At 42.3% G+C, this 119,811-nt stretch overlaps 1 protein-coding gene across 5 annotated transcripts; it reads right to left on the minus strand.

Annotated features, from left to right (window-relative positions):
- Positions 1-4,059: 4,059 nt before the first annotated feature.
- Positions 4,060-106,043, minus strand: MTCL1 (microtubule crosslinking factor 1). Of its 5 annotated transcripts, none has more exons than XM_050971526.1 (16): positions 105,899-106,043; positions 94,352-94,576; positions 92,733-92,891; positions 51,827-51,886; positions 49,726-49,800; positions 44,638-45,963; positions 43,536-43,691; positions 35,978-36,070; positions 32,923-33,153; positions 31,135-31,323; positions 24,886-25,053; positions 21,684-21,932; positions 17,284-17,589; positions 15,003-15,034; positions 11,831-13,385; positions 4,060-5,309 (listed from the first exon to the last, which is right to left on the minus strand). In XM_050971526.1, the coding sequence occupies exons 2-16, from the start codon at positions 94,547-94,549 to the stop codon at positions 5,100-5,102; spliced, it is 5,007 nt and encodes a 1,668-aa protein (XP_050827483.1). In that variant the 5' UTR covers positions 94,550-94,576; positions 105,899-106,043; the 3' UTR covers positions 4,060-5,099. The 5 variants fall into 5 exon arrangements, with proteins under 5 accessions (XP_050827483.1, XP_050827482.1, XP_050827484.1 ...); XM_050971525.1 differs by having other exon boundaries at positions 49,726-49,803; XM_050971527.1 differs by lacking the exon at positions 49,726-49,800.
- Between the last annotated feature and the right edge of the window lie 13,768 nt (positions 106,044-119,811).

The raw sequence follows: 119,811 nt of genomic DNA on the forward strand, positions 1-119,811 counted from the left end.
CTAAGCACTTAACATTGCTATTCTTAATAGCTAAAATGTATGGACTACTCATCTCCTGTCTTAAAGGGGTAATTTTTTCGACCCCAGAATAATGCCCTATTCCATTATGTCAGGGCTTGATATTTTTGAGCCAGGTGGGTTCCAACCAGCTCAGTGAGAAAGCAGTAAAGCTGCTGAGCAAAACCTGTGGGATGAGCCTATCCATTTGCACTCAGCTCTCTCCTCTGCAGGCTAATCCAGATGGATCACAGTGGGAGGCAGGAGCAGGAGGAGGATTAGGAGAGTACCTGAGTCCATGACATTTTTGTCTCTAAACATATTCTATAGACTTACTGTAGAAATGATAGAATACAATTATAGTATATAAAAAAACCTCAAACCCCAAGCAAACAACCTAAGGATTTGAAAGGGGAAACCAAAATTTGCTATTTGCTATTGTTGAGGTTTAACAGGACTCACATTTCATAGCCTAACACTACTCTTCCCTTTTAGTGCTGTATCTGCTTACATTGCTCAGCCAGGCTTGTTGCCATCTAGAGAATCGTATAAAACTCAGTATCCAAACCACCTTCTTTCTTCTCCTCATTGAGATATCCATCTACTTGCAGCTGCCAAGTACACTGATTTTTCTTTTTCTATGACCTTCTCTCCTCAGATCTCAGTCTACCACCCTGGGCTCCCCTGCCCTGTCCCCAGAAAGAAAACATTCTGCCACCCACCTCTTCACCTCCTGCAGCTCTAACCTGTAAGTGATGCCTGTCAAATTGGGGACTTCTGAAGAGCTACTTGGGCCTGTGCAGCCCCAGCCCCAGCTTCACCTCCAAACTCTTGCTCAATATGGAGCATCACCTTTCTTCAGGCCAGCTTCAGGATGAGAGTCTGCACTGCCTTTGCTGAGCAGCCTCTTGATCCTTCCCTCAGTGGTGAAATCCTGCCCAAATCACCAAGTGCTTTCAGGATTTCAAATGTATTTTTTCAGAGGATGGCAACACTGGCCTCCAGAAAGTGTTGGTATGCCAAAAAAAGAAGATTCAATAATGAGAGAAGTATTAAATCTGCTCTGATAGGGAATAAAAAGTGGCTTTCTGTGACAGGTGCTAGACTTTTATTCTAGAGACTTCTATAGCAAGGCAGTAATCTGTCTCACCCAAACCTGAAGGCACAATATCTCATACTCCTGCATGATGGATAAGGGGATGATAACAGGGAAGGGAAGCAGATTTTGCTCAAAGCTATTAAGCCTCTCTGTGAAGCAGGCTGGGCTGTGTGGAGACTGAAGACATTAGCTGTCATTTTGTATGAAAATTATATACTCAGCAGCTTAATAATACTCCAGCAGGTTACAATGATTTACATATAACAAAGTGAAAACTGGGGAACAGGGAGTGAGCAAGAAGTGGGATACCTCCAAAGAGACAATGCAGGAGCTTGGTGGTTCAGATACTCAGGAAAAGAAGGGATCAGGGGAAAATACATACCTTGGGGTACTGTATGGTCATGGAATTCCCTCTGTGCAGAGGAGGATGTGAAGGGAAAAGGCTAATGGGGAAGGAAAGTCCAAGCCTGGTCATTTTCCAGGCACTGAGGCACCACACAGGTGTGGTGTTGCCAGGTTGTCCTGTTTTGGGTCGGTGAGTTGAGAGGCCATGCACCATTGCCACTGGTGTATATCCATGTGTCCCTGGTGTGCAAAGTGGAGCACAGCACAGGCAGGGGACTGTGAAGAGGCAGGAAGCAAAGTGCAGAAAGGGGGGATTTCTCCTACCCATGGTACCCCCATAGACACATCAGTGCTGTGACATGATACACCATCACCCTGGGGTGCCACAGCCACCCCTAAAGCTGTCTGGGCTGGGAGGGATGCCAGAGGTCACAGTCCTGCTCCTGATCCCCTCTGTATTGCAGGAGCAGGCGATATCCCAAGGCCATCATCTCTGGCACCACAAACCCCTGGGTGAAATCCAGCTATTTCAGCCTTACTAAACAAAGCTGGGACACATGTATTCACATCTCCTTACACTAACTTGTGTGCTAATCTGTGAGGCTTCTCCTGCCCTGATTATTCATGAGGCAATAATTCAGATACCTCATTGACACTGAGCTGCAGACTTTCTAAAAAGGCTTTCTATTTTCTCTCAGAAGATTGTAAAAGGACTTCAGATGGACTAGAGAATTGAAATTTGTTTTATAATTTATGTAGGTAATGATGGAGCATGATGGAATAATGTGAAGGTGGGTAGGGATGTCCCAAACCCACCAGCAGCTATATTGGAAGAGAAAAGCCCTGTTGTTTCCAGAGCCAGTAGAAACATGGGATATTTCTCCATGTCACTGTATTCACTAATTAGAGAGAAGATTATGTTTAATTAATGTCATTCTTTTAAGATTGCCCACAGAATCTCTGTTTGTGCTTAACCTTCTCTTCCTTGCTATTGCTTGCTCTCTCGCTTTTGTTTCAGTGATTCCTGCTGTTTCAGAAGCACTTTACCCATCAAGCCACAGGCAGCTGCTTATCCTCACAGATCTTCAGGATGGCCAGGAGCTATTTCTGCAAACTGGGGTATCCTTGACTTGAAAGGCAAATACAATCCTCTGGCATCAAAGTAACAGATTAGTGCCCTGAATTTTCTGGTACATCATTAAAAAAAAAAAAAAATTACAGCTGTCACAAGAAATGGAACATAATTTTGTTGACAACTTGCTGGTTGTCAACATTGCTCGTTCATTTGCAACTTCCAATTGCTTCATGAAGGAGAAATAGCTTTTGAGGAAGCAGCAACCTTCCCCTTATCCCTGCAAAGCTACTTTGAAAAGAAACAAGGATGTTTTCAGTTATGGTTTAGTCTTCTCCAATAATCATTGTGACTCTTGTGGTTCACCTTCAAAACACTTTTTGCACATACTCCTCCTTCCACTCCCAAACCAAAATTAGTGCAACAATTCAGCAAGGTGTTGCAGAAGGAGGATTTTCAGGAAACAGGGTGGCCACCACGGACAATTTTAGGCATTCAGACTTGGGGATTGTACTAAACTCATGAAAAAGCCTAGCAGTGAGGCTTTGAGACAGCTGGGAAGGCAGCTATCACTAAGATGTCTATTGCTGCTCTGCACTGTCCCTGGACACCCTTTGCTCTGGCTGTGGCACCAGGGAGCCATCACACAACAGTACTGCTCATTCACTACCCAGTTTTGTAATGATGACCCACAGGTGGACATTTTGACCCTGGGTCAATAGCCACAGCCCTACCTGATATGGAAGAAATCAGACCTAAATTTGCTGTGATTTGGGAGATAGGGAGTTTGTTCTTATCCAACAGCTGAATTAGACTTCCTAGAAAGCCGGCTGTGACACAGCAGGACAGGATGTGAAGGGCTTATTTCTTGATAGAGCTAACCAGGAAGGCTTCTAGGGAGCCCAGATGGTGCTCTTCAACAAATGAGCCTCAGAAAACCTCAGCTAAGGAAACAGAATGGGAACAAGCCAGTTCAGCAATGGGATAACTAGTCAGAGCAGTTCTGGGGCTCCAGAGAAAGCATGTGGCCAAACAGATGGTCTTAGGCAAAGTAGCTCGAGAGGTTTCCACCTCTCAGAAGTGTGAATTCTTGGCTGCATTTACTTCTCATTGTTAGCCTTCAGTTTTACAAAAGCCGTGTTTATTGGTCTCTGTACATAATGCAGATGGTACATAAGCTTAGATTAATACTGGACATGTCATATTTCTGGTGTTCCATTTAGCTGGCTGGTTTTCACTCCCATGAGTGAGAAAACAACAAGCTATAGGGCCACAGAGAAACTGAGAAGATGGGTCCTACAATCCATGTGCATAGATGTCTTGTGGAGTTCAGGGAGGGAATTTAGAAACCTTCCCATGGTCTGATCCAGTGCTCACAAGAGTCCGTAGAGCACAGCATAACACTTGGTTTTGCTGTGATTTATTTCATATAAGGAAGCTTTTTTCTTCCCTTATGAATAAAGGAGGAGCTCAGGGGCTTTTATGTCCCCAGTTAAATGAACCTGGGAAGTACCATCATAAAAAAAACATTATGAAGCACTCGAGCAGCTTGTAAATACTGAGGGTTTTATTTCCACTTCACATGGTCTCAAACAGACTCTTAAACAAGACCAGTTACAATTTAGTATGCCCAGAGATTTCCGTGGTTTTTCCAAAACAAAGGAAGTTCTCGGTAAACACTGTACATAGCCAGTTGAACTGCTAACAATAATTTAAAAACTCTTTTTTGTATAGTCAATGCAAGAATACCAACGATAAAAGTACAGTACAGGTAAATTCACAACAATATTACAGTGGAACAGATTGACTCACATTTATGTGATGGTACAGTAGCAGTATGTACATGCACTAAAGTGCGAGGACCCAGAGGCATGCAAGTCAAGTATTGTAGGTGTATTCTACAGCTAACTCTGTAAGACTTTCTGAGGCATTCTTTTCTTTGTTTTTCACACATTTACTTGTGTTTACCTGTATTCCCCTCCATCTCAAATAATTACAAGTCTAGTGAACGAGCTTAATGGCTTTCTTCACTACTTAAAAGGTATCGCTTCAGACAGTTGAAGCATCTTTAAGAACCTTACCTTTAAAAACTGATAACACTGACATTAAAATAGAATAAAATTAACTTAAGACCCTAGTTTTACATGAAATTAAAAAAAACCAACCCAAAATACCCAAAACCAAAACTGAAAACGTAACAGTGCAAATATAACCAAAAGGCAGTCAGTATTTGGAGAGAGCGCGAGCACGTATTCAAATTCCCTTAAAACTTAATTTACATTTTATTTTAAATCTTACTTTATATCATTTTAACCCTTTTTTTTTTGTTTGTTTTTGTTAATATACTGTATGTAGAAAAGATGGAGACAAAAATAGTTTTCTCAGCTATGAAAAAAATTAAGTTATTACAGGCACATTAACTGTTTCATTCTAGAAACACCTCTTGTTTCCCAGGTTGCACATTCAGCAGCTGTGTCTGAGAACATTCTTTGACCTCTCCAAGCGGGCCTCCCTCCTTCGTGGCAGAGACGGCTGGCGGGCGACCTGGCGGAGGCGAGCGGTGGCCCGCCCTGTTCCCGCGCGCAGTCAGGCCGGTTCGCCTCCCTGGCTGGGGGTCTCTGCCAGCAGCTCCTCGCTTCCACGCTCCTCTGAGGACGCCAGGTCTCCGGTGGACTGCGACTGTGAGGCAGTAGGGGAATGTGAGGCCCATCGTGACGGTGGGCGCCGCTTCGCTGGTCTCTCTGGCCGGGAGAAGCAGGGTTGGAGGGACGGGGCTAGTGCAGAACAAGGCAGTTCCTTGGCAGCCAAGAGAGCAAAACAGCGGTTAGTGACTCGCGTTAGAGACCGTCGGGATGCGCGAAGAATTGCGGAACAAAACCGCCAAACTAAAGCTAAGCGTGTGTTGTGGCGTGGGATAAAAGCAAGCAGCGAACACCCGGCTGCGTGAGGGCTCCAGGCATCTGCATGTGTGTCCGTGATTGATGGAACAGGTAAGGAGACCATGAAAGAAAGAGGGTGAGTTGGAATAGCTGAAACACTTTCAATTGCTCTTTGTCCCTGTGCTAGAAAGAGAAGAGCTGAAAAGTACATTTGCATAATGATTCAGGAAAATCCACTATTCAACACTTTAAGTGCTGACCTGGCATTAAAAGGCTAGGTTTGGCATTTGCAAGACAGGTGAAAAATCAACCACTGTCTCCTTTTTTTCGCCTTCAGAATTCAGACTTGACATGCAGGAGACTTCTTAGCACAGAATAACGACTACAGGGGTAGTTATGATCGCCAGCTGGGTTAAAGTTGAGGCTTAGCTACAGATTTCAAATTCTGGAACACCACTGCTAACTGCCAGCTGCTGAAGCCTGAATTACAGGATTCAGAGGTACTCTTTGTTAAAGGCAACAATTCACAGAAACGGAAGAAATTGGAAATTTTATTCCTTCACCAAGTTTCCACTGTTCTGGCTTGGTTAGCTTGCCTTTGCAATTAGAAACAATCTGCAGTTGTGATTTTTTTCACCTTGGCACTAAGTTGGTAATGCCTGTAATATTCATGGACTTTGTTCAAAGTACAGCTGCTCTTCCTGCCTTGCTCTGAACGCTTCCTACATCAAAATGAGTGACTGTGGAAGCAAGTCTATCTCATAGGGCCAAAGCCAAACTTCTGAATTTCACTGCATACTTTGAAACTTATAAAAGCAAATCAGAGCAATTTGCCAACATCTAGCAATGTGTACACCAAGCGGCAGTCACTGGAACACGTACAGGGGGAGTTCAATAAAAACCAAAGTCAGAGTGCAAACTGGTGATAAACAAAGAGAGAGACCATGATACAATGCAAAGGAAAAGCTGTGGCACAGTAAGACGCAGGGATACCAAGGCAGCAGGGAGGCCAGGATTCAGCACACTGTTTCTCATGGAGAAGGAGAATAGTGACTAAAGGTGGGGAAATTTGGAGTAGGTAACATGATGTGATTGACAGTGAACAAACAAGGTGATACAACATTGAACTTCTCAGCTGAGTGGAAGACCAAACATGAATGTCATAGGACAGAAAGACCAGTTTTGAAGACAGAGAGCTGAGATATGAGAAATGGAGCTGGTGACACCTGTTTTGGAGAGAGTGCATTGCTGGACTTGGGGAAGCCTCAGTGAAGGGTCAGCCCAGGTTTTTTGGGCAGCATGCAGCCAATGGGATGATCTATGCTTGAGAAAGAGCTACGGCACTCGCAGAGCACCTCAGCCTGCACCCCCTCCTCTCTGCATCCTCACTCCCCACCCCATTTCTGTGCCATTAACTTCAGAACCCTTGCTAAAACTGCAGTAAGGCTGAAATGGAAATTGGTGCTAACAAAAAGATTGACTGTGTGTCCTTACTTCACCTTATCCCATTGTGCCTGGGGCGGCATATGGTCTGTGAAAGCTGCCACTAGACTCAGATTTGTTAAGAGAAATCCATCTGTGCAGTAACAGTCATGGGCAGCACAACACAGTGAATTGAAGATATGAGATTTGTGGCTTTTGTCTTAGCCTCTTTCAAAGAGGAGGCTTAAAATGATATCTTTATAGTGCTGCTTGCTCCAGGCTGCTTTATCCTAGTTTTGGAGCAGTAAATCAGAGTTAGCACAGCGATAACAAAATCTATTTCCACTGCTGCCTCCCGGTTCAAAAGCCTCTCTCTAGCACGGCTGCAGATGTTGGTCAACTTTTACCAAACAGCAAGGTTAAGCTCATCTTATCTGTGATGTACACATGCCCAGCAGCACACAAGGCTGTGCTGGTGATGGATGTTGCTCCAGGGCCAAAAGTGACTGGCAGCATAATCTTATAAAGTGCTGGCTGCTGAGTCAGTCACCCCCACCTGCAGTGTGGAAATCCAACCATGACAAGGAAACTCTGCAGAATGATTTGTGAAAACCCCTCCTCCTTTCCTATATGTAGCTGTCATAGCTAGAAATGGTTTTAAAAAAAATAAATAACCTGTAGGTAATTTAGTTGGGTAGATGCTCAGGGGTGTGGGTGGATAGGCAGCATTTCTTAGCCTGAACACTGAAAATGGGAATGATGATTTCAGCTTCAGTTTCTAGCTATTTCCTAAAACAGGCTGTCAGCCATCATGGCTGTGTCTACATTAATAAATAAAAAAAATAGTTTTCTCCTTCTCTGGGGGAGAGTGGATGGTCACAGCTTATGTCTGCACAGTGTCTTCCCTCTACTGTGGCAACTGCAGCCACTGGACAGAACTGGGCCCAGAACTGCTTAATGAGCGAAGGTGACTTTAGCCTTTAGCCCCAGGCTGGTGCTGAAGCCCCTTCTCAGCCCTCTCCACCAGCTGCTGTAGCCAGAACTGGAGGGAAGGCATTCTGGGGCAGCCAGAAACCCTGCGCAGTGCTCTGCATGTCAAAAAAAAAAAAAAAAAAAAAAAAAAAAAGCTTATCACAAATCTGAATTCCTCCCCAGCATTTTTGCATACAAATTTTGACTTCAGTATGACATCTTCCCAGCCTGTGCTGCTGCAGGACAGGACACAGCAGATGAGCTCCTATCCTGATCTCTTCCTGGCTGTCCCATCAAAGACCCCACAGGGATGTCAGGTGTGTGCTGATACCTCTGGAGTTGTGGCCATTTATTTCCCTCTGTCAACCCCCGTGTTCAAGAGTGACCGCTTTCGGAAAGTTCTGGAAACAAGGTAGAAAGGACTTACAGCAGTGAGGCAGGCAGGGTTAGAGTCCCCAGGGGGTAGTTAATAAGACAGTTTGGTTCTGGACAGAACAGACAGAAAAGAAAAAGAAAGCAAGTAGGTTGGAAAGAACTGTTTTAATTGATTATTTTTTTAAAGTGAAGATTTCATGTCAGCAAGGAAGAAGTCTCCCGATGTTACTACTCATTCAGATCATGTTACCAGTGTTACCACAGGGAAACTAATAATCAAAAATAAAAGCCAAGCCACTAGAAGAAAAAGACTTAGAAAGAAAGGAAGCAAACAAACCAACCTTTTACAATCCTAGCACAGTTTCAGAAGTGGACATACCAATAAACAAACCAAACATTTCTACTCAGCAGAGAAAGATATCTGTTTTTCTTTGCCAACCTTGACTAGGGCTAGGGAAAAACCACATTACTATGAGAGGAATAAAGCTGTATTTTTTTTTTCCCTTAATGCAATCTCAAGAGAGAATTTTTGCTGAGGAAATCTTTAACAAGCAAGAAAATGGCTGCTATTGTTTGTTGCTTACACTTCTATTGCTCAGGTTTCTTGACGACTCTTTGCCTCACCTTTCTCCATTGTTTCTCTTCAGCAGTGATGCTGGATGGGAAACTCAAGCTTAACCAAAAGCCCTTTAATTCTGTCAACACCTCCCCTAATTTTCGACATTCCCCCTCCCATACTGAATGGTTCAGTGGCAAGCCTGTGGCAATTGCTTTGCCCTGGGGAGCAGAGGATACAGCACCTGCTCTCTCATCTGTGGGTCTCTGTGGATGCTCCTTTCACAGTGTTGTCTCCAGAAATGAGTCTGACTCCCAGTCCAGGACTGCTGTGTAACCTCCATGTTCTACACCCTTGCTAGTCATAAAAGCAAAAATGTTCCTAAAGCTCTTAAGCTGATAGTTAGGTAATGCTAATCTGCGTTTTTAATAGTAAAATGTATAAATCCTATGATACACATGTAAGATAGGGGTTTAGTTAATTAGCAGGATAAGACACTAGTAGGCCACACTATGTGGATTATAAATTTGCCTGTAAGCAGCTCTGGACAAGTCAGAAAACACAAAGTTATTGCTGCTCTATATGCATATACACTCACATGGACATGCACTTGTACATAAATAGATAAATATATGAACTAGATTTCATATTTGCAGCAGGATTATAGAATAAAATTTTGTAACTAAACAACTCAGAAGCTCAAATTGAGAAAAAGTCACCAACAGGTGCTGCATGCAAGTTTCAAAGTCATTAATATTCCATGGCTGCTGAACCCAGAAGGCGTTTGGTGGTAGAAAGGGCACTTGACTTGGCCAGAAACCAACAGGTCAGAGGGAAGCAGAGCAGGGATCTACTGGAGGGTGGAAGCATTGTGTCAGTGCAGCCCCAAGCACAAACCTGCTCCTTCAAGATCATAACTCCCTGAACAGCTGTGTCTGGCTTTGTACAAAATGTGCTAAGAGAATTTGTACAAAGCGTAATTTGTGTGGTCAGGGTAATCCACAAATAACCCAAGGCACCTGCGGAGTCTAAACTTATTTGTTTTTTTTCAGCAGCAAATCCACGCTTCCCTTGAGTACATCTTTCAGAGCACCACCTCAGCTAGGAAAAGCTAAGCTCATTGTGTGAATGCTTTTCAGTTTCACCAGTTTCCTTTTCAATCCACATTCCTGAGAAATGCTAGGACCAGCCAAAGAACAAAACCTGTGCATCTAGACTACAGCCATAATAGTCATGTAGGAGTTGCAAGGAAAAACAAGTCTTAGCTCTAGGGCTCATAACTCAAAAAATTAGGCAAAAGATACTGAGAATTCACAAAAAGGAGCGGTTTTCTGCTAGTTTGATGGTCAATGAGTTTTTGCTAAATAGCATTGACCCAAATCTCTCTGTGCATCAAACTCAGGTACTGTTGCTAGTTTGTGTTTTGCCAACAGCAATTTGTGATGATGTGGGATGACATCCAACTACCTATATTTGAAATCTACTGAGGCAGTTAAAAGATACAGGAGGAAATCAAGAGTTTCCCGGGTTACCTCGAAGGCAAAGCTGAATTGAACTTGTCAGAGTACACCACACTTCCTAATACAGACCAGTAGTGTATTCCCTGTATTTCCAGCTAAGGACAAAATACAGAGATAGCTGGAAAAAGTCAAATAAATGAGGCTGCTTCCCACCTTTATTCACTCTGCGGGTTGTGCACAAAGACCACTTTCACTCACTAGTATTTATAATGTGCATGTGGTTTCTTTTCTTTTCCTTTTTTAATTGAAAAACTTCCCAGCTTATATCTGTTAAAACTGCACATAGGGTAATAAATCCTTAAATTTGTGTTGTCTGTTGGGAAAAAACAATTACATCCTCTGAGCAAGACCTAAAAAAAGGAACTGACTGTACATTGAGAACCACTCACTAGGGCAAGGCAAACTGCAGACCAAAGGTTTCAACACTCAGGCTCTCGGAAATCCTTCACACCAAATGTTGAGTTAGAAAGTGGGGTTTGAACCTTTCCTTTTGAGGTATCTGAGGCAGGGGTAGTAGGAGTCTGCCTAGCAAAGGCAAGGTGCATATTTGGGGTGTGCAGGGGTGTATGGGGTGTGCAGGGGTCAAGGAGCTGCTTCCCTGGAGCCAGAGCTCTCCACAAGACTAGGATGCTAAAGGGGCTGCACAGGGCAGAGAGGATGAAGAGTGCTTGCCTCTGCCCTGGGGACTGTCACTAACCAGCAGTACACACCCCTTTTCATGGCTGTACCAGAAAGGCAACATATGCCTGCAAGAGCTGGGCATAATTCGGCTTTTCTTAAGAGTAAGACTCTCAAGTGCTCTCAAAGGTTCACCAGAAGCATGAGGTTTAAATACTGGTAACTGAAAGCTTTCATCCATCATTACACCTTCTTTTTTTGTTGATTGCTGTTGCACCTGAGGCTGACCCCCAACATCTGGGCACACTTGCTGAGACAGATGATGATGTGACAAAATATCAGCAAGGAGTTCTTAAACGCTAAATAGGTATATGTCTAGATTAGTTGATTATATGTCTATTTTTTGCTTTTTGTTATTTTTGTGAGGCAGCAGCAGTCAGTACCAAACATCACGCCATTCAATCACATTCACAGACCTGAGCCAAACCTAATCAGATACATTCAGAAAAGATATGCTGAAGGCCCTGAAGTTTTGCTCCAGGGTATTGTAGAGACTATTTTTCACACAAACTTGTTAAGGCCCATTCTTGTGTAGGAGAAAGAATCTATCTTTCCATCCAGCATAAAAAAATTTATTCAAACCTAGTGTTCCTAGAGCATCTGTAACATGTGGTGTATTTTGTGACAGAAAACCCTTATCCCAGCCATTCATGGAAGAACCATTTTTTATCCCATAAAGGATAAAACTCTTCTGATGCTTTCAAGCCAAATAAGCTGCCAGGATAGAAATTCAATTCTTTCATGCATTCTTCAGTGACTAATCCAAAGTTTCATGACTGGAAATTTCTGGTGGCGCCAGGACAAGACTAGGATATTCACTGTAAATACTCAGTAGGACTGCAAGAGATCTCATAATACATTTGCTCAAAGAAGAGTGCACTTAGCTATAGGAGGAAAAACAAGCAAATTCATTACCTCTATGGACCCTGGATCTACTTTGACAATTTCTCCTGTGCTGTTGTCATTGCTAAGATTTGGTGGGCTGTGTGAAGGTAGCCTTCTCTCTTCCTTTAAGGCATGCTCCAAAAGTTTCTTATTCAAGATCCTGGCAGCATTTTCTGCAAGTGTGTACCCTGGAGGAGCAGATAAGTCCTGCCTAATACTTGTCACCTCAGATCCTTCTTCCTTTTGTGTCTCTGTCCCCAGACGGAGAGGACTGGGTGACCTGCCACGGGCATTTGTACATGGCTCCTGCAACGTGCCCAGTTCTGGTCTGGGTTCTGCTGACCTGGACCGGCTGCCAGATCTGGGGCATTTTTGGAAGGTCTCATGAAAGATGGGGCTATGGTCAATGATGTTGAACAAACTGGACAGGCCATCATTGATAGTGGTGTGGACAGGACTCTCCCGTGTGGTGGTCGATCGAGCCCAAGCGGACTCACTGAATCCTTTCTGAGGCGTGCCGGGCAAAGTCCGGTTGTTTGGCTGGTCTGATTTGGGAAGGGCTTTCCTCTGCAGCTTTGGAGAGCCGTATTTGGGGGAGCAGCATGTGCGTTCAAACTTAGCCTGGACCTTTTCAATGACGGGGGTCACCTGCCTGCTCCTTAGGCTTCTGGATGGTGAGGAGACAGGCGTGGACCCCCCCTTTGGTGTCAGACACTTGTGTGGACTGCTGGTGATACTGCGCAGGGTCTCCGTCTGCAGGCCGACGCTGATGGTCTGGGTGGTCTGTGTCCCTGTCGTCCTCATGCCGTTGGTTTGGCACGCCGTGTCCTTGAACTGGGGCTCCGTGGAGTTGGAGCGTATCGCGTTCCGGACCGAGAAAGCGACCTCCTTCATGTCATCACTCATGTTCTTGGACATCTCCAAGCTGTGCAAGGGGGAGGCAAAGCCCACAGTAGTGCAAATAGGACGTTCAATGGGATGAAGACCGTTCTCCAGAAAATCTTTATGGTGTTTGGCCAGGTCACAAGGCCACCTTCCAAACATGTCCGAGGAAGCACCTTTTGTCTCAGTGACATTCCCCATAGCTTTGGTCACAGAAAAGAGGAAGTCTGGCTCAGCCTGGTTTTTCCCTTCACTGCCAGCTATCACTGAGTTATCGAACCTACGGACAACCGGCGGGCTGTGGAATACCCGCACTCCCATTTTGTCAGTAACACTGTGACTCCTCGCTGGCTGCTTCTGGCAGTGCTCTGGGCTGGTCATGGTGTTGGTGGTCATAGTGACACTGGTGGTGAGGTACCATGAGGATGCCTGGAATGGATCTGAAGCAGGATCCTTCCCGGCTTTTCCAATTTCTGTCCTTTCTGCCCAACCCTCTGCAGGCTTCTCAGTTGCCCCACCATGGCTCCTAGTGTCACTGTAATCCCAGTTTTTGTTGAACTCCTCAATGTATTTCAGATCATCAGGAGACAAGGGAGGCGTTATGTCATCTTTGCTGCCAGAGGAAGGCAAATTTTTTTCAGGTAGAAATGGAGAAATATCCATCAGGCGCTGAAATTCGGACATGGAAGAAACAGACATTGCCCTGGAGAGAGGAATACAAGAGAGTCACTCATGAGCCTGGAAATTGTTCCAGAGTAACTTATTTTCACCAGCAAACTCTGGAAACCCAACACTCACCATCTGCTTACATATAAAACCACTTTAATCATTGAATCATGGACTGTCCTGAGTTGGAAAAGACACACAAGGATCATCCAAGTCTAACTTTTGGTCCTGCACAGGATACCCCAAAAAACGACACCATGTGCCTGAGACAATTGTCCAAACACTTTTTGAACTCTGGCAGGCTTGATACCATGACCACTTCCCTGGGGAGCATGTTCCTGTGCCCAGGTACCCTCTGCATGAAAAACCTTTTCCTTGTCTTCTGTGCTTTAGTCCTTTCTTTCATTTAAGTCCCCTTTTATTATCTTTGAAATGGCTGTGAACACAAACATCTGTGATGTGCCATTAAAAGTACCAAATGGCTTAGTAGAGGTTCTTAATTTGCTGCTTTTTCATGGATTACTGCTAGGCAAAAATCTGTAATATGGAGCAGTAGGATGCATCTCAGAATTACACCGTTCACAGGAAATGAGTGTTTGTCACAATACGAGGCACATTTTTCAAAGCAAGTATAGAGTATTTCTGACTTTCTGGGAAATCATTAAGTCTGCTCTCACTCCTGAGACTCCCAGGCTGCACAGCTGGTGTGCAGTGATGTGGGACATCCAGCAGAAATGCTGCTACATTGAACTGGCTTGGTGAGTTGAGCTCCTGCTGAAATTTAACCAAGGGAATCTCTCTAAGTGATAATGCTGAATTCTTGGCTCTCCCACATTTTACTTATTTGTACAAATCACAGACATTCAGATGAGTTATCCTACTGCTTTATTTTAACAACAAAAAATTTTGAATGGGACTAAATAAAAATGCAAATGAGTGTAGTTATCAGAGTTGGTTCAATGAGGTAACACATTGAGAAGTCAGCAAGCAGTGGTTTTCATGGATCAGTGATCCGAAGGATACAGGCAAGTCACACTGTGAGTTTTTAATCAAGAGCTCCTGCTGCAGTTTGGGTGTGTCTCTGTTAGGGATTCGGGTGAGTATGGTTTCTAAATGGATCTCCTAGTCTGATGCTCTGGTTTGCACCAGGAGGGCAATCTCAGAGAGCACAGGCTTCATTCCTTTGGGATGAAAATGAGCTGGAAGATGCTCTCCATAAGCACAACTTATGCATTCGAGGGTTGGGTGGGTATTCAACCCATGGGATAAGACCAGAACCAATCCAAAGCAAAATATCCCTGACAAGCAACAGCATATCATGTCCTCAGCACCAAGGGTTTTCCTTTACCTATGGATGTCTGCAGTGTGTACTGCACTGCAGGCTAAGGCAGGTGTGGATTTCAGTGTAAGCTGCAGCTTCATTTGCTTTCATAGAGTTTGATCTTTGTGCATGACAGCTGAATGTGGCCCAAGTTAATCAGAGTAGAACTGAAGCATACTGAGACAAATTAATCCCTGGGTGAATCTATTAATCTGGCTTGCAGGCTGTTTAGGAGGTGGCATGGCTATGTCTTGGGCCTGTGGCTTGGGTGCAGAGAGTCATACCTCCAGCAACTGGGTATTTGCTGGGCTTTCCCCTGCAAGTTTTACTCACCTTTGAAGATTTCCTTTGTGTGTTTCTTCCTCCTGAATGAAAACAGAAACAAGCAGGATAAGTTATTTCTAAAGGTGTTGGTGGCATTAGCTTATGGGTATTTTGTCATTCATTTCCCATTTGTTGCACCAGGTATGTTTGTCTCTAAAAAGGGTCTGATTTTCTCTCTGATATAAATTCTTACAGTGCCAGTGGGAATACTCTTCACTTTGTACATAGGCAGGAGGGTGGTAATGCCATCAGGACAACACACTGCATAGGTAAAGCCTGTATGCCAAATCTACAACAGCTTTGAACTTTATATTCCCATGCTATCACAAATAGATGTAGACCAAAAAAGGTGCTTTTTCCACAATATATTGTTTCAGACTATAGATTTTTGAGTGACTTTTTTCTGTAGAGGCAATCTACTTTATGCTAGAGGCCTAGCTGTGCTGAAATAAAAGATCAACTGAGTTTCTTTGACATAATATTTCATTATACATTTTCTAGGAACCAACAAGTGGCACCAGTTGAAATTCCTTAAGCTTGATATATTAAATGTGTGGGAAGACTTGCTTGTTTCCTAGACGGAATACCTACAGCTCGCTAACAGCATTAAGATGTTTTTATGGCAGCTATTTCCCTGTGACAATTCCCATAATGAGTTGGGGCTTTAAACAGCTACTTCTGAAGCATTTGCTCTACAGTTATTCTAACTGTTTACTTATATTTCTAGTAAACTACAGGGAATGCAAAATAGGATCGGGGGGAAAAAAGAGCATTGGTATTGTACTTATTTTATTTGACCTCATGAAATCAAGAACATTACCAAAAGTCCATTTCAAATTAGGACTGTTTAAAAACAGCACTGCTTAACTCAGCAAATACCTTTCTGGTATTTATCCCGGGTCAGGGAAAAAAAATAGTAGTAAACTGATCCTCCTTGCATTCACTGTGGTATAATTCTGGAATAACGTCGGTAACTTCAGTGGAGTTACTGCAGAGTAAATCTGACCTAACTGAATGCTTCATCAGGGTGAAGGCTGGATTGACTTCTACTGCAGTCAGTACCAGAAAGAAAATAGAGTGAAAGGTAGAGTCAGCAAGCTGCAGTTGCCTCTGTGCATCCTCAGTTAAGCTACTCATTAAACTCCAATCAGTCTCGCTTCAGCAAACCCTCTGAGGGAAAATTACTTTGCCCAGGTTTCCCAAAACATGCTTTGAAGAAAAGAAGCTATGCAAATATCACCAAGGACAAATTTTGTTGCCCACCCTTTTGTTAATGGTGGTGATATCTGAAAAACAGAAAAGGGAAGAGAGGTTTTCTCTGAAAATCAGACTGAATTTGAAGGAATGGGAACAGCAATCAAAATTAAGCACAAAACTTAGTTCCCTGATAGTGTTACCAACATTCTTTGCTGAGTACTTGGACATGTAGGAAAAAAAGGCTAAGAAGTAATAAATATGGGATCCCACACTGCCAGCAATACACTCATGGCACCAAGGGAAGAAAATCTAACTGGAACACATAGCTATACCTACAGCTATGTAACAAGGACAATCACATTTCTTGCCTCTGTAAATCTTTTTTTCTCTTCTTCCTCTCAAAGAACTTGATTTCTCAATCCTTTAGTTTTATACCAGCATTTGGGGACAGGGATGCTTGGTTTCACTCAGAAACAATATAAACAAACTCTGAAGACCTGGAACTGATGAAAATAAGCCTGCCACAGTGGAGGACACAGACTTCATTCACCATTTCCTGGTGTCATCTTTTAGCACTGTGTTTTATATCTTTATAGCTTTAAGGTGTGACTTCGGGGTAGGTACTTTGCTGATAAATAACTTTATTTTTTTAACATCTCACTTACTCATGCTGATCTGCTCAGATGGCAGCTATGGCAGAACAATCAGAAGTGCCTCTCTACAGCACTTACTGCTTTACTAACAAAGTAAAGCCCATGTTTCTTCATAAATATGTATCTACTTATAATTGGAAAAGATTTAAGACCTTCTAAGCCAATATGTTGTGTCAAATATAGTTCTCATACATAACATAAATAGCCACAAGATGAATTAATCTTTGGGACCTTCAGGCTGGCTCCCAGTTGTCAGGTGACTGACACTGGTCTAATCAGCTTATAAGAAGGAATGAAAACTTGTCCATACCAAATTTACTACTGGGTAACTGTGAGCAGTGCCTGTGACACAATATCTCACTTTCTATAGCAGGGAAGCAGTACAGATTCTGTCAGAAGAGATAACATGCCGGCATGATAAAATGTAGAAGAGCTCATACTTCTGTTAGGCCAGTCAAGAATTTCTCCCTCTCCAGCTGCCGAGAGCGATGCTCATCAGGCTCCTCGGGGGAGTCGAGGGACAGTGATTCCAGGAAGAGGTTTTCCGTGCCACTGCACCGGTCGCTCTCCTTCAGCTTGGACAGAGCCCGCTCGTCGAACTGAATGGTGTCGGAGTCGGAGTAGGACCTGGAGCCCATGGAGCGGGGCGCGCGGAGGTTCCCCTGCGGCGCGAACGGCCGGCGGCTGCTCTCGCTCGGGTCACACATTAAACTGCCTCCTCTCCGCGGGCTCGCTTCCTTCTGGAGCTGGAGACAAGGCAGATCAAAAGGAGCAGCAATTACTTCTGCAGTGTGTGACGTTTGGCAGGATTCATCCTTCTCCAGGAGCAAGGCACCTGTGCCCTGGGGATAACAGCCCTGCCCCAGGGGGGCACCTCCAGGGGACACTGGCCTTGCTCTACTGGTCGTTCCACAAAGGGAGACTTCTCCAGAACTTTGATGTCATTACTCATGGGGTTTGGGGTGACTAAATGTGTATATGCAGAGTTTTGCTTATTTACATATGTATGTATACATATATACACACTGAGTATATGTGTATATACAAAATAATGCATCCGTCTGTAATCTGGTTTTTAAAGAAACAAATCAACACAGACTGTTATTTAAAAGCAACCTTGACAGCAGTACAAGTAGAAGCTGATGGAAGGGTGAGCGATTTGCCTTCTCATCAAAACAAAGACATTTTTCTTCTGGTCAGGAACACAAAGATTGGACTTTTATGTATATCACTTGTTCCAGAAGTGGAAAATTATGCTTAAAAAAAGCCAAAAGCTTTGTTTTATAAATGGCCTAGCCTGAATGCATGGCAGGAAAGTTGAGTATTTGTACAGAACAACATTGTCAAAGGGATGAATTAGGCATGCAGAACATGTTCAAGGAAAATGCGCATTTATAGAAGGGGCATCAAAGCCATTAACTCTACACTTTTCAAAAAAGTGAACCATTAGTGAAATTGCCAATATGAAAATTGGATTATGTGATCAAGTTATCTTTTAATTGTAAATACAACAGGATGGATGAAGCAAGTGATAATTTCAAACATGATAAATGACTGCAGGAATCTGATAAGAACTCTGATGTTTTGCTAGAGCAGCATGTTAAGGTTAGTGACAATAAATTGAAAATGCAAGTCATTCACTAGGGCCCTGGAAACTGAAAAATATATAAAACCTATAAAACATATTCATCTTGCTGCTTGTGTTTGGAAAAATAAACAGACATTAAATTGCTTAATTTAGACCACTTTAGGTCTCAAATTATTAAATTTACACTTGAGCTAAAAACAGTGAGATTTTTTTCTTGATTCAGGTCTACAAAAAGGGAAATGCATCTTTAGTGTTTTGCTCATGATATACAAAACCTGAAACAGTTTTATTAAAAGGAGGTGTCCTGTAAAGGCAGGGCCTGGAAGGTATATATCAAGAAATCCTGGAGGCCATTCCTGAGCATATGAGCAAGATTCAAAGGAAGGAGAAATGGTAATTACATGCTTTCTTTATAGCTAGCACCAATTACAAGCCCTTCAGAGTTTTAGGGATCCTATAAGGACAACGTTCTGGAAACCCCTATGAGAGAACAATACCGATACTGCCTTACTCTCTGAACCTCAGAGAGCTGACAGGAGAATTAAAGTGACAAATATTGTCCTAACCTTTTAATAACAGCTAATAATTTTGAGTCCCCATGTGTTTATACCTTTAAATATACAACTTTTCATACAGGTGATCTTGTTGGGTTGAAATATTTGTCAGTGTGCTCTGTGCACAATTACTTTTAGAAGTACAAAGGAAGGAGAGTCTCTAAGGGAAGTGACAGAGTACTTAAAAAGAAAAAACAACAACTGTGAGCTCTGAAGAAAGTAGGTCATCATGTTTTTTCTATGCCAGCAGTATTCCCACCACCATCCAGAGTAAAGAACTCTATATATTTTATACATTGGAGTGACTTCCCTCTTATCATACATGTATTATTCAGGAGCTGTGTGAAAGCAGACTGGCATAAAGCATTAGGATGAAATGTGGCACACAAGTTTCTGCTATCTCTTAGACTTTGTTTCAAACATACACAGTGGTGTAGTCCCCTCATCCTCTGTGTATTGCCATACATGGAATACACACACCAAAACCCTGGGGAGTAGGACTTCAGAGATATACTAATTGTTTCCATATAAAGCAGGGCATGGCTGCAATCTGAGAGGATATTCAACTAAAAGCTTGCAAATATTTGGAAGCTTCCTGTCACACAGGGAAATGTTTGGTTATAAGCAAAGATAGAGTTATGAAGTTTGTAGGCAGGTAGCCAAGACTTCAAATGCTATTTCTGGTCATTTAGTCCTCTGAAGTTAGCTCAATATAATATTTTTTATTTCCCCCATTCATTGCCAATTCTGGGTACAACTCTGTTGGCACAGTAAATATATAGTTAAAGCCCAGAGATTTCAGAAACAGAACAAAAGGAATCAGTTCCAGCATTAGCTAAGAGCTATTTTGTAGGATCTCCCAGGATGACACTGAGAGGTTCTGTCAGGTTTTAAGAGAATTAAAAGCTAGGTAACATTAACAGGGATTTTTCTGTGGCTTCCTTCAATGTGCCCCATTCCCAGGGCAAAAAGAAAAAGCAGTCTTTAACCAGGTTAAGTCCCTCAATCTATTGAGGATGTACCTAAACCCCCACAATTTATAAGGACAGGAAAAGAAACATCCAAAGAGATACCAGTGACTGTTCAAAGAAAAGTTTCTGTCTGTGTCCTTAGAATGTTGAAAAATCTTCTGCGGGTTATTTAATTCCCATTGTGCATGAAGAATCCTCAGGAGGTAGTTTGGCCACTACACCCCAACAGTTAGAAACCAGCCCAGTTCATGGAGAACTAACTAAGCACCTTCTGCCACTGAACCCTGCAAGCCAGCAACTTTGCATGATGAGCTTTGCTATAAGGCTCATGGGGCCTGATGATTTTAACTTAGGAGATTAACTCAGGTTTTAACTTAGCACTACTGTGTTGCATTATAAAGACTAGCTCCAAAAGCTGCATGAAATACACACAAATCCCCTCAGATATATAGGAGATTGAACAAATCAGATCATAGTTTGTTGATATTTTGAAATTTAGAAGCTCAAAAATCACCTTTCTTGGTCTATAAAATCTTCATGTTTAGCACTGCCCACCCAGGCCTACAATTTTAGCATTGATTTTAGAAATATCCACGTGAGCATGGGATTTTCCTTAGTGCCTCTCTGTGGGTTTAATAGCCACAGCTCAAAGCAAGGTTTAGTCTTGTTTCCATAATATTTTCAGCCTGGTGTCTTTTCTTTAACTTCTTGTTGCAGCCCTGACATGGGAACACGGGACACAGACAATTAATCCTTTTCAAAAATTGGTTATAAAATTACACTGGGCTTTCATTAATTTAAACCTGTGAGGCCACTCTGTGCTTTTCTCAAGTATAATGCTCTCTAAAGGGCATGCACAGATCTGATGTGGTTCCATTTCTGATGTCCTAAGGACAGAAAGCATTCAGTTAGTTGAGGACCCACAATTTCAGTTGTTTCCCTTGCTTTTCCTGGAATGCATGACTCAGAGCTGAACAATGTTCAGTCAAAAGCAGTGTTTTAACTCCCCCACATAAAACTTCATTTTTTGTGTGGCTTCCAGGCTGATAATAAATTCATCAGGTATTATTTGTCTCTAATATTAAGCAGATGAAAATACAGATAGGCATGAAAACAAAAGGGTAGGTATGCATTTCCCAGATTTGCAAGTGATAACAGAGGTTTGCACAAAATTAATGTGACCAATATTCTTGCGAATATTTAGTACTGTTAACTGTGTTTGTTATCAGTCAGGGCTCTTCATGTTAACCCCTGTGTTCTTTTGCCAGAGAAAAAGGATTTAGTTTAGACTGAATAGTTGCAGCAGCTGCATCTTTGGTGGCTAATCCATAGACAAGCAGCCTCTTTTGGCAAGAAGCTGTGCCCCAAACCCTGAGTAACTCTGTGGGTTGAGTGTTCTAGCACAGAGATGCACTAAAGCTTTCAAACAGAATGTGACCATGCTTGTCCAGGGTAACTGAAATGAGGAAATGGCCTCTAACCTAGAGCTGATTTCTCATAAGTGGTCTTTTATAGGATTATGAGCATTTTCCTTTTACTCCCTTGTGTATATAAATCGTTTCATAACATGGGAAACATTGATGTAGCCAAGGAAGAAAAATCATTCCTGTGCTGCTTCTTTATGCCATCCCTTGAGCTTGCCCTGAGCGCAGTAATGGTACAATGGCCTCATTCTTTCAGACAGGCACTGCTGACCCAAGATGACTCCTTACCTGAAGGCTCCTTACCTGCTCTATCCTCCTGAGCAGCTCCTTCTTTTGGCGGTCCCACTCTCGCCGGTCTCTATCGAGCCTGTCCAAGAGCTCCACCTTTTCCCGGTTCCAGTTCTTCTCACTGTGCTGGATTTGCCAGCGGAGGTCCATCACCACACTGTGACTGTCAGCCAGAAGCTTCTTGTGCTCCTCTCTTTCCCTTTTAAAAGCTCCCTTTGCATCTGAACCTGTTTCTCCGGAGGTGTTCTCACTCTTCCCTTCCAGCTGGCAATAAAGTCAAACATTAGTAGGATGTTAAACTTTCTGCAATAAAAAATTGTGCTTGACAATGGATTAGAGTTAAAGACCTAACTTTACAAGCATAATGTCAGAATAATAGCAATTATTACATCTTAGGACATCAATAAATGATCAAATATGTTCAGAGTGGAAAAAGTTTTAAAAATCAAGACAGTGAAAACTACAGGGGCTAACTTCTCAAGCTCTACCAGTTCATTCTCTTAAGGCACCAGTTATGATCTTTCTGATAGGAATACAGGTACCAGTAGTGAAAGAAACATGGAGATAAACTCCAACCTCATCATTATCTCTGAGACAACTTCCAGTACAACGTCCTCAGCTACTGCTCTGCTTTTGTGCTTTTGCTCAGGGCACCTGAAACCTAAGGAGAGTGAAGAGGCCTATCCCACAACAACCCTCAGCAGTGGTGCTCTTGTAGGACTCTCCTGCCTTCCAACAAGAGAAGGTGTTAGCAGCAGGAGCAGGTGCACCAGGATCACACCCCCCCATCCCCCCATCCCCAACTCTGAGGTTCTGGACCCTGAACTGATTGTAAGGACAATTATCTGATGCCACCTTTCCTCCCTTCTTCAATTTCATGATCAGGGATTAGCTTAAACAGATCAGAAGAGCTGGCCCAAGGTAATAGATTCATAGGAAAATATAAGCTTCATGGGGTGTCAGGAAGTCTCCAGTTGAACCCTCTCCTTCCAGCATGGTACACTCTGAGGTCAGAATGGGTTGTAGAGGACTTTGTTCAGATGGATCCTGAAAAACCTCCAAGTGTGGAGATTGTACAACCTCTCTGGTCAAGCTGGGCCAGTGCTGGACTGGTGTCAGAGGGAAAAAGTGCTCAGTTGTTTTGTGTAAGTTCAAGTGAGTGAAGAATTTATCCTTGGAATCTGACCTTCTGTTGACAGCTCAGTAGATGTGTGTGTGACTCAGAGTGGGATATATCTCCATCCCCTGGCTCTGCAGGTGAAATGGAGTGAAAAGCAGCAAAAACTCATTTCTGCCTCTGGAGTTAATGTTGTCCTCAAAAATGAGAGGCAGCAGGTCTGCTGGGAAGCATATTCCTCTAGCAAGAGAGAAGGACAACACCTTCACCTTGCACCACATGGAAAATAAGCCCAAACTTTCTGAGCAAAAAAAAAACCAGGAGCGACGCTTACTAGTTTCTGGAACAGCCTTCCCAAACAGTTGACTGAGAGATTATTGCTTGAGTTGCTTAAATTGTACTGAGCTGCAGGGAACATCCTGTTACACCCACTTGCAGTGACAGGGGAATCTTAAAAACACCGGCATCTTCTATCACTGATTTTCAGAGTCCAGTTGTTTCTTTCAAATGACCAAACAACCAAACAAAAAAAATCAATTTTGATAGAGCAGCATCCTACTTTAACAAAGTCAGCATGCCATCATCTTTCTCACACCTGTGTACCACATGATATGATATATGATATGATATATTATATTCCCCCCAGGCATCCTGAAGCTGGACCATTGGTCAGAGTCCTAGTGAGGGACTCCCATATCCTTAATGGGTCCATGTCCTCAGTGCAAATTCTCAAAGCATACACAGGGTTTGGCCCCTAACACTAACTCCCTAACAAGTAACACCCATTGCCCAGTAATTACCAAATGTTATATATTATTTCCAGTGTAGCAGGGGAGGTAGCAAAGAGCCTGGTAAAAGCCCCAGAAGGAAGGGTGTAAACCCTGAACAGGAGCGGCAGCCCCATCCTGGTGCCAAACATCAGCCAAAGTGGCAGCCTGGACGTTTATTGCCCATGCAAAGGCAAAGTAGGAAAGCTTGGCAGTTCTGTGGTCAGAATTTCTCCAGGTTTCATTCTTTGTTGCCATCTTGGGTTTAAGGTAAATCTGTCATCAAGATATTCTAGAAGGAGCCAAAACAGGAACTGATTTTGTTTCCTTTTTCAAGTGATACAGTGTTCAGAAATGCTGGTGCACTAAGAAGCAGTGAAACTAAGAATTTGAATCTTCTGGGAGAAGATTCTGCTAAAAATGAAAGCTGCCTCCTTCTTTCTGGGAAAGCAGCCTGCAGTACCTGGGCAGGAAAAGCAGCACTCCCATCTCAGCTCTGTGTGTCACAGTGAGCCTCTAAAATTTAGTAAATCCTTCTAAATGTACCACCCTTCCAACAGTGAATATTTTTATTATATTTTACTTCTGCAGAGAAGCTCTACCATTTTTCTCAAGATCCGAATGTACTAATTCTCCCACCCCTTCCCTCTTCAATGTGTAAAATAAGAGCTTTTATGTCATCAGCTTTGGAAATAAATTCTTGTGGGTTTTTTGCTGATTTGTTTTTATGCTGCTTCAGAAACAGTACATCTTCTGTGAACTGCCATACATGACACCGAAGCACCTGGAGCCAGGTTTTATACAAATACTTCTAACAGTATCCTGTGGCAGGTAGCGAGAGCTTTCTCTTCCATCACTAACCAGGAGCTTTGAATGGCTGGTTTAATATCAATATATTGATCTATCACTTCAGTGTTGTTGACTCACTCTTTTCTCTGCTATAAATCAAATACTGTGGTTGTTACACACCAAGGCACAGTGATGAACTAATTGTGAGCGTGCCAACCACAAGACATTTTTCTCTCCAATAAATACAGACACCCACATGTCTCATTACCACAGCTGATACATCGCCACCCAACTCTGCTGAGAAAATACAGCAAGAGGTTCAGTTCCTTTGTTCTCACCTATGCCACACAGTGCCCTTGTGCTGGGACAACTGGAAATCCAAGAGGCAACTCAAGCAGCAAAGCTTTGATCAGACTACAGGTGAGAGCTTTCAGACACCAGGATAAAATGCATGACTAAAGCCCCTTTCCAGTTTGTTGTAAATTTCCTGTTTCATTAAGCACCTCAGCTGTCCATTCCAGGTGTTGGACTTGGGGCACGTTACCTGTTGGAGGCGGCACTTGAGTTCAGTGGTTTCCACCTCCCAGGCTGCCTTGTGCAGGGCATACTGCTGCTGCAGGCCCTGGCGCTCCCGCTCCTCATCCCGCAGCTCCGAGCGGAAGTCATCCAGCAAACCCTTCAGAGCGTTCAGGAGCTTCCGGCTTTCACTCGCCTGACACAACAAAGCAGACAAAGTGCTGTCATTGGATGATGGCTTTAATCCCCAGTTTCACTTTTTTTAGCACGAAAAATGACTGTGTGTCCACTGTGTGGAAGAGAAAGGGCCTGGGCTAACTTTTGCATGAGAAAACTAAGAATAGCAATCTTCTCTGTCTAAAGGCTGCTCAGGAAGTGGTTGAGTCACCATCCCTGGAGGTATTTAAAAGATGTGTGGATGTGACATTTTGGGATGTGGTTTAGTGGTGGAATTGGCAGTGTTATGTTTACAGTTGGACTTGATGATCTTTTCCAACCTAAATGATTCTGTGATTTTCTTCTTGTTAGCCCTAGGGCTGATGCTTCCTGAAAGCCAAAGATACTTAAGTTACTCTGAAAAAGGCACTAAGCTCCTTTCTGGACTGAGGACATCATTAATAACTTTTTTTAAATACTGTAAACCAAAGCTAGAGTAGCATTCCTGAGGTTTGTTGGATGGTTATGTGTCTGTCTCACACATACAGTTGTTGCTCTGTATCAAATGCCAAATATTTGTAAACTACATAAAAAGAAAGGGGATAACTTTTCAATGCTTTGGTATTATCAGATAAAATTGGTTTGGGAAATACAGTGAGACTTTGAGCAGAGTATCTCTCCTGAGGTGCTTCAGTAGTCTGTACTTCATATTCCTGCTGCACACCAGGCAGTTGCACCCAGTTTAGCTTTGCAGCAGCATCTTCTGGGTACCAAAGGCTTGAAGGCCAGGGAGGTTACTTTCCCTCTTGCAGAAGGGATCAAAGAGCAAACCCCCATTCATGTCTTGTTGAGAGTGTCATGGCCATGCTGAAAATGTTGTCAGAGCTCTTGTGGTAGCCATAAACCAAGAGTGGAGGTAAGCTGAAAGCCTAGCCCAGAGCTGACATCACGTATTCTTACTCAAATCTTGTTTCTTTTTCCTTAGTTTTGGCATTTCCCTTCTGCACATTCTCTGGGCACTTGCAAAATCTGCCATTTTTAAGTTAAATATCAAAAACCATTTTCTAAATATTCATTCTGTATTAGTAAAATAAAAGGTTTCCCATGATTTTTTTTTACAGTCACTGAATCAGAAAACAAAAATATATTATTTATTTGACAAAAATTTAAATCAAATATTCCCAATGAGCCTCTTAAACACCAGGGAGTAGCCAGAGATTGTATCTGACAAGTTATCCTAACTAGAAAATACTTTAATGAAATTATACTTGACTAGCAGACACAGCAAGGGGCAGAAAAATGGGAAAGCTTACTCGAAAAATTCAGCATTTAATTACCTGGTTCTCAGGAATGTGTTAACTCTATTGGGAAGGCCTAACTCAAATTAGTTGTCTCCATCCTTGCATGATAGTCTAATCAATTTTTTTTTTTTTAAATTTGTTTTCAGAAGTGAAGGCTTCCTGCATTCCCTCTTATCTGGTATTTCATGAAGTAACTACATGGAGGCTTCTTTGAAGACAAGTCAGGTAAACAGAAGTATGCAAAAATGTAAATAATTGTCATGTGCTTTTTTCAATGGCAATACTTATAAAATTTTGTGCAGACAACTAAGCTGACTTCATTTGCTCATCAGATTTTTGGCATCACTGAACCCACCTCACCCATTTTTGTATTCACTAATTATACATGCCAAGCTGCCTTTTTTCATTAAAAAACAAACAAAAGTGGTCTACTTTTTCCAAGACATTTGATGCATCAGCAAAAATATACTAGATGTAGGGAAATGACTGCAGGTGCTCATTGACTGACCTGTCTGGTTGGGCTCATGAAAAGTGACGGTGTACAAGATGGGGTTTTGCAAGAAACATACCCACAGAAGCAGAATTAATTCCATTAACATTTAATGCCAATTAGCAGTTTCCTCCTATCCAGCAGCAGTCTCCATCATGCATATAAGATCACCTGCTATTCAATATGCAATGAGATTTTATGTTTCCACTATGCATTTTTATTCTACTACCTAATTAAGGCTAAATTCTCCAAACATTTCAAGCCCCTTGTGTAATACTCAGAATAAGAACTCCTTTGAAGTTTTGCCCTTAATGTCACAACAGGAGCTGCTGGGTATTGGAGGCATCAAAATCTGGTCTCATCCTCTTTGAAAACCCTGACTCCAAATGTCTGTGAAGTGCTTTCACTCGAGAGCCACATTCTCTGTTTTCTGGTGTGCTGTACAAACCTTTCTCTGGCAAAGCAGTCAAAAGGCTCCACAAGAGAAATGAGGCAGAAGAAAAGCAAAACCAAATGACACCAAAGCAAGTTACAACTCTCATACCTGTGTATACATTTGATAATTTTAAAGTCCTATAAAATTTGGTTTGCAAAGAATAAGATATGGACTAGTACATAGAGGACTCAAAAGAGCCTCATTGCAGGTTTGTAGCCTGTGTTGAGGGCATTTCTTATTTCTAGAGGCATTACATCAATGTCACTGTTATGAGACAAGTACCCCAGGTGCCCCCTGGCTTGCTGGGATTTTAATTACATTGCCAATATAAATCCAGTTTTGGTTACATGCTTTGTACTCCTGCAGAGGAGTCTCTTCTGCACGACTCTGTATTTACAGTCTGAAGCTGGAGAAGTCTGTGAAATTATTTTTTTCTCTTTTGCCAAACTGGAGTGGTTTTGGAGAACAGAGGAAGTACTTTTGAAAGAATGTGCTCTGAAATACATTTACATCTAGCCATGCTTTAGATTTTGTTGGCAAAACAGCTTATTCGTAAGACTAAGTCCTGTAAATACTCAACAAGTATTGTTATAGTCTTCCCCTTCCTTTCAGACCTGTTGCACAGCAGAAATTTGGCATGGCTGTGATTCCCTGGACAGCCTTCCATGCAAGGAGATGGCTCTTTAGCACCTGAGCTGTTTCTAAAATTTAAAGCTTGGAGGAATCTCACTGATTCACAACTGATCTAAGACAAGATAATTACAAAGGCTAAGACAAGATAATTAAAAAGGCTTTACAAAAGTTTAAAGACTTGTATCCATAGCTCTGGATTTATAGAAAAAACAGTTGACAACAAAACTTTTATACGCAAACTCCAGTTAAATTCCAGAACACTGGAGCATTTACTAAATTGAGTCAACCACAGAAACAGGAGCATCCAGCTCTAGAAAAGTTTTGGACAAGAGCAGTTTGGTTCTGGTTTCAATTACAATTCATTTTTCTCTGAGAAATTCCCTTGAGAATTTCACTGAAGACTTCAGCCACAGGCTGGTGTTACAAGCAGTTTAGTAGAGCAGTCAATTAAAAACACAAGGTCAGGAGCCTAAACAGCAAACCAGAACCGTGTATTTTTTCTGTCTAATCACAGAATTACAGATGTAGGCAAAAGATAAGCTGGATCCTGGTGCAACCCATTTCAGTATACTCAGGGCTTAATGACTATTCCTTTGGGCTTTTCTCTTAGCTAAGCTTTGAAAACAAATTTTGTATGAAAGAAAAGAGATTAATTGGGGATTTTCTTGACACCCCTCCCAGCAACAACACTACTGTATTGTTTTTAATGCTTTTTCCACTGGACCACAGATAAACTCTCTACTCCTTATTCCCTTATCTTACACCATCCAACAGGCATCTCACCCTTCATCCTCAACTGAAACAAAGCTCTTCCTTTACCCACAGGCTGTTCTCCTCTGCTGTGCCACCAGTCCAACTTGCTTGATTATCTCCCAAATACAAACAAACTTCCAGCCTGGCTCTTAACCTTGCCTGACACTTCCTGCTGTGTCCCCCAGCTACCAGCCAAGGGACAATGTCATGCAGACATCAAAAGATGAACTGACCCCTCTCAGATTTACTCTGCCTCTTATCAGCTTAACTTTTTTCTGCTCTGCCTTGCCTATATCCCCCCACACACTGTCCAAATAAAAATCCCAGACAAGCCAGACTGGGCTATTTTTCAGCTGGCTGAGTATCTCAAATCATAGGAATATAAAATTAAAAGTTGCATGTTGAAATTATGGCCTTTGGGTTTATAATACTTCTCAAAACTATTCCACTTTCCAGGCAGGGTAAGAAAGTCAGCAGCAAGAGTGCAGTCTGAAAACACAAGTCATTAAATATTAACATTAAATGTTAAAAATAAATATGGGTAACCTCGGGTTACCATAAGCTCCTTCTTTTTTCTGACCTAGTTATCTCAGCCACTCCTAGACAAACTAAAAGTTTCATTCCTGATGTGAAGTATGTGCTGATGCATTTCATCTTGGAGCTTGTCAGGCAGATCCAGCAGCTTTGGGTTCTTCTGGGCAGGTGCAAACCTTGGATACTTTCAGCTGCACCAATCATTCAAAATTCCCTGTATAAACAGTGTTTTTTCCAGTTGTTGGTCTTAAGGAACCTGCAGAAAACCCCTCAAAACTCAGTTTGTTTTTCAGCACAGCAGTTCTTGTGAGAAGATACCCTAGTGTGTGCAAGAAAAAGAAATAATAGTGCTTAAAATGAAAATATTTAGCAAACTTATTCATTCCTGCAGTGTTGAAATAACACTTTTTTTTTTTTTTTGGCTGGGGAGCAAGGAATCTGTTTTATCCTGACAAGTTCATTGGGATATCATGCACTATTTATCATCATGGGGAGTACCAAGATGTGGTCAGTTCCTATGGATCAATTCTTCAAGCAAGATTAGCTGGAACTGCTGTGATGTATATAAAAATTAATTGCAATCAATTTACTGCCCATTTCTGCCACCTTTACAGAGATTAATGTCTAAGCAATGATTATTTCAAAGAGTACATAATTCATTTGAATGTTCTTGGTTATTTTAAGAGCTCTATATGGAAAGTTAGTACATGACAGAGTTTGTAAAGAAAAAACATTTTGGTGTATATTTATTTTACTAATTCCAAAATAAATCAGTCTACAGATGGAATGCAGTCAGATGATGGGTTCAAGAGCATCTCTTGCTTGGCCTTCTACAGCCTTTTACCAGCAAAGACCTTGCTGAGAGGAAGACAGTGATGGGTGATCAGCAAGGTAGAACCTTTCCAAATGCCAAACTATTCAAATGAATACTAACTTGGTAGCACATTTCATAGAAAATAATAGTTAGAGAATATCCTTTTTACAGGATAGAGACTCCTTGTTGCCTGCTGCAACCCATAGGAAGTTAGTAAACAGGTTTGTCCATAATCATGAGGGTCTGGGGAATTCAAGGTGAGGAGCTCAGATGCAGAAACACAATCCCCAGGCCTGCAGGGACTCCAGCTAAGCTTTGTGATCATAGGGAGCACATGTTTGCCTGAGAGCTGTCACTGTGGAGCAGGCTCCCAAGACAAAGCCTTGGATAGAGAAGGGACATCAGGCACAAAGACTGAAGACTTTTTTCTCCCTGAATTTGTTTCTCACATAGAATTCTTGCTCCATTCTATTTATGATTGCAAATAAATCCATGTGACAAGATGGTCTCATACAAATGGTTTTCATTTTAAAAATATAATAAATCTGTCTTCTTTGTCTATTTGTATTGTTACAAATAGATTAGGATAGTTAGTATATTAAATGTACAAAGAAAAAAGCTAGGATATATGGCAGTGCTCTGACACACAGTCAGGGTACAGGAGATGCCAGGGAAAAGTTAATATGATTTGATTTCAGGCTTTTAAAAACAAGCCCAGTGACAGGAAGGAACTCTTACATTGTTTTCCCATCATCTCTAAGGGAAACATTAAATACATGTGCTGGTTTCTTAAATTATTTAAAGGAAACAAAATCACATGTTCTTGCTAAAAGCTTGACAGTAGAGTACAATAGATGTGCTCAGACAAGAGGAGCCTGTAAATTCTGCAAACCATCACATACTGATAGATGTTTCTGGGCAAACAGCCACAAGAGGAAATAGGATTTTTCACTGATAGCATCTGTCAACAGAAGAACAGTAATCACGTGGCTCGTGATTAAATTTAAATATAAATATAATGGATGAAATCCACTGTAATTGCTGTGTAGCTAGAAGTATTTACACAAGTATGATTCTAGGTGATTTGACACAGCAGCACAGAACTCTCTCGGAAAATCCACAGTTTCCATTCCCAGGGACAGATCTAAGTGGTGTAGTACCTGCTTCTGCTGCTGCAGTAACTCTGCAGTCTGCAGCTGTGGTCCATGATCAGTGCTCTCCGTGGTTTGGTGCTGGGAGAAATCTGTCAGTGAAAACACAACATCCTCTTCTTCCTCCTCTCGCTCTGCATCATTTGCCTTCTGCTCAGGCTGAATGCTGAAGTCTGGGAGGGCCTCAGGGTGCTCGATCTAGAATGCAGGAACACAGGAATGCAGGAACACAGGAATGCAGGAACACAGGAACACGATTTGCCCATTTACCTCTGGGGCCAGAAATCTCCTGAAGGACTAAAGGAAGGGACTGCCTCTCTGTGGTGGCATATACTGACCTTAGCTCAGGCCACAGAACTGATCTCTGGGTGGTACATCACCTACTGCATATGTGAACACAGCACTATGCAGGCACCAACACAGGGGATTTATGCAGCTGGGATGGGTCTAATGTCACATGATGGATATAATCCATCACACATTAATCAAGAACTATACAGGACACTGCTGTATTGTGTGATGAAGTAATGGAGATTAAGAAGTATCCAAATCTGTAATTTTATTTTCTGCAAAGTGTGAGCAAAACAAGACTCGAATAAAACTGGACTGGTAATAAATTACCCTGTTAAAAAATTCAGTCAATAAATTAAAGCTTTTAGGTATTAGAAGATGAGCTAATTTACACAGAAGCAAATTAACACAGCTGAAGTAAAGTAGAAGCAAATTATTTTTAAATAGCTACTCATCTCTTGTTTCTGACTCATATTACCACAGCAGACGAATCTGAAGATGTTCCTCCACCTTTATCTAAGAATACAAAACATTGGAGTATTCAGCTTAAGCACACTCTGACCAGACCTGAAAGGTTACTTGTACTGCCAAATGCAGCAAACCTCGAAAAACACTAGATATAAAAGGACCAGAAATATTGAGAAAAATTACTTTGTTGCTTACCAAACAGCTTCGGAATTGCATGAACCTGCAAAACAAATCTGTGGTTCTCAAGAATTTAGTGAAGAATGTCAGAATGGGAAAACATTTTATTTTTTTTTACGTTAGCTGAGAAACAAATGGTAATCCTGAGTGTGCAACTCCACACTTCCTTCACAGTGCCTATTGGCTGGCAACCACACCCCTGCTGAGATGTGTCAGCTTGGGGATTCTAGGTTGTTATGTACTTCTGAAATTCCTGATCTTGATTTAGCCTCTACTTAGAAAAGCACCAGGATGACGACTGATGTACCGCTGCTGACGGCGACAGACGTGTGTATGGAGAAGGGGAACAAATAAGGATGATTCACTGTAAGTTCCCACATGAAGCTGTACAATTCTCCTGCCAACACAGAAACAGAGCTCCCCTCCATCTGTATTGCTGAAGGCTTTGTAAGGAACACACTGTGCACAGGATGAGAAAAACAACAGCACTCAATCCATCTAAACAGATTTGACTCCCTCACCTTGCTAATGTGCTTTTTTTTTTTCTTTCAAAAAATTACTCAGGAGTCATATCTTTGAGACCTAATTAATTTTTCATTTACTCTGTGAGACCAGAGGAAATGAAAAATTAGGACCAGCTGTTTGTACTAGTTAAGGGTTATGCTTTAACGATGGGTGATCTGTAACATATCATGCAGAATATAGCTCAGCACAAGCCAACACCATCTTTCATGTTTAATTTGAATCCCCTTTCAACACATGTGCAATTTGAAAGCCGCTGGTGCCACACCATATTTCAAGTCTACACTTAAAGAAGGGACATCCCAGAACTCATCTGGATTATTAAGTTGGGACAGTTACCTCTAATGTGTCCTCCCCTTCCTCCTCCATTCGCTTGCCTTGCCGCCAGTGTTTCAGCAGCCACTTCAGTTTGACATACAGGACAAAGGTGTCCTGCTTGAAATGCCTGAGTTCCTGCTGCAGCAGATTTTTCTCCTGACTCCAGGTCTTCTCCTCCAGTTTGTTCTGCAAAGTCAAGCTCTGCACTTCCAAGTCTTTTCTCCGCAGGGTCTGCATATGCTCCTCCTCCAGCTTTAATGGAATGACAGGCAACATGTCAACAGGGTGGTGTCCTGGGGCAGTCTCCAGGAGTTGTACTTCACTGGGTGAGACAAACTGAAATCTCTAATTTTTATCAATAGTGAGCTGCTATTGAGTTTGGCTCATTAAGTTCTTCAGCAGTTATGACTGCTGAGGAAATTAGAGGATAGCAGATGATAAGCTTTTCTTAGATAACCATATGAAAGTAACCTGCTGTGGAAGTGGATATTTACTTCAAAGATGCACAAGAGCTCTGTAGCTGGTTAAACATTTTACACCACTCATATTTTCCTCCCTCTCTTGATTGTATCTCTGCAGTAGGTTCCCAGCAGAGGCACCAGCCCACACTGCTGCATATATCACACGTATTAAATGTATTTGCAGCCATTTGTACATGGTGGGACCACAGCTGCCCTTCAGACCACCAGGAATATTTGCCCTGCAACTTCCCCCCACAGGCACAGGTTCAATCTTTCCACAGTTGCAACATCTCCCTCTGCCTCTGGAAGGGCAACACTTCTGAAGAAAACACCGCCAGCACCTCAGATACCACCACTGGTCCCTCACTTCTTGCAGTTCATACTTGAAGGCATCTGAATGATACCACAGTAAAGAGTCTCTCATTCTGGCATGACTTTATCTGGGACACAAGCAGGAACTGAAGAGACAGGAACAGATTGCAACCCAGCCTTTGACATGTCTCAGCCTTAGTACTAAAATCACCAAGAAAAGCTCATTTTCTGTTTCAATGCAAGACAACCTGAAACATCATTCTTTAAACGTGACCTCTCCCTCAATATATTAAAAAATCAAACCATGGCATGACCTGCACCCAACAGAACTTGTACAACTTAGCTGCACAATATCTCCATATTGTGCATGGATGAGAAAGTGTTTCCACTTCAGCCAAGCTGTGGCTTCTTCACAGATTAAGAAAATGCAGATGGAAAATGAGTACAGAGTCTGTTTACAGGTGCCAGCTTCTATTTTCCATTCTGCAGAACAACAGCCTCTCCTTTTCCCGACCAGCTCCATAGATAAAATCTATGAAAGCCACAGTACACTTATGACCAACAACCCAAACCAGTGGAACACACCCTGCAACAAACAATGCTCACACAAGAATAAAAAATATTTCAGGGACTAGGACTCCCTAGCAATAAATCCTGCTGAGAAATATATGTTTGATTTTCATGGCAACATTCAGATGCTTCTGAAATAGGCTACCAGTCCATATGAGATAGTTTCCTAAGGACTTGCCTGCCTTCTAAATGATGTGCTCCAGCTTAATGCAAATTTTTAGCATCTATGCTACTATGTCTTAAAACGTTCCCGGTTAAATTGAAATTATTTACAGTAGTGGCTAGCTTAAATGTGTTTAAAATGAAGCTTAAAAGCAGTCTGGAACAAAATTAGCCATAATGGCCCAAAAAACATACACAACTCCTAATAATACTCATGGAAATTTTAGACTGCTAGCACACATCAATTTAATGTCATTAAACATTCCTAAAAATGAAAAAGTAAAAGAAGGGCTGATTTTAAATTTAGTTTCTAAAGGAAGAAAAAAGTAGATTTGATGTTGATGACCATTCTTCCACCAAATAAAGTTATGGTTAAATACAGCAAAAATCTGAGTAATTTCCACCAGAAATCCTGGAAGGTGATAAAAAAGGAACATTATCAACAGAATGGGCATAATCTGGAAAAAAAAAAAAAAAGAAGAATCCATAAGATGCTTTTATTCTTCTATTTCTGCTGGCTATCAACATGAACAGCTAGCTATGATTTTGGTGCATTTTTTATCATTTTGACAAGCTGTTGTATTTCAAATCCCTATGGTCATGAATTCTTGCAGAAGACCATAGTGGACGTAGATTCATAGAGTGCTATGCCTTTTCAATGGATAGCAATTGCAAAAGAAAAGAACTTTAAGAGACAGGCATAGCTTCCAAAAAGCTTTCACAGCTGAGGCAACTAGGAAGGAAATCAATTGACTGGTTGCCTTCAAAAGCTCCAGTGGAAATCTCCTGTGGAGATCAACTGGAAATTAAAGCTAGTTATGAAAAAACAGAGAGATACCACTTGGGCATAAAGATATTAGCTGGCACAAGGAAAACTTCTTTACAGTATGCAACAATTATGCTGAATTTAGTCCATGAAGTAAATTTTAAAAGAAAACTTCAGTTAAGAGACAAACAGCCTGCAGAAATGAACAACAGATTTTTTTTTGCTCTAGGAGCTAGAGATCAGAAAACGATTGACTAATCGTTTCTGTTCCAGCCTTCAAAAGAGCAGGGAGAGCTCATGTAAAAAAAATATGATTTATTCACCAGCTATTAATAAGAAGATTGGAAGCACTGAGTACTGAGAAATATGAGAATGAATGTCCTGATTTGTTTCTCAGCTATGTGCACATAGCAACTCCTCTGACTTCAGAGGGGTGCTGGATTTTCTTTCAGCTAGGAGGACGCAGAATAAGGTATGGAGCCAAACGTAGCTCCCAGGGATCAAACACAACCTTCCCCAGCTGACAAGGAGCTGTAGGGTGACAGAATTCTCCATGCAGTATTCCATGCCTTTACCAGGATTTCCCCTGAAGAGGGGGGGACAAAAATTCTCTCCACCAAGCGGAGAAGCCAGATTCACAATGGCAAAATGGGCTTGAGTTTAGATTTCCCCAGATTCCAGATTCTTCATTTGCTCAGATGAGGTCACACAGGCACAGCCATCAGGACACAAGTTCCCACAGTCCTGACAAACAAGGCTCACACATCATGGTCATGCGTCTCTCCCAGGTGGGTTTTGTATTTACCTGGATGATCCTCTCTGAAAACTTTTCTTGCTCCTCTCGGTGAAGTCTTGTCTCCTGCTCAAGCTGAGCCTGAAGCTCCTGTATCGATACATTCTGTACAGGTAAAACATGGGAATCCCTGAGCTGATCAGCAGGACAAAGGGGAAGGTTTAGCAGAAAATGTGTCTTGGGGGTGTAAAAAAAATGAAAAAGAAAAGAGCCACAGACAGACATCTGCACAACTCAAGATTATCAATAGTTAAAACCAAAGCACAGTGTGCAAATAAATAACAATGTCCTAAATCGGTGTGGGAATTTCCTGTGTGGCTTCTTCTGGAAACTAAAGCTGGAATGCTGATGCTACATATTGGATATTCTCTTCAGGCCCCTGCTCTGGATTTGCACTTGAATAGCTGAAACTCCTGTTTGCAGGATTATGTATTTGGTGGTGCATTTCTTCATCATAATCAAAGCTGTAAGATTTTAACACTTCTGCACAAGATGAATCTAATGCATGCATATTGAACCTATTTATTCATTTGCAACAGTTTTGATAAGGCAGTTAATGGTATAGCATTTATTAAACCAAGTATACAAAAGATCCCTCTCTTCAGATACAAGACAGTTCTTTGCACAAGTCAAATTTGTTCTGTGATTTCTATTCAAAATAATTACAACAAAAATGTCACGGTGTTAAGCTGTGTGAGCCTGAGATCTGACCAAAATAATTAAGTATCCCCCCTTTCAGGTCCAATACTGTTTTATGCTTAATATCTTCAATTTTATGTTCTCATTAAGTTTGGCATCCCATTAACTTTACTCCTGAAAGTTACTTAACTCAAAAATAAAGACCCAAGAAGGCAGAGTCAGATCTCGTTATTTATACTACAGTAATTAATCTTGTGGCACTTATATACTTGATCAGAACTCTCTGAGCCCTTCACTTTGTGTCTCACATTGGTGCCAAAACTGATTTATCTGTACAAAAGTGATGCTTGGCTGGATGCCATCCTCTTCATGTGTGTGACCACAGAAAGCACTACAGCACCAAACTCCTACTTCCCAGAGCAAAAATTTACTTAATGACAGGGTTGCTTCAGGCTTCAAAGTGCAATCCCAAGTTCTCAGCTGGCCCACGTCCTGCGTGCTCCAGCCTCAGCAGCTGCAAGGACATAACAAAGGTCGTGGGACTGCTCTCATGGGCTCTGTTGCCGTTTCCCCAGCCCTGAATCCACCTCCTTGCCACTCCTCCCACCTCCCAGAGCAAAGCCAGCAGCTCCTGCTGTTCAGGCCACACAGCCCTTGTTGGAACATTTTGGTTATTCAAAATTTATTTCTCCCTGGAACAGACACCTCTTCTTGGGAAAAATGAGGCAAAGCAAATGGAAGTATCCCAAAAACTACCTGCAGGACCACACTCTGCTGAAAACCAAAGTGGATCTACACAGACTTTCTGGGCCCTAGCAGTTCCTTCTTTACTTGAGCAATTTACTGACTTGTGCATGTTTGTTTTATACCTGAGGAAAAGACACTTCCATCCCTCTGAAAGGTACACATGAAGTGACTAAGAGAACATTACCTGCCTTATCAACTTCATGTGTCCCTGTAATGTGTCTGCAGACATTTTATAGGGCATAAGGTCAAAATTTGGATTTGAAAATAACTGCTTGTGATGGGATTTGTCAGTTTTGCACAATCATTTGTAAATTCTTTATTTAATTCTCTCATGCAATAAAGAAAAAATTATTTTCATCAGGAATTTCTGCATTATTTTATTCTGATCAGTCTTCTTTAGGAATATGGCAAACAAAAACCAATATATTAGTTCATTAATGTATATTTAAAAAAAAATCTGTTCCTTCCCTTTATGAATTCAAAATTATTAACCCATCCAATTTTTTTTACAAATATGTAGCCCATGAAAAGCCAAATTTCAGGAAACTTCACTGCTAGGATTATGTGGGAACTGTTGGAATTACTGAAAAAAATTATGAAGGCAGATGCAGTATTACATGCATGCCAAGGCAAAATCACATCACAACTGCTTTGCCTCTTTAAGGACAATATATTTTTGTAAGTCCTAAAGTAAATCTAAGTTGGAAAGCAGCTAGTGCATGAATACAGAGCTGCACACATTTTCCTTTCCAATACAACCTGAGAACTCTTCATTATAGTCATATAATGATTTATAATGTCATTTCTACCAGAGGTGTTGGGATAGCTCCGCTGCTCAAATCACGGGATGTAAGGCTGTTTAAGTGCCTAATAGACTGCTACTATAACAATCTATTAGGATTGTGGATAAATAATACTTATAAATGTATCATGTAATATTTGTGTAAGCAGTTCAGGTACCTGATACTGCTCTGATGGATGTCTGGATGCCTATTTGTGGAAATCAGTCCCCGACCATACAACCAGCAGGCTGTAGTCTGTAGCACAACTGTGGTTTTGTTTTGTTTTGAAAAGGAGCATTACTACAAAATGGACACAACAGTTGATAACCTGTTATATTCCATTCTTTGCTTCCTTTGTTCTCAGGAAGGAATGTGCTACACAAGGAACAGAGGACACCCCGAATACGACGGCTACTGCACAATGTGCTGACATCACAGAACAGACACACACTCACTACAACAAACACAATACCATGGGGACCACGAGCTAGTGCTACTCTACCACAGCACCACGGGAACAGCTGCACTTCATCCACAGCTCAACACCGACTAACAGTTTCCCATGTATCCCACTTATTGCATTACCAGACACACTTCCACTCCTGTCCCCTCAGACAGGCACTGCCAAATCCTTCTGCTCAGTCCTTTTATCTCACCTGTTATCACTCCAGAACAAGCTAATCCATGCTGATGTCTTTACCTCAAGAGGATGCACAGAGAAAAGTCATCCTGGGGACTTCACCACTGCTCCCCCACTGTACCGATCCCTCAGAGTTCCCCCCACCCAGAGCGTTGACAGCTTTTTAGGTTACTTTGCAGCTCACACAATCCCACATATCTGCCATGACTTGTTTTTACAAGATTGCCATCCAAGACAAGGTATGGCTGGGTTTTTTTTGTCTGCTTTCTCCATTTTACCGTCGCTAATTGCAACTTCAATTCGCTTGCAAACTTGATCAATTTATATGCAACAACCATGAACATGAAATTTCATGGAATCTTTCTCTTAAGCTTTTTTTTCCCCCCCCAGAAATGATCAAACAAAATAAGGCCTGAGGAGGCAGGGTAGAATGATGCTCTCCAGCATTTGCGTGCAATTTGAAGCAAGTTAGAAGATGAATATTTTATGCTGCTCCTCTAAAGCTACATTATAATGCTTTGATATTTGGACCTTACATTCAAACACATAGTTTAAAAATTGCTACTTTTTCACAGATTGACAGCTGGCTATTGCATGTGTCAGAAAGTTCCAGTGCCTTTTGTTATACCTTTTACATGCAATTCACATCTAACTGAATTCACAGAGGCTGCTTCTGAAGATGTACTCTTCTTCTCACCCCTTTAAAATAGATGACATATATTTCATTTGCTCATATAGAACAAGCAGCTGTGTGGCTGTTTGTCTGTGCTTATATGAAAAGCCTTTGAGTTTGGGAAAACACAGAACACTTCACTCAGTCTTTAAAAATCCATCTCATTGTATGGATAGTACACAAAGTCTCACCAAGTTCAGTTAGGACTCAAATATCCAGATTTACATCATAAAGGGTCTTTTAAGCCATTACACTGTCAACCTCTACAGAATCTTACATAGCAAGAAAGAATACAATACATCAAAGTAAATTATTCTTGCGTCCCCTAATCTTGGTGGGAAGGAATAATCACAGCATCAGTTTATCTTTCTTCTTCCCATAGCCTTGCATTGGAGGAATAGTGGACATAAGACATACAACTTTCTATATGGTCCTTGGGGGTTGTTGTTGGGTTTTTTTTTGCTTTTTTTACCGGAAGAAAAAAAATCACAATGTTTAAACCGTTCACAGCTTCCTTTCTGGAAAACCAAAACCTTTAACCAGAGAAATGCATGTGCAAATTTTCAGCACATGGCTGGGAGCTGCTGTAAAAACCATCCAGCTGAAAAACACTCGCATGGAGTTATGAAAATTGCACAGAAACAGCATCAGTTAAAAAATAGAACTGTCAAAATATAGATCAAGATTCTCCTCATACATCCAAAATGGATCCATACAGAAGTTTTGATTCAAAGCAGGCGGTAAATTGACTTACCTAAGTTGCACATCACTGTATCTGGTTGGTCCACACTTAACCCAGTAATTAACTTAGTAATTAATACATTCCTGATTGGCATGATAAGTAAGGAGAATGGATAAACATATTAAAAGTGGCTTATATGTTATTCTGATTTTATTACTAGACCTTGTGGGAAACATGTTGTTTAAAACATGCTCTCAGCTTCTCCAGCCTAGTTGCTTTTATTTTAAATATCTGGTGACAATTCACTCCTTTTGCATGAATTCCCTTCAGTGGTTCTTTTTCCATAACCTATAAGATTCAGAGATTTCATGGCATTTTTCTACATAGAACTAAATATGTAAGTCTTTAAAAGCCATGTATGAAAACAATCAAAATCTGAAATGCAAAGTGCTTTTGCGTTTGATATACACTTGTTCAGAAAAAGGCAGAACTAAGATCCTCTGAAGGAAGAGAACTAGGAGAACAGCTCAGATTTAGAGCATCAGGTATCAAATGTACCAAGCCATATCTGGTCATTTGAAAGAGTGAAATTTTTCTTCTTCTGAATGTCTTCTTGCTTCTGAATAAAAAGGAAGCAATTGCTTGAGAAAACTGCCTTTCATTTATGGACATTCCATTGGCAGAAATCACCAGGTGAAAAATTATTTAACATTCTTCCCATTGGTTTCCATTTGTTGCCATAAGATGTTTGCTCCATGTTACCTGTTTTAGTTTTCCTGTTTGTTTTAGCCAGGGCAATTCTTACTAGTTCACCTGCTTTTTCTTTGGATTGTAAAGAGTGATTTCCCCCATCCCACCACAACAGAGCTCTGCTAAAATCATGAATAATGGATTGAAAATCCACCCCAATGGGCTCCAGCCTCCCACAACAGCAGCTGAAAGACTTGTTTCAGCAAGAAAACAAAGCCCTGCTCTTAAGGCAATTTCAAGATATAATTTCCCTTGGACTGGGACTCTAACCCACCTCTTTAACATGTAAATGCATTCTAATAATCCTGTTGCACTAACAGCTAAAGTGCAAAGCCCAGGCAACAACACATGTTTACAGTTAGGCCACAGGGTAGTTTCAAGCACATGTCTGTCTGCATTTATTGTGTTTAATAAAACAATTAGGCTCCCATGGTGCTCATTTTTAAAACTAAAGGGAATCGCTAAATGGAAGCTGTGCGGCATTGCTTGTAAAAATTTTAATTTAAAATTCAGCTTGGAAAAAATAAATTTAGACAAATGAGCTTGCCTGAATAAAAAGAAAACAGTTTCCTCAGTGAAATGAAAGGCCAGTGCATATATTTTCACAACTTAAGTCAAAGCAGATAAAGACTCATGTATAGCCATACCCACTGTGGCATTTGAATCTCCATTTGAAATTTCTGTGGTAACAAAAAGACACCTTTGGTATTTGAATAGTATGCTTTCCTGCTCATTCATCAGGAACAAAAAAAAAAAAAATACAGTTTTTGCTAGTGCAATCATGAAATTTGAAAAAAACAATTTAAAATAAATTAAAATACTGAAAGTGAATAATAAAATTAAATTGAATAACGAAATAATAAAATGATACCTTCCAAAATTATTTTGAGAAATCTTCTCCTTCACTTGGCTACTACAGATTTTAAGATTTCAGTGGGCTGTCTTCCCACTGAAAAGTTTTAGCATAAAGCAGTGTAATATTCTTTTTTGCTAAAGTGATCATGACTGTAAAAACACTTTAGTCTTCCACATTTTCTCAAGTTAGACTATTTGAACCCCAGCCTACGTCATATTTTGAGCACATCTGAATTGTTTATTCTCTACCTTTGTTATAATTACTGGTTTGTTCCATGCCAGGCTATGGTGTGAAAACTTTCCCTTCCCTGTTCACGTACAGTTTTCTGTACATATTTTATACCTCATCCCATCCTGGGAGAGGAAAAAAAATGGTATTGTGCCAAAATTAGCCAAATCTCTAATCCTAACAGAGGGCATTGATATACAGGTCTTTACATAACAACAACACTGATCTAAGATAAGGGGCAACCAATAAATATGACAGAATTTAAACAGAAATATTGCAATATTGAAATATTGCTGGAGTAATTTTCTGACCCTATCTACCATAACTGTTGAGCAATATCAATTTCTGATTGCAAACGGATCCATGCTGAACAACAAGATTTCTCTACCTCATTGGTCCTTTTCACAGCTGAAGAATCCCTTTACCTTTCACTGAGAGGCTTATGGTGTTCTGGATTTATCAGATATCCTTCCTGTGGTCTATTTCACTGTTGCAAGTGAAAAGTTGGAAGAGACGCCGCTGAACAAATTTACTGTTCTAATCCTACCAAAGGTCTGTGTCAGGATATTTTAAACCAAACCAAACAAAACCAGCCAAGAATTACCTGTGTTAAGATGAAGGGACACTTTCTCTTTCATGTTCACTTCATCATGCTGTTTTGCTACCAGCTGCCCTGAAGTTTTTTGTTTTCCTACCCCTGCTTTCTAGGCCTTGCAATTTCTTACTCACTAACCCAGCTGTCCTAGCCAGTCCCCATTCTCCAGACTGAGTTAGGATTTCAGATATATTAACTCTTCTTCATGTGTCTATAGAATTAAAAGCATGTTGAAACTCATCCCTCCCTAGAAGCTACTCTAACCATCCCAGTTTCAAGAACTGGCTTCCCAGTGGCCAGCAGAAAAGTTCTCACTGCTCCAAGCCCACCTTTATGGAGACAGATTCAAAGTTGTTTTCTTCATGACCAGTTGCATTGTCCGGACAATCTGTGTTCATGAGAAAGCAGCTAAGGAGATGATTACTGAGGCAGATATGGCCTCTGCATGAATGAAGATTCAAATAAAAACTGATTGATGCTTTTGACAAATGGAAAACAACCCAAACAATGGAGACCTATGCTTTAAATAAGCTTTTTTGGAAGCTGCAGGGTGCTATATTCCTGCATGGTGTTGAGAATCAACATGCCCACCGGCATCTACTGATGGGCAAAATGCAAAGCATTCTCTATCTGTAACCTTTCCAGATTTAAAACATCCAACAAAGTAAAACCTGGAAGCATGATAAAATATCAGGGATTGTAACCTCTTCTGGAGACCTTTCATTTCTTTACTCAGTCATAAAGGGTCCCTGAGCTGTACTTTCCCCCTTTGCAAAGCTACTTGGAGCAGGGTGATGGCTTGTAAGTTAGGACAAATTTGCTCCTCTGAAACTGCACGGGGCAAATGAGATCAATCACAAATTTCACAACAGGGGTGCTGAGTTTGGTCTAATTTACTCCCCCAACCCCTGGCTTCTGTTACTCATCTCCTGGCTAAGGCAGCAGGAGGTAGTGAGTAAGACGGGCTGCTTTGCTGACCTCTAGACTGAAACAGCCCTTGTCTCCTGGCCTGTAGAGTTTAATGTCTCCATCAGCTCTGCGGTGTGGGTCGGTGGTGGCTCGCTGGTGGCGAATCTCTTGCTCCTCTCCACGATCTTGTTTGAGCTGCCACTCCATCTGATCCCTCAGTTTGGACTGTTAGATGCATGGGCGGTTTATAACAAAAAAACAAAAGGACAGGAGGGAATAAAGAAAACAAAAATGGGTAAGGTAGACGACTGAAAAACTACAAGACAAAGAAAAGCGTGAACAGAAAAAACAACTTAAATACAGTGGCATAAGAAAGTGAAGAGAACAAAACCAAAATGAGGATGAGCAAAATGATGGGCTGAAACATCTGAAAAGCAAAAAAGAGAAAGAGAGGAAAAAAGAATGCAAACACTGGTTATGAGGCGCATGCAATGAGGATGCATGAGTCAAACCAACAGCAAGCATACAAGTCATGAAGGATATGGGACACAAGGCTCTTCCTTCCTTACTTGTGCGGTGCAGAAAAGCCATATCCAGTGTGGCAGTTGTGGCAGTTTAGACATGCGCCCATGGGCAACGCTTTAGGCAAGGCAGTCCTTCGCTGGCTACAGAGCTTCTCACTCGCTGCTCGCTTAGGGGAGTGAGCTGTAAGCAGGCTTTTCAAAACACATCACTTAGAAAACTGCATTTGGTTGGGTTCTTTTGGCAAGGCTTTTGAGAACATGCCTGACCCTTTTACAAGAGAGCATAATAAAGACCTCCTCACATTTCTTAGCAAGGCTTCTAATTTACATTCACCAGATTTATTTTTTTTTTAATTAATCTCCTTTTTTTCATGGGGAAACACTGCTGTTACAGACAAAAACAAGACAGATCTCTTTAACACCAATGGATTAGCCTTTTTGCCACGAGGAACCGCCTCTGAATCAAAGGAGTTGTGCAAATAAATAAAAGAAAAAAAACTATAAAGTGTTTAACATTACACACTTAATACACTGCGGGTCTGAAATCATAACAAAGCAGCTGTGAGGAAAATTAGCTCTAGGGTAGCAATTGCCAGAAAGAAAGAGAAACGATAAAGAGAATGAAGGCAAATAAGAGGCTGACCTACCTGGAAGTCAGTGATTAATTCCTTCCCCAGGTTACCGATGGGAGAGTCTCGGGACATGGACGTCATTGTGGATAGGAAACTGGAAGACTCTGTGAGATGGGGAAGAGGGGAGAGGTCCTCCATCTGCTCCTTAAGGCCCTCTCCAATGTGGTCGACCTTTTCCAGGAAGGTCTGAAGCTCCTTCCGGAAAGCTTTCATCCTGGAGTTGACAGTGTCCAGAAGCTCTGGTTCGTGCTTATCTTCTCCCCTTTCCTCAGCACTTCTGAAATCCTGCTCGGTGGATGGGCTGCTGGTTACGTGCACCTTCGCATCATAAATCAAGCTGTCCGTATCGGTGATAAGGCGCTCCACAGTCCTCTCAAGTCGCTCAGCCTCACGTTTGATGTTAATCAATGACTCGGTGTCCTCTTTCACTCTCATGAGCTCCGTGGAGCACAGGTCACTGACTTCTGAGGGCTTCCCACTCCCAAAACCTGACGTCTTCTCATATACTTCTTCGGAGTCACTCTCGCCCCCAATGGGCCCCTCTCTCTTTGGCTGTGGCGGACGACCATCTTCACTATCACTCTCTTTTTTCCCAGCATCGCTGTCGGCATCGCTGTCCCTGGGGCTGGAAGTGCGCAGGCCCAGGTGAGAGGCAAGATCGTAACGCTGGACGTTGGACATCAGGACCCTGTTCTCATACTGGAGCTTCATCACTTTCCCACTCAGCTCGTTGATTTGTGACCTGGCCGACTTCAGCTCCTCTTGCAAGGTCCCACCACCCTTGGATGCTGCGTCATCCAACCAGCCTGGCTCCTGACCCGGCTCGAACTTGAATTTGTTCAGCTCATTCGTTAGCTGCTTGTTGTGATCCTCAATTTCAGAGATTGACCTCCTCAGCAGCTCTGCTTCCTCTTCCACAAACTGCAGGTGCCTGCGCAGCTCTGTGGCTGATTCCACAGAGTCTCCGTAGGGCGAGGTAGGAATGCTTGAAATGTGGTCCCTGCTGAGACACTCTTTTTCATACTGGCACCTCATGTCCTCCATCTCAGCTTTAATCCCCCTGTTCTCCACCTCCAGTTCCACTATTTTTCTGCCCAGTATGTTGGCTTCCTCCTCCACCAGCTTCAAACGAAGCTTCAGCTCAGCCTCCCTGGTGCTGGGTGGGCCCCCTGCTTCCCCAGTAGGCAGGGGACTGTCCACATCTCCATAGATGGACTTGTACTTCTGGAGCTCCTGCTCCAGTTCATCCTTCTCCCTCCCCAATTTGGCCATCTTCTTACGCATCAGCGCTGCCTCCTCTTTGGCAAACTGCAGCTGGCACTTCAAATCAGCACTGTCCTCCTGCCAAGAATAATCACCCCCCAACCCAAGATTATATTACAATAGAAGAACAACCAGCAGCTTCTTTTCCAAAATCTCCACCTCCCCATCCTCTGAGCTGTATCTGTTAAGTATGCAAACAATTCACAGACAGAGCTGCGCAAACCACATAGTTGGCACATTTCATGGCTTGCTCTTGGTTAAATTGGCAAAGCAGTTTGACCAGAGTTAGAGGGAGGACAAAAAAAAGTGTGCCTGTGCAAGTGTTCAGTGATGCAAGAGTGCCAGCATAATCTTTTTTCTCAAATGCTGAGCAAACTTTGTGGAGAATAATGACTCAAATGAAAAGGTTCCATGATTTGCTGGCACTTTTTGTTCCATTCACTTTTTGTTCCATTTACCTTTAATGTCACGCTTGTTCCCCTTAGGCACCATGAAACAAAGACTACTCAGATGAATTTGCTAATCATAACCTCAAATTTTTGGGCTCATTCATCTAGAAAGCACAACAAAGGTGTACTAAACTGCATGGTTGCCTTGAAAAGTGAAGACTTTAATTACTGTGATCTCATAATGCTGTGAAATAAACGAAGTTCCTAACTTACCTTCCAAATAGAAAACACACTGTTGTCTCTACTGCTGTTATTATTAGGGCAGAGCAGATTGTGATCTCTGTTTCTGGGATAAACAACTGTTCACAAGGGAGATGGGTGAAAACACGTGAAAAAGGGAAGAAAAATTGATTAAATCGTGTTTACATCCAAATCCATCCCATGTGAAAACCTGCATTTTTCAGGAAGTACCAGGGTATTGAATGACTGTTTGGGGTTTTTTGTGTGTTGGGCATTAAAGAGTACTGCATCTCATCTCAAATGAAAACTCCAGTGTGTATTGTGCTGAAATAAGAGACAAGGTTAAGTAAATTCTAAGCCAATGAACAATTTCTTTGCATGAATCACTTTCATGAATTGTCATGGAGATCCAGGCACTTGGCCTCAAAAGAGACACATTTATCAGCATTAGCAGTATAATGGAAGGCAGGCTTTGAAAGATGATCTCCTGAGACAGCAGATTTTATCGTTGTTGGTAGGCCATGTGGACATATGTGCAATTATATATGGAAACTTCATTTCGGTCTCCGGAGCACTGTTATCTTTCACAAGCACCATTCTGTTTTAATTCCTAATAATGGAAACCAAATTCAGAGGAAAACATGACTGACTTTAATTGTTCACCCAGATCAGGCTATGAAAAAAAAAATTATGAAACTAATTATGGCTCAGTAATCTGAGGAAATGATTTAATTTCTATAGCACAGATCCTAGCACACTAGTCTTCTATGTTACCTAGATTAATTTTGCCACATTCTATTTACACAAATACTAATTATGACTTAATTTCAGCTGTTAATAACTGAACAGACACAAAAGTGATTGGTTGTATACTTCTGAACCCAGTTAGCTTTCTGATTGATGCTGCCTGCTGCAGGTTGTGACTTTAAAATGCTAAATAGAAAAAAAAGTTAATTTATATGTTAAAAAAACGATAGAGGTAAAAATTAGTCAAACTTTCTGTTAATATGTGGTTTTAATTGACAACCAAGAGCCAAGCACAACTGCAATCAGCTCATGGGTTGATTAAAATTTTGGTCATTATGTTTCTGGCATCAAAAATATAAGTTTTAAATTAAGTCAAGGAAGGTAGTTATGATTGATTAGAAGCAGAGCCTCTAGAAGATAGACTTTCTAGCCTCTCTATTGTCTCCTTGCATACACATTTCTCTTTTTCACACATATTTTTATAAATTGGTTTTCTCTTTATAACTCAAAAGTGCAAATTAAGATTCAAATTAAAACCTGGCAAAATCCTATGCAGCCTCTACCGCAGTCACTCTGAATTTTGGTTGCTCTGTCTGGATAAGGCTGTGTGATTAAAGCATCATCTTTGTCCAGGGCTGTGCAACACATTACCTCTGTTTTTACTATCATGGTGAATCCGTTTATCCCCAGAGCTCAAGGTTTTGCTTTTAGGGAAATACAAAGATCTCAAGGAAAGTTACAGCCAGACTAGTGCTGCACATCAGAACCCCCAGCTGGGATGATTACTCCTGGTCATTTATTTATCTGTTACTAGCTGCTCTGACATTTTCTTCATTCTGTCTTTAAAACCCTGCATTCTTTACCCAAGTCCTCGTCTGCCTTTGGCTCCAAGAGCCCAGCTGTCTGTGGCAGTAGCTGGTGCCTTGCACCTCCCCGGCTGCAGGCTGCTGGAGCCATGCCAGTGAAGGGGCAGCCTGCCCCATTCCTCTGCTCTGCCTGGGAGCTCCAGGGGCCTGCTTCCACCCTGGGCTCAGAGGGACCTCCAGCCAGACACACACTGCCCTTGGGACAACACACTCAGAGCTTTGAAGCTTTTGAAGAAAAGGGAAAGGCTTCGATGGGTTTAGGGTCAGGGCCCCAATGTTTTTGCTCAGCATCACTGCACGACTCAGTGCACCTGTGGAGTTAGTGCGTTACTACTGCAGGACAAAACCACTTTTAACTCCTTTAATGGCACCACTTTAATGCCAGGTTTTGTCTTAGCTATTTTTTTTTTTAAAGGACCAAATTTTCAAGTTTTTTTTTTTCTCAAGAGCTGAAACAAGCAAGATTTTTTTCATTAAACAAACACAAGCCTCATACAAAAACAACAGAGCTGAATGATGTTAATCTTGCCTACTAAATATGGATCCCATCTGGAAAGGTGAGAAAGCTCTAGATCTTCCTCACTTCCCTGCCAGGGAACATCCCATTCCCCTGACAGCATTTTTTCCAAAGGAAAAGAATGGTCAGGAGAGATTTATCAGCCAGATCTAAGCATGCCAGAAGGGTAGGACTCCAACCTTCATGCATCTGTCCCTCTGAAACTTTGTGTACAGAAATATCACTGATTTCTTGATCAGTTGAAACCAAGTAGAAACAATGAGAGAGACACCCACACAGGCAAAGCAGAATTTTGACATACAAGGCAAACTAAAGTGAGGCCAAATTCCCAAAACTAAGAATAGCTCATTATTAGTTAAATTGTGAATGAAAAGACAGGAGAGGGGAAAAAAGAAAAAAAGAGGGAGAATAGCCTTTCCATGGTTTTGGAGGAACATGAGGGTCAAATCCCAGGGGCTGAATATGGGCAACGGCCTCCTGACTGTATTAAAAATCCAGTATGTGGATGCTTTCCTAAAATGTGTACATAGGGCAAACCACAGAGAAAGAAAAGAAGGAGCAGCAATGCAATGATGTGACAGTCATGGTGCTCTGTCATGGACTTTGAGAGATCATTAAGGATAAATGGGAGTTAATGATTACCGATGGTGATAATTTGCATGCAATTGCACTGCGGCTCTGCATGGCACTTCAGAAGGATGTTAATGGCTAAAAAAAGCAGAAGAAAAAAACCCATATCCTTCCCCACAGAGTCTGCTCTCTAATTTAGACAAATGTAGAATGTGGAGATAAAGAAATGAAATGTATAGGAAATAAATTAACTTAATTATGCAACGTAAATGCATAATGTGTGAGAGATGTGATGAGAATGAAGAGCTGATCAAAAATTCCCCAACACAATATTTCTTTTCTGGCAAGAAGACACAAAGCTAGATAGAGGCCAACACCATCTCCTCTACCACCACCACCAGCTCAAGGGAACTGCCAGGCAGAAGACTGGTAAGCAATTTGGGGTTGCAAGTCTGATGACAAGGCAGTACAACCAGCACCCAAGCATCTGGCTGAGTGCCAGCACTCCTACCTTGCGCTGGAGAACCACTTTTCTTTGTGTTTTGCCTGGTGCCTGGTATTTTCCAAGAAGCTCCGTTTTGCAATTCTGCTGAATAAAAACTTTTTTTCTTCAATACTGCTAGAGGTGGGAGAGTGCTACTACAAATTCTGCTTTTACACGACTTCAAGACAATCAACGTCACGGGTATTATTTACTTGGTGTGCCCTGTAGTGGGTGTGAAGTTCCAGCTAACTTTCATGACGAGCTTGCCATAAGTAAAAACACCAGTCTTGCCACATGCTGTATGTATCTGCACACAGGTGGATGCACAGAATCTAAGCTTGAGGCCTTCTCAGTCACAAAATATATGATGGGTGTTCACTCTAGGTATTTAAGGTATCTGTCCCAGAAGAGCAGCATTTTGAACCTCCTGGGCTGTGTCTGTACCAACCCTTGTGGGCCATGCCCAGGACCTGGCTGCTGTTTGACCAGGTGAGGTGCTGTGATGTGCCTTGATCTCAACCAGCAAACACCTCTGAATGCATGCCTGGGTTTGGAGACAGCTATAGGTAATAGCCTAGATTTGGGAGAAACCCAGGACATGTACATATAGGCTAGGCTATGTTAGTATTTAAGGTTTATTTTTGGTCTTTTTTACCCTAAAGAGTTGGTGAAGAAAACTGAATGGCCACCTTGCAGAGTGCTGATACAATGGTTTTCATTTCCAATCCCAAGAGTTATGATGTGTGTGCAGTGGGTGAAAGATTTTCTCCCCATGTGGCTTCTGGGATCCCTTCCCTTAGTTCGGAGTGGTGCTGAGTTCACACTTGGTTACTCAGTTCATTTTGTGAAGTTAATTGTGTAATTTTGTGAAGTCTTTTTAAAGGTTTTCCAAAGCAAACTGTAGCTGCTCTCAATGCCTGGATTTGGGCGGAGGAAGCAAGCATGAGAATCCATTCTCTTTGCACAGTTCTGCATTTCCAGGAATGAGGAAAGGAAGGACAGTGCTGCTCACAAACCCCTATGGACACAATTGTGCCTTCATGTAGCTTCATCTGTAATTTGCATGTGTGTGGGCATGTGTATATACTTCATCCAAATATTTTACATACTTGCAGAAAAACAAACTCTGACCTGACTGACGGCTTAAATAATTCTCCATAGCAAGAGCCTCATTTTAAGGTATGATTAAGCCATGCTTGTGTCATCTTGGCCAGGATGCTCAGTCTGCTGTGGCCTGGGAAAGCAGGCTGAAGTGCCCTGGCCCCTGGCCAGTCCCCCAGTGTGCCCACTCAGCTGCCTGCCCTACTCCCTTAAGTTCAACATATTGTAGTGATTTATTATGGTTTCTATTACAAATCAATGGACTTTAAGACTAGACAGCCCCTAGGTCTCGGCTGCGTATGCTGAGCCTGCCGAGGGGGCAGCAGGGGAAGTGCATCCCTTCTCTAATGAAGGCACAATGTCTCTGCTGGCTCCTTTCCCAGCAAGGTGAAATACTATCCCCATCTCCCTGGCTATAAACAGTAACTGTGCGGGTGCTGGGAAAAGCTTTAACTCCTACAGTCAGCACAAAAAGCAGAGGAAAACGGGCAGACTGCTTTCCTGAGAAGGACTGACCAACGAGATTCTGATAAAACCTGCGTCCAAAGAAAGACTGAGTGGGCAGCTTGGGCTCTCTGAGATACCTCAGCTTTGGGGAGCACAAGTTCCTGCAACATCAGGGAGATCAAAGGAGACACGAGAGCTCGGGAGGTGTCACTGCAGTGTGTGAACTGCCTTCCTGCCAAGACACTCATTAGCACAAAACCTTTGGCACAGTGTATAAATTTAGTTAGTCCCTAAGCTGTGATCCAGTTATTTTGTGAGGCAAGGTGATTTGCTCCTCTAGTAGCAAACCTGCAGCCTCAATCAGTGGATACAAGCACAATGAGCCTGAGAAGCTGCACAGTTTAGAGACTGCACTTTTGTCCTAAATTGCTTCTACATTATCTCTGGGAGGTCTCAGTAGATTAAGGCCTAATTGCACTCAAGTTAATATACCTGATGGCCTTGTCAAAACCCATAAAAATAAATTTTGAGTTGTACTGTGTGATTTTTGCTCAAAGTTGCATGTTCATGGAAACCATACCTGGGTAAATGTCTTTTTTTCTTTGTGGATTTCTCTGCTGCCTCTCCTCTTCAGGGAACTCTGCAACAGAAGCAATGCTGTGTTATTGATAAGCTAAATACAAAGACTGCAAGTTTGGCAGGTTTCACCACTATACAATTAATTAAGGAGAGAGAAAGAAAGAAAGAAGAAAGAAAGACAGAAAGAAGACAGAAAGAAAGAAAGAAAGGAAAATAAAGAAAGAAAGAAGAAAGAAGAACGAAAGAAAGAAAGAAAGAAAGAAAGAAAGAAAGAAAGAAATGAAAGAAAGAAAGAATACATAGAAAGAAAGAAATAAAGAAAGAAAGAAAGAAGAAGAAAGAAAGAAAGAAAGAAAGAATATTCTCCTGAACAAATGGGGATTTAATTTTTCATAATAATCCTTAAAAGAACGAGATGATCCAGTCCTTGTCGGAGAATCTTTTAATGCCCAAAATTTCCCACCAAGACAAGAATAAAATTAGTTAAAACATCACAGAGGGGGTAACATCCCCCCCCCACACTTTTCTTCTATGGACCACCACAATTTTTGGCTAAATTTTCTTTTTGCATGGGGCAATGATTCATGTTTGATTAATCCAGGGCAGAAGTCCAAGAATCTTACTCACAGTCAATGTGAAACACGTGGTGGAAACCTCAGAGGAAAGCAACCTCCCAAAAAATAGGCAAAGACATGCATGTTTAAGCTATGTGGCATAACATTATTTGCTAATCCGTGCTAGCAAACATACTGAGGAGCCCAGATAAAGACCAGATAATTCTCCAGGTATTTTTAAATTTACTTCATAAACCAGATTTTATTGGTTTTGCAAATCTTTATATCCCTTTATAAGCAAATATTTTTAAGACACGGAAATGATGTCATCATCAGTGCTTCACTGAGAAACCTCTCATTTCCCAAGTGGAAAAGCAGTTTTCCTGAGAAGTGAGAGGCAGAGCACCATCAGGATGTTACCAATGTTTACTTGTGTGTCAACACTGGTTTCCAAACTAGTGTGAGCTGGGCCTATTTAGAAAAGGCATCAATTTAACACTTATCAGTTTGAGATGATCAATAGTTATATCAGAGACAAAAAGGCCAAAAGCTGGAAACTGCAGAGTTTGAATTCAAAGCAGGCCATGTTGCTCTGTCTGTGCCCAGAGCCTGAAGGCTGATACTGCCCAGATCACCCTGATATTCTGGCCTCTTTTATTTATTACTTCTGTTTATATTTGCTCTGTGGAGGACAATTTCCAGGTGAAGTAAAACCTGGGATGTCATGGGTTGCCCACGGTTGGCAAGATGGAGCAGTGTTCCTGGACCAGCCCCTGCTCCCATGTCAGGTGGGCTAAATTCCAGTCTCTGTAACCCACACTGACCCAGCACTGCAAAACAGGAGCTAAGAGGAAGGGACAGGGGGGAGAGGCATCCCGTTAATCAGCTAATTCCAGCCTTGCGCCCAGCCATGAGCTGGCAGAAAACACGCTGTGAGCTCGGGGACCAGCACACACACCACACACAAATCTGAACAAAATATTTCCCTGGCTTTGGGGCTTCTGTCTGTTCAGCTATGCAGCTACTGCACATTATAATTATTGCACACTAAGACAAATCTCTCCTTCTACTCTTTGTTATACACAGATAAGTAGTTAAAACACATTCATACACAGCACCATATGCCCAAGACATACTACAGTTTATTTTTGTTAATCTGCTCTCTAATCCAGCGATTTCCTACAACTAATGAAGCTGAGTAAGAGAAATGTCTTTTTCTGGATACTGAAACAGTTCAATAAAAAAAGACTTTAAACACTAAAATCATCATTAAAAAAAAAAAACCTTAGGCAGGATAAACAGTTACTGTTTTCTCTCCCTTTTTTGTTTTTTTTTTGGTTTTTTTTAATGTGGTGTTATTCTAGAAGCAGATATGTAACTGAAAGCAATCACCAGTCAGCAGCATCACTCCTGGGCACATAAGAGGGGTTATTCTGAGAATAACCTTAAGCCTATCTGGCTGAAGAGAGATAGGGCATTGCCCTGGTCCACACATCTGACTTCTTTTCCATGTGACTTCAAGCAAGAAAAACTTGAGTGAAAGGAGGTTGTCTTGATACTGCATTTAATTTGTAAGCCCTTAGAGTCAGGCATGAGGCTATCAACTTTTGTAGAGGCCTCAATGCCCATTTGTAGCAAACAGCTGCTCATCATGCTAGAAATGAAAAGCCTTGTGCCAAATGCTGAAAACCCCTTGCTCTTACCTGTAGGCAAAAGGTTACACTTAGACACATCCAGCTTGAGAAGCTAGGGGATATAAACACATGGACTATGGTGTGCAAGATAAAGTAATAAAGACTTTGCTGTGTAGTATAGGATAATACTTGGAAAACAAGGAGAAGGGAATTAAAAATAAGGTAGATGACGTGGACGACAGGCTGAGAAACAGGTAGGTAGCAATCCAGCTTTGAAAACTGTAAGCTCCATTCCTCACTGAAACAATTAATTTCACAGATCCAGACTAACAGGTTTGTGACATATTACCCTAGATGAGGCCTCATTTTAGCATTTTCACACTGTGCCTATTGGATTTGCATAAGAAAAACTTTGTCATCAGTGCTCAGGTGGGAGCTTTGTATTTCCATACAGCAGAGACTCAACCTTAGGCTGAGTCTGTCCTTGGTGCAAGAAAAAGACAGGAACATTTGCCTTTGGGGACTGCCAGTGGATTACAGGGAGACACTTCCCTCACATCTGTCAGTGGAGGACTTGAACACGAGCATAGCAACAAGGCACTGCCTGCCCATAACCCCCTAAGCCCTATATGAAAACAAGGCAGTATCTCTGTTTCAGGACTATGGGACCAGGCTGCACTTGTGTATGAAACACCAACCAATACAGCTGCTGTTTTAGCTTGGCTACAGGCAGAGGCTGCTGCTGCTAAAAGCAGGGGAATGTGCTACAAGCTTAAATTATTTAAAATTCAAAATGGTCTAATAAATGAGCATTTCTCTTTGATGTACAGGATATTGGCATCCGAAGCTGATATGAATTAATGCTAGAAAGAACATTTCTATACTACTTTCTATACTCAAGAGAACAGCCAGGATTGGCTGTCTACCAAAAAGTCTTTCAATGATGGTTAAACAAGATTTTATTAGTCCTTTGGTTAACAGAGTCTCTTAAGAAAGTGGTTACTTGTGCAGACATTTCCTACCTCTACAGTTGCACTGCAATTTGTTGATGGACCTCTTGGCTACCAAAGAGAGCTAAAGTATGGAGGCCCAGTGTTTTAAAAGTTAAACTTCCCAAAAGATTATTGGGTGTAGGGACTACAGTATTAACAGTGACACAATGATTTTTACTTTCCCTAGGAGCCTAGCAGGGATGGGAAGAGGTAATTTGCATTTTCTGGTGAATTCCATTTTTAACAGGTCAAAGAAGAGTCCTGCAAACTGAGCAGTGAAACCTACATGGGGGACAGCAAGCAGGAGTCAATGCACTAGAATTGGAGGTTGAGCAAAATATGGAAATAAAATTTAAGTTAAGAGCAATCATGTGCAAACATATGATAGACTCCAAATTTCATACTGAAGCAAGTGCAGAGTAGGATGAGAATAGAGCTGCAAACAGGTGTTGGTGGAGAAGAATTTGGAAAATGAGAGAACCAAGAGTCCCTAAGAGCTGCCATCCTGTCACTTTATTCACTGCAGCTGAGAGGAGCAAGTAATTTGGGTGGCAGTCTGACATCTGCAGGCAAGCTTGGGCTTGCTATCATATGTGCATCAAACTGAACCTGCAAAATTCAGTAGTCAGTCGCTGAAGTGACAATGTCTGCAACTCAAAAACAGAGAGGCTGGATTGGAAAGTCCAGCCCTGAAGGCAGTTTCTGTTACTGTGATGTGTGAGGAATTATACACCAGCATCACTGGCACTTATCAGCTGTATAAATAATGTTCTGTGCCAATGATGGCTTGCTACTGATTGCTTTGAAATGGATAATCACAATCTTCATTTGCATGCATTAGAAGATACTGCCTGTGAGGGACCTGACAGTATTTTAAAAAATTATGCACAATTGACCTAACCCACTTTCTCCAAATCCAGCAGTAGGTGAAGCAGACCACTCACAGATTACCAGTAACTGCAAGGCCAACAGCTTCAGAGCTGCACATTGCCATTTCATAGCAAGAGCTAAATTCTTGCTAGCTGTTGGGGCCTCTCATGTTCAAGAATGAACAAACCATCCAGAGAGACGAAATCTCTGCCCCACAGAATGCGACTCATCAAGAGATCCTGCCAATGGACGGACTTTTTCATAGCACTTCCTCTCCAAGAAACACCAGTGGTTTAAATGAAGGTAATTCTGCTTGGCATCTATGTGAATCAGAAGAAAACCAGATCCTCTTGTTAACAGATGGTCAGAGGGTGGATTTATCCCCAAGAGATGTAAACCAGTGTTCATTAACTGCACCACTAATCAGGAGCCCTTCACTGCGAGCATTTTCCAGGCACTGTGCAGGACTGCATAGGAAGATTCTGTCAGGAGATGAAAAAGGATGGGGATCTCCATGTTCCTTCTCCAGCAAACCCCATCCACACAAATGGAACTCTGCTGGCCACTGAAGGCTGTTTCCCTCTTAACTTTTTGCAGCTTTGGACTTGCCTAACCCTGACACTGAGGACGTGCACGATTCTCCTTCATCTCACTGTTTCAGAGCTCTCCCATTTGTCCAGTCTTGCAGATAAAGGGAAAAACCCTTTGTGCAGAGGTCTGACACTCTTAAATCAGTGATGAATAAACTCTTCTAAGAAGAAAAAACATGCCCTGGACAATGACCAGAACCTGTTTCTTTGGAAGGGGCAGATTTCAACTATCACACGGCACTGTCCTTTATTGTTACCAGCCCATTTGGGAAAAGGAAGTGTTTCCCATTTCTGTAGCAATCTCCTTTATTTAAGGTAGGGCAGGGTGACTTTCCATTCTTTCTTTAGGCCTGAAGTGTCTCTAAGTCCCAAGTACTCGACTGAAGATCTGCTTTGCTGCCCTCCCATTCTTCTGTATTTCACCAGCTGTGCAGTGAAAGTACAGCTTTTTCATTGTGAACTCTTGTACATATCTACAGGATGGTTAATGGAACTGGAAAGTACAATGAAATTCTAATTGCTTTTCAATTGCTGTAGGCCCTTGAAAAAGATATCTCACCAGCCGCTGATAAAGCTGGGCTTGACGCAAGTGATCTGTATCTCCATTCATTCCCGTGTACGTTTCCTTTGCTAGAAACCTCTAAATACCACGATATTCATCATTCACATGACCTAGCAAAGCAAGCTATGTCTGAAATATCATAAGCATTACAATTCAGGATAAAAGACATCCCTGGAGTAAAAGAGCAGCAAAGCACACTAGCTTTCAGCGCCAGCTTAAATTTCCCTAACGCTGCATTACTCTATTGTGCTAAGCTTATGAATAGGAGCCTCTTTCTTCTGCCTCTCGCTATGAACACACCGCACTGTCTGTCTCATGTGGCTTCCTGGTGCCCTTCACATGCAGGCTGTGATATTAGCTGCCTTGGTGTTTACAAATAATGTGGTGTGACAGGTCTGGGAGCATGCTGGGGAGGGAAGCAGCAGGGTTGCACCTGCTGTCTGAAGCCCTGGAAGGTTAGACAGCAGCTCTTGGGAGGATGGGAGACAGCTGGGCTGGCTCTGTGTTCAGCTCACAACACTGAGCCATTTCACTTATTATTTGGTCAGTGGAGGCTGATATGGGGACCATAAACCAATATAATAATTCTTATTAATAAAATAACTACTAAATGATTACAGAAATAATTGGTAAAAGATATAGTAAAGATAATTGTTATCAATATAATAAAATAAATCCTGCAAGAGACAGCTGAGATCCTAACCACTAATGTCTATCACTGTCTTACACAGTTCTTCTGCCCAAACATTTCCTAGTAAATTGTTAAATTCATTAAAATATATTTTAAAAGTCCCTGTCTATCCCATGTTGTTAAGATGCAATTTTATTACAATTTTATTACTTTTGTCACAATACATAAAATTATAACACACTGAGATCAGACTTCTCTTTCTTAGGGAGGAGTCTTATTTCAGGTGAAGGAGAGCAGAAAGTCAGGCAGATGATTGCAGAAAATGCTGCTTTTTCCCCTCCTGCTACCCTACTAGAGTGACACTGATGTGCCAGGAGCAAACATCCCTCTGGATGGGGATGAACCTTGTCACCCTCCCACTTGTTCAGCAGTTAAATGGGGGCTCTGCACAGCACACTGTGCCCGTTCCTTCACCCCGCACCACAGGCACATGTGCTAACCCTCTGCCTGGGCACCTCCTGAGCCTGAGGAGGAAACCACTGCCACAACATCCCTCACAATCCTGCCAGGCAGGAGCGGCATCCACGCCAACCACAGCAGGGGGCTGCTGCCAGCCCTCTGCTGCTCCAGCTCCCACCACATTGTGTCTGTAATGCCCATGGTAACCATGGCTAGGACCACCCGCCCTCTCCTCCCCACTGGCACAGAAGGCAGGAGCAGCACCCCAAATTCCTCTGCATCAGCTGAGCTGCAGGGACGGAGCAGCAGCCTGCAAAAGGGAGCCATGTTAACCTGCTCCCCTTTGGGATAGAACTTGTGGAAGAGTCTGGCTTAATCCGAGTGGTATGTGCTGCTGTGCTGACACTGCCTGAGCCCTCTAATTACCTCGTTAGTGTAATCCCCCAGCAGACAGCCCGTGAAAAATGTGCTGGGCACTATGTACACACAGAAACAGACCTGTCCTGAAACAACTTGGCAACAGGAATGGTGCTCATCGTCAGCCACGAAACCCCACAGAAAGGCACACGCCTGCTGCTCATAGCCCAGGCAACACTTCAGCATGCCCAGAGGGAAACAGCATCTCTCACTGTGAGGGCAGGCACCCTGCCAGCCCCTTGGCCAGCAGTGGCAGTTTGGGCTCCCTTCTCCACCTCTCTAGAGCAAACAGGCATTGTAAAACTCGCTGAGAAGATGAAACAACTTGTAAAACCATTTTAAAGCCTTCTTCTTCTCTCTTGTGATGATTCTCACTGCAGCAGTCTGAGCAAAATAGACAACTGCTAGAACAAGCCACCCCTGACACACCTGCCCTGCCATCCACCATCCACCTCACACTGCTTGGCATCACCTGCATCACCCATCAGTGCTAAATGTAAACTGCCCCAGAAACAGAGGATGACTGTCCTTCCCTCCTGTTCTCCACGAAAAAATGCTTCCCCAGAATTCTTTACTGAGTGGGACTGCAGGCCAGGTAGTGCTCAGAGATGGGATTGGGAGTTTGCATTCCCAAAGGAACACAGTATGAGAGTATCTGTTGCTGGTCACTGCACACCCTGTGGCACGGCTGACCTATTACAAGCATAAATGTTGTTTGTTTGGTTGTTCTTTCCAGAAGAAGGGTAAGTAAGCAGTATATACACAGGGAATAGACACCTGCTGTCCAGTCTCAGAGTCTGCTAATTCTCTGCACCAAAACCTTTCAGAAAGTAATACTATGTAGCTGGCAGTCCCGTTATCAGGACAGGCTTCCTGAGGACTGTAGGAACAAACTAGTGAGGGGACAAAGCAGAGCTAGACATGATTTGGGCAGTGTTGATAAAGGGGAGGAGAGGAGCTGAGTAAAGCTCCAAGCCCATACTAGGTCAGGAGGTTACTGCAACCATTTACAAAACTGGGAGAGGGAGAAAACAAACAGCTCTGCAACCTCTGTAGTGTTCAAGGTATGGGCCTAAAGAGCAAATTTCACAGAATCTAGAAAAAATAAGATTTTTGGAAGTCTTTTTGCAGAGAAAGATATTCACACCTGCACAACAGCTGGGCTGTCCACACTAATAGATCAACAGCCACAGGATTGTTCTTTACATTGGCGATGGAAAGGAAAATTTTCCTTGAGCAGAAAACTATGAGAACAAGCATTTTCAATCTCCCCTGGATTAGGGCAATTCGCTGTTTCTATGTATTAAATGAAGTATTAAATAAAATTCTAAAGAAGCAGAGAGATTAAAGGCCACCTTCAATGATCCCAACAAACATATCCCAGACAGTCTTTGTAATCCTCAGTTGCCCATCCATTATTCACAATTTTAAGGACATAGCACTCTGAAAAAGGGAGTTATAAAAATAGAGCAAAAAGACAGTAAATTCGCATTTGGATAGCTGCTGACATTTTTGAACTTTGGATAGCTGCTACCTGTGGTGCACTTTCCTATAGAACATTCAATGCCTACACCAATCTACTGCCAGGTAATGGGTCACTCCCAATCCATTCATATTCAGCAAGCCATAGGAGTCACAGTTCAAGCCCAAATAAAGACAGTTCTGCTACAATGAACAAGGCCATCAATTACAGGAATGAAATTCAAGCCAGAGTGTAGCATTTGTAACTAAGAAACAGTGAAAGCGGGGCAGGCACAAGAGACAAGAAGGGGACAGAGCTCCTCCAAGCATGTCAGTGCAATGTCCACCCACTGTTCCAACATATTCTGTGAAGAAAGAGTTGCCTTCATGGGAGAAAAGTGCTAGGCTACCTGTGTGCCAGACTGCAGCTGGAAATGGACAGGAGGGAAAAAAAGGAGAGCATATAATTGCAAAATCTGCAGTTCCTTAGTGCAAAATCTGCAGTTCCTTAGTGAAACCAGTCTACAAAGATGTGCCAGCAGCAACCCTGTAAATATCAAATGAAAAACTCTACATGATTGATATAACTTCACAAAAATGTGCTTAGAAAGGAGTATGAGAAGCCCAAGTGGGAACACAGTGCTTCAAACACTAAAATTAAAAATGCACAGAAAAATTATAAATATTCCATAGACGCTAATAGTGAAATAATCTGTTCTGAAGCATGATTCTGAGGAGACCTCAACCCATGCAGGTATTTGAGTTACCCTTAACTATTTTGCCAGCTCCTGGGGCTGGACTGTGATTGCCTGGGAATCTCTTCTGATTGCCTAGGGGGAGCTGGGGTGCTCGGGGAGTGTGCAGGGGCTGCACTCTCTGATGCTACTGCTGCTTTGAAGCCTAAAATGAGCTGCCTCAAGCTCCTTGCTGGGATTCAGGGTCTCTGCCTCTGGATACAGAAGGATGCACTGAGTCTGTGGACAAAAGCAAAAATTAAAAACAAATTGTGCATTACTGGGTGTTATGTGGGGAAGCCAGACCCAAGAGAGGGTCTCAAAGGTCTCAGACATCTGAGAGATGGGTGAAAGCAGGGCATGGGATAATGCCCCTTGATTTGCTCTGTAGCTCCTGGGAAGGACAGACAGCTTTTCCATGCCTTGGCATGGGAGCTGATTGCCCTGAGCCTCCCCATTTCACTGCCTCAGTACTTCAAAGAGTGGTGTCTGAGGAGACAATAATGCTCAGCACTTGCCCAAAGGAGGAATTCACAGCTTCAACTTTGTTGCATTCATCCCTCTCTAAATGCATCAAACTGGGGGCCTAAGTCCTGCACTTTGTTTTGATACAAATTTATTACAAATGACAATGTTTTATCTGTTTTCTTTTTCAGTGCAGAACAGAAGGAAAAAGAGGATGACCCATTTGCAGTCCCTTAAATGAGGAAAATAATTAGTTCCAGACTTATCTGAGAACTTATCCCACTGTTTTCCTCTCTGCCTTTCTTGCTAATATCAAAACAAACATAAGAAGCCTAAAATAGTAACATGGGAGCACTGAAAAAAAACCCAAAACCAACCAACCAAACAATAATCACACCACATTTGCATGCTCTTGTGTGGGGTGAGCAGCAGTCACACACCCAGGGCTGGTTTCAGGAGCTGCTTCTGGATAAGAAGCCTTCCTCCCTCCAGAAACTGTAGGATCCACCAGAGCAGTGCAAGGCCACCACAGCCATGACCAGTCCCAAGACTGAGCAGGAGGGGACCATGTCTGCACTGTCAGGCAGCTTGGGAAACTTGTACCATTCCTCTTCTTTGGAGGGGATGAATCTTTAACCACAGTCACACTGCACATGGTACTTTTATTATGAAATTATTATGATAACAAATGGAGACTCACAGCTTATGGGCCCAACCCCAAGTATAGAATAAAATATGAAAAAGGTGAGCAGTGCTGTTGACTTCACCAGTGCCTGAAAAATGATGCCAGTCAGTGTGTCCTTGGCTGTAACCACACACCAAAACACGTGGGGAGAGCTTACGGATCCCTTTGCAGCGCTTGCTGTTGTTGCTGCCTAGTAAAAGAAGTTTCTGAAGATGACTTGCAAACCAGCTTCTGAAAAGTCATTTTTAGACTGTAACTCCAAAGACCTTCTAATCTCTGTGCACTTCTCATGCTGAAGCACATCAGAGCAGGAACATCCTGATGTGCTTTGTATTTGATTTGCCTACTCCTAGGAACCGCTTCACATGTGGAAAGCTTTGCAAAGCATTCAGGTAGAGCAAAGCAGCTCCTGCTGGGGACTGCAGGCTGGGAAGATAATCAGGGGAAATACCCTTTTATTACACTTTTTTAACCAAAACATAAAGTAGCACCTTGATTTTCTTACTGTAAATCAGCATATGAAGTACAGGATTTTACCATATACAAATGGCTAAATACCAGATACCAGGGTGGAAATTAATTCTGTGCCAAAATCATACACATTTATACATCTTTAATGCCCTTAAAAAAAATCTCACATTTTCATTAACTTCACTGAGGCTTGGACTAAGGCCTCAGGCAGCATAAGGCTCTCATTGTCTCCACTGAAACAGGAGTTTGTAGGAGACCAGGCATCATTCAGGGGCTGCTGCAGAGAGGTATCTAATTAGGAACAACTAATCCACGATTACTGTTGTTCTGCTGTGATTAAAAGTGAGGCAGCAGGGATGCCTGATGAAAGGAGGTGATCAGGTCACATCCTGAAGCCCTACCAAGGTCTGACAGGCGAGGACACAAATCTAGGATTATTCTACAAAGCCTGAAGAAAAAGCAAGCACAGATTTGGTAAGGGACTTGATAAATCTTCACCTTTTTTCTCTGACTAGCAAAGCAAAGCAAAAAGGGAAATGAAGAAGGAAAACTTCAAACCATGAGCTAAATATTCTTTCTCTACCACTGGTCAATGCAAGATATCACAAAAAGCTTTTACTCTCCCAGGAATAACAAAATGGAAATGCCTGGGCTAGATCAGTGGAAGAGCTTTTGAACTGAAACATGGCAGCTAAGAGCAGAATAGGCTTTATACCAGGCTGGCTGCTGGAGAATAATGACTATGAATAATATGTATGCATTAGAGTGAATAATGACAGCCCTGAAGAAGGACTGGCAGAAACCAACAATTTTTTTTAGATCATTATTTCTCAGATGACAGAAACTATTACCATGAGGAAATTATTTCACTTTTCATTTTTCTAATTAAAACACGAAAACCGTTTCTCTCTACCACGTAATTCATTGCTGGCTCTTTCTTTCTGCCTCTTTGGCCACCTGGAAAAAACATCTCCTCATAGGTAAACTTTTTTTAGCTGATGGCCCAACCTCAAGGTTTACTGCTGTGTCAGTGCTTAAAGTGAGGGCAAAAATAGCTGTGTTAAGGATTTCCACAGCAAAACAACCACATCATTTGAATTCTTGGTGGTGCTAAAGCAGGCATTTTAAGGTTGCTACCTGGGTACATGCTCTGCCTACTGACCAAGAAGTAAGGGGAATAAAACTGCTTGTGGGACTGATCTTCCCATGTGCCTGCTCACTAACAGGGCAAACTTTACATGGTTATAGGTTTTATGGAGGATTTTGATAAAATGCTCATTTCTAGTCTGTTCTTGGAAGTCTCAGAGTGGTGATTTTGTTGCTTGTTTGAGAAACCTGAAATCCCTGGATCCTTTTGTAAGCTCTTTTCTAAGATCCTACCAGTTGTGGCACCTAAAATATTGTGAGGGACAGACAAAATAAAACCACAGGCAATTAGCAGCTGGCATCACCTCCACTACTTACTTCTCCTTCCTTGGCTGCCCTACCTTGCCAGGCTCCTGAAGGGAGCTCTGAGATAAAGAGAAATGGAGAACCACCTATGAGATAAAGAGAAATGGAGAACCACCTATGAGATAAAGGGAAATGGAGAAGCACCGACTTTTTCTCCCTGTAAATCTCTAAAGTGTAGCAAAGCCCAGGTGTTTCTCTCCAGACACTGATTCTCCCCCATCTTTGGTAGAGTTTTGCCTCTTAATGCAAAGCAGAGAGTAGAGTACTCTTGTCCTGAGGGGGACATTGGACTCTGCTTATTGGGATCAACAAGTGAGGAGTGAAAGCCCTCAGAGATCCACAGCAGCTCTTCAAAAAAGAGCCCAAAACCAGGAAAAAAAATAGAAGAAGGTGAAATAGAAAGTGAAGGAAATAAATGAGGGAAAATTTGCAGCATGCACAAAAACAGCATGAAAAATATTGACTGTTCAACACTTGTGTGTCTTTAAATTCACTACAGGGACATGAAATTAAATTAAAAATCAAAGGGATCTCAGAGAGGCACACAGCACTTTCCCTCTCCCATACACAAATATGTCCCCATGCCACTTGGCTCAGCTGTCACTGCAGGAAAAGCTCTTCCTGGCCACACCAAATGCCCTGAATGACACCCAATTTCCTAATCTGGCTTTGTTATTTTCTCCTTATTTTGCATATAACTAGAGTATGAATTTATAACATGTTTTCATTTACATGGGAAAACTGGAGAAAGCAGTTTGTGCCCCAGAAGGAGACAAAGAAACTTGAAGTAAATGTAGATCTAGAATTACGCAAAATAAAACTCTCCTTGGCATAATTATTGTTAATGACTTGGAAGTGAAACACATTTGGCTGAATCCCCTTCAGATTTTGCATATTAGCTGTCAACACAAAAATGGCAGGTTTTAGCCAAATACTCTAGCCTTATAAGAAAATAGATTAGAAATGAAAGAAATAGAATGAAGGTTTGTTGCAGCCTTAAATTCCAAGAGGAACAAATTATCACTTTTATTAGAAGGCATATTCTTATCTGAAATCCCCTCCTCATTTTTCAGATGATAATAATAACACAATTACATTTTAGAAATAGCAAAGGATTGATTCTGACTGGTGCTTAAAGAAAATACTTAAGGTTTTTAACCTCACCTTCTGCCACTGGGCTCTCTACAGCCCAGTGTACACTCTATCACTTGTTGCTGTGATTGCAGCAGTGCCTTGCAGACACTGCAAGATGAAAAAAGTAGTCTCTACATGATTTCCAAATGGTTTAACAGGGATTCTCCTTAAAAACAAAACTTCTTGAACACCATTCAGGAACACTGAGACATAAAAAGGGTTTTGGCCCTAAATGAGACAAAAATAATATCAAAATAAAACTAAAAAACCTGATCTATCCACAACTGAAATTCAATACCCCTTTCAGTTTCTGCAGAGCAAAGTCAATCTCTAGCATTCACTGCAGCTATTCATGCTCCAAAGCGGTGCTGCACGTATTGATGGGAGTGGTTCATTATTCCAGCAAGGCATCCCACTGACCTCACCTCTGCAGGAACTGCAGAATCACAGCCCCATTATGGGCAGGCCCAATATTTATGCACACTTGTCAGATTTCACACAGCTCCTCTGAATGATGTGCTCTCCTCTGGTCCTGCCTTTCTTCTCCTTAGGCTCTTCTTTCTTTCCTCTGCCCTCTAACTTCTGTGTGGCTTTTCATAGGAAGTGTGAATTTAACCAGGGAGCCTCCCCACAAGCTCACATGTAGGGCTGTTCAGCTCTCACAAGCAGCTCTGGACATGTTCATTATGACCCCAGGCTGAAATATTCAGTCACACAATAAACCTGTGAGGCCAGCCAATGCTAAGGAGCTGAGCCCAGGGTACGGGCTGAGCCCAGGGTAAGAGCTGAGGGAGTGGAAGACTTTTAAAACTTTGCAATTACTGTCTGCAAATAGTCTGCAGAAAACACTCCAGGCCACAAACTCCTTGTAGTTACACTAAATATTTTTAAAAACAGCTTTGACAAGATTACCCCTGAACCAACTGCTCTTCTTCCTATTTTTTTTTTTCTGGAAAGAGTCTTCTCCATAGATGCCAGGGGGCTCTGATTTCCTTAAGAATAACAAGGCTTTAACACCAGAAGATTGGAGATTAGAAGGATGCCAGGTGTCCCTGCATGCTGCATGCAGGGAGCAATGTCCCCAGTGCTGCTGTTGCATTAACACATTCCCAACACAGAACAGCACTTCTGGATATATTTCACAGCAAGAAACTACATGGGACCTAATGTGGGAATAAGCTCCAAAGGCAGTATTTTCCTCTTGGCTGGATTTTAACAAAGAATGTGAATGCATGTAGGCTTTTATAGTCTGAATGTTTCTGTTCAAATCTTTTGATTCAAAAGCCTTTTTCTCTCAAACACTGATCATGAGAGCAGAATCTAAAACCCAACCAGTCCTTTTCTGAATCAATATTCTGGGTAGAACAGTGCCACAATGTCACCTAAGGGGTTACAGTTTTTAAGAGCATCACCAGCTCTTACATTGTTACTTGGTTATTTCAGTCTTTTTAAAATAAAAAACAAAATAACACAAAAAATGCAGTTTTGAGGTGTTTCTTAGGATACTGGCTTAGTAGTATACAGTCAGATGGCTACTCCCACATTAGAGACAGGGTGGTATTTTCAGCTTTTCTGGCAATTTTTTACTGTTTTATTTCCTTATGCTCTTTCTGTTGATTTCCTATCTGTCAGTGTTTCACCTCAGAGAGATTAACTGAAATTTCAGAGTCCATTGAAGCCTCTTTGTCCTCTCCCACATGACACAGTAGCTGAATATTGACAAATAAAAAAGAGCAACTAGCAACAAAGTAGCCCTAGAGCCCACACTGCTGATGCAAAATTCTTCAAATCATGAGCTTTAATCCTCATTATGCTTGGATGTTTGTGCAAATGTGTCTGGGCCTTTGTGCACAGTTGTAAAAAACTGCTAAATGAAGAAAAGTTATATTGATTTTTCTCTCTTCCTACAATTGGATATTTATGATGCAAACAACCCCTAAAATACATAGACTTTCTTGAAGAGCCTTGGAGAGGCTGCACAGTCAGCAGAATCCTAAAATTCAGCTGCAAAGGTCAGGCAGACACATAGAAAAAGGAGGAAAAATATCCTGGGACTACACACACTTTGGAGAAGAATAAGCAGTTTATTCTGCAAGAGAGGTCACAATTTAAGATTTCTTTGCAGCCCCCCAAAGCAGCAGATGCAAACATGGATGTGGTAAACAAGAAGGCTGAGCTTTTGTTTAACACCAATTTCTGTAGGGTCTAACTTCCAGAGTGCAGTTTGCTCATGTATGTACCCCACAGAATTTTTGCAAGGATTAAATCTTTGCAAGGATTAATCTTTAAATCTGTTTTTTTGAAAAGATCTGCATATCATATTTAGAATAACAGCTAGAGTTAAGGTCACTTGATAACTTGCCAGGCAATAGGAATTAAAAGATAAACTGTTGTGTAATTATCTTATGCTGCATTTAGAAAATTCTCTCTTATTATCCTGAGATAAAACCTGCATATAATTTGTCATTAATTAAAAAACACGCAAGTATTGAAAATAAATATACCTTAGACAGTTCCACAGTTCCACAAACAACAGTCACAACTTATTCTTTGATTCCATTTGATGTTCCACCACACTGCAAGCATGTATGTCATTTCATGTTGTGGCAGTGTGATGGGTATCCTGGGAATGAGCCAAGTTCAGCATCAGTGTTAAGGCCCAAGCTGGCACAATCCAGGCATGATCTGCACAGCTGCTGCCACAGGGTTGGAGTTCATTGGGTTAAACTGGGAATGTGCCAGGTTTGCACCTTTCTGGTCAGCGTGTGCAGTTCTGCCCCTCTATGTAATTGATTACTGCTGTCTTCTTGAATGTGAACCATTAAATCAAAGAGAAAAGTAAAAAAGTGGCAGTATAGATAAGAAATTTGCCACAAAATACAACCTTTTTATAGCTCTGAGGGCCTACTTCTCAGCTCTGGCTCTGAGGTCAGAACTGCTCAGCTCTCCCTGTTTTAAGCTCTGAAAAAAGACAAGGATCTTCAAAAAGAGCAGTATGTTGAGGCCATTAAAAGAGGCAGGAACCGGTATGAAGACTCCAGCAGAAAAGCAGGCATGCCACAGTGGAAAAGGAGCATGTTCTCACTGGGAACTCTGTGCATCCTTGGTGACCTCCACTTTTCAGTGTGAGACCATAAAGGCTGCTTTGGGTGGAGGATTTTTTTTCAAGTCACTTCTTTTACTTATTACCAGTGGCTTTCCAACAGCTTGTAGTGTCCAACTCCCAGGGTTGGATGGGCTGCAAAGGTTAGGACACCCACAAAAAAAATCCCAGCTCTTCATGCATGGCAGAGGTGTAGCCCAGGAAATAAAAGGTCTGCAGTCTGGAAAGCCCCATTAGGGAAAACCCCAAGAAGAGATCAGGCAAACCAAGTGACAAAAGCAAGAACAACCAGGGGTTTGTGTAAGTGGGAAGAATGGCATGACAACCGTGGGGACTACTTGGCACTAAGAGAAAATAACACTTGAACCACATTTATACTTGGAAGCAACACTACAACCAACCACGGAATCAAGCTGCATCAGGAGAAGTTCAGATTGGACATTGGGAAAAGGTTCTTCATGGAGATAGTGGTTGACCCCTGGAACAAACTCCGTAGGGAAGTGGTCATGGCACCAAGCCTGTCAGAGATCAAGGAGCATCAGGATGATACTTTTAGTAATAAAATTTAGATTTAGGTGGTCCTGTGAGGAACTGAGAGTAGGACCTGATGATCCTTATAAATCCCTTACAACCCAAGATATTCTATGTTTCTAGCAATTAATGAGGCCAAAGTGTATCCCAGCTGCTCTTGATCTAGTCCATAACTAAATTCACTTTTCCATGTCTTACCAGTTCTTCCAAGCCACTTCTGGAAAAGCAAGAGAGTGTGTTAGTCAATCATATCATTTGGTAGGGAAATGCACAGTCCTGTCTGTCTGTAATCTCCACATCACAAGAATAGCAAAACACTCTCCCATCTTATCTGCAGACCAAAGTCTGACATTAGTCCCATGCTGGCCTGGGCCCTTGAAGCTCTTGCTGGATTCCCAGGGGTTTTCTGCCTGAGAGATGATTGATTAATCCCCATCCATCTAACAGAAGGTCACCAGCTCACTCCCTGCTCTCCTGTATACTGTGCAATCACAGGATTCAATTTAAAGTTTCTAAGGACAAGCAATTGGCTCCTCAGACACTGATCTATGAAACAGTAGGGTGCTCAGCTACAGAATAAAGGAGAAGCAGGAGAGGGCATTTCAGGAACCTATTGCTAATGAGTGAACCATCTGTCTGTCTTCTTTGTGAAAATTGGCTATTTATTCTGACATTTTCTTTTCCCCAAACAGTTTTTCTGCTGATGACCTTATTATTTAAAGTAATGTAATCTAATTTTAATGCTAGTACATGTCAGAATTATTGCTTGGAAAAAGCAATAATGATAACTGCAGCTATCTTAGCGAACAGAAAAATAAAAATGTATGATGCCTCTGAGAGAAAAGGTGCAAGTCCCACCACAAACAAGCCTCACTTGTGATAATTACACTCATTATTCAGAAAGAAAACCATGGCCAGCTGTGAAATGAGTGACCAACACTGAATTTTTCGTATGGGATCATTCTTCCATCACAAATGAAAAAAGATGCTGAATACAACAACAACAAAAAAAAAGACTCACTGTTGGCAAAAGCTTAACATAAATACATAAGCTAAGATGGACTGTCCCTGGTCTGCCTTACCCAATTTATGTCTCTCAAAGGAATGTGTCCATTTCAGGACTGCAGACTGCCCTTGAATACCTCTAAATGTGAACACCACTTTAGCAGAACTGTAAGATGAGGATACAGCGACTAATCGAGTTGTCCATCCATCTTCCGGCATCACATCTCTGCTGCAGACACCACCAGCTGTTTCACAGAAATGGGCAAAAAGCCTGATGCCAAGTTAATAGGGATAGTCTTCCGAGCCAGGCAGTCTCCTCCTTATTCTTACCAGCTATAGATTAGTTTCAGAACTCAATTATGAAATTTTGTGGCCCTTTCAGGACTTCCCTTCACAGTTGTTTTTTGGTGCCTTTTGGCCTGTTTTAAAACAGCGCCATTACAATCCTAAATCGGAGCATCTAGGCATTGCTTAGGTACTTCTAGTAAACAAGAACATTCTAAAATGTAAAACACCCTGAGTATACCAAACTTTAAAATGACATCTCAGCTCATGTGAATGGTTATTCTCCCTTTTTATCTCCTGTCTCAAATCAGCAAGCATGGGCTAATTGAGACCTCAAAAATGAAGTCACAGGGAAGGTAGTTTCTTTGGATGGGCAGGTAGAACTTGACAGTATCTCTCCAACCGCTTTTTGATATTAATTTTAATCTCAGCTGACCCGGTATTTCTTTGTGCATGGTTTCATGCCAGGTGAAGAACACTGCATTTGGACTCACATTTTGACTTTTGGTGAGGCAAGCATTTACCCCGAATGAACACTTTGCTAAGGAGCTTTGTCAGCAGCAGCAATTTCTGATATTTAAACTGAAGTTTGCCAGACTTAGGGAGTGAAAGGAGAGATTTATTGAGAAAGGACTGATACATCCTGCTGCCATGAAGGTCTTGAGTACACAACTCATAATTACATGTGACCCCTCTTTCTTCAGCCTGATGCCACTCCCATCAGCCTTTGAGATGCCTCTGACATACAACAAAAAGAGGGATAATGAGCCCTGAGCTAGTACTAACTAACACCTTTGGGGTGCACACCAGCCTCCAGAGATCAGCAGCAGAATAACAGAGCAACTAAATAACAGCAGAATGTACAAATCAAGGTGGTACAAGACCTATACCTCTTTTAATTCTTTCTCTTTAATGAGGGCCATCCTAAGAGGAAGAAGCTGGTCATGTCTGGCTTGTACAGTGTGCAAAAGCACTGCATGAAGTTAACAATAAACAAAATCTTTCTTAAATCAATCAACAAAAGATATTAAAAAAAGGAACTCTTAAGGGCAATCAAACTGGAACAAACTTCTCTTCTGATGGTAAAGATTGAGTGATTCCTGCTTATCTGGTGGTTTATCTAAATCACCTTGAGTCTGTCCAGTGGTCTCTAAAGGCACTGTGGACAAACAGCTCCAAGCAAAGCTGCTTCCCTAAAAGGAGACTTCGAAAATCATGTTGTTAGCATTCATGTGTTCCTCATTACTCCAAGACAATATTAAATCTGAACAGATCTGGAAAATTGTACCTCCTACACAGACATTTTTTCCTCCTTATTGTCTTTCCAAGTCCTGAAAATGCAGCTGAAGGCGTGAACAATCAGCTGGGATACTGGAAGCTACAAATATGCTGTTTATACAGTAGCGATGCTGGAATAACAAGAGCGTGGTGCTACACTTTTTTCAAGAGGAAGAATTTCAAGAGTGAACTGGTAAAGCAGATTTTCCTGCTCTTCTATGAAAAGTGACTGCTCCAGGGCCATGTGTTCATCAAACAACAGGACACATATTTCTGGTTTTACAATCTAGTAGGAGATGCTAAAGGCCTAAAAGCTCCACAGTAAGTCAGAGTATGTCTCAATGCCTCTATTCTGGGTTTTTCCTTCTGGGAACATAAAAAACATAATAATTTGGTTTATTTTTATTTGCATTAAGTAATGAACCCAAGTATAATGGATGGCATTGTGACATGAGGAGGAAGACTTAAGACAGCCTACTGGCATCCACTACCAGATTGCTCATTTTATTCGGTCTGAGAGTGACTGACTTGGGAATATAAATGCTATTGCAATTAAAAAGCTACACCTCAAAAAATGAAAAAAATTAAAGGACAAAAAATGAGGCTACAATGTTGTCTGACTAAAGGCTTAATCACAATAAGCATAGACACCTGGAGAGGATCAGAGAAAGGACAAGGGGTGGAGGAACCCAAGTGACCGAATCAGTGAAATCAGAGCATGACAAAGAATATTATTAAACTGTTCTCCCTAGAATGAAACCCATGAAGAGCTGAGGGAAAGAAACTTTCTTCTTGGACTTCCATGCAGAATATGAGGGTTACTGCCTAAAGGGACATAGGGCTAACTATGGAATGTAGGAGGAAGGAAATTTGTGACTGGTGTAAAACTTATCCAGTTGGCAAGTCTGTCACTGTAGGAAATGCTGTATTTTGCAGATCTGGGTAAAGTGGGCAGAGAAATAAAATTAGGGAGAGAGATGGTGCAACTAGACAGTCCTTACACTTATTTTCTTTTTCTAGTTGGTATGGCTTATATATCTTCATGCATATGCCCACAAAGTCACAAAGTACATAATGGCTGTATGTCCTGTATATACCATACACCTGCATATTTTATTTATAAGGCTGAATAAAACAGCACAAATGCTTTTACTTATTGATTACAGTCTTTACTGGCTGTGTTCAATTTCACTTCAGCACCTCTTTTTGACATTAATGGGCTGTAATCAGGCTCACCTATTCCATGCTCACATTGAGCAAAAGACCTCAACACGTAAGTTTCCAGGAATAAGAATTTGTTCAGAGAAAAAGGATGAATGGGAAAATCACCTGCCTGTTTCCAAAATTGGAAACCCCATCCTGAAGCTTCTGACATTCTAGACAGGAACCCAACAAAATCTAAGATTACTTCAAGCCATGAATGTCAGCTTGCGGAGGGACTGTGAATCATTAATTATTCCAATGGATTAAGAAAATACACAGCTTCAAAGGACTAATTGGATCCCTCTTCATATAATTCACCAGTATAGTCAGAACATGAAGAATCATAGGAACTTAACCTATTCTGGCTTGAAATTACACTTTCAATGCAGAGCACCAAGTGCACATGGAAAACATCTGGAACAACCTCTACCAGAATGTAAAAAGCAACTGAACAGAAGACAAAAACCAGGGTTTTTTCTTTTTAGATCTCATTACCACTGTGCAGGAGGCCAGCATGAAACTTCTTGGTTTGAAACTTCTTGCTACATCATCATCACTAAATTAAGAGAGTCTTAAGGAGAACAATGCTGCAGCCATGCTACAGGAGAAAACTGGAAGTGAAGAGACTGCAAACATTGCTTGTCTTTTCACAGGTGGCAATATCTTCTCCTGACTCATGCATATGCAGGAGACCTGCCCACAGTCTAAGTCTATGCAGGAGCTTCCCAGTAAGACCTTATTACAATCTCTTTCAGTGCATGCCCATAAACAAGTTTGTCTCCTGGCATAAGTCTTTTACATTATATTTATGCTCCAATGCATGTCTCAGGAAAACACTAGAGGGTTTATCAGTGCTAAAATTTCAGATACACTGCAGCCAATGACTCAGAAAATTACTCATTATCTTTTAAAACAGTTAATGTAAGCCTCACTCTTAAACTGTACATTCTTTATGACAGAGAACTTGTATTCTGCCTTTTCTGTGTAGTATTTGGGATAATTTTGGGCCTCAAAAAATTATAATAACACTCTCACAATCAAGGTAATGAAACTTGGCATTTTATAATGGTGTCTCTTATTGAAAAAATGTTTCAGAAAAGTTTGGACATACCTGCCTCTAACTAGAAGTTCTAATTATAACAAAAAAGAGTTTCTACTTTGACACTTCTCGATTTCACCCCTTTCTACTTTTAAACAGGTTTTCACTTTAAATCAGACTTTCAGAGGAAAAAAATTGTTTCAAGTTTAAATCTTCTAAGCCTTTGCTTTCAACTCTCCCTTATGACAAAAATACCATGGAAATAATGCAAATGTCAGCCTTCTTGCCATAGGTCAGAACCAGAAAAATGTGAAAGTCTTCAGTTTTTATATAATACTCCTTCTGTCTGCTACATACATTAACATTTACGATGGAAAATGTTGAAGACCTCCCACCTCCAGTTGTTCAAGAATTTCTTGTTTAGTATCCACGGCAGACTATAAGAGATTTGCTGGAATACGCATCTCTGCATCCTCTGATGAATGCTCTGTGTGTTTGCAAAGGTCTATGAGATGGGCATGCCAGAAAGACAAGCTTGTTAGCAGCTCCAGACAGCTCTCCCTGGAGTTTCTGTGTGCCTCTAATACACACCTCAGTATTCACCCAGAGAAGACCACATGCAACTTCTCTGCACACAGCCAGAATCTGTGCAGTGGATCAAAAGAGCCTTGTGGTTGATAACAGTAATTTCCTGCTATTCCATATCCTTGAATATTGGCTCACCCTCCAAGGAAGTTCAAACCTTCCATTTTTCTGCCTTTCTCAAGATTTTGGTGAAGAACTCCCCATACCCCCTTTTGCATCTAGCAGTTCAATTCCCGCAGAACAAATGAACGTGAGTCAGAAGTACACACACAAATCATACCAAATCCCTGAGGAACAAAAAGATTGCATCTCACCACTGACCTGATGAATCTTTTCAAATCAGAGATTAAACCCCCTTCGTCTGACTAGACTCAAATGGATGTGTGTGATGGGAGGGACACACTTTCTTCTCAGGTAGATTTCAACTTCCAGGTCATTCATGGCATCACCTCTCCTATGACATGTGCAAGGGCTTAGAAATCAGTCCTACCTCCAAAGATGGCCACAAGGCTAATTTCAAGAGTGCCATTGTTCCCAAGTCCCCATCTAGTACTAAGAGAAGTGGTTCCTGCCTGGGCTTGGCGCTGTTTTGGGTGCAAACAGCAGTGCTGCTCCAAGCCTGGTGCTGCTAGGCTAACAGAGCAATCCTTCAGGAAGAGCAGCATTAGAAGAAGGACACGATGGATGCTGCCTTTGTAGGGATGGGTGCATAGCTGATTTCCAGGGGTGCCACACAGTTTGGACTCAGGGGTGGCTTTGGGCCACAGGGTTCCCAAATCCCTGTTCCCAACCCACCAGGCGTGCGGTCCCACACAGACACCATCCCAGTGAACCTGGGTGAGGGACTCTGGCTCCCAGCAGGAGCAGGAACATGTGTACAGGCACTGAGAGGCAGGAAAGTAGGTCAGTTGCATCTCCTGAATGCTATAAAATAAGTTTTAAAAAAATCTCCTGGGTTGAACTTTCCCAGCAGTGAGGAGGTGACATGGATAAGTTCTTGTACTCATCTCAGCTCCTCAGCAGTGGCACCAACCTGCACACACAGCACCTGTCAAATTCCTTCCTTCCAATTTAGCACTTGGTCTGTAGAAACCCTTCCTTCCTTCCTATTCCCACCTGCGTGAGAACAACTCCCATGCCCTGGTCATACTTACTGCTCCAGTTTTTTCTACAATGTATTGATAAAAGGGCACCAATAGATTTTATATAACTCCTGCCCAAAGGATGTGAAATCTTGGAGGACATTTTTAAATACGTTTCAGTGAACAAAGAAAAGGACTACACAAATTCCTGCATGGAGCTGGACCCTTGCTAGATTCACCTTCTCCAATTCCATCACAAAAAGCGATGCCCAGCGGGCTGTGCTGAGCTCTGCCCCACCGTGTCCCTCCCTTCATGCCCTGGAGAAGGAGGCTGCCTGAGTCTGGCATAGAGTGGCAGCTCTTCCCCTGCACCAACCCAGAGCCCAAACCCCCCAACAGTGCTGCAGTCCACAAGTGACTACAGATCTGCTATGCAGCTGTTCCTCTCACATGCCTACCCACACAAATCCTGGTGCTCCAACTTTGCTGGGAAGGCACGGAGCACCACTAAATCCTATTTTACTACAGGCAGGATTAAGTTTACTCATCCATGATGGCACTGTAAACCTTGCCAAAAAAACTTCTTAAAATCATGCACCATCTAAAAACTGGACTCTCAGGTTTCTTAGAAAATCTGTAATATTTTCTTTCCTTCACTTGCCTTTGGGAGAAAATATCAAAAGTAAAGGCCTTTCAGTTGAATTACTGAGTAGATGTTGATCTGGCAATTTCCATCAAAAAAAATTACATAAGTAAGCAGCAAGATTATATAGCCTACTGTAATTTATTTTGTCAGAGAAAAATTGCACAAGCAACTGCATTATTATGATGGACTATTTTTAATTAAAGTTCCTGAGGACAAGATAGGCATCAACTAAGAAAAGCCACCCATGTCTGGAAGCTATATTGAGAATAAAAAAATGAAAAGCCAAAACACATAGAGAAATGGACATTTGACATTTGAATAAGAATTTCTAATAGCTCCGAGGAAGGAAGAATATGAAACTGGAGTTTCAATTTAGGGCCGATTCAAATATAATCCCTTCTCTTAGGGATTTGGGGCTGTGAAGCTTCTCAACTTCAACAAGTATGCTTTTCTCAAGGTTATGTATGTCAGACTGGCAGACACTTGCATGTTCCCTTTGGGAAGCAAGCTGGGGATGATCATTGACAGTGCCTGAAAGAAGAAGGTTCTGCAGAAAATCTCTTCAAGCTAATGGGACCCCCGGTAAATCTCAACTTAATGCATTCTTAAATTCTAAATCAAGTGTTGTCTTCATTCCTAAAATTGGTGGTAATATTTGCACTTGTATGACAGGTCTGGTTGCTCACTTTATACAGATGCATGCCTACTCTCCTTTGAGTCTTCCTAAATCCTTGCCCTTCAGTGATAATCATGTAGCAGTGAGATTCACAGACTGGTGACTTGTTTACGCTGTCTACCCAACAAGTTATTCTGTAATAGCTTCTGCCTCGGGCACCTCTCTGTGCCAGTATAAAAGTCACTTTGTCTTAGACTGGGGAAGCAAAGTCAGCAGCCAAAACATTTTTCCTACAGTAAACACCAAGGAGAAATGATGGGGGTTTAAAGATTGCTGTCAAGAGCTGTGATTTGGAGGGCAGCCAGTGAAAGGATACCCAACACAGACAGTAACTCTTTAGGCACATGCATATATTACAATTCTAATCAGAAAAACAAAATAAAACACAAAATTGCTTTCAAACATATCCCTGAAGATTCTACTGTACTAGCAGTTAAAGAATAAGAATCCATTGCATAGTAGTTAGACCTTGAAGCCCAATGGCCATCCCTACTCAAGAGATCAGGAATAAACAGACAAAAGGTAGTAAATGTTTTAAACTATCCCATGCTTTGCTTTCTCCCATCAGTAGACCTGGAGTAAATCACACAGACAAAATAACCCCGTGATGTAATTTTCTGAAATTACAGTGAGGGTCTCAGGCTAAAAACATTTAGATGGCCCCAAACACATTACTAAATGTCAGTAAATACTCTGAAATATCTTCTTTTCATTTTTGTGATTATGAAGGGGCTACTAACTCTTTTCATTTTTGTGATTATGGAAGAGCTACTAACTTGAAGCAGTTATACTGGCTAAAAATTTGTTTAAGATTACTCAAAATCCTTGCACATAAAACAGCAGTGCACATTCATGATTTTTTTTCTCTTAAGGACTGTTTTCTTTCTTGTATCTGTAATAGTAACCAGTAATATATTAAATTCATTTTTTGCGTAGTCTTTTCTTTATTTATGTTTCCTCACTACTGTTTAAATCCCCCTGGAACTCAGTGGAAACAGTCCTCAAGCTCCATGGCAGTCTCAGGCTGACATTAGATAGGGCTCCTTGAATGTGGCTCAACAGCAGTTTGCATGTGGCTACTCCCTGACACACCCAAACATGAAAACAAGGCATCAGTCACTGTTTACAACACTGCAAGAAACGCTGTAAACATAATGAGATCATCGCAGGAAATTCACATGGTAAAAAACCAGGGAATTAACAAGACAAACAGAGGAATGCTTCCAAGCAAATAGACTTCATGCAAAATAAAAAAAGAGGGACAGTGTTTTCCAACCTCTGCTGGGCCAAAGAAGAAATCCCAACTGCAAATTAAAATCAGAGTGCTTGTATTTCATTAAGGTTAGAAAGGAAATTCTGTCGGTCCTCTGATCGCTGTTTGTGCCAGCCAAAAGTGAATTTATGGCATAATTGAAATGACATTCTTTTTCTGCTACTCACTTGCTTCTGATGAGCATCATTATGCTGAAGCAATTTATCATGCTTTATGTCTGAAAGAGCTGTTCTCTTTCCACAATCCTAGCCTTTGTACCATCACTCTCTAAAAATCTGGGCATTATAATTTCCTTCCTCCTTCTGTTTCTCTTTCATGAAAACTCTGCTGACAATTGAGAGAGCACACAATCTCAGATAACTATTAAACCCTCTGAGAATTAAGACATATTTTCACTGCCACAGGTGAATTTCCACTCTGAGTCTTTAGCTCCAGTGTCCCTCATCCAGCAAATGCTCCAAAGAAGAGCAGAAGAGAGACAGCCACCTGCAGCTGGTGTATCTGTAAGTAGGCAAGCAGCTGCCCCAGGTGCACAGCAGATCAGCTGACTGCTCTGCAGGAGGAATACTTGTAGATGTAGCTTGGCAAACAAAGGAAAGGAGACATGTTCTTTTCCATTCCTCCTTGCAGATGAGCGAATTATCCCCTACCAAAGGCAGAAGCTGGTGGGTTGGCTGGTGCCCTCAGATGTGCAGCTGCAAGAGGCTACCTCTGCTTATCATAGCAGAGAGCAGCCAACCCATGCCAAGTCTGTCAGCAGAACATTTTTGTTACTGCTGTTTACAAACAAACCTCATTCCATGCTGAGATATCAGCGCTGGCAATCAAAACGTAAACTAAACAGATTTACCTTGAAGGTTTGATTGACCAAACAGCAAGCCCCAGATGCTGCTTTAAACACCATTTGCAAGAACAGAAATACCTTTTAAACTTTTAACTGCTCAGCTTCACCTAGTTGAGACTTTAGTTCATTACCTGCTGCTGCAGTGCTGAACTGACAGTCTGGAGCTGACAAAATGCTGCCAAATAAGGGGAAAGGGACAGTGTGGTTGCTGGATCCCACACCTTATAGGCAGGAGTAGGCACTACACCATAAGGCTCTAATCAAAGGGTTTTTAGCTAACTTTTGAGAGTATCCACAGTTGCAAGATACTGAAGCCTTCAAATTTTATTTGGCTGTATCCAAAACACTTCATTAAACCTCAGGCACTTGTTTGCTGGAGGACATCAAACCAAAATATTGGGTGCTTTGATGTATATGTATTAGTCTAAAGGATTAATTAGGTCTGCAAGAATAATTAACAATTTGAGACAGAAAAAACTCCCTTTGCCTGGAAGTCTGCCTGTGGAGATAGCCACTGTTACCTGTGAAGGCTTGACTTGGCCTCACCACATAGCCAGCTTCTCTTTCATAACTACACACAGAAATCAGAGCTTTGATTCTTCTCAAGGTCCAATTCCCTACCTCCAATCCCTTTTAAATATGTAAGTATTGTCATCAGTTTCTCCCATATTTAAAAATTCCTATGAACTGAATGCTAAACTCCTAGAAAGCTTAACATGGACATATTTTTCCCTACCTGAGCAGTAATGGGATATTTTACTTTTTGTTTCATCATCTCACTCCCCAAGGCTGTGTTTGTAACACTCACTCAGCCATGATTAAAAAAAAATAATTATAATTAAAGGATGAAAACAAAGTAAAAAGCCAAAGTTATTACTCCATGAGGTTAAAAAAAAAAAAAAAAAAAGAAACACAGGTAGTTATAATCATTATGACATTTTGGTATCTGCTCACTTCTGGTCAAATTCTCCATCTCCTGTGACAGAGGAAAAGATAAGTTGTCACTGCTATCCATGTCATACTGGGAGAGACTGACTACCTGGCTATAATAGTTAGGAGTGCTGTCAAAAAAATCCCTAAATGCACAGTCACTAATGATTTCATTGTGGTACATCTTTCATTTGAAAATAATAGTCAGTACTTTAATGGAGAAAATAGAAACTCAATAAATCCTTAATGATGCCGAGTCTCTTTTATGCTAGCAGTTTTACATGGCAAAAACAATTCTTGGAAATGTCAACCTGCCAATCTGGTTTAAGGTTTTAAACCTTTATTATGAATTTCAGAGGTAGACTAGAAATATTTCTGTTAATGGCTTTGTTTGAAATGTCTTGATTATGGATAATCAGGAATGAGCAGTAGATTCTTGCAACACAAGAAGCCCCTGAATAGAAAATTAAAGCTAAATCAACATTATCCCAAGGCTTTCTATTCCTCATTCCCCATCATAAGGTTCCAAGTGGTTACTGCCACATCCTCCTCACCCAGCAGGTCTTCATGTGAAACAGAAGTAAAATGAGCCTTTGGTGGTGGGCGATTTATCCAAACTATTTCCTCTCCTGAATGCCCAAGAGGAAATCTCATATTCTTCCCCTTCTCCTCGCTGAGCTGCCAAGAAAAACCCATCTCCAGGACCTCAGAGCAAGAGCTAGAGGGTCCAAGTGAGAAACTAAATCTGTTGCAGACCAGGAAAGGGAAGAAAAAATGGCTTAGATTTTAAAGCCCAGATTATAACATGACAAGAATCTGTGCATTTAATTAGTGCTCTTGTCTCCTTCAGTTGTGTCGGCTGCTGACCCAGAGTAAAGGTGCCAGGATCCAATCAACACCCCCATTTAAAACCAGTTAACAGACTGTCAGGTTTAGTTGTGAAAATGCCTTTATTAGTAACTGGTTTTAGCCAATCCTGGAAAGCACTGTCACTCTTTATACACTGAGAATTTCATGCTGGTTGGTTGAGGAACCTGAAGCCTTCAGAAAGGCTTTCTTTTTTCCCTCTCTCTTGAATTGTATTCACAGTGAAAAATCATGTAGTAGCATTACAAAGACCTTTCTTTCAACACCAGATTCTTCGAAGAGGTGTGGTACTTCTTGTGGAGCATTACATTGTGGATACCTGTGGTGTATTGTGTCCAAAGCCTTCCTCTTCCTTTTAAGGAAAGCATCACACAAAGCATGTGTGAAATGTCCATATCCAAATTGCTCATACCCCAAAGGCTCCCTCTTCCTTCCTTTTGACTAAGAAAATTACTGTCAAATTTTCTCCTGATCATCCTGTAGCACAGAAGCAGCAACACTGAAGTTGTCCATTGTGTTTATTCATGCCAGCTCAGAAGGACAGCAATTCATGCAATGTTTCTGTTTTTCCCAACAGCCTGAGAGCACCGTGTTCAATGAAAGGCATCTGCAGGAGTGCCAATGGCTCATCTTCCTGTGCAGAACCACAAGAACTCCTTCTATTTTTTACATTCTCCCCCCAAAAGAATACACAATTTCTTACATATGGTTATTTTTGCAAGAGTTGTGTCCAAGAGAAGCAAGAGACATCTCTGAATTTGTGTTATTTAAATTACAGTCTCCTCTATGGCTGTGTGAACTGGTGGACTATTCGTTCAAACAAAACTGAACAGATGCAAAACTTCACCCCAGAGTGAAATCAACACTGCAGGATAAAAACCACCCTGCCTTTAATATTCACTGACATATTGTTTTCTATTTTGTTTGGGTTTTTTGCACTCAATACAGTCAGGCCCAGAATGGAAGTGACAAGTTATCCTACCATGGGAATGTTCTCACAGTATTTTCGGGGAGATTGAGAGCAGGTGGAGCCACAAATAGCAGAAAAAGCTTCCTGTTTAAAGATTTTTTTCCTTGCTTGAAGTCCTGACCTAGGGGAGCAGCTTTTGGCAGCAGCTGTAAAGTAACTTTCCAAGTAGTGTAGCTCAGCCCTCAGCAGCAGAGACTGCTGTCCCAAGGTGTGGCTGTAGTCCTGCTCATCTCAGCTGCCCCTAACCTCAAGGGCTGGTTTGCACATACTGGAGAATTTTGTGTTCAACTTAACATCTGTATCTGAAAAATGCTGAGGAAAAACCTAAGGTGAAGAAGAAAAGGAAGGAACAGAAGGTGAGAGAGTCCCACCAAGGAGGAACCTGTAGAAGGGGAGAGAGGAAAGCTGATCTGCTTGCCATTGGAGGGGATGGAGGACACCAAGAGGGATTCTTTTTTTTCCTTTTTTAAGGAAACCAACCCTAATTTCTTTTTCCTTTCTCTTGTGAAGGTAATCCAGAAACTGTAGTCACATACCCTGACAGCTCACGGCAACAGCGGAGAACACAGTAACTATCATTCTATAATTTTAATTCATGATGGTCAAGGTACAACAATTGGTGGTTTTAATAGAATGGTCAACACTGTATTAAAACCACCAATCCAACAAGTGATTCCCACCCTTTCACGTCCTTATAAGTAATGTAGGACCTACATTTCAGTTCCTCCCCAAACTGTTATGGGAACCTTCCCCTATAATTGCCCATAGGTTATGATACCTTTGGCAGTATGCACTGCAACTTCTGGTTTGGGAATAATCAACAAATTGGTAAATTAATCATAAAAGACACATGAGCATGCAATGGAAAAGCAGAAGGATTCCTATAGAAAGGAGGACTTTGGGAATGACCAACCTGTCAGTCTCACCTGTGTGCCTGGGAAGACCATGGAACAGATCCTCCCAGAAGCTATGCTAGGGCACACGGAGGACAGGGAAGTGATTTGAGACATCCAGCACGGCTTCACCAAGAGCAAGTCCTGCCTGAACATCCTGATGGTCTTCCACTGACTCCGTAAGTGGGTAAGGGAAGGGTTAGCCCAGTTTATAACCTGGCAAGAATGATAACCTATGCATTTTCTCCAAGGAAATCTTTCCCAAACTGGTGGGGGGGAGGGGCTGCTTGAATTTGCTTTCTAGAGGGACCCCATTTGGAGGTTTCTTCCCAGATTTGCCCAAAACTAGGAAACCCACAGAGGTGGTAAATGCCCCATTCCTAGAAACATTCAAGGTCAGACTGGGGCTCTGTACAACCTGATCTAGTTAAAGATGTCCCTGTTCATTGAATGTGGGTTGGACTAGATGACATTTAAAGATCCCTCTATTCTATGACGGGCCAGACCCTTGAAAACTGAAAGAAGAGATGAACAAAACAAATCCCTAATTATTTTTAATAGAAAAATATATGAAAAACATTAACAAGGAAAACAATTAAAAGGTTTGCAGATTTGCATCTGCTTTAGAACTGTTTTATCATATCATTTAATAACTTTATTCTCTCCTCCATCCCTTCAAAGTCTTTTTTTTTATTTAACACCACAGAACCCAGGATGGGAATTTATCTTGAACTCCGCACGCAGCGACAATGAGGTGAGCTGCCTTCACCAATCTCTGCACAAGACCCACTTTCTCCTGGCACAGCTGACTGAGGCAAGAGCACGCTGAAGAGGTTGGACTGTAACTATTTTGGAGTGATCCCTGAGAAAGAGGCCCTAAATAGACCAATACGTACATCTGTCAGTCTCAGATGGATCGTTGTGCTTCTTCTGCCCACACAGGCATTATGCTGATGTCCCTAAATATCAGCACAGCTTACCCTCCCCAGCTCTGGCTACTATTGATGGTACAAGACCTAAAATTTGGGTACAAATATCTTGTAATTTTTGTATTTATTTCGGCTAGAGCTTCCATCTTGTGACAAAATATACAGTAAAGAGAAAAGGAAACAGAGAAATCACAAGTCCTGTACCTATTAAGGGCAGACTGTGTCATTTTTCTAGAATGAATGAACCACCATGGTGTGCACTTTAAGAAAATTCAGGCTTTCTCAGATCAAGGCACATCAAACCCAAACCCAAATCAAGTGAAGGCTTTGCCATGCCTCCTCCCACAGAACAGATACTGTCTCCTCACCAGGCATTTTTCAGCAGGTTGAGTGTAGGAACAGGGTGAAAAAACATCCTAACCTTGCAGCAAGGTCCCAGCTGATATAACTGCTGGCAAAACCAATGGGGGTGTGGGGATCACTTCTGTAGGGATGAGAAAGAGCCTGAAACACTGCACACACCATGGCTTTGGCATGGACTGGGTTTGCAAAAAGAGCAAGATAGGTGAAAATATCCTCATCTGTGGCCCGAAGAAGCAGGTTATTTACCAAGAGCAGCAAAATGTGCTGATTACAAATTGCTTGAAGAATCACAACTGCGTAATTCCACCTCTTTACCACTTAAACCCTTTTCCTGACCTACTTGCACCAGCTGACTCCATTTTCCCTTTCAGAGGAATGGAGAACTTCTAGACAGATCCAGGCAATGTGTGGCACTCTGCCGAGCTGGGCTGCCTTTCAGCCAGCAAGACTTTGGGCAGTGGAGCCAGGCTTACCTGCACAGTGCCAGGCATGGAGAAGGAGGAAAGTCCAGTGCTGTGCCATGTGGCAATGGAAAACTTGCCAAGACGGTCAGATCTCTGCCCCTCATTCATCCTCTGACAGCTTGAGTAGTGCAATGTTAATAATTCATAAGTTATCTCTGCAATAAGTTACGTTCTCCTTTTAAAAATAGAGCTAGAGAAGCAAGTCTAAATAATTAATTTCAGAAGAAAAACAATCAAGCAACCCTTTCAAAGAAGGACAAAAATCAATAGCTCTGACTTTTTTTCACCTTGCTAAGCGTTTCCGGAAAATACCATCCCCATGGATGACAATGCCCTGGTGTGACACATATTCTTAAGTGCAGCATCATCACAACAAAAACCACAGGCAATCTGCAAAATTTGTTTAGAATCTATGCACCTCACAAAGCTGCTCCTCTCACCCTGACAGACTGTCTCTCCCTCTTTTCCATCCTGCTACCCCGCGCTCCAGATGCTGGGATGAAATTACCGGTGATGTGAGAGGAAAACATTTGGCACCCGCTCACCGGGAGCCAGCCAAAGGGCAGGGAAGCTGTGCCTCCCAGGAGTGGTGGCACTGAGCTGCCCACTGATGCCAGCTCTGCACTGAGTACCTATTGAAGGGAGCTTCTTTACAGGTTTGCACACCATTTCTCCTTCAGCTGGAACTCCCTGATATGCACAAGGCTGCATTCACTCGGGATCTGTGCTGGCTCCTCTGAGCCCTGGGAGGAAAGCAGGGAGGGCAGGGCATGAGATATCCCTGAAACTACAATGCCCTGGTATCCACCTCCACCCCAAACACCTCATGACACTTCCCACAGGATCAGTTGTCAGATGGTTGCTGATCTGAATTAGATTCACCAGGGAGTGGAATGGCAAGGGATATACCTAGTCAACTTCAGCATGCATTTAGCTGTGGATACTCCAGCTTTAAATCACAGCTTCTGTTCACAGAAACAGCAGCATGCTGCGACAGTTTACTTCTCCTGGAACAAAGTCTTGTCCACACCTTGGCAAGGAAAACAAAGGGTACTGTCTTCACCTAGGACTTATGCCCCAATTGAAACACGATTTAGAAGATGGAGAGCAACACTTATTTTTCCCCCCAGAACAGCACTTGAAGGATTTTCTACCAATATTTTGCAAGGGCTTGCTGAAGAAAACCTTTAATTACGTTAGGATATATTAAGAGAAGGAATGAAAAGAAAAGAAGATATTTTTCAAATGAAAATGTCACAGGGACTACAGTTTGTTTGCACTGTCACTGCTGAAGCCCATGTGACAGACAGCCGGATTATTTTTGGTAACTGGGTGGAGGATGGGGAGTCTGATACACTATTTGAACTTCTCCATGCCAGTCTCTGCTATTGAAAAAGTTACCAAAAGGCTTCTGCTATGTAGTAAAAAAAAATTAATTATCAATGGAGCACAGAGAAATTTATTTTATCATACAAAGGTTTCCTTATAGGTAACCGGTATCTAGACAGTCATGCAGCTATGGAAGGTCATTTTTCCTGCTGTAAATGCCATCACCTAAACATAATTTCTCCATATGCAAAGGCCAGTTGTGGTTCTTTTAAGTATTTGGGAGTAATGAAGGGGGTGAGTCAGCAGGAGCCCAGACCTGGAATGAGAAACTCAGGCTGAGTAACAGAAGAGAAGAGATTTTGCAGGAGACAGATCTCTGGATCTGATCAGCAGAATCACTGTTACTTTAACTCAAAATCAATCACTTCAAAAATTATAATAGGATTTGGAAGTAATGTCAGATGATTGCTGGCCAGTCTGGACAAATAGCAAATACCTAGAGAACAAAGACAAATCAGAGCTTGGTGGTAACTTATTTGCTAAATCATAAATCTTAATTTCATATATGCAGATACTGCTCAGGGAGGGCATTTATAACATAAGAGAGTGGCACAAAATATTTGGAAAATGTGAGGGGTCCTTTGGTTTAAAGATATTTTTAAATTTCTAAAAATAAATGTGGACAGTGCATTAGAAGATGTATAATGCAATAATTAAAAAAAAAAAAATCATGCTGCAGAGTTTGCTTCCTAACTACTGTGGTTTTTTGAGTCCAGAGAGATCCATTCCCATGCATGGCCTCCTCCTAAGAAGGAGCAGAACATTTCACTCTCTCTACAGTTCCTGAAATGCCATAACAAGTATAAATCATTCACTGTGGGTAGGTACCAATTTATTATTTATCATAGTGAAAAAAAAGATATTGGAGACAAAATGGTTCTGCAGTAAAACTTTCATTCAGTTAATAGGTTTAGTTATGATTATTGCATAGGACTTCATTACTTAAAACTGTCACAAGCACTAAATTCTATACAGGGTTATTGAGTCAATATATGGTTCTTGCTTAGTCCTTTTAGTGTTACTTGAATCCTGTCCTGTTTCTCATAAATTTCCCTTCAGGTAAACTCACTGATAGCTAAAAAAGGTAATGTATTACAAAAATCAAGGAATTTTCACAGTATATCCCTACTTCTGTGAGTAAATCTCCTTTGAAAAATGTCTGAAAAACATGATGTGCCACTTTAATAAATATGTATAAATTCCTAGCTAATGAAAATATGGGGTAATGTTTTATGCAAACAAGTGTGTTTCCACCAAAAATAATTTCTTTACCATTTGTCCACCACTTTGCACCAGATCTGTATTTATATCAGAGCAAAAAGAGGGAAATCTGATTCCAGCTTGGGATAATCACACTTTACACACATGTGTAGCAGCATGAGTTTTGCCCTACTCACAAGGTTCATGGCAATGAAAATCATTGTCACACTCAGCTCCAGATTTCACACACAGCAGCCTCCAGATTTCATTTGCTATGTTATGCTTATAGAGGCAATTCTTCTGTGAGCAAAATGCACTCCACCTCTATTGATTTTAAACAGAGTACTGCCCTTGCACTTTGGAGCAAAACTTGTCTCAAAATAATATGTCTGAAAGACTTTTCAACTTATCTTGTGTGTTTCTACCATTTTTATAAGGTTCTGAATGTAGGTTTTCACTCTGTTATACAAATATTTTAACAGAAAATTTGCTTTGACTGTTAAATGCAGCAGTTCTTGAACAGTGCCTCAAAAATAAGGTGCTGCAGGGGAGGAGCAGAGAATAAGCTTAGGCATTACACCATCCAAAGCAAGAAAATCTCTTGGATGAAAGAGCATTTATAGAAGTCACTCTCCTAAAAAGCCCACAGGTAACTTGGGAAAGCCCATTTACAGTAGGTGCTGGTTCTCATCTCAGCCTGTGTCCTGAAGAGACATGTTGGAGGCATTACTATGGGCCAGAGGACTTGTACTTCTTTCCTTAAGCAGAAATGAATGGAAATAGGATTTCTTGCCTTTTGCCTCTACCCTTATTTGTAAAAACACCACTGAACTTGAGCTGCAGCCATGGCTCTCTGGCAGCTGGAAGTGGTTTCCTGAGTGAAGATGCCCAGGGAGCAGCACCTGGGTCTCTGACAGTCCCAACAACCTGAAGGGCTTGAAGCATTTCAAGTGAAGTTAGGAGCTGGCCAAGAAAACTTCAGTGTCACACAGGAGACTGCTGCTACAGCAGAGGTCCTTACAAGGCAGAAAGGAACACCTCTGGTTGCTCCCCCTCTGCTCCTTCTGCTTCCAGTGGCCATAAGAAGGACTGTCACCTGCTCACTATGGCCAACACACAACCAGTCAATTTCTTCCCAGTAAACCCCTTTCCTCCCAGTTACACAATTCTCATTCCTTTCTTGCTAGCCCATTTCACAGTACTCACATCAAATCTCCCAGCAGCTGCTGCCCCTGACCTTATTCCTCCCCTCTCTTTGTCTGCTCTGATGGGGCTGTCCATCCCCAGCAGCGTCAGTGCTGCCCCAGCTCTGCCTCATCCACCACCCTGGCTCACCACACCAAACCCAGACAAAGGACATGGGAAAATACACATTTAGCAGCTGCAAACAAGCAACCAACTCATTCTCCTCTGGGGAATGGGAGCTGGTCCCATGCCATCTCAGTGCTTTTCTTCAATAAGCAGCAAAAATGGTTTGTTCTTCCCCAGGTATGGAGCTTTCAGAGACAGGCTTGCTCTGAAAGGTACTGCTGGCAGGGGAATTAGTGATCATTGTACATGAAGGCACACAACACTTGCCAAGCATGACTTCCTAGTTGTTTACACTTAGAATAAAAATAGATCATCCTTTTGTGAAGTATCTTTCCTGGGAAAGTATAAGGAAGGAGTTCCTTAAAGACACCCTGGTGGCTCCAAAGAAATGAAGTTTGGGGTGAATTAGATGTCGAGTGGAGATGTTGAGTTCTCAAAGAAAATCCACTTGCTATTGTCAAGCCTTTGAGAAAAGTTCTGATTTGTAGATGCTCAGAAGAGAATTGGTAAGGGCTTTGCACTGCTGCAAAGGAAAGGAAACTTTGGAAAAAAACTGTTCTGAATGCTTTCTGGTTGATTGATTGAGAAAAATTCCTAATACACATCGATATTTCTCATGAGGTGCATTAGGATATTAGGAAGGGGAAAATGACAGCTGCAGGGATGTTGCTGAGGTAATTTGTTAGTGATGGAGTCATTTTTTTTCTGTCCTGGCAGCCTGCTGACTCAAATGGCAATGTTAATAACCCAGACAACACGAGGAAAAAGCAAGCAAGCCTTGGCAGGGATATGTGTTCTTATCAAATCTGCGAGGGCACACTGCCTTTGCTTCCAAAGCTGTAAGGAGGAAGCAGCTTTGTTAAGCCACAGAAAATCCTAGCAAATTCCTAGAAGGGACAGTTCTCACAAACATCCCAGGATATGCTACAAAGAAGTGTTCACAGCAGTAGGAAAACTCTGTAGCTCTGATGGAGAATGCCACAGAAAAATGTATCAGAGGGTGGTGCAAAAGCAGTTGAAATGTTCACAGTAAAAAGGACAGAAAAGGGAAGATTTGAAAAACGAAAACTGAAAAAGTAGGTGAGTGTAATCATGGAAAAAATCAATGAACCACAGTGCTTCAGCAGATAGAGAAGACTGACACAAAATACCTTGCTACTGTCAGTAAAGTTAAAAAGCATTCAGTGAGAAAACATTGTTAGCCAGTGAAAGAAGTATCTTCAAAAGAATCAGTGACAGTATTTCAGGCAAGAGTAGCAGATGATGAACAGTGATAAACGAGTAAAATCTGAAAAATTTAGGAAGTATTATGGGTAAAGAAAGAACTATATTATCTTTTGGCTAAGAGAACTGAAAGCAAAAAAGGAAGTACAGCGGCATGAGTAAGCAAAGTGAGTGCCAGGATACTGATGAAGACATTCAGAGAAGAATGATGTCTAACTGGAAGACATTGGAATTGGACAAAATTCACAGGCATTCATTAAATATCCTTATCAACTCATATATTAGCTCAAAGCACAGGAAATGCAGCAAAAGGCTGGCTGGATGGAGCACATTTATGGAAAAAAAGAAAAAGACAAAAGGAAAGAAGGAGGTGGCATCCTAAAAACCTGCAGGTGACTCACCAGTTATCTGAGAGCTCCTTAATGATACAATCAGTGAAAATCAGAATATTTTTTTGATGGGGAGCATTTGGCAGATACTAGAACAGAACAAGGGCCTAGATGCTGTTTTGATAGATTATGCAAAAGAAACTGTGTCATGGAATGGGAATCCAGAAGCACCTGGGACTGGAGAGGAGAGGAGAGGAGAGGAGAGGAGAGGAGAGGAGAGGAGAGGCAGAGGAGAGGAGAGGAGAGCGAGAGCGAGAGGAGAGTGCGAGGAGGAGGAGAAGGAGGGAAGAGGAGAGGAGGAGGAGGAGGAGAGGAGAGGAGAGGAGAGGCGAGGAGCACGGAGGGAGAGGAGAGGAGAGGAGAGGACGAGGAGAGGGATGAGGAGAGGAGAGGAGAGCGAGGAGGAGAGGAGAGGAGACGGAGAGGAGAGGAGAGAGGAGAGGAGAGGAGAGGAGAGGAGAGGAGAGGAGAGGAGAGGAGAGGAGAGGAGAGGAGGAGAGGAGAGGAGAGGAGAGGAGAGGAGAGGAGAGGAGAGGAGAGGAGAGGAGAGGAGAGGAGAGGAGAGGAGAGGGAGAGGAGAGGAGAGGAGAGGAGAGGAGAGGAGAGGAGAGGAGAGGAGAGGAGAGGAGAGGAGAGGAGAGGAGAGAGAGGACTGTGAAGGATTATTTTCACAGTAAGACACACTGAGAAATATTATTTAGTGACAAGAGAGGAAAGTCTCTCTCATTTGTACTTAAAACAACTTGAAATTACATGGTCAGTAGGAGGCAAAAAAATTTGCCAGTTAAAACTGTAAGGCTTCTTTTTAAGGAAATAAAATTTTCATTTAGATAGAACAAGCCCAAATACTAAGAAGTCCTGTTGAAAATATCACAGGAGATCAAAACAGGTATTGGTGCAAAAAAAAACCCCAAACCAGCACTAAACATGACAAATGTTAGAAATTCTTCAAAAGATTATGATAAACACCAAAGGTGGCATTAAAGAAAGAGTGCTTTCAGAGACATGTACAATTCCTAAAGGTATTTCAGCTTGCAAAATACATTAAAGTTAATCAACATATATGCCATCTACTGCAGTGAGAAATGGGAGCCGAGGGAATTGCACGGCATGCCAAGGCAGGAGCGAGCACTGAATTAAGCAATAAATATGAACATAGATGGGAGAAAACCTTTCTGTTGATCCAGGGATAGAGAATAGTCAAAGCTATTGCAGAGAATGAGCATATGGTTGCAGGAAGCTATATCAGAGGGTGAATACTGTCTAACTGGGTCTCAGGCAACGCTCCAGGACCAGATAGGAAAATGATCCTTGTAACTGTTGGCCCTTAGATAGACAAGATGCAGAGTCAGGGTGGATTGGGAAGAAGCTACATGGCTTTGGGGTCACTTTTGTCCTGATATAAAAAGCACTAGCTTTCCACTGGCATGCCTATAATACATTCCTTGCACACATTTCATGTTCCTAAGGAGGCACCACTTCTGGTAGTTATTTGAACACATCTTGAATGAAGAATATTTTTTTTTTTAGCAATGTCAACAACACTGCAAACACACTTATCTGACACATGCGTAGCTGTGTTTCTCCAGCTTTTGGCTCATCTGTCCTTGTGTGACCTGCAAAGGACTCCAACCTCTCACCTCAGTGACCTTGTGAAATTGTGACTGCCAGAGAAACCACAACTCACAGCATGCAAAACCAGACTATCTCTACTACTACTACTACTACTACTACTACAACATCTCATGATCCCTCTTATGCCCTGCTTTATCTCCAGATCAGCATGAATACATCCCATCATTCTACCTGCTATGTCTCCCTTTCCCTAGCTCCCCTCCAGCTTTTGCCTCTTACTGGCAAGGAATGCATACAAAGTAAGGGTGCATTCACCTCATCTTGCAATCCAGCAGAGAGACAGCTGACTTAGCAGCGCTTCCCAGCACAGCTGGGCTGCTGCAATCTAAGTAGCAAGGTAAATTCAGCCTGGTTAGAGCCAGCTTGAGCCTTCAGCCCTGCTGGACCATTTTTTCCCTCACTTCTCACCCACAATTTAGGTTCTGCTTGAACCACAAGACTATCAAGCAGTACCCAGTGGACCTGCATGTTAATCTACAACAAACAATAAATTTAGGTACTGCTGATGAGATGGCATTTTTTGACAGAGCAGAGACTGCAGACCCTGTAACATAGTATCATGTCCACTTAGAACAGCATTCACAAAAACATTGAGAAAGGAGAAGAATAGCTAAAACATCATGCAGGCTTTATATTTTGTGTCAGGTTCACAAGTAATCTAAGCAACACTGATATGTGTACCAGCTGATGATCTGCTCTGTTAGGTACAAACACTCCAAAACCCCTGAACTGGACTACTCATAACTCAAATGCAGAGAGAAATTAAATAAGGGCTGTCCTTATAAAACTGAGCCAGGCTTTGTGCCAGTTGACTCACAAGTAATGTTGGAAAGATTAAAATAACACATAATTGCACCAGCTCTCTAAATCTGACCAGGGCTCAGAGGATAAATGTCTTACCTCATTACTTTTAAATGCTCTATCTCAATCTGGTTTAAAACAGAGCAGGGGCTGTGAACTGCCAATCTGCTGTACTGTTAAGGGAACAGAAATACCACTGCAGATTGGGATGTAGGCTCCAGCAAAGAGCTGTGCTTAGTATTTGGCTTCCCTTTACGGTCCCCTGCTCCTCAGCTCAGTTGCTTCCAAGGATCATCACTTCACCCAGTATGACTGTGTGTCAGCACCAGTTGAAATGATCCCTTTTCTCAAGAGACAGCATTTCTGTGCCTGAAGTGCAATGTTATTTATACATTACAGACCACATTCCGGCTGCCCAGCTCATGCTGATGGCTCCACCACCACCACTGAGGAGTACCAGCCAAACCAGCAGCTTGCCTATCTGAGCCCTGCTCTCAGAGACAAGTCATGCACACTTCATTTGACTTTCAAGTAGGTGGAAGTCCAAATCTGTGTAAAGAACAGCTAGAGCTAGCTGGAGTAAAATCAGAAAGAGCTTTGCTCCAGCAGGAAGAGAGTTCTTAAGGAGACAGTTTAAAATGGGACAGAAGCCCTGTGAGAAGCCCCAGACAAAAAGTGGAGCATCACTCATCTACTTCTCTATTGATTCTAAATTACCGATGACGTATCTGGGACATACAACAAAGGAGACCTTTGAGGCAATTGTACAAGCAATATCAGCAAGCACTTCATGTAAGAATTACTCTAAGACACCTGTATGCCAAATTTCCATTCTAACCCATGCAATACTGCTCTGCATGGCTTTTCTGACAATTGCTTACCTCTTTTAACTTGTCCAGCTCATTTTGCAGCGTCTGCTTGGATACTTCCACCTCAATGATTTGCTGCCGAAGGACTTCATTTTCATCTTCTGCTTTAACTCGCTTCTCCTCCACGCTCTCCAGCTCATGGTGCAGTCTGACAGAAACATCTTTGGCTACCTGGTCAAAAGAGCACAAATGCATGAGGATCATCCATCAGGAGCAACAGCTATGGTATGTCTCCTACAGTAAGAAGCATATCACAGCCCGAGATAGCCAAGAGATTTTTAATTCAATTATGATACTGCTGATGGAACACTCCAAGCCTTCCAAGTACCAAAATGAATATTCATTTCTAATAAAGGAATCCAGAATGAAAATATATTTGATTACCCATCTCCAGCTCCCTCTCCACGTTATGCTAAGGCAATGTCACGAACAGCAGGAGGAAACAAGCAGGCACCAAAGCTGCCCATCAAAGTCCCAGCACATCCCACAGATAAAGCCAAAGAAAAGGAATTGTGCTGTAAAGCTGATGGGCTATCGATCAAAGCCACACAAACTTGCTGCTCTAGCAGAAATCACAACTAGGCAGCAGTGATGTGAAAGCAAAGAAATATATACTAACTTAGGTTTTCTGAGTCCAGCCTAACAAGAATAGATATTTACTCCAAAAACATTTGTTAAGGTGATACATCGTACAACACGAGTAATAACAACACTCAATATCTCTTTCATTGAAATCTAGGTACAAGATCTTTACAGAGTAATGTATCATTGCTATTGTTATAAGGTTATAATTTGGTTTCCATCATAAAAGAAAAAATTAGATCTGACATTTTAAAAGGTTTGATGACTTGATATGTTACTCTCATTTCCTCTGCTGACAACAAATCATTCTGCTTTCAGAAGGTTTTATGTTTTGCATTTATAAGTACAATATTCTTAATAATTCTAGTTAGAAGCAGTCCTCTCTACAGAAGATATTTTAAAAACAGCTACAAGATAGCAATATGAAGAAAGATGAGTAAAGCTAGATAACATCATGGCTTCATAAAGCTTTACTTAGTCTTGATGGAAGCATTTCTGAAAGATACAAAAACTGCTTCAGTATGAATACAATTTTGACAGGTATTTGTGTTTGTAGGGAATGAGCATGTTGATTCTCTATCTGCCCTGCAAAAATATTATAGCACTCTGTTCCTGTTACAAGTAATGCACTATTCACCAAGAAATGCGATTTAGACTATTTTTTTTTCCAGTTACTTTGCATAAGCAAGAAGTGAAAAGGAAGGAAACAGCATGAACTGGAAAAGGCATATCAGGTTTTGTTTACACGGTATTGCAAAGCTAAGGTTTTCAGTAAAACCAATAAATCAAGACCCTTTAAATCTTTCAAATGCAGAAATGTAATTTGACTGTATTTCTTTCATTTTGAATCTGAACACATGTTTTTTTTACTCACTGACACATCTTTTTATGGCGATGAGCAGAATATTTGCTCTCCACCACAGCAGAAGGAAATTGGTTGTGACATTTGGAGAACTACTGCTTGTTTCATGTGTCACCCTCACTTCCATTGCAGAGAGCCACATCACAGTCTGCTCTCTTTTGCTGTGAATATGAATCTCACAACCCACCTTTAAATCTTGTTCCAGGCTCCTAATGAGCTCTCCATCCACATGGCCTGTTTGTGCAACTTTCAAGCTTTTCTGTTCTGCTTTCCTGAGACGATATTGCAGAATGCGGCAATTCTTGTTCGCCCGGTCCAGCTCTCGCCGGAGCTCCTGCAGCTGGTAAACATCTTCCTCTAAATAGCTGTCACGCATTTCTTCCATTTCAGCCCGAAGTTCATCCAGCTCATCCTGTGAGAAGTCAAAACAGTGCTCCATCATACCTCTAAATCTCACCCATGGGAGCAAAATAGGAAACTGCTCGCTAGGATACCACATTAATGAAATGATACAGATTGCAACACACGGCTCCAGAAGCCACAGGAACAGAAGTTCTAACCCAACAATGAGTAATTATGCTGAACTAAATTAATGAATACTTGTCATATTTCTTTCAACTGCTTTGATAATTAAAAACAAACCAGATGCTCATGTCTCCTGAAACTGGTAACCTTCATTTTACCATCTCAAGTTAAAATTAAAACTGCACAATACTTTACCACCACGTGAACCAATTCCTTGCTTTACTTAGAGTGCAGTAAACCTACTTAACCAAGCACCTCAACAACTCTGTGTGGTGTGCCTTTTTAACAACCAACACCTTCTAAATATGACATTTTTTAGGAAAAAAAGAGTCCCTTACATGAAATACTGAAATGCTCCATATGGAAATGCTGTCCCATCTGAGCCTAACACTGTGCACTGGCTTAATGACATGTGGATTGTGTGCAGGAGAAAGTGGGGTTTTGTTGTGTGCACACACATCTCAATAACAGGACCACAGGAACAAAACAAAACCTGTGCCCGTGGGAATAACCTGCTGGTTCTTTTCTGGGCATCCTGAACTGTCCCAGTTCCATGTTGCACCATGTGTAGCACTTGCTCTCTAAAGTCAGATTAAAGATTTACAGCTGAACAAAATAAGCTCTGTCACTGCCATTTGTTTAACACCTGCATGACTGAAGCTCCAAAGCTAGAACTGTTGTAAAGGTCTTCCAGGTAGAGGAGTACAAAGTATTAAACTACTGCATGAGAGAAAAAAAATTATTCTATAAACTGAACAAAGCTGGGGGGTGGGAATCAAGAAGAAGAGGCAGGAGGAGAATATTTGAAATTAACTAATTATTTTTAATTGGTTTCTGTAAAATTGCATTTGATATTATAAAACCAAAATTTTCTGTGGAAAATTTTGCTTAAATAAGATTCTAGGAGAACTTGTACTGGGACTGGCTGCACTGTGACTCCACTTCAGACCTGTAAATCACTCTTGAAATACCAAGGATGGCTGGAGGTTATTTCACACTTGAAATTCCAAAGGTGGCCAGAGAACATTTCCCACTTGTCTCAGGTGGAAAGGGTGCTGCTATGAAGTCAGTACCCTTGACAAAGGCCCTCCTGCCCCTGGCTGAACCATCCCTGTCCAGTCCCTGCAAGAACACATCTGCCCATACTCTCCTGGCAGTCCTCTCAACCATTCCCCCTTCCCATGGCATAACCAGACTGGCATATTAATCTTGCTTCATTGGAGCTTTGATAACCAATGCAGGGCAGATCTTGTCCCTGAGCATTGTCCTGACCAAATGAGGATGGGTAGATGGGCTCTTTAGCCTTGTCAGTCATGCTAGAATTACAGCATTATCCTTACCAAAATCCCATCCCTGTATAAATACTCCAGTATTTATACAGCCATGGTTTAATGTCAATTAGTTGAGCCAGCATAAATTTTGGGTACACACAAGGCCTGTTTTTTCCAAAATTACAGCTCTGGGCTCACAGTGAGGCTTTGCTCCACCAGCACAGCCCACTCAGGACCCTACACCTTTCTCCCAGGATGCTCTGAAAGGACAGAGGAGTTTTCTCACAAGCCCACTATGTCACTGTACATTCTCAGTATGTTCAGATTTCTGCTGCAGGAGCATCCAGTCCCACAGCCTCTGTGGGACAGGGGCAGGATCAGGATATTTGTGTGGATGGATAAACTCAAGGGTTACTCCCCAGTGAGCTGGATCCTGCTCACACCATACACTGTCTGAAAAGGAGTAGTGTAAGCACAGTCATTGAGGTTAGCCTTGCAGCAATAACATCCTCACTAGTTCCAAATACATTAATTAAGCACAAACAGCTGACTTCAACGAAGCAAATGAGCTCTGCAGACCAAACCCAGCAGGATGCATTTCAAACTATTTAGGATCCAGGCTCTATCTACTCCTCCTCAGGACACAGCCAAATACTCTGGCCAGTTTACAGCTGACGCACAGGTGAAGTTTTAATACATTATGTATATTTTTAAAAAGAAAAACATAGCAATGCATGCTTGATTGGAGTGGGAACAAGGCCTGCTTTTCTTTTCTGTGTACACACTTATCACTACACTTCACATCTATAGACACTTTCAAGAGGTGAAGTAAAAGTTTAGCCAGTGAAGATAGGAGATGCAGAAGAAAATGTCAAGGTTTCAGAAACTGATTAGAAAGTAGCAGTGGCTTTTGAACCTAAGAAAAGGAGTACACTTGTGCATTATCAGCTTATTATTGAGGTATTTTGGCTAAGGTACTCATACCAAAAGTAGAGTCTTTACCAGTCAGAGCTAACACAGCCCTATGGAATGAACAGGACCAGAGTTATTTCTTAAGGGTTGTCTGCAGACTCAGGTGTAGAATTTACCTCAACTAGATTTAAGTTCAATTAACTTTTTAATGTCATCTTCAGAATGCGAATATTAGATTAGTAATTAGGTTGTAAATTAAAATTTTGAAACACAAATCCACAATAAAGAAAAACAACTGTCATCAACAAATTAATGGGATCTGGTTTATAATCTGCTGTTTACATTTAAGAACTAAGCAATGGCTTTCATGTATAAAGTAGCCTGCAATTATAATGTCATTGCTCATCTCTTAAACTTCCTTCTTATCTTTATCAGGTTTTGTTGGTAGTAAATTTCATTGGTTTCTAAAGACAAATAATAAACAATATTTGATTTCAAAGCATTTATTGCAACCAAATTTGGAAAGTGAACCTCACATAATTTTAAACAACCAAATCCCTGAAACACTCATCCCATTGAAACTGAATATTTCCAAATCCCCTCTGTGGGCATGGGAGTTCTCCCAGCTGTAAAAGTCACTCTGTCTCTGTTGGAGACTTCAATCCAATGTCTTTCCTCACAACAAAGAAGTTCCTCAAAGAGTTGCAAGAGTTGGAATGAGTTATGTTTTAGGACTGTCTTTAATCTCCTGGTAAACCAAAGTTTTATCAATCTCTCTTACCAGCTCAACTATGACTTTGCAAATCAGTGTAGTGGTGTTTTATTTTGGTTGGTTGGTTGTATTTCTGTTTTGGGATTTTTTGGGGTTTTGGCTTTTTTTTTTTTTTTTTTTTTTTGTGCTATGCTTGCCTCTGGTTTTGGTTATAAATACAAAGTTTGTTTTTCTCTAGTGTAATTTTTAGTGTAATTTTGCAGATAAATTGAAATTTAGAATACAACGAAGGAGGCTGTACTTTAATATCTCACACAGTTCTCCTCTCTGATATTTTTTGACTGACACAGTTTCTTTTCCACAATTAATTTCTTTTCTACTTCCAAAATTTTCACATAGAAATCAAACTGTATCCTGACTTCTTGTATTTAGAGATACAGCACCCTTTGGATGAGCCTTAAAGCAAGGCAAGGTGAGGCCACAAACAGTTGTGACTGTATAAGGAGCAGAAGCCTCAGTGTACAGGCTGCATGCAGCATCAGCCCATATTCTGCTGTACTGTTGCAGTTCTTGGGGCTTGAACCCATGTAGTCTGTCCTGCCCAGAGAGGACAAGAACCAGATTAAATCAGACAGATTAAATCTTTTTGAATAGCAACATGAAGACCTATTAATATATAACTAATATATAGAGAGGAACATGTCATCTCTGGAAAATCTGGCTCAGATTTTATATGTCAGTCAGCACACAATCATAGATACTGGGATAACCTTTAACTAAACCATAAAAGTTTAACTTTAGTTACAATAAAGACACAATCTTGCTTTCAATAATGGCCACAAGGCCACTGACAAGGGTGTAGATGCTTTCATTTCTTCACAGTTTATTCTCCTTGGCAGGTACTTGTGATTCTGCTGTGGACACTGAAACTGCGTGGTAACAGATCCTAAGTCAGAAAAGTTACAATTGCACCTGGAAAACCAGGACAGCTTTAACTCCTCCTCTAAAGTGATCCATGCACAGAAAATGAGGGAAGCTAAGTTAAAGACCCATGGAAGGGAAAATTACAACTGAAACTATGATGGTCCTACTTACTAAACTGGCAAACTACTGCTTTGAAGGAAAACATGTCAATTATTTGTGAAATCAAAGGTAAATGCAGCAAAGCCAAACTTCTCAGTGTGGTGGTTTGCAAAAAAGGGATGCTCTGGCTGCAAGGCAGATGGAAATAACAGATAAGCCAAACCCCTGACTTTATTAAAATCTATTGTTCTTACCACTGTTATTATTGTGAGTTAGAATTAAAGCTCTTTCTCTCAGGAAGTATTGAGCTTCATACTGTAGACTTCAATATTGTAAAACTGAAGAAAGAGATCAGAATAGGCACTTAAAAGTAATTAAAACAAACAGGCAAGAAAGCAGCCATCCCTCTTTGTTCATCTACAAATGGAGAGCTGCTCCCTTCCTTAAACAGGGAGGACCTGCTCCAGCACTCCAAAGTGGCAATTGAAATTGGGAGGTGAAGTGCTGGCATCAGAAGCTTCACTTTGCTCTGCATTCCTGAAGGGGATGAAAGCCTCCTCTCCATCCCTTTTAATTTAATGGTAATTATGCTATTACTTTCAGTAAGAAAAGCACGAGGCAGAGAGTCCTGCAAGAAGCAATATTGTTTAGGAAAAGTTAACTGCTTTTCTTTCCCTATGTCACTCTGGTCATCAGAAAAAAATGAATGGAAGTCTGTTTTCTAACTGGCAGCTCTTTCCAAATTTGCAGTAGAAATCCAAGTTGTCCCAGCTCCTGAGCCTTTCAGCTCGTGGTTTCACTTGGCCCAAATGAGTTCCTAAGGCCAGCTCTTTGGGGTCTAACAGGAACCTCCCATCTGAGGGTCACAGGGTGGCTGTATGGACACAGGACCATGCAAACAATGCAAACAGCCTCTCTGCTTGCAGGAGTCCCCAAGGGCACAGTGCAAAACAACAGAACCAGGATTCCCCGTTTGCCTGTCAGTGTGCCAAGCCAGGGTGAACTGGCTGAGAAGGGGAAAGCCTTGTGTGCAACTTCCATCACTGTGTAGCCCAAATACATACTGATAGGTCATTTTCTGTCTGTACTGTGCAAATTAAACACTTGCCTGCCAGAAGAGAAGCCATTATCTCATTAATACCTTTACTGATGTCATGCTTGTTTATTATTGATTTAATTACAATGAAGTATAATTAAGAACAAATTATAGGAATATGCCTTGTTTATGATTCTTTAAAAAAGAGAGAGAGAAAGAGAGAGAAAAGGTCAGGCCATGCAGCTAGTACACAGATTAACCCATGCTCATCTGAGTCATTTCCACTGAAATGACCAGGAGTACTTGCATAACTTATGGGCTCTGTCCACCCAGCCAGTCTGGTTATGATCTGTAACAAGGTTTGAAAATGAATTTTCCAATCATCTCCACCAACTGCACACTCATTCTGTCCACAGAGCATGCAAAAATCAGATTCTTTCTGAAATAAAACATAGACCTACACTCTGTAGGTGCATCAAGGTGCGCTCCAAGCATGCCTCAAATGCACCCCATTACTTAAGTCCTCTGGACAGCTTTAAAACGTATGCATGATGAGGATATTTTGTTCAAGGGCAAGGGGCCAGACTAAATGCAGTCCAAAGCAAGACCACTAAACTGCATATAAATAGAGAGGAAGGGTTATCTTCACCACTTGCATTTAGGTCAGCCTGCTGATCTATCTTCACTGAGATTAATTACTGCCTAAAATAAAAAAGCTCTTATCTCAGAGCCACTAAATAGTGGAACTCAACCATGAGTCAAAGAAAACTTGGAAATTATTATTAGGGAGAAATTACATGCAAAAAACCTGCATAAAAGACACTGAATACTGAAATGATTACTCTGTGAATACAGTTATACACACTGGCAAAGTTTTTAGGTTCCAGTGAGTTAAAACACATCAGTATGCAGAAGTGATATATTAAGTTGAAAATACTGGCAAAGTACAAAGACAAAACCCCACAAAATCAATCAATTGTGTAGTATTTAAGAAAATGCAAATGAATCAGGAAATCCAATTGTCTATGTAAAAAATTTGTTTATTAGTTTACCCAAAAGTCATATTTATAGATTTTGTCAGTACCATTTTCTAAGTAGAATGTTATTTAATATAAATTAAATCAAATGAGGGGACAGTGGGGAAGGGAGGAAGAGTGGCAATTACAGGGGGTGGCTGCTGTTGCACTGGTGAATCCAGAGCTTCTAGAAAATCCTTGCTAAAGCTAAGATTCATGAACTGTGATTTTACATAATCTCTGTTTTCATGTTTTAAATATCTCAAACTGTCTATATGTAGGAGATGCTGCTTCTGCTGCTGCTAAGGAATATACACATCCCCCACAGCACTTCACAGCAGAACTGCAGCAGGGATAAATATGCTCTGAAAGGCTTTGATTGGGAAGAAAGCAACAACCATTATTTCTGCCTCTTGCAAAATATGTTAATGAACCCAAAGTCCCTGGGCCCCTGATGTTATTATTTAGCTCTCAAATCAGACTACTTTACATGCACCAATCCAACGGGGTCTGAAGCTGGTGCACAAACCAAGATGTGAACTGAAAAGTCATAGGACCGTGAACACCTGTTGACTTCAGGGCTGGTTTAACTTTGCAGGATCTGAGAGCAGCATCTGGCAGCTTCTCTGCTTCATTCAGGCATTAGCCACAGTATTGTTACCACACATATCCCAGACAGGGGCTGCTGAAGCTGCTGGAGCACTCATCAATGGCAACATCCATAGCATTTCTTGACGGCCACCGGGGCAAACTAGTGCATCACAGAGCTCATCCCCTCCAGGCAGGGTGGCGGCTGCCAGGACTCAGCTGGAGCTAGCAAGGCACATGGCCTCGCTATTCTTCCCCCAAAGTGAAATCCTCCTGGGCAGCTGACCGTCCCTCCGGCTGAGCCCAGCACCTGGAGTTCGTGCCCCGGGCAGGGTTGTCACCTTCCATTCGCTCCGGCCGCCACTCTCCGGTGGGAAAAGCGGCACGTCGAGCACAGATGTGCGAAAAGCTAACCCTGCTAACCCTGGCAACCCTCACTAAACGGGAAAAAACTGGTGCCGTCACTGTGCATCATTTTTGCTCTGCAAAAGCCTTTGACATCCACAAATCCCTGCAGGTTAATAAAAGAAGCGGTGGAATTACTCCCCCTGAGTTCAGCGCTAGGCTGCAACTCAAAGAGCTACAGTTTCAAGTGAGTAAAGAAACACAATGTAACCCCTTATGACACACATTGTGATTTTAAACAAAAATGAACCTAGTTTAGATGCATCAGAGTGGAATACCGGGCCTGCAGTGGTCCCTTGGTCAATTTATATCCAGAATATGTCACAGTAACAAATGAATGCAGAAAGAAAAAAAGACAAAGCAGGACAAAAATGACAGTCATCTAATAAATCCAAGATAGTATATTGTCTGTGCTAATCCACTCTGCAGCAGCATTTCCAGCATATCGAACTTGCAGCAACACAGGCACAAATAGAAGGGCAGGTAAAGAAAAGCACAGCAAGCACCAGGTTTATTTTAAGGGCTGTAGGAAGTGTCACGCCTCGTGTAGGAGGCGGCTTTCACATTTGGGCCATGAAGGGTGCAAAGAGAAAAGGGGCGTGTGTTGTGACTAAAACACCGCTGCTGTTTCTGCTAGCACATTCATTTAATTAACACAGTCTAAACTAAAGTTTGGCTGAGACAAAGAAAAAACATCTCTAATTGCTAAAATTTGGGCCCCTTTCCTAAAGATTCCTCACCCTTCAGAGGGCTCTACACCACAAAGGGTTTCTTTCCAAGTTTCCCAAGGACCTGCATGGTGAATGACACTTCTCCGTGTGCTGGACACTTTAAAGCAAACTTGAAAATCAACCACTTGTGTGGGCAGTGTTTTGCTTCTACTAACAGGACTGATGAGCAATAACTAAAACTTTATCTACTACCAGCAGTTGCCAAGGATTTCCTGGTCCAGCAGAGTCAGGCACCATGACAAAATTTCTCTTTTTAGACATCAACAACTAAGTGATATATTTTAAAATGCTGCTGTAGTATTACAGTCTTCCCCCACAGGTAGCTGAAATAAGGTCATGCAAGGAAGACATGAAACTGAAATTAATGGTGAAATTTCACAGAGATAGTAGATGAGAGGCTTCTCAGTGTAAACACGTCTCCTCATGCACTTCACCTACAGGCTTAGCTTTGCAGCTAGTTAGCTATGGCTAGAGCCAAATTCTTATCTAGGGTAAAGTCCTGGAAATACATAAGGTGGAAACTTGATACCAAGTTAAAATCTGGCTCATGGTATAAGAAGTCTGAGATGTTTGCAGAAGCAGCAGCTTGCTCTGCATTCTGGGAGACTTTCTAGTATTTAGTGTGTCGAAACAAAAACAAATGATTGTGTTTGTTTTGGTTTTTTATTTCTGATAAAACTTTAATCTCTAGTAATCTTTAGCTCTAAGTCTCTGTGTGTGTGTATCTTCTATAACATGTAACAGACACATGAAAGATACATGAAGGACCTTCCAACGTGAAAGTTAAAATTCCCCGAAAAAGACTTTATGTTCTCTTAGGGCTGTACTCCAGCTGCAGGGAGGGATAAGGAGGAGTGAAAACCACAAAATTTGGCTTGTGGCCATGCTCAGGAAATTAACAGTTTCTTCTGGGATTTATCTAATCATTTGTCTATTTACAGTTGACAGCATCCCTGTTATCCCTTAGCCCCCTCTGGAGAAACACAGCTCACTCCAATGCCAACCAAGAGAAATGCATTGTAAAAAACACATGGAACAAACCCACAAGTAAACAACTCAGACAGTGATGTGGTTTTGATTTGTAGACTTTTTAACAGGTTTTCCTAGGAAAGGCGAATGAGGTTTGGGAATTCTCCTGATAATTTTTGCACCACTGGGCTGTTTCCAGCCATTTTGAGAGAGGAGCAGAACTAAGACCTCACACCCCAAGGTGGCCCAGCAAAGCAGACAATGTACTCATTTCCCTCAGAAGAGGCAATGGTGTTACCTCATGGCTTTCCAGGCACCAGGACATGCCCACCAAAGAAACCAGTCTGTATTATCCTACCAGACTCAGAAATACTTTTAACATGATAAAGTCACAATCTGAATCAAAAAAGTGGAAAAAGAGGAAACAACTGCTGTAGATGATGAAGACATCAAGGTGAAAGATCTGAAGACATTGTTGCGCAGGGTGAAAGATTTGGAATGAAGCAGAGTGAAGTTCTTCGCCTAAGACTTGCCATTGTCTACTAGGTCCCATGGTCACAGGGGGGACACACAAACAAGGGTCTGTCCTAGACAATTCAAACACACTTCCCCTCCCCCCCCCCAGTTTCCCATAGTTAAAAATCACTTTCAGCATAAAGAAAGAGAGCTTGACACACACTCTGTAACGGGTTTAAGTATATAATACTCATATACTTGTTCAAATCATGTGATGCAAAGGGATGCTCTTGGACTTCCTAACTTCTAATGGCAGTGCCAGTTAGCTACTCCTTAAGCAATTCCCATTATCAATTCTGATTTCACTACATCTCCTCTTGCTTCTAGGCTGTCAAATAAAACAGAGGCTTGTGATAAAGGTTCTCTGTGCTGATCATCTTTTTATAGACTATTACATTTCCCTACCACACTTGAGTTTCCCATGCAATGAGTACTATAAAAGCTTTGCTACAAGCCAATAATTTTTATTGGTCTAGTTTTGTATTATCCTTTTCCAGATGACCAGCAGTGCCCACAGTATTTCAGGTTCACTCACTGACCTTTGTAACAGCCACAGTTCTATAAAATATTGCCAGACTTTCTGAGTTAGTCTCTGTTCCCACTGTAATCTAACAATTTTTGCAGATTTTAATTTCTCCTTCTCTCATGACGCTCCCGAGTTTACACAACACACTTAAACAGAAAAGTGCATACTTATTTCCTCCAAGTACTTAAGATTTTTGAATAATAAGATTTATTTACCATCCTCTGCCTTCATTTTTCACACGTTCCTCAGGGGTTAACTTTATGTTTAAGCTCTCTCTGATCTTTGCTGGACTTGACTTAAGCCAGAAAAACTTAATGTCATCTGAAAATTTTGCTGTATCATTGCTCGTTCCTTTTTCCAGTTCACTAAGCAGCACCAGACCTGGCAAAGAACCTTGCAGCACCCCTGCTGTTACCCTTTTGCTATGCTGAATATTGTTTCGTGTACCTTAGCCAAAACCCCTTAATGAGCCTAGCCTGTATCTTTATCACTCTTGTTTCCCAAGGTTATACACAAAAGTGCAGTTCTTATTTGAGTAAGAATCCTAGATTTACATGGATTTCCATGGTTATTTTGCTTGACAACAGGGAGTTCCAAATATCAGGGAGCAAATATTGTTTTCACCAGAGGCAGAGTCAAACAGTGGCTGTGGTTACAGGATTATCTCAGTTTATCTTATTTATAGATCTTTATGGATGTAGCTTCTTTGCTCTGCCAAAAGATCAGATTGTAAGTACAAGTCCAACTAAAGGTTCCCACAGGTCAATGCAGCTCAGAGCTCGACTGAATTTAGCTTTCCTGTTTCTTCGAGGATGGATTCCTACTGATTACTTTTCTACCTTTACAAGGATGCAATGACACTTTTTTCTTGCTGCTCTTGTTGTTCTATTAGTACTTCACAGCGAGTGGCTTCACTTTCCAGTGATAAAGTAACACAATAATCAGAGCATATAATGTTGTCATCCTTTCCACATCAAATGAGGGAACCTGTTCCTTTGGCTTTTCCTAAAGGGTGATACTGAGGAAAACAGTTCCTGGAAAGCAAAGTTCTGCTAACCAGTAGAGTGTTTGCGGTGCTTTAGAAAGAGCCAGGGTTTGCTGAGCTACCGCCACGTCAACCAGACGCAACATTGCCACAGTACATGTTGCATCGGACTGACGTTCATCCAGCGCCCAGAAATCGGGCTTTGCAGGGAGCCGCGATCATACGCTCAGGTCCCTTAACTGTCCTTAAGCCGCGCCGCGGTCCCGCTTCGTGGGGGTGGGGGAGGAGGGGGAGGAGGCGCCCGGCTGGCTCTCCCTGCCCCTATTTCTCTCCTGCGGGTAAAATTTGGCATTTGGTCCAGCGAGGGCCGGGGTCCCATGGGAGGTGACTCCAGGCAGCGCGAATATTCTTACCCCCTTCCAAGCGCGGTCCCCACACTCCCGGGCAGGAGGGGGCTGCGTTTCTACCGCTGCCGCCTCCTACCCTGCCCTTCCCTTCCCAGCCGAGGGCGATGCTCACCTTGAGGTACTCGTTCTCCGAGCGCAGCTCCTCCACCTCCCGCTGCAGCTCCTCCGGGGCTGCCGGCGGCGGCTCCCCGCGGCTCGGGGCTCTCCCCCCGCCCGTGGCCGCAGGTAGCGCATCCCCGCGGGAGCCGAGGGCCGGCGGAGCTCCGCGCCCGGGGCCGGGGCCGGGGCCGTGGCTGGCGCGGGGCTGCTCGGCGGCGGGATGAGCGGCGGCATGAGCGGCGGGCTGCTCCCGCTCCCGGTCGCTTGAGCCGGTGCCGGACTCGGCGTCGCTGCTGGCGGCCGGAGCCAGGCGCTGCTCGTCGGAAAGCGGCTCGGAGGGGCAGTCGGAGAGGTCGGAGCTGCTGTCCGTGTGGCCGACGCGGGCCAGCGCCGCAGCCGCATGGCCGCTGCCCGCCGCGGCTCCCCGCTTCGCCTTCCTGCCCTTGCCGGGCGGCGGGGCCGCCTCCCCGCCGGGCTGCCGCCCCGCGCCCCGGCCGCCGGGCCCCGGCTCCGGACCGCGAGCTGCACGCTTGGAGCAGGGGGCGGCCTTGGCGCCCGCCCTGCAGACGGCGGTGACGGCGCCGGGGGCCGCCTTGCCCCCCGGGGCGGCGGGGCGGCGGGAGAGGCGGCCCGGCGCCGCCAGGAGCCCCGCGGAGGGCTGGTGGACGCCCGGGTGCGGCGACGAGGGCGCCCGGGCGGGGAGGCCGGGGGACTTGGGGGGCGCGGGCGGAGGCTTGGCGGCGGCGCGGGCGTGCAGGTCCTTGAGGAAGGGTCTGGCGGGCGACGGGGCGCGGTGCAGCCGCTTCTTCTCGGCGTGCGGGTGGTGGTGGCCGGGCGAAGGCGGCGGCGGCCGCAGCGCGTCGCCGGGCCCCGGTCCGGGGCCGTTCAGCGCCTCCATGGCGTGGGCCGGGGGCGGCGGGGCGGCAGCGGCGGCCGCGGGGGCGCCCGGCGGCGGCAGGAGCGGTGGTCCCCGCGGGGCGCGGCGACAGGACGGGCAGCCTCCTCCAGCCTCCCTGCTCGCTCTCTCATCACTTCTGTTTCTCCCAGCCACAGCCCTCACACTTTTCTTTCTCGATCCCCCTCTTCCTGCCCCCCCCACCCCCACCTTCTCCTCCTCCTCGCCGCTCTCTCCTGAGCACTGATTTGTTTCAATAAATCGAGCCCAAATCCCCCGGTGGCAGCCGTCTCCTCCTCCTCCTCCTCCTCCTCCTCCTTCTCCTCCTTCTTCTTCCCCTCCCGCTCCCCTCTCCGCCTAGCTCAGCTTGATGCTGCTCAAGTTGTGATGCAGCCCAAAAACCCGATCTTTTTCCCCTCAATCCGAGGCAAAGGCGTGTTTTCCCGGCTGCCTTCGCCTCCGCTTGCAAACCCCCCGCTCAGCCCACCGGCGCCGCTAACCCCATCACTGCCCCGGCTCCAGCCGCCGCCTCCGCCCGGCTCCTGAAATAGCCCCGCGGCTGCCGGGGCCGCTCCGACTCGGCGCTGCCCGCCCGTGCGCAGGATCCGCCCCCTCTGACAACCAGCCAGGCAGCTCTCCTCCCGCCCGGCAAACTACTTTCCTCGCACGCTTTATTATAGGGACGCCTCTGCCAGCCTCTTCCTATCAGAAAGCCTCATTTAGGGAGAAATTTTGATTTCCCAGTCATGAGCTATATAGCGTTGCCCGTTTCGGTTGTTTTGGGTTTTTTTTTCCCCCGAGCTTAGACTTCATGGAAACGGTCTCTCCAGGGACTGGCAGCAGCAAAACAACAGCCACCGCATTATCTCCCTGCTCAAGGCAGATACAGGTTCACCTAGAGGCAGAGCCGAGTATCCGAGGATATCAGCAACTTCCTGGCTGTGGCTGAACTACGAAAGGCACGGACCCGTCCTTTTGGAGTACGGGGATATGAAATTGCAGCCCTTACATTTGCAAAGCACCCGGAGAGTAAACGAAAGGGAGAAGAGGCTCGGCAGTGGGAAATAGGCACAGCCTTAATGGGGAGAGCAGAGCAGCACCAGCCGGGATGTTTCTGATTCTTCCGCTGGGACACAGCGGACCTTGTAGTAGCCGCGGTGGCTGCCGTATCTGTCAGACGAAAGTAAATGCGTGCTTAGCTTCTGAAGTCCTTGGGAGGCGCGGATCACCCAAGTGATCTGGATGTCTGGATGTCAGGGACTGCAGCGCTCTGGGGAGAGGACAGCCCCGGACGTTTAGGGGGACATGGGAGCGTGGGCAGCACCCTGCGGCGCTCCAGGTCCCCCGCTCCGCTCCTCTGGGCTCAAAGCATTTTCCCTAAAGGCAAAAGCCCCAAGGTCTGCTGAAGCCTGAGGGCAGCAGGCGCCGCGGGGCGGGTGGCCAAGGCGAGACCGGACAGCTGCTTCTGGCAGTGCCAGGCCGGGGCCGGGGCCAGGCCACGTTGCCCGGGGAAGAGAGAGGACTGCTCGGGCATCCCCGGTCCTTTCTCCTGATAAACGAGGGGAACACTGATTTATCCTGAGGAATAGCGCTGCCGCAGGAGCATGCAACAGGTAGTGCTTACTTTGTAAAGGCTGCAAAGGTGAAACAAATATAAATCATTCAAATCAGAGCTGTATTTACAGGTCTCCAGGAATTGGGAGCAGCACCACGACAGCGCCCTGGGCAGGCGGCGTGGGCAGCGCCAGCCGGGAGAGCGGTGATGGGCTGGATGCCGGCGGGGCAGGGGGCGAGGGCGGCTCCAGCCCCGGGATCCAGCCGGGACTTGGATCGGCAGCGGAGGGGGAGAGGAGGCCAGGGCCTCTCGACAGGGCGGTGTGGTCCTTCCGCGAGTGGGCAGGCGATGAAAGCTCTGCTCCGGGGCACCCTGCGGTGATGCCAAGCTGTGTTGTGTGGTTTTTTTAATCTCTTGAAAATTCCACTTCTGTTAGTGCTCTTTATTTTCCGCCCGTTGGCCTCGCTGCCAGACGGCTGTGTTCCATCATCCAAATGTGCCTTCCAGGTCACACGGAAAGCACCTGTTGTGGCAAAGATGGCACTGGCTGCTGCTGCTATGTCCATCTACTACAGCCACCGGCAGGGCTTCGTGGGGCCAAGTCCTTTAATAAACATAGAAAACACATTGGGGAGAGTCAAACACAACAAATCCACTCGCAGGTGTAAGTGCCCTTATTCTCCCTCGGTGTAAAACATTAGTAATTTACTTGTTTGGGTGAGAAAATCAGTGTATGGAAGCAACATGAAGTGGCTCAGTTGAGCTAGAAAAATGGCTTATAAAATACAAACTACTGTTACATTTTATTGACATTGCATTTCCATCAGGCCATCACATATTCTCTGTGTTCCCTATGGAGCTGTTGTTGGGTTTTTTTAAATTATTATTTTAATTTTTTTGTCTCTACACTGTTGTGCAGTTCACAGAATTCTTCTTTATGGGAATGGGAAAGAGAGTGAAAGAGATGGCAAGTGCTGTATATCATAATGCAAAATAGTAATTATTATGGACACACTAAATATTATAGATGTTGCCCTACATGGGAGATATCATGTCCTGCTGCAGCAATGGTTGTTTAGCACTACTATGTCATCCCTCTCACTTGGTTTTGGCTATAAATTCCAAGAATAGATCGGAATTCTAGCTTCACCTACTAGATTTGCAAAGTGTTTATGCCTGTGATGAAAGAGGAACTGCTCTGTGATAATTTATGAGTAGCCTGTTTTGACTTTGCCCCATGAACAGAATGGTTCAATTCAAAAAGAAAATGAAAGGAAAAGTATGGCTCAAGATAAGCCACTTTTCTGCAAACAATAGCTGAGGGACACTGCCAGGCTTCTTTGCACTGGAGGGGAAAAGAATTAGGGATGTGAAGAAAGGAGCACATTCACAAAAGGCTGGGAATTTTCTGGGAGAATTAATCTGAGACACTTAAGTGCCGGACAGAGCCCACTTTCCTGTGGTTACCCTGTAAATTTTACATTGCAAATACATGAATAAATATATATTTTTTTCTATCTGACTTATCTTTTTCTCCCCCACTAAACACTTTGTTTCAACTGCTAAATGTTTTACCTTTAAGATTATCTTTTGTATTGCTGTACATCACCGACCACAAGCTCCTGCAGGCAAAGAGGACTAAAACTCATCCTGACTTCTGAGGAGGTGCCCTTGACAAACAGAGACTGAGAGTAATGAAAAGCCCATGACAAGGCAGGGTGACATCAGATCAGAAAGGAGACTGGAGAGCAGATACCTCTGTAAACTGTGTATCTTTGTGTTCTTTGCACCTTCTTCTCATTGAAGCATACAGTGTGTTCTCTGTCCTGGGCAGCACCAGTTCAACCAGGCACCTTAATAAAGTGATTTATTTGCATTAATGCCCAAACAAAGTGGGGCTGTGGCAGGAAATGTGCTGCAGCAGGACACGTTAGAGGGAGACGAATGATCAGTCACATCGAGATCCCTTTATGCTGTGCTGGCAGTATGAGGCATTTAATAACAAAGAAATGCAGCCCCTGTAGCCCTCCCTGGGCATGTGCCTGGCTGGGTGCAGATGGCAGATGTGTGTGGTATGAGGCCAGCTGTAGGATTTTGGCTGTGTTCCTCTGTCCTCTGCTGTCATGCAATGCCTATTGGAGACCCCTACGAGGATGGTGTAAGCAGGCGTGGCGTGGATGAGGATAAGACCCTAATATGAAAGCTAAGTACATACCACAGAAATCTCCACTGGGCTAGGCAAATGCCTGGAAAGAATTACTGGTATTATATTACCTATTTATTTATATCAAACCATTTTTTTTTCCTTTACTTAAAACTCATTATTGGTCTTATAGGAAAACACAGTCACAGGCTACCATGAGCCCCTAATTCTCCTCTCTCTTTCTTTTTATTTGCTTGTAATGTCCAATTGTTTTCTCTTATCGTAAATTAGTCATGCACTCCCTCCTGGTGGAATGGTTGCTTATATGCTTGTGTAGCTCTTAACATAATAGGACATCTGGGTGTTGGTTGAATAATACAAATAATCAGACACAACACTTTTACAACATGTTTATTTTGGCAATGCTGGTATCCTTTGTCTGATTAATGCTGACATTTGATAACTGAGCTGTATTTGCACAAATAATTATGAAAAGTAGATGCTAAGCCTGACTACTTAGATTAGCTAGCACACATCTTACAAAGCATAAGACAGTTTTTGGCAGTGTAGGACTGCCTAAATTCTTTCCTTGGGCTGAGGCATGAGAGAGTTTACAATTACTTAGAGAAGATGTGAAGAGGCTCAATCTAAATGTAAATTTGCCCCTCAGCCAGCCCAGTTTACAGTAGCCTAAGTCTAAGCTGTTATTTTTTCCTATTTCAAATCCCTATTTGAGATCTTTTCAATGACACCACAAGAGCAGCCACCTTCTAATGGCCAGGCTCAGAGTTATGAGGGAGCACTAGTGTTTACAGAGCTAAATCAAAATAGTAAATAAGGACACAAAAGCATCCATACAGGCCATATGTATGGATAACCCAGCATAAATCTGGTTGAGTCTATTATTATTCCCCCTTTATATGTTGCAGATCATGAGCTGTAATTTCTTTGTGGCCACATTGTGCTCTGTGATTATACCATCCCAGAGGAATCCTAATCAGGGCCAGCAGGTGTTACAGTGACATGTTAACAACAGCAATGAGGCATAGCTTCAACAGAAAAATGCCTGACGTTTTCAAGTTCACAAATTCACAAATCCTTTTTTTTTTTTTTGCAAGCTCTCCCTCAGGGACTGCTCTCTGTCCCTGAGGGATTGATTCAAAGCCCCAAAGACCTTTTTCTAAAGATTTATTCCTGCTCCCAGGAGTCATATCTAGATTGTCACTTCTTGCTCTTTATTTGTACAAAATCTGATTATTACAGCTCTCAGTTCTTCACTGGAGATTCTGTCCTACAATAATGATATTACTAATTGCCATAGCTCAGTCAGGGAATGGAAATAATTGCATGGCCAGCTCCTGTAAGGGACTTCAGCAGTAGAAGAAGAGCATGAGGAGATGTTAGGCACATTCATCCAAAACTGTGATCCCCAAAACCCATTCAGCCAAACTCACAGTCTCCTAACTCCATTGCTAAACTTCATTTTGGCCATAAAACTCCATGCATGACCAGAGCTTTTTCCTTGTCCATGTCTGCTCATTCAGAGCCAGCAATGGAGCCCCTGGGCATTGTGCAGTTATCACCAATGATTTCTAAGGGGATTTTTGAGGTCCACACAAAACACAGAGGCAACCAGCTTGGATGAGAGAACAGCAGCACCACACCTCTTGCAGAGGTGGCCATGTGTCAGGGCAGCAAGGGAGAAGTCTGACTTTGAAGCTTCCTCAGACTGCAGGAATTAAAGACCAAACCCTTAAACACCAAGAGGCTGATGGGGCTTGCTGGCTGCTGTCAGTAATTCCTGCTGGTGCTGAGCCTTTGTGTGTGCATGTGAGAGACATCCTGGGATCAGGCTGGGAAGAAAACATGGCTCTTACTCCCTTGCTGGAGAGGAGCTTGTGCCTCCCTCTCCAAGCAGCAGGTGTTTCTCATGTGGAGTGAAGCCATCCTTACTCTTCCCAAAGAAGGATCTACCTCCTCTCACAGTTCCTCCAGCTCTGGGTTAGTCACTGCTGCCCAGGCTGAAATCTACAACTCTGTTACAGGTGGGCGTTCCCAAGTGTGCGCTGTTCCTCTTTCAATATCTAAGGAAATGTCAAAGAGCCAGAATGTAAAGTCCTTTATGTTCAGCACCACAAAAGCAGTTTTCCAGTCTGGTGCCTGCTTGAGAGTCACAGAGTTCATGCTGAGGACTGATTTGGTCTGTTACCCACAGTCCCGTCTCTGCAGAGTACAGCCAGCGTCATTTCCAGTGGGAAACTCACCTCCAAAATTATACATCATGCTATTGTACCAAGGAACATACACCCTGCTGTTAGAGCTATTGCCTCTTTTAGAACTAAACAAAGAAAGTGTGGTTTCCAGTATTAATAAATTTGTACTTTTTCTCCTTACAAACCACCTGTGATATCAATAAACACCCACATGCACACTTAAAAGCTTATCATCTGCTTCCCATTGTGGGCACAAGGACTTGGAATCTGCTATTGTCAGCAGCACACCACTGTGTGCCACTCATTTTCCAGCTCCCTAACTTCCAAAGGATCACTGATGTTTGATGAGATGCAACAGGGAGAGACCAAATAAGAATCACTGAGAATCAAAGGCTGTCTCTACTCATAGGCACCAGAAGAGGAGCAGCTCATTTTGGGTCTTCCTCCATAGACAGGGTGCAGCTGGCACAGAAAGGTAGCATTAATTTGTCAGGTGTTCAATGAGAAAAAAGAAAGATGGGTCATATCCTTGTTACTTACTGAAGATGGATGCTTTTCACAGTTTCTGGTTATTGAAATTGATATGCATTACAGGATACATTGTTTGTGAGATACAGTTTGATAGAATCTCAACACCAGAAATATTTCACAGAATTATGAGATGAGACTTTTTAAAAGCCAAGGAGCCAGACTAATAAGATGCCTGTTGGTTGGCAGTATTAGTTTGGATATCCTGCAAGGAAAGCGTCACCTTACACTGAGCAAAACATCAGTCTTAGAATATTAGAAATTATCCATTTCTAATGGTACAGTTGGCCAAAGAAAGCTACAGAAAATATAATTCTGCACACACACATACCGCTGATAAGTAACCGATACCCCAAAATAGCAAACATTCAGTAGGATCAACTTCCTAGATATATCTGTGCCAAATTTAGCAATTAGAGTCAGTATTTTTCCACAGTGCTTCATTCCCACTGTATTATTTCCTCCTACCCTTACCACCTCTTCAACAATTTTTTTTGACCATGACTAAGGAGGCTAAGTGACTTTTGACCATGACAAAGTTCCCAGAAGAAAACAATCCCCAAATTTTCATTCATTTGCACTTTGATTTCCTCTTAAGATGAATGGGCAGACATCCTGTATTTTTTGTTTTACCCCTTTTCAGTAATTTCTATAAATCTACCTCCATTTTATCCCAAACATTTAGGACCTCTGGCTTTAGTGCCAGTTCCTTTCAAAGCTGTAGCCATTTTGATCTAAGACTGTCTTTTGAGACAGCTGCTTCTTAGTTTTTTCCCTGTCTCTGAAGATCCCAAACAATTGCTTCTTACAAATAGTCTGACTGTGATGGTTTAGGAGTTCCTTTGTCCTCAGTGCATCTGCTGTTCTCTTAGGTTTCAGAAAAGCTGATTGCCAAAGTCTGCTTCACAATTCCTGTGTTTCCACATGGAATTTCCTCTCCAATGCTCCCATCCAAATTTGGGGCATGTCATTGCTTTCCCACGTGGCACACAAGTTTTGCAGCACCTTTGAGGCAAGCACACAGTTAGCTCCTGCAGTTTAGACTCAGCTGAGAAGGCTCCACAATGAGTTGGGGAATCAGGGATTTTCTAAGGAACATGCAAACAGTGTTTAAGGTTTAAAATTAAAGGCTCAGAAGAAGCAGAGCCAATGAGCAGGAATGCATTATTCTGACATAAAGAGAAGTATTAGCAAGTAAGGCTGATTTCCATTCACTGGAGGAATGTTTGGAAGACGGACCATTGATTGTGGGAAACGTGGAAGAATACAATACCTACAATATAACTCACCAAGAATGGTATTAGGGTATGGTTGGGGCTCAATGTTCTTTTACTGTGTAAGTCACTGACTATAAAATTTGAATTTAAATGTGCTAGCACCTCTTATTCAGAAGTCAAAGAAGCAGCTTTGCTTATTTTCTTGTCTTATAGGGTATTACAGTTTGTTTCTTATCAGCAGCAGAATGGAGACTGGTGTTTCCCTTCATCTGTAACAGAAGGTTCAACGATAAAGATGTTCCCTAATTCAGGGAGTTAATATTCACGGAAAAAATATTTTCAGATCAGCAGACACTTGTAGCACATCGAAGAGGTGTCCTTAGCACTGAATTATTAAATTTCAAAAGAGGATAAAAATTTTGACACGCATCTTTAAGACACTTCAGGGGTTTTTCTTTATTGAAGCTAGATGAAAGCAGTTCTTTATATAATTTAGTATCAGAAATGATGGTGTTTTATAAAGAATAAGATACAACCTGATAACTAATTGATTTACTGCAATTCAGGTTGTAGAGTGGAGCCCTGAATGGAGTTGAAGTTTCTTGATAGGGTAGGAAAAACAAGGAAGAAGAAAAGTTTTCTAGTTATCTTATCTCGTAAAAAAGCTTAGAGTCTACTCCAGTTTCTGAGGGAAGAAATATCTCTTTGTCAACTTCTTACCTGGCAATGGAATTACAGCTCTGTTAATCTTGATTTAAAATTGTGAGGTGACGGCATGGTGCTAGCACTGACCAGCCCTGTGATGTTAAATGTATTTAAATGCCTCACCTGTGTAAAAATTAGTCCAACAGTCATATGAAGATCTTTTTACATTAAAGAAAAGATAACCCAAAACCTCTGTTTACTGGATATGTGTCTTGGTCTGGAAGTGATTACAAGTTCACACTGCTGTCCTTACACTGATGCTGCAGCTTCCTAAATTAATTTGATCCTGCCCCTTGTTCAGAACAGGCACTTGTTGGAGGGATGCCTTAGCAGTGAGTGTCCCAGGAGAGCTGCTCACATCTGACCCCAGCCCCTCAGCCCTGTGCTGAGAGGAGATGGGACCTGGGTTTGGTTTTCCAGCCTTTCTCCCATCTGTGCTGCCGTGGGCTTGGCTCTCTGTCCCAAGGGCTCCTGTTCTCCATCCCCAGGGAGGGGCTGGGAGCTGCGTGGTTTGGAGCGTGGGCTGGAGCCCTGCACGTGCTGCCTCTGCTGCTCGTTTCCCTGGAGAAAGCTAAATCCACTGACAATGGCAGCACAGCTTGTGACTGCTTGGGTAAGACTAGATTAAGCCCAGAGGAAAAAAAAGAGTAGGAAGATATGCCTTCCAAAAGGGGATGTCAGCACAGAAGCGAAATCACAAACCAGCTGCCGCTCTGTGTGAGTGCGGAAGATGATTCAGCATTGGATGCAGCATAGACATTAATTAAAAATAATAAAATGAAGCCATTCCATAGTAAATCTAAGAGTCTTCTAAACACCAAGTGCTTATGAAGTGCACAATAAACCATTTAGTTAAAACATTTCTGACGAGTTTTGATAAAATCTGACTTTGGGGGTTCTTGATGGTTCATCTTGTAATGAGCTAACAATTTGCTGCAATGTGGAAAGTATGTAGGGATAACTGGAAAAGATGGAAAGCTGTTAATCATTGAGCTTGACAAAGAATATCACAATACAATTGGCATTTTGAACCTGTTTTTTAGCAGTTTAGAAAAGAAAGGGAACATCTTCATTCACCAAATTTGCTCATAGCAAAACACTATTCTGGTGGCTCAAGACTGTGACAGACTCTAGGAAAACCTTAATTAAATTACATAATAGAAAATTTTATGGTCAACTAAATTTAGACCCATGCAAGACTGGGAACTTGAGATGAGCAAATAATTCTTTCTAAAATGCATTCAGCATATATAGCTTTTGTATGTGTTTGAGAAATGCTGAAGACATTTATGTGAATATGATAAAGAGAGGTTTCCAAAAGTTTAGAATTCACTGAATTGAGTGACATGAAAAAGAAATGTACATTAGAGTTGAAAATGTCACAGTTGAACACAGAATGGGGATGAGCTTTTCTTCACCAGTTTTGTATAGGAGGGAACATGACAGGATTTTTAAAATATAAGCAAAAACACATATTCTGCATCATAGCTTACCAACAATAAGAAAAACTAAGCCAACAAATATAAAATGAAGTTTGGGATAACAACAAGAGTAAATACAGAATGGGGGAGAAAAATCAGATTTTGAAGGAAAATGATGGAAGGTCAGTAGAGAAGCTTGGAGAGTTTGTAGACTCAAAATGATCACTTGATTATCACAGGAACATCTTTAATATTTTCTCCTTATTAGGACAGTCAAGAAATATTTAAAGTTAAAAATGTAACTTTAGTTTGCTTTGAAAAGGATTTACTCTGTGGGTTAAAAGTAAGAGATGTGTTGGTCATTATCAGAAGCCCCAGCCAGTGGGCATTGTAGCTGTGTGTGCTGAGAACAACTCAGAGATGAGAACTGGATGAACCTTTCATCATTTTAAGAAGATCTGTGCTGAGCCTGTTTTGGCACACCTTACAGATAATTAGCATCAGATTTTAAGTTACATTGCACACCTGGAATTCTGCAAATTTATCATCATCACAAAGAAAAGTGGAAAATTTGGGGGGGAAGAAGACAAAATATGGGTGAGTAGAAAAAGAAAAGCAAAGTTACAGATAAAATTACCTCCCAATGTTTAATAAAATACCCCTAGGTCTAAGACATACTTCCTGTTACAGCATATTTGGAAAACTATCCCAGTGCAGCCTGACAATGACTTGTACCTCCCTCTCTTCCATGTGTCACACACCCTTTCCAAGTGGATGAAGAATATGGAGGGTAGGGAGGAGGAAGGGACTGGTGGAGGCTCCATGAGACACTGTGGCTGTGTGCAACACCCGCTGGCTGTGCCTCCCTCCAACAAATCCACCCCACAGACCACAGACCTTCCTTACAGGAGAATGTCCCTCTGTTTTCTGGGCTCAGTCGTGCAGAAGCCTTTCACCTCTCCTAGGGGGAGCAGCTTTGCTCCAAGGAGTCTCAGCATAACGTGGCAATTCATGAGGAACACGGCAGTGCAATTCCATTTCAACAACAATGAGTTCATGTTTGTGCCACCTCTCATTTCTAATTCATGAATACATTAATTTTGTATCATTTGCATCATAACTAGAGCCTTTCCTGCAAAGGAACACTAAGGATTCATTATTTTTATCTTTTTTTTTCCTGATATTCTGCTTTGCTCTTAGGCACCTGCTCTACATGAATCAATATTACTTTCCCCAAAAAACAGGCATGTGGGATTTATTCAGGCAAAGTGCTGGTATTAAAACTGGGACAATTCCCTTTAGCAATAAACAGTGAAGAATAATGTAAAATATTATGGTATGACAGCCATCACCTGAACGAAGAATACACACCTGACTCATCCTTTTTGCTGTCTGTCAACAGCAATTCATCTGGATGTGGCAGTGCCTCTGTAAGCCACACAACAGGTTGCCTTCTCATTTCTTTTGGACTTTTGTACTAAAAAGCTGTTTTCTCCACATTCCAGAGATGTTTATCTGTTTTTATAAAACCCCTGTTCTTTACTAAAGGCCAAGAAGGATTTGCAATACCTATTAAAATGGCAATTGTTGATGATTATTTTTAAGTTTATCACATTTTGTAACTTTAAAGCTCCCTTTAGTTGCTTTAATTTTGGGGTCAGTGCACCATCCTTTTTCCACTCAAGACAAGAGTTCACTATTTCAGGGTGCACTATTTTAACAGACTCCTGAAGAGATGAAAAAGTTATCAATGGATCCTGTGGTCCAGATGAATATCTATTGTGCTGATGTGACTGTATGAAACACAAAAAGAGGATAAAAGGGGAGGTTCACTTTTGGCATTTAGATTCTTTTCCTTTACTACACTTTCCCTGAAGCATGTCCCTGCCTTTCTTTATCTCCATCTCCTGCTTTCTCTTCTCTTCTCTTCTAACCCCTGCCCATTTAGAGTATTAAAATCCCCTTTGTCCTTTGGGCCACATTACTCCTCTCATCAAATCCTTGTTGCCTGCAGCATAATTTTTAAGGTCTTATCCTCCCATCTTCATGGGGCTGCCCGTGCTTCATGCTTTTTTCCAAGCATAAAATATAATCAGGGTAAGAAAGATGCCAGAGGCTTGCAGAGTTTGAAACCATTATGTTTAAGTGTGGCAGTAGGTCAAGGCAGAGATGCAGCTGCAGAGCTGCATTTTGGTGGTTTTTTTTATGTCTCATCTGTAGTAGAGGTGAGCTGTGCAAACTACCTGTTGAAACCTTTGTGTGATGGAAAATCAGAGTGCCAGTAAATACACCATCAAAAAGAGAACAGGGAAGGAGAGGGAGAAAGATAAAAGCTGCTCACTGAACTCATTACCTCACTATGGGATGGAAGGTGACCAGGAAAACCTAGTCATGGGTACCTGGCTGTGCTTTCCTGCCTCACCTTCTCAAGAGCAAGTAACACCCATCCACTGCAGGAACAGCAGTCACAGCCTTTCATGATGGATATAAAATATGGCTTCAATATTTTTTCCTCCCCAAAATGACACATTTATGGTGTTTATCCCTGAAGAACTTTCAGGAATACATACCAATAAATACGCATATTTGAAATTTTACTTTGTATTAAATGAAGAATACAACCCAAGAGAAACTATCAAGTATAAGGTTAAGAATTGAAATCTGTATTGTTAACTGAAGGCTACCACACAGTAAAGAGCAAAGCCTTTTAAAGAACACCATACAATACATTACAGCTCTAAGCTTTTCAAAGCAGGATATGCAGGATTAGGGCTACATTTAAATCCAAACACGATAAAAGGGAAAACCAAATAGGCAAAACAGGACTACTTTACAGTGTTACATAAGAACTCACATACGACAAGTAATTCATCCCCTGATTCTGTTTTGTAATGGTACCAGGAAGAAAAACAATATTTATAAACATGAATTCTTTTTTTTTTTTTTTTAATTTGTACTTATCTGATCTGATACCATAAATATCAAAATACTTTAATCCAAACTGCATGGCTATTGCCATCACAGCACGGAGCTCATTTTGTTTGTGAGACTCAGTCCTGTATTTTCTGTTTCAGCACATATCAGTGTCTCTTCAGTACCAGCTCAGCTCTGACATTTTGGGAGTTTGTGGCCACTGAAATGCTCAGCTTCGTGACGCTTTTCAAATAACCACAGCATTATCTACACTATGTTCTATTTTCAAGCTTGTGACAGATATTCTCAGCACTGACTCAGTCTTGAAGTCCCTCG

Source organism: Serinus canaria, chromosome 2 (genome assembly GCF_022539315.1).
Source record: "Serinus canaria isolate serCan28SL12 chromosome 2, serCan2020, whole genome shotgun sequence".
Lineage (NCBI taxonomy): Eukaryota > Metazoa > Chordata > Aves > Passeriformes > Fringillidae > Serinus > Serinus canaria.

Excerpts from the sequence above, each read along its gene's own strand:
- MTCL1 (XM_050971525.1), bottom strand. The coding sequence starts at position 94,549 with ATGGAAGAAATGCGTGACAGCTATTTAGAGGAAGATGTTTACCAGCTG. Across the intron at positions 51,887-92,732 it reads AGCTGGACAAGTTAAAAGAG|AGTTCCCTGAAGAGGAGAGG; the intron begins GTAAGCAATTGT and ends CTTCTGTTGCAG. Across the intron at positions 45,964-49,725 it reads AAGTGGTTCTCCAGCGCAAG|GAGGACAGTGCTGATTTGAA; the intron begins GTAGGAGTGCTG and ends TATTCTTGGCAG.